Below are 144,179 nucleotides of genomic sequence, written 5' to 3' on the forward strand. Positions count from 1 at the left end.
TCCAACTTTGAATGATCGTAACTTTTATTTGCAAACCACAAAATAATAATTAATTTAATAATTATTTTTTTAAAAATTGGTTATTTATTAATTGTCATTGTCAATCATTTAATCTAGATATTTGCTTTAGAAGGAATTTCATAAAACAAAAATAGTTTTTGAATGATACACAATGAAATAAATATTAAGCATTACTTTTTAAAAAGATGTTTCTAAATTTTGATTATATAAAGAAGTTAAGTTTCAATTTTAATTTATACTTTTAATATTTCGATAAAATTTCAAAAAATTGTCACTTATTACAAATAATATTTATTATCCAAAAGGTATACTTTTATCTATTAATTTTACTATTTCATTTATTTATTAAATAATAAAATAATTCGTAATGTAATATAAAAATAAATATATTTTTATTACACTGTGATGTGATTTCAAACAAGATTTATACGTTACATTTAATTTTATTTTCCTAAGAAAGTAATAATTAAATTTAATTTCAATAAAAAAATAGAAAAATTCCAATAATTAAAAAAGTAAAGATTAATTTTAATTAATAATACTCTTAGTTCAAAACTAATCTATAATAGTCAACAAAAGTTGATATTCTTAAAATAAAAAATATAGTTTAATATTTTTAGTATTACAGTTTCAAAAATTGTCACTAAATTACAATAATAATAATTAAGAAATCCCCAAAAAAATATATTTATTTTTATAATTTTTATTTTCTTTTTTCAATAAAAATTATCAGTATTTTTAAATAAAATTTAATTTTTTTATCGTTTCTTTCTTTATTCATTCAAAATACAAATTGGAAAATCAACAAGGTATAATATACCCATTTTTAATTAATAATTTAAAGTTTCACATTTATTAAAATTATGAGATCCAAATATAACATATTTGAAATATTTTCTAGAGAACAAATGTACAAAAATCCTTTTAAATTTAATATTAAGTTAAATAAAATAAGACAATTTGAGATATCTAAGTTATTGAGAATTAATGTGTAATAAACTTTATATATTTAATTAAACTGGTAACTTTTTTAACAATTAAATATAAAATTAAATTTTAACATTTTCTTAATAATGTACATAAAAATATTTATTTTTTCTCTCAATGACTGTTGCTAAGAATAATTTAAATTCGTTTAAATTCGATACTTTTCTATATTTTTCATATTTATTAAAATTGTGAGATTTTAAATAATTTCTAGAGAAAAAATAAAGAAATTTTATTATTCCAACATAATTTACATAATTTTTAATTAATATATTAGGACATTTATTTTTATATAAAAATATTTAATTTTTCCCAACTTTTTTAAAACAATGATTTCTTAAACAAATAAAATAATAATAAATTTTTATTTAAAAAACAATATATTTTTCTCCTTTGATATAAAAAATATACTTATTCTCTATCATAAAAAGTAAAATTTCATTATTTTATCTTTTATTTTTCAATTAATCTTTTTATTGGTGTATATAAAATCTTTGATGCTCTTCCATGAATAACACTGAAAATGAAAAAATTAACTGTAATATATAAAAAACATAATTTTAAGGGCTTTTTTAATTATTTTAAATAATAAAATTTTTAAATTAAAAAAGAATAAAATTAAAAAAATAATTTAAAATAATAATATATATACATTTAATTTAAATAATTAATATAATATTATATTATCAAGTTAAAAAAATATATTAAAATTGACAAAATAAATTTACAAAATTAAAACGTCTTTTTAAGTGATTAAATTTAGTTTATAATTTTATTTATTTAATTTAAATTAAATTTAAAAAAATTAAAAATATTAAAATAAATTTAAAAAATAAGAAATGAAATAAAATTTTATTGTCTTTTTCTCTTTTGTATTTTTCTTATTACGAATAAAACAAAAATAAGTAAAAAGTTATTATATTATTTAAAGAGTTCAAAATGCGGAGGAAAATGATGATTGAAAAAAATAATTTAAAATAATAAATAATTAATATAATATTATTTAATATAAAAGTTAAAAAAAAATAAATTAAAATTGATAAAATAAATTTACAAAATTAAAACCTCTTTTTAAGTGATTTTAAAAGAATTAAAATTTATAAGTTAAATTTAGAATATTAAATTTAGTTTATAATTTTATTTATTTAATATAAATTAAATTTTAAAAAAAAAATAAAAATTATAAGATAAATTAAAAAATAAGCAATGAAATAAAATTTCATTATCTAAGATTAACTGTAATATATAAAAAACAAAATTTTAAGTTTTCTCATTAAATATCATTTTAATTCAATACAAAATGTTTTGTATTTTTCTTATTACGAACAAAACGAAAATAAGTAAAAAGTAATTGTATTATTTTAAAAAAAGCGTTCAAAATGCGGAGGAAAATGATGATTGAATTGACGAATTTAGAAATTGATAAGTGAAAAAGAGGGACGCTTGGCGGTGTAGAATATGCGCGCCGCTGGCCCAATTCCCGTCCCACCGCATGATCTAATACGAGAAACAAAACGGCCAAGAATTTAAATATGATTGTGAACGGAATGCGAGCCCACAGACCCGGTGTCTGGCCGCTGCTGCTTTCCCAGCGACCGGACGAGACCAGGAGACGCTGCCGCTGCTGCTGCCGGTGCGGACGGTTTTCGGGGCCGCCACCGCACCGCACCCGCCGTCCCCCAAAAAACGGCCGCGCTCTTCTGCGTCGCTCGGACTCGCTCCCGGGCCGCCGTGTTCCCACAGATAATCGACCATTTATATATTAACTTATTGCCCTAATGGCCACTCGCATTCCACTTATCGCTTCGACGAATCTATCCGCTCGAATTGCAGGACTGGACACGTACACGGTGTGCCTTCGGTCAGCAAACGCGTAACCATTGTTTTATTGCCGTCACGTCTGCAATTGCGTTTTTCGATGTTTCGAACATGTCGCCACTAAATAGTCCTGACATAGTCAAATTAAAATTTTATAAAATTTTAAAAAATTCATGGAAAATTAAGGAGAAATTTAATTTTCGACATTTACTTAATTTTTTTAATGTCACAGTCTAATGGTGAATTGTCTCAGAAATCCACAAATGTAAAAATATACAGGGTATTCCATTTAAAAATTTGAAAACGGAACTATTTCCGGTGAAACCGGATGTGACCGAAAAGTGAAAAATAGGCGAAAACCCGCCTTTCTCCATACCATTTTCCTATACCAGATTTCATTCTGAAATACCGAGTTATGCATTGTCTAATGGACTCGTTGACACTCGGTATATATTAAAATAATGAAATTTTAGATTTTTGTAATTGTTTATTAAATATTTATGTTATATTCTAACGTAAAAATTATTAATATTAAATATTAATTGTTCACGTTAAAACTTTTTATATTGGTAATTTTGATAATCATAAAAATAAATTCTCTATTTTCTTCTTATGAAAAATTTTACATATCGATTTTTTATTTATATTTAATAAATATATAAAGACTAATTTTCTCTTCTTCGACCTTTTTTCTTGTGCAGAAAAACACGGACGTAAACAAATTAACAGTTTATAAAATTTTGAAAAATTCATGGAAAAGTAAGGAAAAATTTAATTTTCGACATTTAATAAGAAAATTACGCTTACTTAATTTTTTTAATGTCACAGTCTGATGGTGAATTGTCTCAGAAATCCACAAATGTAAAAATATACAGGGTATTCCATTTAAAAATTTGAAAGCGGTACTATTTCCGGTGAAACCGGATGTGACCGAAAAGTGAAAAGTAGACGAAAACCCGCCTCTCTCTATACCATTTTCCTATACCAGATTTCATTCTGATAGTTACAAGTTATGCCTTGTCTAATGGACTCGTTGACACCCGGTATATATTAAAATAATGAAATTTTAGATTTTTGTAATTGTTTATTAAATATTTATATTATATTCTAACCTAAAAATAATTAATATTAAATATTAATTGTTCACGTTAATACTTTTTATATTAGTAATTTTGATAATCATAAAAATAAATTCTCTATTTTCTTCTTATGAAAAATTTTACATATCGATTTTTTATTTCTATTTGATAAATATATAAAGACTAATTTACTCTTCTTAGGCCTTTTTTCTTGTGCAGAAAAACACTTACGTAAACAAATTAACAGTTTATAAAATTTTGAAAAATTCATGGAAAAGTAAGGAGAAATTTAATTTTCGACATTTAAAAAGAAAATTACGCTTACTTAATTTTTTTAATGTCACAGTCTGATGGTGAATTGTCTCAGAAATCCACAAATGTAAAAATATACAGGGTATCCCATTTAAAAATTTGAAAGCGGTACCATTTCCGGCGAAACCGGATGTGACCGAAAAGTGAAAAATAGACGAAAACCCGCCTCTCTCTATACCATTTTCCTATACCAGATTTCATTCTGAAATACCGAGTTATGCATTGTCTAAGGGACTCGTTGACACTCGGTATATATTAAAATAATGAAATTTTAGATTTTTGTAATTGTTTATTAAATATTTATATTATATTCTAACCTAAAAATTATTAATATTAAATATTAATTGTTCACGTTAAAACTTTTTATATTGGTAATTTTGATAATCATAAAAACAAATTCTCTATTTTCTTCTTATGAAAAATTTTACATATCGATTTTTTATTTATATTTAATAAATATATAAAGACTAATTTACTCTTCTTCGACCTTTTTTCTTGTGCAGAAAAACACTGACGTAAACAAATTAACAGTTTATAAAATTTTGAAAAATTCATGGAAAAGTAAGGAGAAATTTAATTTTCGACACTTAAAAAGAAAATTACGCTTTCTTAATTTTTTTAATGTCACAGTCTGATGGTGAATTGTCTCAGAAATCCACAAATGTAAAAATATACAGGGTATTCCATTTAAAAATTTGAAAGCGGTACCATTTCCGGCGAAACCGGATGTGACCGAAAAGTGAAAAATATATGAAAACCCGCCTCTCTCTATACCATTTTCCTATACCAGATTTCATTCTGAAATACCGAGTTATGCATTGTCTAAGGGACTCGTTGACACTCGGTATATATTAAAATAATGAAATTTTAGATTTTTGTAATTGTTTATTAAATATTTATATTATATTCTAACCTAAAAATTATTAATATTAAATATTAATTGTTCACGTTAAAACTTTTTATATTGGTAATTTTGATAATCATAAAAATAAATTCTCTATTTTCTTCTTATGAAAAATTTTACATATCGATTTTTTATTTCTATTTAATAAATATATAAAGACTAATTTTCTCTTCTTCGACCTTTTTTCTTGTGCAGAAAAACACGGACGTAAACAAATTAACAGTTTATAAAATTTTGAAAAAGTAATGAAAAGGTAAGGAGAAATTTAATTTTCGACACTTAAAAAGAAAATTACGCTTACTTAATTTTTTTAATGTCACAGTCTGATGGTGAATTGTCTCAGAAATCCACAAATGTAAAAATATACAGGGTATTCCATTTAAAAATTTGAAAGCGGTACCATTTCCGGTGAAACCGGATGTGACCGAAAAGTGAAAAATATACGAAAACCCGCCTCTCTCTATACCATTTTTCTGTACCAGATTTCATTCTGATATACCGAGTGTCCTAGAAGTTATGCCTTGTCTAATGGACTCGTTGACACCCGGTATATATTAAAATAATGAAATTTTAGATTTTTGTAATTGTTTATTAAATATTTATATTATATTCTAACCAAAAAATTATTAATATTAAATATTAATTGTTCACGTTAAAACTTTTTATATTGGTAATTTTGATAATCATAAAAATAAATTCTCTATTTTCTTCTAATCAAAAATTTTACATATCGATTTTTTATTTCTATTTGATAAATATATAAAGACTAATTTACTCTTCTTAGACCTTTTTTCTTGTGCATCTCCAATATTTTGAATTTTTAAATAATTTAATTTATGACATTATCCTTTTGAAGACTAAAATCTATTAACGACAACAGAGAAATTTTTATATAAATTGATGAAAAAAAAATGTAAATATCTGAATTGGTTGCAGGAAAGCGATGAGATTTGCAGGAGCGATAGAGGTGGCGGGGCATCGATCTAGATCTGGCGGAATTTCGGCAAGGGGTTCCTTTTTGCCGGTCCCAGTTCAATAGTCGTGGTCGGACTGATTGATTTGTAGCGGGGCCCATTAGAGCGGGCGAACGGGCGAACGGGCCCGTGATCGGGCTTCGGCCGCCCACGGAGCAGTGCCAAAGCGGGCCGCCCAACCTCCGTCCGATCGCCCACCCCGAAGACACCACGATAACCAGCCAGGAATGTGCACTCCCTTCACTTATCATCTCTCCGAACAAAGAACCGACCAACACACTCATCACGCCGTCATTAACAACACACACACACACACACACACATAGGAAAAACAAACTCACGGACTCACGGAACACCTGGGTGGCTCTCGTCTAACCCGGGCCAGTTCCCCAACCGCGGACCCCCTTTGCTCCCCCCAATATGGACCCGGCACAATCCTATGTGCCATCCGACTGTGCGGACAGCTTCGATGCTGAAAATGTCTCTGTGTCTTCATTTCTGGATATTTAATTATTAAAATATTAATTAACATAACTCAATTAGTTACCGTAATGAAATAGCCTTTATGTCAATATGGTCTTGGAATGTCCAAAAAATACTTTTTTAACATTTTTTTTAGTGATTCTTCAAATATGGGTTTATTAATCTTTATTGAATTTATACGTTTTAAATATGTGTTTATTATTGTATATTGTTGTTATTTTTTATAGAAACAGTTTGAACAGTTCTAAAGTCAAATATTCTTTAAAAAAATTCATGGCAAATCAATTTATAGAATTTATTACTTTTTTTTTAATTAATTCACTAAAATTTTATTCAGACTTTTTTATTATTTTTAAAAACTTACGTCGTTTGTATGAATATAAATAAAATTTATTTTTTTTAGCTACATTTAAATATTCTTTCACAATTTGAGTTTAAATTTTATATATATTTAATATTTTTTGTCTTTTTAACTAAGAACTTCAGTCCAAAAAATACTACTTAATAAAAAATATAATTAAAATTAAAGGCTTTTTTAATTATTTTAACAGAAATAAATATTTTATAAAAAGAATAATAAAAAGAAAAAGAATAAAATTAAAAGAATAATTTAAAAGATAATATAAAGACATTTAATTTAAATAATTATTATAATATTAAATAATATAAAAGTTAATTCAAAAAATTAAATTAAAAAAAAATAAATTTATAAATTAAAACGTAAAAAATTAAAATTGATAAAATAAATTTACAACATTAAAACGTCTTTTTAAGTGATTTTAAAAGAATTAAAATTTATAAGTTAAATTTAGAATATTAAATTTAGTTTATAATTTTATTTATATAATTTAAATTAAATTTAAAAAATATATATATGTCTATAACAAAGATTTTTTTATTTTTATAAAATTTTGAAAATAATAACTTTCTAACAGTATTATGCATTTAGCATTTTTCCCCAAAAGTTCTAGTATTGGGATACATAAAAACATAGAGTCGATAAATAAATTCAATTGTTGCTGTTTCAGTTCGAGACTTTTATCTGTCTGTTCGCATTTTTCTTATACCATTCCATTGTGCGTCAAACGAAAGGGATCCATCCGACGCGGAATTTCGCGGTGCCCGCAGATTTTTGCATAATAACGACCCGATAAATTATAGAGATCAATTCGGGCACCGCTAATATATTCAAATGGACAGCCAAATTACCTTGTATCTGAATTATAAATTTGTAGAGGCCCGCCTCCATGTCTTCTCTCCAAACCGACTCGACAAAATCGGTTTTTTGTTTCTCGCTGACAATGGCCGCGAAACGTTATTGCAATTTAAATTGTCAGTTGGAAACAGTTTGTCGCATGTTTAAGTTGTGGTAAATGGACACTTAAAAATCAAAAATCTGTTGTGATTGGCCAATTGTTTGTTGGTTTTTTGATGTCTTTATGGGGAAAATAATGTAATTTTATTTGATATTATTAGATGTCACAAAACAGTTCAATCTTATCATCAACTGAAATTAAAGCTAATCTGGAAGAAATGAGACTTGTTGAAATTTAAAGTCTGTGAGAAAATGGTTACTACAACTAAAAGAAAACACTGGTTTCTATTAAAAATGTGAAGTTCAGTTTTGACTTGCTTAGGACCATAGAACAGTACAAGTAGTTTTTAGTTTATTTAATTTATAAAAAAAATGATGATTCTCATGATATTAAACATTCCACACAGACAAAACTACAAAAAAGTTTGTTATATCTACAGTGAAACATTGTGAAGGTTCAATTATATTGTGGGAATGCTTCAAGTTTATTATTATTAATTATTAAATTTAAATTTACATATATTAATAAGTGTGTTTCAAATTCTTATCATTTGAAAACTTTTTATGCTATCTCCAACTATGTTATTTATTTTTGCATTTAAAACATTTGTTTAGGTTAATGACAAAAAATTAAGCAATATTTCGTACATGTCGAGAAACAGAAAAAGGCTTCATGATAAGAATTTCATGAAAAAGTAGTACAAATTAATTAAAATTTGGTTTTTGACAATTGGTACTCAATCCTTATAATCTTGATCATATTGTCATATGCCTCGAAACCTAAAAAAGATTATGACAACTCTATGGTGGGCTTGTTCTGGAATCTGGAATGATTACTGCCCTCTAACTGAGCAAGTTCATACAGGTTTTTACTCAAAGACATCCTTTAATCAACGAAAGTCCACATGTTGCATTAGACTTCATTCCAGATATTTTTCCATATATCTGTTACTTATTTTTATTATTTTCTGATAACACATAACTGAATTTTTTGTTTAGTTGCAAAACAAAAGACATTTAGCTGATTGTCATAATGATTATTTTGTCCAAAGATAGATTAAATAAGTTATGTTATATATAAATTTATTGTAAATTATTAATGTATTATCAAAAAATAATACTAAAATAAATGCTGTTCTTTGCAAGATTTTTGTTTATTTTTAAAATTACACATCCCTAATGTTTTAAAATATACATTCTATCTGAATTTTGCACCATATTCTTCAGTTTTTATTCATTTTTAAACCATCAGCTTGTAAATAATCCTACTTTTATTAAACACAATTTATCATAATTTTTTAAATTAATATTTGGTATAATTTTTTTACATTATTTGTATAAATTAGTTTTTAATTTAAAAATTTTAAAATTTCCATCAACAACATCTGCCTTTAGGATTTAGGATAATCGTATTTTATTATTAAAATTACATTATGTAAAATTTTATTATGAGGTTTACTTTACCTAAATTTTAAATTAGGTATATCATTTTCTGAAAAATTCCAAATCTGTCCGGTAATTTATATGTTACCTATTATGTTAATTTCAAAATATGCGTATAAAACAGACTTACACCTTACTCTAACCGCAGCATCAACAGAAATGTCACACTTGTGGGATGACATGTTCAACAGTGAACCAATTATAGAAGCAATGGATCCAAATCCTTTCTTCATACAACATGAATTTGATTTCGAAAACGGGATTGATGACCAATTCTTCGACCATCCGGAAGAACAGTATCAGTACTACAACAACCACGGTGTCTTCTGGGTTGATCCGTTGGCTCTAGAAATGCACGATCCAGAAGTATTCCATTTTGCTGGTCAGAACGACTTCGAGTTCAACTTCGAGGATAATCAATTTGAGGGTGACAATCCCGATATGGGCAACGACGATGAGGACATGTTCGGAGACGACTTGTTTGAAGACGACGATGCGATGTCGCAAGACAGCTTACTTTCAGATTCGTCGTCGGATAGAGAGCTGGATTCGGACGAGACCGAGTCCGCAGATGAGGAGGAGTTCCATCAGATGATGGATTTGCTTGCCCAAGGTTTTATGAATCAAAACGGCGATGATGAGTTTGATGACGACTGGTCGGACACTGCGTCCGAATCTTCTATGGATGAAGGTTTAGGTAACAGCTTCGATGAAGATGAGGATAATAACATTAACGAAGGAGAGTGGTAGATTGATATTATCGAGGAAGATATGCTTGAAGACGATATATTCAGTGACGACGATGCACAAGACAGCTATTCGACGGATTTGATAAGTGTCGATGAATGTGAAGAAGAATGAATTAATATAGAAAAATTAAATCTATTGATTGAGGCATAAGACCACGTCGCATTGAATATGATTTTAATAAAATTTGGAAAAAATTTACAGTTTATTACTATTATTAATTTATATTATTAATAACAAATGAATAATCCAATGAAACTCCGTCATGAGTAATGATGATGAATGAATAGCAGCAAATTTATATATCTGAGAAAATATAAATAATAAAAAAATATTTTATTAACATTTATTCTAAAAACTAGTCTAAGAGATTCGAACATTAAGTATAATGAAGCCGGAGTTTTCAATATTAATAAATAAATCAGAATCAGATTGTACAATGTCACTTATTTAGTGAGAAATCAGCAACATAAATGAAGATAGAGAAGTCCATTATGAAAGGAAGAATTACTGAAAATTTATAAATTTCATGTTTTGACCCTATTAATTACTAGAATTGTACTCATTTCATAAAATGATATGAATAAACTATATTAATAAAATATTTCTTGTATTGCTAGTGATAATACTTTGGATACCACTATAATATAATAGGTACATATTATCACCATAAAATTAAGATAAACCTAATATAACATAATGTTAACTCTACAATTAGGTATTAAATTTTCGTTCAATATATCAGGTGGTTTCAAATACCTATAATATGAAAGGGCAAACGAAAACATAAATCAGTCGAACAACACAAACAGTGGAGTTGGACCCAGAGATGGGCAATATACCAAACGTTATACATTTCGAACCCTACATTGAGGATGAGGAGTCAGACTCTGACTCAGAAGGGGGATTATTTATAGACGAACAAAACATCGACGATTTTGATTCTGATTATGAATCAGGGTCAGATTGGGGTGAGCAATTCGTGGACGGCTTGGATGAGGAGCTGTTACAAGAAGGTGACGCCGAAAACTTCCATCAAGACCCTGATGAGGGATTTGGCGACGAACTTACTTAATAGGTCGTTGTGTGTGATTGTATAATGTCACTTACTTAGTGAAAATATAATCACCGGACGTAAACGTTAGAAGATGGAGACGCCTCTTTTGGAGAGAATACAAGAATTATCGAAAATTGGTGAATCTCATTAATATATTACTTATATATTATAACTTTCATGAATAAACCTTATTAACAAAATATTTCTTACATTATTTACCTATAAGGATAATTTCGATTTAAGATCTTAATGAGTTGCGTTTTTTTCTAAGATCCATAAAGCTCAAGCTGACGACACGCAAGTCAAAAGGTAAGTGGCATCTGAGATGCGTGACAAATTCGAAATTTTTCCACGGCCACTTTATACCCCGTCCCGTTGCGAAAAAGCATATTGGAAATGTTAATGCACACAAACTGGCATTACCATTGTAAATTATTCAAGGGAAACGTTTTTTGCCAAAGCAGTTGTTAATGAAGAAGGTATAGTTTCTGAAATTAAAACCTTTTAAGTTTGTTACGCATTCCTGAAGCGCAGATTCATGCAATTACAGACTGGATGGACACAGGTGCGGACTGTAACTTTTCGAGTTTTTGCAAACGCGTTTCATTATTGCATATAAATCACTGAATTATGACGTTCGATGGCCTTGAATTCATTAACTGTGAAAAGTTATTAGCTAGACACTTTTTTCCATAACCTCTTTCAGTGATAATTAACACAATCACAAACAATACATTTTTTGATATTAACCCAACTTTTTAACTAAAACATCTCAATCTTAGGTGAGATGATTTTGTGACCACCACTTTTTTGTCGTCTATTATTATTAATTAATTTAAAAAAAAGTAACCAAGATACTGATTGTGAGTATAAAATGTTTTTATGAATCATTCTATAAGTAAAAAAAATCAAATAGTTATTGCTTGGGTATAATGAGGGTATTAAACGGCATGGAACTCGTGTGAGATTATTCCTCGTATCGGCAGCGTGAGAGTCATATAAATGACTGGCAAAATATGTGGTCAAACCGTTCTTTCTGGCTATTATAATTTTCGTTCAATCATATAAATGCCTAGCTTTTAATGATTCGCCTCTTGTTCATCATCGTTCGGGCCCCGTTGTTTGCCTATTATTGTTTTGTTTGTTTATGGTTATGAATAAAATTAACGATTCGCCGTGTGATTTACAACAAAAAAACAACATGACCCTCTGTTTTTGTTCCTGTAGTCATCTTGATAATCAAATATTAATATTTTAGATGAGTTAATTCATTAAAACAATTATTTTGGAATAAGTAGAAGAACATTTGATCAGACCTTTTGTTACTTCTTTTCTTTGTAGTGTTCCGTTAGAAATTAAAATTACTTTGTTGTAGTAAAACACACCATCACAGCAACTCAAAATCACAACAAGATCCTTTTTTTTTAATAGACTTTCTTGAGACTCCTTTTCTTCTGACTCGATTTAGCCATTGATAATGTTAGAATACAGAATGAAATTTGTAATTTTAAATTATTAGAAAGTCATTTTCTTGAGATAATTCCTTTTCTTCTGACTCGATTTAGCCATTGATAATATTAATTAATATCAGTGAAATAGGTGAATTAATTATTAAATCGCCATATGAAGCATCAGTCAGATTGTAGAATGAAATTTGTAATTTTAAATTATTAGAAAGTAATTTTCTTGAAATAATAACTCCTTTTCTTCTGTCTCAATTTAGCCATTGATAATATTAATTAATATCAGTGAAATAGATGAATTAATTATTAGATCATCATTTGAATCAAAAAGCAACAGTCAGATTGTAGAATGAAATTTGTAATTTTAAATTATTAGAAAGTCATTTTCTTGAGATAACTCCTTTTCTTCTGACTCGATTTAGCCATTGATAATATTAATTAATATCGGTGAAATAGATGAATTAATTATTAAATCATCATCTGAATCAAAAAGTAACATTCAGATTGTAGAATGAAATTTGTAATTTTAAATTATAGAAAGACATTTTCTTGAGATAATAACTCCTTTTCTTCTGACTCGATTTAGCCATTGATAATATTAATTAATATCAGTGAAATAGATGAATTAATTATTAAATCGTCATTTGAATCAAGAAGCAACAGTCAGATTGTAGAATGAAATTTGTAATTATAAATTATTAAAAAGTCATTTTCTTAAGATAGTAACTCCTTTTCTTCTGATTCGATTTAGCCATTGACAATATTAGAATATAGAATGAAATTTGTAACTTTAAATCATTAGAAATTAATTTTCTAATAATAACTCCTTTTCTTCTGACTCGATTAAGCCATTGATAATATTAATTAATATCAGTGAAATAGATGAATTAATTATTAAATCGTCATTTGAATCAAAAAGCAACAGTCAGATTGTAGAGTGAAATTTGTAATTTTAAATTATTAGAAAGTCATTTTTTTGAGATAATAAATCCTTTTCTTCTGACTCGATTTAGCCATTGATAATATTAATTAATATCAGTGAAATAGATGAATTAATTATTAAATCGTCATTTGAATCAAGAAGCAACAGTCAGATTGTAGAATGAAATTTGTAATTATAAATTATTAAAAAGTCATTTTCTTAAGATAGTAACTCCTTTTCTTCTGACTCGATTTAGCCATTGACAATATTAGAATATAGAATGAAATTTGTAACTTTAAATCATTAGAAATTAATTTTCTAATAATAACTCCTTTTCTTCTGACTCGATTAAGCCATTGATAATATTAATTAATATCAGAGAAATAGATGAATTAATTATTAAATCGTCATTTGAATAAAAAAGCAACAGTCAGATTGTATAAAGAAACTTGTAATTTTAAATTATTTGTAAGTCATTTTCTTAAGATAGTAACTCCTTTTCTTCTGATTCGATTTAGCCATTGACAATATTAGAATATAGAATGAAATTTGTAACTTTAAATCATTAGAAATTAATTTTCTAATAATAACTCCTTTTCTTCTGACTCGATTAAGGCATTGATAATATTAATTAATATCAGAGAAATAGATGAATTAATTATTAAATCGTCATTTGAATCAAAAAGCAACAGTCAGATTGCAGAATGAAATTTGTAATTTTAAATTATTAGAAAGTCATTTTCTTAAGATAATAACTCATTTTCTTCTGACTCGATTTAGCCATTGATAATATTAATTAATATCAGTGAAATAGATGAATTAATTATTAAATCGTCATTTGAATCAAAAAGCAACAGTCAGATTGTATAATGAAATTTGTAATTTTAAATCATTAGAAATTCATTTTCTTGATATTATAACTCCTTTTCTTCAGACTCGATTTAGCTATTGATAATATTAATATCAGTAAAAAGGACGAAATTTGTAAATATAAATAAATAATATAAAAATAAAAAAGTAATTAAGATGAAACTTGTAACCAAAATAAATTTAATATGAATTTTGTATCACTTTAACTCAATGTGTATAATAAATAAAAGACCGGTCACGTCAGTCGTTTAACAGTAAGATTGTACTAATTCATCACCATGTCAATTATGATCTAGTTCTTCAATTAAGAAATTATGAAGCCACAACTCGCATCGCTCCAGAGATATTTCCCATTTCTTTGATTGATCCACGTTGAGTTCCTCATCCCCGGCATTCTCGGGCCGGCTGGAATGCAGCGACGAATCGAAACGAAGAGCTGAAAAAAAATAAACAACGCCACTCAATCCGCACAAAAGTCCAGAAACAATACCGAAACAATCCGCGGAATCCGAGCTGTTGAATTGCCGCGGCATTCGGTTTTTTCGACTGTTTCGCTCTACGGTCCACGGGGGACATAAATCAGTGGGTTTTTAGCGCTGCTTTACGGTGGTCCCGGCCCATTGTATGTGTCAAGTGAGCCGAGCAACTAGACAACCTGGCCTTATCAGCAAACGAACAATATTCGCAGCGGGCGATGATAAAACGCCGAATGGATGACAAATCATCGACGCATCTGATCCACTTTACTTTCGACGGGGTGATTTATGGGCATGGGACGGTGGGACCGGATGAAAGTGCATTCCATTTTGTAATAAAACCGTTCTGGATGCGGTACCAATTTGTGTTAATTGTTTGGCTTGTGTCGCAAAATCATCTTCGGAATGATTTGTAAATGACACATTTTGACTGAAGCTTTATACCAAGAATCTGTGATGCTTCACATTCAATTACCTGCAAAGTGTTTTCTATTATAGCACAAGTGTAGAGAATATTTTCAACTTCCAAAACTAAGTAGAAGAACACAATATTTAATACAGACAAGGTTGGTTTTGTTCATGATAAATTCCATTTACAAATCTATAAGTAATTAAAAGTAACTGATACAAAATATCTGTTGAGTTAATAGGTCAGATATCTAACTTGGACCTGACTTAATAAAAGAATTGTACAATTAAAGATTAGATTATATGGTAATATGGTAATGTTGGGGATAATGTTCCAAAAACTAAAGAATAACATCCAGTTTATATTTGAATAAAACTACAAGATTCGACAGTACAAAATTGTCGCTGTAAGTTATCCATCATGTTCCTTATCTTTACCATTTTAAATCAAAGACTTAAAAAGTCAAGCTAGCAGCAAATTATATTAGAATCAAAGATTTGTAATTATAAAATATTCTTCTTATAATTTATGTCTTCTTTAACTTACCAATCACATTTTTCTTGCCATTATTTTAAATTAAATAGTTAATCTTTTGAGTTTACCTTCCTTTTGTTTTGTATATATAATGTTAACCTTTGATTGCTTATTAAATCAATTCAAATAAAAAACTACTTTTCAGAACAGTTAATTTTTTAAAAAAAGGACACAATTTTCAATATAAAAAAGATTTTGTCTCTGATAAATTCCACTTAACAACATCTATAAGTAATTAAAATTAATTGGTACAAAATATCAGTTGAATTAGACGAATAGATATGTTAATTCAGCCCTGATTTAAGAACATAACAATTATACAAACCGAATAGAGATATCAAATCAAAGGAAAAGAGTGGATTTAATTACTCATTTACAGAGGTATGTCCTAACGATTCGAGAGCACTATCATAGTTAGATACAAGGAACAGGTCGATATTTTGAGGGTACTCCGGGTTATCGTACACAATTTTAATGTTTCGAGATGTTTTAACACACAACCACGACGTTTCCGAATGAGAAAAATGCTGATTACTAGAAAAAATAATTGACCATATCTACACAAGTGTTTCCTGTAAACGAAAATTTATTAACCCCCATTTTACAGAGATAGGTAATTACAAATGTTTCATAATGAATTGTGATTGTGGTTATGGTCTATTTTGGCCTGTCATTCAAACCAAATCAATTGTGGAATGACAATGATCTTTTGATGATTATAGAGATATCAAATTACGAAGGAATTCATGGATGTATCAAAAAAAAATGTCACCAGCACGCCACTGTGACAGTGAGCTTACCGAACGATCGGTAGTAGAGATGTTTTTTCGAAAGGCTGAAAGCCGTGTGCTCTAACACGATTCTCATATTATTGAAGGCCGAAAATATGGCATTCTTGGTCGCCGTTATCAGCGGTCCCATCTAAAATATTTCGGCCGTTTTCGGGGACCACTAATACCTTTCTGATAAACACATCGAAACAATCGAATGCGCCACCGGACAAAAGACGAAACGGGACAAATTAGTAAGGACAAGGAATCCTTTCTAATAATTCACACGGCTCTTTATCTGCCATCGACTGAAACTCCGGTTTTATCGGACCAGAATCCCATCGTTTATTGGCCGTGTGTCATTTGGGAAATTGGATGAGTTATCGTCGTCAACATTTTCAATTATACCAAGCTGATAAACTAAACTGATTCATAATTACCACCAAGCAAACAACATCTAGGAACAGCATCTTGTGACGCATCTCATATACATCAACCCACGATCTAGAAATGATCTATAAGGAAGAAGAGAAATGTTTAATAACAATAAAAGTCTCTTATTAATTTGAGACAGATTTTTATAAAACTCTCTGGAAAGATGTGATTAGAAGTTTATCTTATTATATGATGGAAGAAGTACAAAGTAACTAGAAGAAAAGGAAGAAGATATTTAAGATACTCTATAATAAAACTTGCAGTAATAAATTTACTAAGATTTAGAAGTTAAATTATCTTAATTTTAGAGATACAAGGAATTTTTAAAATAGTCAAAATTTGGGAACAGCTAGAACATGAAGAATAAAGAAAATCTAAATAATTTTTTTTTTCTGAAAAAATGCAGCAGCTCAAAAATTGCTTTTTCTCATATTTCCGTAAGTTTTGGCCCAATCGTGTTTAAATTTGATTTGTATTATCTTCTGATGAGTGTCCTCTTTTTTGTCTTATTTTCTATGCCACTGAATATTTTTTAAAACTAATAAGTTTCATATGAGAAAGATATTTGTACAATTTAGAAGAAAAAGGTAGTCTTGATTAATTTTGATTATCACAGCCGTTTTCGGGATATTTCAGTATTAATGTTCATTTTAATATTCATCAAGCATTAAAACTGAAGTGTTACCCCCATAATCTACGCTGCTCTATCATTATGGATAAAGTTTATTACATTGAATTGAAGTCATGTATTCTAAGATAAGACGTACCAAATTTAAATACGATTGAACCAAAGTTTATGAAAATATGAGAAAAAAAAAACAATTCATGAAATCTAAATTTATATTTTCTTTATTATGGGACGGGTTCCACTCCCAAATTTAGTCCATCGAATGGACTAAAAGAGTGAGAAGGAGAAGATATTTAAGTAACTTTTTGTGTTTTTGTATCTCTGACTGAATGAACTTCATTATTTTAAGAAAAGAACTTAAATCCACGTAATTATTATAAAGACTAAGAAGTTCAAATATCTAAACTTCCTATTATAGAGAGCATAAACGTTAAAAGGCATAGGTAAAATTGTAAAGATATTTTAAAAGAGTCAAGTTATCATAGGGAAGTTATAGTCAACAAGTTGCGTGTACACAACACATTGAAAAAATTATAATTTCCGTCATGAACCTGCTGGTCACAATTTACACGGTTATTCGAAGTTATGTAAATCCGTTAGTTTTGGTGCGTGTCTATAATTTTGGCACACACAGCGAGAAATAAACTGTGCAACGTACACACGGATAGAGACAAAAGCTGCTTGAGTATGTTCGACGCGTCGCGTACGTGTTTAAGATTTCGAGGACGTGTCAACCGGCGACAAGTATGTGCACACTTGTAAACGGTAGGAAATTTAAATTTATTTAAAACGCATGTTAACAAGAGACAGCTGGGCAACGGACAATACTACATCGAATAATAATAATAATAAAAATAAAAGATACAGCGCGAGCCATCAATCAAACGTTTTGACTGTTGACGTTTTTATAGGACGTGTTAAATTGACCGTGATGGTATAATTTTTGACGGATCCATCAGTTGTAATGGACACTCCGGAACGGGATGAGGGATTGTGCGGTTAGAGGTTTTTGAATCTAATCTGGATGGATCTGAGTTTGAGGATAATTGGTTCAATAAGCTAATCTGTAACTGCTAGCTCAAGGCAAAACTAGTTGCTAAAAGCACACATGCAATTTATATTTGTAACAAACTACGAGTTTAGTGAGTGAGTAAACTCCTCTAATTTGTTTCTTCTTTAAGTTATCCATTATCTTCCTTCTCCTTGTCGCTATTTTTAATTAAGTTGTTCCTTTCAATATATCTTCCTAAGTCTATCTTTTTATAATATATTATATTATAATAAACTATCTAGAACAAAATTTACGAGCCCGATAAGATAAACCGCAGACTCAATTAAAATCCCACAACGGTACGTGCTTAGTTTAACGTATTGTAAGTTAGGAGAAAGTAAAACAGCAATAACTAAGGAGCATAATAAAGCCTGACAAAATATTACCGAATAAGCTTTCTCCCACAGCACCAGTCCCACAAAGACAATAAAATTTATTAAGTTATAACACAATTCTCGGAATTCACTTGGGATGATTTAGAGTATGTCGTTGTGCGTGTAATATTGCGCAGTGTCATGAGAAAAAAATAATAAAAACGGGCACCGAAAACATAAAATCCATTGAGGAGGACCGTGGATAAGGACCCCCGGTAGGCAAGATAAGCGGTAAAAACAAAGAGGCGAACATCCACGTACCTCAGGTGGTACCGAATCATATCCCTCATCATTTTTGACGCGGCGGCTTCGGACAATTTATCTATTGGGACAGAACATGGGTTTACAATTACGAAATATCGACCACCGGGGCAATAATCTTCTGAGGGGTGGAGCGGCGGCCACTAAAAATTAACTTTGTCACTGACGGTCAATTAGTGCTGACTTATTATGGTTTAATTATTTACTTAGGAACGTTGCACTCCAGCTTAAGTGGCCGGCCACATTGTCATTAGAGCTGTCCCAATTGTTATGGTGTTATAATTCCAGTGGTTTCCAAAGTGGAATTTTGATTGTGAGAAAATAACTCAATAAAGTACTTACTTGTATGATTAATAAGTTAAATAAACTAAAGCCCACCCAGATTAGGTTAAGTTAAATTAAGTGAAATAATTAAGTTAAAAATACAGAATTTTATGATTTTTATGACATATTAAACAATCCGTAGATTAAAAATGCCAATGAAATTATATTTAATCTTATCACTGAATAGTTGAGAATACTTTAGGTTACTTCAAATTAGATTAGGTTAGGTTAAGTTAGGTTATTATCAGGTTTTTATTAAGTAAGGTCTACTCACGTTAGGTTAAATTAAATTAAATAAAATAATTAGGTTAAAAAGATAGATTATCTTAGGACAAATGAAGTTATGTTCAAATAATGCGAAAGCATAGAGAAATTTATTGTTTTTATGTACTCATATTTATTGAAATCTTATATTAATATTTATAAAATGGCTTATAGGATAAATTGGTTAAATTAAGTAAGGTTGGTTCAGATGTAATATAATGTAATTATTATAAATACATATTTATTAAACAAGAAAATAAATACTCTAAAAGTAAAAAAGTAAAAAAAGTAAAAGTAAAATAAAAAGACAGTTTTAAACATTTACTTATTTTTTTATTTATTCTTAAGAATGAGTATAATCCTCAATGATGTGTTAAATATCTGTGTTAAAAGAATTTAGATTTTGAAAAATACAAAAAATTTGTTTTAAACATTATTCATTTTTTATTTACCCTAATAATGAGAATAATAATTAAAGAAATACAATTAAAAGATCTTAAATATTTGAAACAATAGTAGAATAGAAATATTAACGAAATTATGTTCAATTCTTACACATTGAATAGGTTAGAATAATTTAGATTAGGTTAGATTAAGTGTATTAGATTGGGTTAGGTTATGTCAAATTAAGTTAGGTTAAAATAATTAAGATATTTTAGTGTTCATTAAAGTAGTAAAATAAAACAAACGGAAACATTATTTTAGAGGTTATAATTTTTCAAAATTTATCCTTAGTGACAAATTAAACTTAAAAAAGCTTCATGTGAAATAGATTTAAAACAATCAAAGTACAATTTTTTCAACAGGTAGTTACAAAAAAGTTTCCAGCAATTAAAAATCATTAAAGCCCAAATAAAACCTAATGTCTTTATACGTTTTTAACAGACATCAAACATTTCTTCGTATAATAAACGTTATAGCTACTAAAACAATTGTAATAAAACGACAAATTTTATTAGGGAATAAAATTTTATCAAGCACGTTTAAAGGCAACGTTATAAACAATGTCACGGGTGGTAGAAGACCGAACTGGCCCTAACGACCATGCGACCACTAATTTTCGAGTTGGTAATCTCATAATGAAGCTGACCCCTCTCTTTTTCACATCTGAGCTGAGTTATTCAAGCATTCCACTTTAGGTGAAATTAAGAGTTGTTAATACTCCAAGAACTGCCTTATCGCATCAATCAGATCGTGCACATTTCATTGGACGTAATTCATTCATTTTAAAAATAAACTGTCACATTGCATTTCACAGAAAAAATCACAGGAATAACTGTAACATTTTAAGATTAGTTTAGTTCTTGATTTCAGGAATTCTCCTGGCAAGAAATTGCGAATACTGAGGGACTGGTATAAATTTATTACGATTCGATCCGTTTGGGATGGTACCAATACAAGTTGAAAAAGCTTGCGGGCACGAAAATAGGTTTTCAACGCAACAGTAATTTGACACCCAAAACGGTCGAATAAATGAATATTTTAGTGACTGAGCCATTAATTTGGGTGATTTAAGGAAGCTTCCAGTGGAACAGCGGTATTGAAATCGCATTGTAAGGGAACCCGCACACCTGGCCGACGCTTAATAAATTCAAATGGCTTGATTATAAATAATTGTTTTTATTAATGGCTTATTAAAAACGTATGTAAATTTGCGCTACGGTGTAATTTTTCAAGTCATTTTTATTTTTTTATTGTGTAAATTTAAAATTGCCGGCTCGTAAATTGGTGATCTTGCAAATTAATGAGCTGTTTTTCATTTGGAATTAAATACTTGTTATGGAACGTAACAATTATTAATAATTATTAATAAACCATAAAACATGAAGCACAAAAAAGTTAACTAATATCTCTACAATGCGTCTTTTTTATATTTGATGGGTTATAAACAACGATTATTTAGTAATAGGGTATAAATATGAAATAAATACACTTAAACAATATCATAACAAGTAAATCATTCAACAAATAAAAAAAATCAACACTTCAAAATTAAATATAAATTTAAATAAAATAAATAAAAAATAAAAATTAATATTAATAAATAAAATAAATTTAAAAAAATATGTAAAATATACTAAAATAAAATACTTAATGGAACCAAATAACTAAAAAATAAATATATAAATATGAAATAAATTAATAAAACACTTAAACGGTAACACAACAATCTTTATGGAATATAAATTATTCGACAAATTACAGAAACCACGAAAATAAAAATAAATAAAAGTAAAAATTAGTTACAAGTAGATATTAATTTTTAATTATAAATTTTTCAATTAGGTTCAAACATTATTATTTTTAAAAATTTTTACCTTGAGATATTATGTTCATATACTTAAAATAAATTAATAAAAATAAAAAAAATTTACAAAAATAAAAATAGTTAATGAAAGAAAATCACTAAAAAATAAATTATACTTTAATAATTTTAATAATAACTATTAAATTCTTAAATTAATTATTTTAATTAACACATTTAATATTATGATCATATATACTTAAAATTAATTAAAAAAATATATGAAAAATTTACAAAAATAAGAATAAATTACACTTTAATAATCATAATCATAAGAATCATAATTCTATATTATTATTTTAATTAACATATTTAATATTGATAAATAAATAATTTATTTAAATGCTTAATTTAAACAACGTAATTTGTTATAAGTTAAATAAATTACAATAGTATAATTATTACAAATATTCTAAAAATAAATTATTTTTTTATGAAAATATAATACAATTAATGTTTCAGGACAGTGATTAAAATTTTTTAGAATTATTTTTTTAACAAAATTTAATACATTTAAATTATTACATGTATTTTATTTATTTTGCAAGGAATAAATATTATATGCTGTACAATTTTTAGATAATTTTAATGTTTGTATGTTCCTTAGATCACCGCTTTAGATATAAATATTTTCTTAGGATATACATGATGTTAAAAAACACCTAAAATGGATAATTGTTAATTTTGTGAATGGAAAATTTATAAGATACAACAAGCTGTTTACAGTAAAAATAAGCGACGCGTTAAACCAGATAAGTATGATTTTCAGGATGTTTGCCCATTTTATTATGAAAACAAGTCCCATTCATTAAACGACAATAGAAACGGTCCCCGTTTAACACCTAAACTGGTTCCCAGATTATTCAGCGATGTGACTTCTGGGTGGACCGTTTAGCATCTGCAAACACACGCACGATTGTTTTTCAATATTTTCCTTTCAAAGTGGACACCTTATTACCTAAGGGCGGCCTCTCAGAACAACACTTAGCTAAGCACACATTGTTCGTCACTGTTGCCTCCTTTCATTCTTCCAGTTACTACTGAGCAAACAACACAAAATGTGCCTGAATAGACACATTCACACATTCACACGTTGTTCCATCATTCCACGTTCCAATGACTCCATCATCTTCATCTTCAAAATACACCGATTTTTGTTAAATTACAGCAGTAATTAGGTCCTTTGGCTGACTTAATAAATGCACGCAGTTTTAAATTCCGAATATGAATTGTCGAGTTTGTTTCGTGGTTCACAGTGTTCATTCTCGTTGTGTTTAAAGTACGCGAACGGGTCTTTTTATGGGCCCCCGGGGGGTCTTGGGCCTTTATCGAGATAAGAATGCAACCATCTGGCAGCGGAATATATATATATATATATTTTTTTTTATTATTTTCCACTGTCACTGACGAGAATTCACACGATTAAATCACAAATTTAATTATAGGTCAGTACCGGTGGAATTTCAAATTAACTAATTAGAATAATTTGGGCCCCGTCTGTAGTAGATATTCTTCGATGATGTCACTGTCGTTTAGTCATGCGAATAGCTGAAATGTCTAAATAACAAAACGTGTTTAATGCTAATAAACGACTAATAATTAGCAAGGTAGAGAATTTCTCATAGTAAAACTTTACGAAAAAATATAGAGAATGTACGTTTTGTTAAATTGAATTTCAATTATTTATTGGCTTCCAACAAAAATCATAGTAAATTAAATATTAATATTAGATAGAGGAAGAAGTAATTTACGCTTTAACGTTTATCTTGGTTCCTGATTGAATCAAAATCAACCTCAATTTTGACATTCTTTTTAAAATTAAAACATTTATTTTATAAAAAAAATGAACAATAACAAAAATAAAGTGTGTGATCCATATGGTGGTAATCTTCCTGAGTCTCCAGTGCAATATATCATCTTGCATTTTCATGAAGAAAAGGAACACGTTTTCTAATACCAAAAGATTCACATCTTTCAATAAGTATTTCATAGACATGTTGCACAAAGACTTTGCAGCAAAATTATCTTATTTATAATCAATTTTTTCCTTCATTTTACAAGTAAATTCATGCCACAAGAAAATAATTTTGGGTCTTGAAACTGAAGATAAATCAACTATGTAGACCATATGGAGGGAAGCTTCCTGAGTCTCCTGATCTTTCATAAACTTGGTCAATTTGTTAGAAGTAGACAATGATTGATCTATATCCAAAAATGTTACACGAAGATTTTGTACGAGACGTTTGCGTAATTTCTTCGTTGGTACAAGTTTCAGGAGGTCCCTGATGCTATTCATCTTCAGTGCGTTCATTGCCATTCTTAAAGTGACGAAACCAAAGTGATCAAACTATCCAAGTGACGTGATACACTTCTGTTGCTTTAAGCTGATTTTTAACACAAAATTGTTTTAAATACAATGTGGGAAAAAATAAATAACATAAAAAACTTCCAATTTAATATAAAATTATATAAATAAATGTTCGTTACCTAATAACAATAAAAACGACTAACAAAAAAATATCAGGAGCCAAACGCTCTACCCTTGTATCATGCTTAAATTCACCGCATTTAAGTGTGTTTACTTATCAAAGTCAATGTTTACATTTCATCCACCCGATGCTTATCTGATCGCCCCGATCGACGTACAATTAAAATAACAGGGAGGCAAACGAATTAGCGTGGCCGCATTCGTATCGATAACGATCGCCGATTATTGTGCGTCCGATCAAGATTACGTGGCCGTTTAAAAATAGTCGCTCGAAACGGTAATGTTTTCGTCCAGATGTCGGGGATAGGGTTAAGAACACCTGTCGGGCCGCGGCTCTCGCACCCAATATGGACACGACAGACATTTCGCAGACGGAATCGTTTACTAGATCGAATTCCACTGCGTGTAATCAACAATTCGATGAAAGGTTACTCTATTACGATGTTTAATCGAATATGTCACACTCGAAATGATCCACCCCGCATGTCCATCTAAGACTTTCACAGTTGTTTTTTCCTCTTGATTTTGAACATCTTTAAATTAGTTAAAGCGTTTCGCAGAAAACAATTTACGTCTAAGGAAAATAAGCTAAAATAGATAAAATATCTTCTCTATTAAAAGCTTTTCAAATCGTATAAAATATATCTTTATCATTTGGTTATCATTTCATCATCAACTACAGTAAACGAAATACTAATTAGGAAAAAATCTTCAGATTTGTTAGAAATTCACTTTATTAAAATAAAACACTTCAGTCAACAAGGTACTTCAAAAGTTTTTCCCACTATTACAACTTTTTCAAATTAATCAGCCAAAACATTTTACACTTTCATTTTCATTTAATCAATTATTAATAATAAAGAAAAAGAAATATATACAAACATCAATTCTTTAAGCCAATTACTGATTAATTGAGAAGAATTATCAGAAAAATTATAAATTTACTTTACTTTTAAATTAAATCTAACGTTTAACTTATCAAGATATTAAAATAGTTATTTTCTATGACTGAAACATTTTCTGTTCAATCATCTGAAAACACTAAGCTTTACACTCATTCAAACTTAGTAACACATGTGTCATATTGACCCATAAACTAATTAGAAAATATTCAGAACTGTTTGAAAGTCTTTTTAATAAAATAAACTCCAAGATGGAGTATTGACCAATTGAAAAAGAGTCTTATAATGTCTAGACTTGTCAGAAATCAAATTTCTCCAAATAATAACTTTACTTGACATAATACAACAGGTCTTCTCTATTAAAATATTTTCAAATTGTCTAAAATACATCAAATACAGTAAAAAATAAAACAAAGCAAGATTTTTGTAACTCATTGACTGATTCACTTAATTAAAATAAAATCTACCACTTAAGTTAACAAGACACTACATCAATTATTTCCTCTTACTGAAACCTTTACAAATTAATCATCCAAACACTTTACACTTTCACTTTCAATTGATCAATTATAGATTAATGGAAGTATAAACAAAGATAGTTTTCTTTAATTAATTAACTGATTGATTCCCGAACTAATTGAGAAGAACCTTCTGAATTGTTAGACTTTCTTTAATTAAGAAAATAATCAAAGAGTTATTTTCTCCTACTGAAATATTTTCAATTCAAACATCTAAACATATCAAGCTTTACACTCATTCAGACGTAACAACTCATGAGACAGAATGAGCCACAAATTAATTTGGAAATTATCAGAATTGTTGGTCTCTTTAATAAAATAAACTCCCACCGTTCAGTTAACAAGAGCCCCCTTCTTCCACTGAAACCTTTTCAACTTAATCATACAAAACAATTTATCTTTATATTCTCATTAACATTTCATCCAATATAGTATGGAAAATAAACAAAAACCAGTTATTATTAACAATTGCTTAAGGAATTAACTAAATTTTATAATCTATTTCAAAAAATCCTCTCTACTGAAAACTGAAATTAATCTCCACAATTTTCTTATCACTTAAAAAAGTGAAAACAAAGTTTTTAACGTTATGACTGTTGTAATACTGGATTAATAAAAATCCAGTAAAACGTCATTAAATTAGTAAACTATAAGAGTGCAATAACTAAATATTAACTTGACAAGGATTAAAACAGCTACATAGGGAGTGAATAGAAACAAGAATGTTAAGACTTAAGCCTTCACAACCTCATTAGCATCAGTACTTATATAACACAATCAGATTAAACAATGTAGCAATGTTATTTAAGATGGAACATCTGAAGTGTTCATAGTTAAATCCCCCGAATGACACATTGACTAAAGAACGGTCGCACGCTAATAAAGCGAATAAAGCGAGTGGAAACGGTCAGGTAATATTTCTCATGGCAAAGATAATCTGCTTAGGCCCGAATTTATTTAACGTTTTCTTTAAGGTGTAACGAATGCGGCCGAGTGCGTGTGTGCACAGCAAAGCGGATGGCGGATAGCAGATAGCTGAGATGCATATCGTAATGCATTAAGGCGATATAGGTGAGTAAAGAGAGTGGAGTGGAGTATTGCAAGAAGAGGCGAGATTGAATTGAGAGAGTGGAGGGTCTGGGGGGAGCGATGGGGGGCCGACCAGGTGCAGGGCCCGGGGCCACGCATTCCGTACAAAACACGAGCTGTTTGCTCATCCTCGCGGTCGGAGCGGAGCTCCTTCTGCGACGGACGTCGTGACGGGGGGAACCCGACACCCAACACCTATCACTTTTCCTATCGCCCGTACTATAAATAACGTCATAATAAACGCGAGGGCCTTTTTTTCTTTCTGCATGATTTACGTGCGCCGTTGTTCCGCGTCAAAATACCAACGCGGATCTGATCGATGCACCTCTTTTGAGCTGCGGCCGAGAGTCAAACTTAATTGGCCACCGGTGAAATTACTTCATTTCGCTGCAGATTAGTTCGTTACAGAAGTTAATCAAAATTTAAAAAACATGTATATTAAGTATCATCATTTTTTACTTTTGTGAAAGTAATAACCCCATCTTCATGAAAATTATTAAGAAATAAAAAATTAGGTAAAAGGTCATTTTGTACATTGAACAAGCCTTTTAATGACATGTGTCCCTAATGTCCAAATGTTCCCAGTGGGAAACGGAGGGTGAGGAATTTCGATTCGGGCGGGTTGAACACGTGATGCCCGAATCGGTGAGTGATCCTTAAAAAACGGTGGGAACAGGTGAATGTCGGCGAAGACACACACACACAACATCCCATCCAGCACGGATGCACGGATATCTTTGTTCTAAGACATCGCTGATGGCAACTCCGATGGAATGTTAATTGCACTGCGGACTGCGGCTGGTCTACCGTGAGTACCCGGCCGTACAACTGCGTTGCCAAATTGATTCCGAAATTGCACCTTAAAATCGACAAATCGGTTTTTATCCCGTCGATATTCGACGATGATAATCATACGAATTATGTGTACTTTGGGAAAAAATGTGATGTGATTTACCAGACGATAGGTCTTCATGATTTTGGGAGGGTTTAGTAAAGGCCAGAAGGCATTTGAGATTGTAACGTATTTTATTTATTAAAATTAGTCCAAAATTTGTGAAACAAATGTATTTAATGTTATTGGTATTCAAAAATTAACAAAAAAAGGTTCTAAATAAAGGTTTCCCATCTTATTCTTCATTGAAATCTCTATTAAAATTTATTGTTTTTACAATATAATGAAAAAATTGTTTACCAATTTTTATATAATTAGATAGCATATATATTAATTACTTAGTAAACATTATCTTAAAATAAAATGGTAGAAAAAAATTCATGGATAAGTATACAAAATTTCGTGAATTGAAGCATTCTTGGCATAATTGAACTACCACCCTGTGCATATATTTTTGTAGTTTGGTCCCTGTATCATCATTTTTTATAATTTAAATTTAGGACCACTGAATATGATCTTAAGAGGCCCAAAATTTGACTTTCACACTGTTCTAACCATCTTCTTACTGTTCTTGAATTAATTTCAGCAATTCCTTCAGGTTGACATTAATTTTAGTTGAAGTTAAAATAATTTGGTTCATTCCAATTGTTCAGTTATTGATTCTTTTTTCAAGTTTTTCATATTTTTAATAAATTTTCATAAGATGCTATACTTATGGCCACCACTGTACGTGCTTTTGGCGAAAAGATTAGCTTTTATTAATAATACAATTCTATTATTTTTTGTAAAATTCGTACTCAAAAAATTAATGTAGTTTCTTAAATTTATGGAAATAGAAGTATATATTTTAATAGTAAACATTTCCAGTCAAAATTTAAGACTCTTAATTTTATTACTTTTTCTAATAAGTTATTTTTTAAACGATTTCAAGGTTTGTTTGAATGAAATGGAAAACATCAGTTTTTTAATAATAAACAAATTTATATTTTGTAATACTATAATAAATTAAAAAACATTTTAAATGTTAGCGGCAAAAGTTTTATTTTTAACTTTATTAGTATTTTTATTTATAATTAAATCCTAACGCCACAAAAATTCTCTAATTTTAATTTTTATTGTATTTTTTTAATAAAAAATATTGAAATAAAAAGTTGCCTGTACAAATTCTTTCAATTACAACTTTATTTGTGGTGAATTTTTTTACATAATTAGTTATAAACAACAATAATTTAATAAAACTATAAAATGAAGTTAATGAAGTAATAGAAAAGCTCTCAAATTCAAAGGAAACATTAAACGTTTCTAATAATTATAACAATTATGATTTTCACAGATCATGTTACATTTAGCCAATTTGTATTTGGTTAGGTTGAGTTAGATTAGCTTAGGTTAGATTAAATTAGATTGAGTTATTATTTAAACTACATTAAAAACAACATTTTAAGTGGAAACAATCGAAAAAGTGAATAATTATGGTGAATCGTAAATAAAAAGGCTAATTATTTCAGTATCAACACTAATCTTACAATATTCTGACAATTATGATAATTAAACTTTATCTAAATTTGAAATTTCCTTGTTACGAAAAAAACGACTGTTACCTAGACATAATAACATATTTCTCCACGGCAATAATACGAAAACATAGAGATACATATCTAAACAGCGATAACGCGTTTCAAAAAAAATTGGTCGCGGTCGACGAGAAAACTGGAAAACCCGACAATTTAAGTGACAAGAATGCAGTTAAACCCGCACGGCGAAATCGAATTGGTTTTGTTTCCATCGAAACCGAATTAAAAAACATACAAACAGACCTCCACAATCCGAAAGGTTCTACACCTGGCCGGAGAGATATTATTAATACCAGTAGGTGTTAATGGTTTAATAAGTTATCGTTATTAGCCAATATTCATTCATTTATGCAACGAAACTGACGTCACATTTGTTATTTAATTAAAACTAGCAAATAGCTGAATATATTCTGGTTAAATAGGCATATTAAGTTCATGTAATTTATTATCATTATTTTAGATAAATCGTTGCTGATTTCGCTGTGAAATAAAATCTACGTTTTGCATCGACGTTAAATTGATTTTCTAAAACGCTTGCAGTCTTTCTGCATATTTGATAGAAATCGGAATTAGATTAATACTGAATTTATTAATTAAACGTGCCTGATTACCATATTACAATTTAATTATATAGTTATAAATAGCCAATTGGAAAATTTATAATTGTTGGGAAAAATAAAAAATTCAATAAACACGTAAGAAATTAAGTCATTATAGAACAATAATAAAATATGCACATTTAAATTACTGTTTTAACACTTTGTTGTTTTAATAAGATTTTATTGGACATTTATTAAAAAATGTGTATATTATTTATATTGAATACATATTAATGTTGTTATAACATGTAATCGGAATAGGTTAGACTAAATTAGGTTATGTTAGGTTTAGTTAAGTTACGTCAGGTATGTTAGGTTGGATTACATTAAAAATAAAAAAATAAATATACAAATTATCTATAAGAACAAAAATTTAAATAAAAGGTTAAAGGAAAAAACATTACATACAAATAATCAGAATTAATAATGATTTTTTTAGTTCCCACTATGAAGAGATAGAATTATGTTAGATTATGTTATTATTTTGATCACATTAAAAATAAAAAAATAAATATATAAAAATTATATAAAAACAAAAATTTAAATATTGGTAAACAGAAAAACAATACTGAAATAATAATGATTATATTATTGCTATAGTTTTTTATTAATCACAAATTAACAATTAAAAAGAACAATTTTGACAGGTTGGATCAGACTATTTTAAGATAGATTACGTTAGGTTATTAAGTTAGTTTAATTCATAAGATAGTGATGAAGTTTTCTTCAGAAGCTCAAAGCGTACTTCAAGAATGGGAGTCTCACCCGTATTGAAATGCGCATTATTCATAAACATTGAATAAATACATAAGAGGTTTGGCCTTCCCGCGCTGGCAATGAAAATTATTATCTTCGCAAAAAATATATCTACATTCTAGGAAATGAGCATTATCATATTTTAAAAATTCATACATATAATTTATCAATTATGGGTACACGTTATTGCTCCAATCTAGATTTATCACTGTCTTTGACCGTTTGTTTTCATTAATTATGCGGATTATTCACCTCAAATGAACAAAAAAAAAAATAAATGATGAAATATCAATAACTATTAAATGAATATTAAAATATATATTATATAGTTTTTGATTATATTACTAACTAAAATTGACCAAATTATAAGCTAATATAAAACAGAATACCAGTTATCAAATACTTTTAATTTAATTTAGCTTTTACATAAATCAATCGCTTAATATAAAATTTGGTTGTAAGCGTTTTTTTACAAGAGAAGTTAAATTTTGATCATTAAGTATAAATTATTGAAATGTACATATGAGACAAATTATAATATAAATAAAAATCAAATATAATTAGGTTAAAATATATAAAACGAAATTACAACAACTGTATATATTATCAATAACAAATTATCGTTAAAAATATATTAGAATATTTGTATATTGATTTAATGTGGGATCAAAATATGAAATATAAAATAATTACCCATGTTTTAACTAACTTATAATGTAGCTAAGTTTTATTAGTTAAAAGACTTAAAAGTCCAAAATAATCAATATAACAATAAAACTAAATTGTACACGTTATCAGGTATCACAATATATATAATTAACTCGTTCATTATTATTATTATTATTATTTATGTAAAGATAAGTTTTGTCATAGAATAAACAGAATTTAAATATAAATTAATATTAATTAAACGATTTTCAGTAAAACTCTAGAATTATATTGACAAACGTGTTGAGCTATTGGAATATTACAACAAACACAATTATAATCAAGCAATTCGCAATCGATTGTTGACATATTTATTTCTGCATTGAATTGTCCGAGGCACGTACCAGGTCATATTGTTTATGATCGGCGATTAGAATTTGCCGCGGTTCATTAGGCGCAATTATATGTGGGATTTTACAATCGGAGAAACAAATACACAAGGAACGGAAGTAAACTTTACTACTTTAATTTATTGACGGTGATTTGTAATTAGTAATTTATCGATAACCTGTGATTGATACCTTGATATTTGCAATATTGATTCGAGCTTTATTAATGATCTGTTTTTGTAATTAAGTAATTTATCCTTTGTGTTTTTGTTTATGATTGTATGGATTAGTTAAGGTCAATTATGGGTTACTAGTATTTGAATTGAATGAAACTCATTAAGTAATTTGAATTGAATAATCACATTAATTAGAAGAAATACAAAAATGCATTTCTATAATATGACGAAATTAAATACAATTGTGAATAAAAAAAATAGTTTTAAATACTTATTCTACTCTTTTAAGATTTGGGCGAATGCGCAAGTTTTATGTGCATAACTGAAAATTTGAATGAATTTTAAGGATACAGTTAACAATTAAAATATACGGTGGCCTTAAGACTTAGCAATAAACTTAAGTTATAGTAGGAAGAGTTTTATTAAACAAATAATAAATAAGTGATAAAAAAGTTTTAATAATTCGTTTACGACCTTCGGAAGTTTAACTTATAAACTTATTTGGAAAAACCGAATGAAAAGCCAATAAACCAACATCGAACCCGATGAGCTTTAAAAACACAATAAGCCAAGTGTCAGATTCCATGTATATTTGGCAAGTCATAAATAGCGTCACAATTCCAATAAGCCGCACCAATATTTTATTACTTACGAATTTTTACACCCGGAAACAGCTTTTAATTTCGGTCAGGTCGAAACGCCGGAAATACCGAATTACGGGTCGCAATAAACGGCATCGGCGCATTATTATTTATTGTTTGTTTTGAATGCGAAGTCGAGTGCTTTGTGAGCTACTCTACCTGTGCGACTCCTCAAACAAATTTCACGGACTATTGCCGAGCACAAAGGCAATTGAGAATCGACCTGTGCTGTAAAATCGGCGATTGTTGGTGTGTTGCTTTTTTCTAAGGCACTCGAGTGGTCGTAAAATCATTTAAATGCCATTTCCGATACTTCCGGTAGACGGTTAATGACGGGGGATTTCCGACAATTCTAAGGTGTTTTGGGGTTTGTAAATGCTGTGAAATTATGAAATTGGTTGTATTGTAAAATGGGCATGACTAAAAATTGATTTATTATTTTTGTAACGGAGGGCAATGCGTATTTAACAATAAATGTTTATGATTATTATTACAGTTACTTTTGCTTAACAGTAACAAGTTACAATGTCAAAAATAATAATAAATTTTTCTAAAAATTATTTTTATTATTCTTAATGATTTAGCCATAACCCTTTCATTTAATATGAATGGTAAAATTAATATTAATTTACGATTTTTACTACTGGTTTTATATAGTATTATAAAAACAACTATATTCTTATTCTATAAAGTGTTACACATTTTTCTGCATTGTGCTAGACTTAAACATAGCAACTTTAATTATGAAAGGATTTTTAATATTAAATATGTGTTATTTAATTTAACATTAACACTTTTGGTACAAGTTTATATTTTTTTAAGCTTCGAGAATTGCTGTGATGAGTTCATTTAAATTTATGAAATTTTTATTTCTATGAATCTGGTTATAAACATATTCCTAACATATTTCTATGGGGTTGATATCTGGAAATCTGGACGAGCAAAACAAAACATTGATGCTTTGATTTGTCATAATTTTGGATTTATGCTTAGGATCATTTTCATATTGAAACATTTATTAAGAGCATCATTTCTTCAATATATGGAAAAATTACAGCATCCTCATAGATTAATTGGCCATGTTTCACTCTGGGTATAACTAAATAAACAAATAAAATAAATAAATATATATATTTTTTTAAAATACAATTAGATTGACTAGTTTCATATTACCCACAACAATAACAAAAAAAATCAATAAATATTACAGGTACTAGCATTCAATTCTAATTATGCAGTTCGTATTTTTAATATATTTTAATAAATTACTAAGTAGAAATATAAAATTTAAGGTGTTTGAAAATAAAAGCAACTTTAAAAGTTAACATTTATTATTATAAATATGAAACAATATGCTAAAAATTTTCTACAAATAAGTAACCCTAAACCATACTATACATATAATCGGTTATATATTTACAAAGTTACAAGTAGATCAATATACAAGGCACATAATTGGTATTAAAATAAATTAAACATAATATATTTAACTAATATAAGATCTTATATAAAAATTTTAATAATAATTCCAAACCAAAAAAATTTATAACAAATACAACAATATAAAAGTATGAATTTTAAAAAATTATACAGTAACTAAAGACAATAAATGGAAGTATTTAAATCTAAGTAGTGGGACTAGGAAGTGGATACATTAACTTTAAAAGCAAAATTAGAAGTAAAATCTTGCAAAAATTTGTACGTATTTGGAACGTAGTTTGATTTGCAGTATTTGCATTATCTGTGGCTGGGCAGTGTCGGTTAGACGCTGCTTTCAACAAAATATTATTATGATAATATACTAAGTTAAATTGGTATAAGTAAAAATAATTATATTATAAATACTTATATCACTTTGTAACGTATAAAAGCATATTAGTACCTTAATTTTAATTTTAAAAAACATGAGTTTATTGGAATGATACCAAAATTGAGTCAATGAGTAATAATAGTAATGATTATTCACAAAGTTACGAACTTGGGAAGACTAAAACTATCATGCTTTTGATTATTAATTAAATCACTGGATTAATTAAAAATGAATGTGATGCCAAAAGCTTATTATCAATATTTACAATCCATTAGTGATGTTACTACTGTATATATTTAAATGTATACAAATTATTTATAACACTGATATAAAAATTTGTTCACCTGATAACAAAATCTACACAACTTCCATCGTTAAGACTGATTGTCGATCAATTTTTTAATTCAATTAGAAATATTGCATTGTATGTGGTAGGCCATTATGCTGTCAACTGAAAAAGATTAAAAAAACTTAGACGTTTGCGTTATTGAAATTCTACAACTAACCGGCACAAAGCCAGAATGAGCAGGAATATTTTATCGGAATACTTAAACCTTAGGAACTGTTACTTTGTTCACAAAATTCGATTGCATTGTTATGATAAGCTGCAAATGTAAGCGTGATTGTGGGTTAACAGTAAATGTAAAAAATTATCGTTAAAATGTTGTATGTTGTTGTAAAAAATTAATATAATTTCCTGCAATGATTATCGCTAAACAAGCGCTAACACCACAAAACAATGTGTAAAATAAAATAATTAAACATTTTCACAAATGAAAATACATGGAGAAACATTCAAGCTTGGCATTTGATCAAAACCGCCCCTAAACATTGCACACGAATTCGCTACTATAAAAACATTCAAACCCTACAATGATATTATCGTTAGAAAAACAGTCTTTAGATTCGCTAGTTCAGATTCGTGCCTTGTCTAATACTTAGGCCTGACCTCCTTGAAAGTCCAGTGCTGATATGCATTGTTGAAGTCGCAAGGCATGAGGTAGAGATGCGACGTTTGGGGATGTAGAGCCATGCATTTTCTGTGGACGCGGTGCAACAGTGTCTTCGAGCTTTCGTCGTACATCCAGGGTCCGTCCACGGTTCCCAGACGGCAGAAAGCTAGCTTTATACCCTGACCGTCAGCTTCAATACATCTGTAACATTAATGTGTGTTAGATAAATAAGGTAAATCCAAAATCAATAAGTACCTTTCACCAACGCCAAGTTGTCCCTTAGCGTTGAGTCTCATCAGCTGGTTATTGCCATATCCATGACAGTGTTGTATAGCCATCAGTGAAGGCGGCGCATGTCCCAGGGTGTCCAGACACTTGTTGACGGCCACAGATCTCAACTCGCCGTAATGCAAATTGGGTGGTAACTCGGGGAACTTGTCCAAAACGTCGTACGCCACGTTCTCCATATACCAAGCGAAACTCTTGCACTGCAGGCGATTCTTCAGTTCCAACTGTTCAGTTATGTCGCCCATATCCAAGAAGCGGGCCAACGGTTCTCTGGTGTAGAAGAACTGTTTGTACTTCTCGTCGAACCACGTTTCGATTACCCTCTTGTAGTTGATGGTGATCAACGGACCCTTCTTCTGCTTCGCCAGCTTGCCGAAATTGTAAGGCATGAAGCTGCGGTACACGTGGCCGACGCGGGAACACGGCACCCACTCGATGCTGCCGCCGCACTGCCATATCTTGAAGCTCAGTTCGAAGTTCTCGCCGCCCCACACCAGAAGACCGGAATCGTAGGCGCCCAGCTCGAGGAAGTATTTGCGGTCGATGGCGAACAGGCCGCCGGCGTGGGTGGGACTTTTGTACGGTTCGCTGTTGTGTTTACGGGTTCTGAGTTCGCGTTCCGGCACCTCGTTCTCCTTATACAGCATGCCCCACTCGAAGATTCCTAAAATTATAATTTGTTTCAGGTTCTTTCCGACAATAATCCTTTAAATGAATCAAATATATTAACGAATTAAGCTAAATAATATAAGATACGTAAGATGTTTCATAATAATTATAAATTATAAATAATACTATTCAATATTATACTAAAAATATACTAAACAAATTAATTTTGTTACTTAAAGATTTCTTATTTAAATTCAATTTAAAGGAATTAACCATAATAAATTTGTCATTTTATCAGTTGTCTATCTATCTAAATCTCAAAAATACATAGCTCTTAATTGCCTGATGAATTTTATGACAAATATTATTTTTTATTAAAATTGCAACGTTTGTTTTTTTTTCTATGTTTCTATGCAAATATAGAATGTATATTTGTAAAGAATATGTATTATCTGAAAGTATTTGATAAATTTAATATTATGCTGGTTTACTACATGAATATTAATGATAGTAATCGCAAATATTGATAAAAAGAGACTATCAAACAAATAATTTATGGGTGAAATTTGTTTTTAAATTGTTTTCAAGATATATTAGAAAAGCAAACTAAAACGTTTTCTAATCTGTACTATTTCAAAATTATAATATACAGTAGTGACCATAATTATGGCAACAACAAGTCTCGTCATGCTCGCCACAATCTCTAAACATCAACCCTATAAATCATGTTTATAATCAAACTCAATACAAAAATTTTAAAAATTTAAATTAAAGCAATTCAAAAAGATTAAAGGAATATAGACTTCGTATATTCGGGAAATAATCCAGTAGATGTCACAGACATGGGCCAAAATTATAAAACAAAAAGGATATTATACAATGTTAATTTAAATATTATTCTAAATTAAAGTTGCTATATTTATGTCTAATTCAACAAAAAAACGACAATAATAAAATATGTGAGTTATGATTCAAATATTTAACATTTTAAAAAGTTGCTATAATAATGGCCACTACTTTACATACTTTTACATCAAATAAATGATCTGTTTAAATAAGTAAATATTTTCCTATGATTTAACTTAATGGCATGTTTTAAATATATTTTTGTTATAATTTTTTTATTAACACTTGTTTATATTTATATTAAACACAATGTGAAAAAAATATTTCAATTGAAAAAATTGTAAGACTTGAAATAGGCATAAAATAATTACTGTACTTGCCTCTAAAGTGTCTATCATCCCCATAAACAGGTCTGTACTCAAAAGTTTTGTGATCAATTCCATCAATCACAGGGACAGTCATTGTTTTTCTGTCCCTGTAAATTGGAGCCAATAACGGCGGCAACCAATTAGTGTTGACCTCACAATGGGCATCCAAAAACACAATGACCTCGCCTTTAGCTTCTTTCGCGCCCCTCGACCTTGTACGAATCAGACCTTCTCTTTGGTGGTTCCTGATCAGTCTAACTTTGCCATCAAACTGTTCAATGTAGGCATCCAAGTCGTTTTTCAGTTTTTCCTTGTCACTAAAGTCATCAACCAGAAGGATTTCCTTAAGCACATGTTTTGGTGATCGATTAAGGACTGAGTGGACTGTTCTCAAAAGCACACTCCACCCTTCATTGTGAAAAACAATGATCACACTAGTGGAGGGCAAATCATATGGATAATCCCAGTGTTTGCACTCAGGCAATCTAGTGTCCAATATTGTCCTGTCCAGTGAAATCTCATCAGAACATGCCACATTCATACCATACTCAGATTCAGACTGGTCTGCATCATTTTGTTGTTCCTGTCTCAAGTGATGTGCCTGACCTTTTTCTCCAGGTCCATCCCTGTCCTCTATTTCTTTTGGTTCAAAATTACCCAACCCTTGCACCAGTTTAGGCATTCTACCTTCTAGTCTAGCTGATCTAATTGGAGCTGATTCACTTTTTTTGTCATATGTGGAGAGCATGTAAAGTAAAACTAGTACAATGACAACCAAACAAACCGCCCTCACGGTTCGTTGTTTCCTACCCAACAACGTACGTACCCCCATGTTTCACTATGTGAAAGTTACTGTAAAATCACATTTAATTAGGTGATATTCAATGAAAACAACGGAATACTTACCGGTTTAGGCGAGACCATAGATGTGCGATGCAAATTAAATGGGACGAGGCGAGGGGAGCGCTTTTACGAACAAGTTACAATTAAAATTCAGTTTTTGAAATTCGACGTGATGACAACTAAACACGTAAACACTACCGGTGATATTTATTTTGACATTTCCGATTTACCTCGACAAATGAGACACCAAAGGTAAAGTGAGTTGATAGAGAAACAGGTATCCGATACTTTAACTACTATCACATAGATGTCACTAATAACTCAAAGGAAATTCTAAATTTTACTTATTTTGCTTTATTGTAATTTCGACTAAAATAATTTAATTATTTATTTTATGTTATATCAAAATAAAGGAAAAAAGGTTTATTATATACGAAATAAATTATGTTTTATTATTAAATTATAATTTAAATAAAATTTATGTGCAACTAAAATTAGCTAATCATATAAATATATATTAAATTATAAAATAAGTATATTAATTGAAATTCTTATATGAAATAATTATTCTCTTAAAATAATTAAAATAAAACACATTTATAACAACAATTTAATGATATGCTAAATACATTTGCAATAAAAATATGGTTTCATCTAATTCTATTTCAACTATATTCAGTTTATTCAGAGTAACTTCAACCCTGCTCAGTATTTCTCTTTCTGGTGGAGTAATCATTTCTTCAATCTACAAAACAACATCATCATCATAATTGTTAAGTATTTATTTGTTACATACATCTTTAATCTGATCCTCTTCTGCACCCTTTTCTTTCATATCCATTACAATTGTATCAACTCTTTGTTTTTTAACTATTATCCTTTTGTTTACTTCCTTTTCATGGTTTTTCCTTGTCATAATATTAAAAAGTGATTTATAACAATGTTCAAGAGTTGTCCTAACAATTTGATCCAAATTAATATGAAATAATGTAAATGATTTATTTGGCCCATTATTTGAAGCAGCTTTTCTCAATTCCTGAACCTAAAATATTGATCACAATAATCAAAATTTGATACATTCTAATCTACATTATTGTACCTGCAAGAAATTGTCCTCCAGCAACAAATAAGAGAGCCTTTTAGCTTCCTTGGCTGGTATCATTGCCAATCTCTGTATCTCATCTGGCTCAATATACTTTTTCAGTTTGACCAATCTAAAAATTCTTGCTGCTTTAGTGTCATACTTCTCTAACACCATTTGTTCCACAGTTTCCCAAGCAAACTTTTCAAAAGTCTCTTTCATAAATATCTGGAAAGATCCACCACTGGCTTCACCTGCTTTTCGTATAATTTGACTACTGTCTTGTTCTATGACATTCACATATTGATCAAAGTATGCTATTAATTCTTTGTGGGTGTCCTGTCTTTTTACAATATCTTTAATCTCCAATATAGGCACTGGATTAGATAAATCCGCCCAAGGTTGAGTTCTTATGTACATTTGTCTTAATAAAAGCTTTACAAATTCACCTGCATTTTCATCTAGCTTTCTTGTGAATGCTGTGACTATGATTTTATCCCTCATGTCTTGGTGAAATCTATCAAAATTGGCTCCCCAATACACATCTTTATCTGGAATATTATCTATAGTCTCATTTCCTGCTTCAATATTTGCTAGCACTTTTATATCAATTTCAGGCATTGCATAAAGTTCATGTTCTAAAATTTCTAGTTTGGGCACAGGTTTATCCTCCTTTGCGTAAGGCATTCTCTGCAGATAATGTGCAGTAACTAAAGATTGAAAGTTTTCTTTCAATTGACTGAAAGAAACTGGCTCTTCTTTAGTTTTCCGCAATCTTTCCATAACCTTTAACAACAGTTCAGATGCTGTGCAGTAACCTCTGTGCAACACTTCTTCTACAATCATTTCAGTCTCGTCGCCAAATTGCTTCTTTATTAAATTATTGTATTTTGGATATCTAAGCATTAATAGTATTCTATCCGGCTTCAATGTGTAATTTGCAACACTTTCATTTCTATTGGGCACAAATTCGACCAGATTATATTTAATTAATATGCATAAGGATTCTTTCACCTAAAAATTACTTAGTATGTAATAAGTTAAAACTTAATACGCATACATACCTTTGAAAGGGGAAGTTCTGTGTACTTGATAATATAAAATAATGGATTTGTTCCATACTGAAACAGAAATGATACCACTTTTTCAATCACCGGCCCAAAACGTTCGAGTGTAATCAGACGAACTACTTTGCCAAATTGAACGGACATTTTTGACTTGATTAGTCAATGAATGTTTTATTTATTTACATTTGTCGAGACAGGTTTTAGGTTAGAAAATGAGGTTATGAACAATTATCATGTGTACTTGAAAAACATATAAATATATTCCAAAATACAGCGACACTGGTGTCCGAACTGATGTACTAAAATATACAAAATTTAATACATTCGAAATGATAAAATTATAAATAATTGCTTGTACTATTGTATTTTATTAAATTAATAATTCTTCAAATAAAACATGTTAATATGTTCTTATAATTATGGTATTCACTGTTAATAAAATCAAACTACTATTATTTCTATTTTATATACTTTATTTATTTAGATTGAAATTAATTTAATAAAAAAAGATACTAGTCTAGTTAAGCATAATACTGATAGTTATTCACAAATAATTCCAAAAGTGACTGTTAACAATAGTTCCTTGTGTGTAAGGGGGGAATTCACAGACGGTTCCTTTGATTAACACACTAATCGGCGCAAAGAAAATTCTAAAATTATCTTCACTGTAATCCAAACTCGATATTAAAAAGTTAGACATTCTATCCGAAATTACCCAAACATTTTTGTTCCTATCAACTTTAACATCTGCAGGAAATATCAATTCAACATCATCTTTATCTACTAGTTGTACATTCTCTTGTGAATAGGGTTTCATAGAATTCCAACATCCAACTCCGTTTTGGTCTATTAAATTGAAGAACTGAATACCGTCTTCATCCATAACTCGTGAAGTGGTGTGACCGTTTGGTCCCCTCTCGGCTAGAGCGACAAAATCGTGATAACCATCGTCTACTTTAGAACTATTCCTTAAAATAGCAGTAGAGACCGCAAACTCCCTATGACTAGCCAATGGACTAAAGTATAACGTCCTGAACCCGTTAGTCTGTAGTGGAGTCAAGGACATGCCGAAAATTCCTTCCTCACCCCATTGGAAGTTCAATCCGTCAATATTGAAATCACCCTTCAGCGGATCCGGCATGAAATAGCTGTGTGTGAACCTCCAAGACTTGTTCTCTTGCCAGGAGTACACAATCAAACCGTAACCCAATTCGTCGCTCAAATAAGCGTAAGCGTCATCGCAAGTGTTGCCCATGTCCACAGCAATATTCGCAATGAAAGTATTCGCGTTCGTGTCCTCCGGTCTTAGTTCGTATCTTCTCAACCGCGTATTGGTTCTGAGGTCGAAGACGTTGATGGCGTACGGACAAGGATTTTGGGTGGTGTTACCTATGCCGAAGGTGCCAGTATCGAGTACCCATAGTCTGTCGCATTCGTCGGCTTTTATTCTGTATACCGTCGATAATCCAGACTCACAGTTGCCTAATTCGTTCGATTCCCAATCGGGATAAGGTGTTAGAAGAGGTGATTTCGTCGTGAGGTGCGAGTCGATATTTATGTAATTTAATGTTGCTGGTATTCCTAGAAAATATTAGTAATAAACTAATTGTATTAATTAATTAATTTATATAAATTATTTATGTAAGTATTTTTTTTTGTAGATATTGTTATATTAAAATGGAGAATTATTGTTTTTCACTCCAAAATAAACACGCAACTTATTGGGAAAGTAAAATTTTTGTATTACTTCATCAAAAGTATTTCCTCATTTATTCTATATTATTATAATTCATAAGAATTATCTTAGTTTATGCATATGCATGTATTTATATTTTATTTTGCAATAGCACTTTATACAACAAGTTTCAATTTTTAAAAATCAAGTTTATGGGAGCAATTAAAAATATATTTTCATATGATACAACAAGTATTTTATTCGATCTGTATGAAAATGGGGCAACTATGGTAATTATATCATTAATATCGTAAATAGGCTGCAATAAAATGTAACAATTGTAATAACTTAAAACATTTTTTTTAGACAAATAACATTTAAATGTTTTATTCTCACACAAACGTATAATATATTTGTTACACAAGTGTTAATTATTTTTTCTCTAATTCATGTTTTAATTGACACTTTACAAATATTTTAACTCTAACTTTAACTAATTTTACACATTTATACATGGAATTTTCTGAAACTCTTTCAAATTTCCTACGTTCAATTTATTTGTCCAGTGTCCTCTTTGTATTTTCCATAAATTTATATATTTCCTTTAATAGATTTAAACGTTAAAAATCTCGTTCAAAATTAAAATTACCATATTTAAGTCCAATTCAGAAAATTATATCTAACATTTTATAGAATATGAATATATTAATTTTTTTAATTAACAAAAGAGTTATGTCTAAAATATTTAACATTTTAAAAAATTGCTACAATACACATTTGTATGAAAATGGTTTTATTGAAATATTTATTAATTTATAAATATTAAATGTTTTATATCACATGAATTAGTTAGTTCTTGGTGAAAATAAATTATTTCAATCAAAATAATTTCCTAATGAAATTTTGGAATTATATAAATAATTTTATACATATAATTTTGAGTAACGTATAAACAAAAAATATACTGCCGAAACTTGACATTTTCTGAGCTAATTTTAATTATTTTAATACAGATGTTATAATAATATAAATATTTCAATTATTAATATGTAATTTTTTCAAATAAAATAAATTTTATGCCAAAACGAATACAAAAACTACACATTTAATATAAGAAATTAAATTAACATTCATTTATTTACCTTCTCTCCATCTGGGAACACTAACAAATAATTTTTCGTTCCAAATTTCTATGCCGACTGGAAGATTATTCGCTGGCTTAAATCGTCCTGTGACTAAAGCCCTCAGTTTCTCTTCCTGGGTTGGATAATTGTAATCCAACGCCTTCCAACTAAACACTTCCTGAAGTCGGAACGTCGCTAATGCACTATTCACGAATAAAACTGTTGAAATCAGTGCTAATTTCATGGTAACAGTTATCTGTAAGGTGGACATTTTTATGAATAACTTGTGATGTTGTATAGTAGAAAATTAAGTGCTGACAGGATTGACTTAGTGGTTATGCAGAATTTATAAATTATTCCCCACGATTTATGCCGATGTTGGGAAGGGGTAAGTTAATGGGTGGGGAAAGGGTTATTGTTATTATAAATTTATATTATGATATTTTAAGAATTTCCTTGTATTACGAATTACTGCACTTATATTTGGTCTATTAACGTTGGAATTAAGTTTTTTGGAATTTTTGAAATACATTGTGTAACATACATACTTTAATGCAAGTAAATTATTGGTGAAATATCACAAAAAACTCTAATTTTGACTGCAATAATCACAACATGCACACAAAAGCACTGTACGTTTTATTTCCTCAATTCCTAATTTATATAAATTTTCAAAGGCAATGGAAGGATTATACAATCGACTTATCACAAGGTAAAGCTTTTCATTGATCTGTAATCTATTGCATTCACCAAAAATCGTCATGGACATTTGAAATTTTTTACATGCCTGTAAATATACATTCCTTTTACCAAAAAAGAACAAATCGACTCTCATTAGCACTTCATCTGATGGATTATCAACATATTACTTAAATAACTGCGGATACGTCTTTGAATGAACCAATTGGTGGGTAGAAAGTAGAAATCAAGCATTTTTCCTGTTCATTAGGAACTGATCGCGACAATTAACACTGTTATGGATCCTATAAGAAGGCCTAATCGGGCTTTAAAATGTAACTGGCTGCGCTACATGTTCATGTGCTACCCATCTGTTACTCAAACTGTGCGACAGAATAGAGGAATTTGAATGTTACGAAATCTTTTGTGTAACTGAATCGACCATTCAGGTAACTGATGCATTCGCCAATTTTTGAAATAGAAACATACATATCCCATATTCTTTCATTGTATTTTTTGATTTCTTTAGTTTATTAAACTTAAATTTTTTTATTAAGTTCACACTCTCGTTCATTTTCATCATTTTTTTCAAAAAATTGTTATTCAAATTAAATAAAATAAATATTTTGCTTAAATTATCACTGTCAAACAAAAATTACACTAAAGGTACTTAAAAAACTGTATAGTTCGTTTAAAACTTACATTTGTTTAAATTGTCTGAAACTTTTTTAATTTTCATTAATTTGTAAATTCTTCTTTAATGGAACATCGACATTCATCATTCATTTTTATATTAAATAATATTAATGAACTTATTTATTCAACTGTCTGTTATTGTTGTGGGTATAATAAATTCAATTAGTCTAATTAATATCTTTTATTCCTTTTTTTCTTTAGCCTTAAATAAAAAATAATTCATTTAATCCATAACTTAAGCAATTAATCACGGTTCGACTGTCCCATTAATTAAATCTGTATTGAAATTCAGAAGTATGGAAATAAAGTGCGTGTGTTATTCAGGGTTAAAGCCGCACACAGTTACATTCCGCATAAAGTGGATTATTTGTCCGATGAAATGGGACAGGTTTCAGACATTGAAATGTATTTAGTTCAACGTTGTCTCTGATTTGTCCTTAATCGATTTAGAAATGTGCAAAACGTTTTCCCAGTTGCTATTTACTTTTTAATTTTTATTACAGCGGAAACGTGCCCGCAATAATTGAAGCGTGGGGAATGTTTATAAAATATTTTTAATTTTTAAATATTTGCCGCAATTAATTGAAAAAAAAAATAATTTGATTAAAATAGAAATACAAATGTAGCTATTTTATAATAAAGATATTACGAATTTCATATATTTCATAGATTTAATAGACTTCATAATTTTCATAGATTTCATAGATTTCATAGATTACTTAGATTTCATAGATTTCATAGATTTCATAGATTTCACAGATTTCATAGATTTCATAGATTTCATAGATTTCATAGATTTCATAGATTTCATAGATTTCATAGATTTCATAGATTTCATAGATTTCATAGATTTCATAGATTTCATAGATTTCATAGATTTCATAGATTTCATAGATTTCATAGATTTCATAGATTTCATAGATTTCATAGATTTCATAGATTTCATAGATTTCATAGATTTCATAGATTTCATAGATTTCATAGATTTCATAGATTTCATAGATTTCATAGATTTCATAGATTTCATAGATTTCATAGATTTCATAGATTTCATAGATTTCATAGATTTCATAGATTTCATAGATTTCATAGATTTCATAGATTTCATAGATTTCATAGATTTCATAGATTTCATAGATTTCGTAGATTTCGTAGATTTCATAGATTTCATAGATTTCATAGATTTCATAGATTTCATAGATTTCGTAGATTTCGTAGATTTCGTAGATTTCGTAGATTTCGTAGATTTCGTAGATTTCGTAGATTTCGTAGATTTCGTAGATTTCGTAGATTTCGTAGATTTCATAGATTTTATAGATTTTATAGATTTTATAGATTTTATAGATTTTATAGATTTTATAGATTTTATAGATTTTATAGATTTTATAGATTTTATAGATTTTATAGATTTTATAGATTTTATAGATTTTATAGATTTCATAGATGAGTTCATATATTTTATAAACTTAACACACTATAAGCGGGTCAGGTAAAAATACCCGTCTCAAGAACTGCTGATTGTTAGCTGGCCGGGTAATTTTTACCTTTTTGAATGTACTTACTTTAAAAGCGGGATGAGATAATTTTACTCTATTGGTTTACATACGGAACTGAAAGAATTATCTCTTATTTTTTGTTATAATTCAACAACTTAGTTTGGACTATTTTGTTGCCCGCCTATAGTGTGTTAATATTGACAATTGTTGAAATAAATAGTCTAAATATTTTGTTTTATCAAATCATCAATCAATCAATTATCAATAAATAACGAATATAAAATTTAGAATTAGTTTCATGAATCAATTATTATTATCATTATTTTTATATATTTTACATAAATTGCTCAAAAACTGGAAAATAAATACGTTAATACCAGTTTATTACATAATACATAAATGTCAACGCAGCCTTTACAGATGTAATTTTCTATTAATTAATTTACTTTCAAACAACTATATCAGTATTTACTTAACAAGAATTTTTTTCCTTATTTAGAAAAGTAATCAAAAAATAAACATGTAACTTCCAGTGGAGCATATATTTAATCTTTGCTTATAACATACAATTATGTATGTACTAAAAATAAAGTAATTAGTAAAAGTTGTTTGTATTCTGTGAGTATTAAATCGATTACTTGAAAAAGTCTCTTATTTGTGAGAAAACAGGTATCCTGTGTTCCAAGAAGGCCGCGTTTAATCGCATGCAATTCCCATCAATGTGAAGTGCATGCAAGTTCCAGAAACCGGAACTCATCGGGCTTCGAAATTAGCAGAAGACACGCACACCACCCGAAATCCCGAAAACGCCGCGTTGCACCACCATCGCGGCTGCGCATCCCCATCCAACCCCCCGTGATCAATACGCCACGGCGCAACCACGCAACCGTTCCCCTCCAAAAACTCAAAACACACGGTGTCACCGTCGGAAGAGGACGTCGCGACGCCCTCCGTCCGTCGAGTCTATAGAGTGCTGGTGCGAGTGCGAGTGCCCCCCTCTTGGTGTGTCTGTAGAGTCTTCCGCCACGCTGTGCAAGGTGTTCCCCAGTCCGGGCACCGCCCGCAGCGTTTGGGCTCTGCCGCAGACCTCGTGCAACATGGTGGCGGACACGGATCATCCGGCGGCCAGCGTCAAGGACGCCGCCGCCGAGGCGGACATCGCCGAACAACAGCACAAGACCATCTTCGACTTGGTCAAGTGCGGGTAAGAAGAAGACTCGGCCAATAATGAACCTAAAAGAGTAGAAAAATAATATAAAAACAAAACACTTCACAACTTGAGTGAATGTTTGAATGTTTGTTTAACTTTCAAAGCACTTTTATTTTCTGAAAATTTGACATTTGACCTAGATAACTTCTATGAAAATTATTACTTATTAAAAGTGTCTAGTGAAGCAACGTCCTTGCAATTAATATGAATTGACACAATTTACCACTTCTTCATTTAAAATATATAGTGCATCTAAAATAAAAACTTCTAAAATTTCTAAAAAGCTTTTATATATTCAAGGTAATAATTTATCATTCCTTAATTTAAAGAATATTTAAAATATTTGATCTATAAACAAAATCAAAAATTAAATTGGAATAAATTTAGTTAACTTTTAATTATAATGTAATTGTCTATTTTTTACAAATATAATAATTATATTAATATTAAAATTTAAAGATTTTTCAGTATTTAAACAATATTTAAATACTTAATTTGAGTTTTGAGTCCAAAATTTTTTACAATGAATAAACATGTTAACACAAAAAAAATAGCAACTTCAGATATTATCCAGGAGGAGATTTAATTAATATTCATAAATTCCAGAGAGATTTCGGACATAGAGGACTACGTAGAGAAGTTCGGCACCGAAGTCCTCCGTGACCGCGACGAATGGGGCTACACTCCCGCCCACTGGGCGGCTCTGGACGGTAACGTCGAAATAATGCGTTACATCGTCGATCGGGGGGCGCCTGTCGACCTGCCCTGCCTAGGCACCCAGGGCCCCAGGCCCATTCACTGGGCCTGTCGCAAGGGCCATGCCGCCGTCGTTCAAGTACTACTGCAGGCGGGGGTTGCAGTAAACGCTGCCGATTTTAAGGGACTGACGCCGTTAATGACGGCGTGCATGTTTGGGCGAACAGCCACCGCCGCATATCTTTTAGGTGTGTTTCCCATTAATGTTATCCCAAAAGGTGGTTTTATTTTGTTTGATATTTTTAGGTATGGGGGCGTTGAATCATTTGCTGGACATCAACGGAGATACGGCGATGCACTGGGCGGCCTACAAAGGGCATGCGGACTTGATAAAACTGCTTATGTACTCGGGAGCCAACCTACAGAAACCTGACCACTTCGGATCTACTCCCTTGCACTTGGCCTGCCTTTCTGGGAGTGTTAGCTGTGTTAAACTTTTATGTGAAAAAGTAATTGACCCCCTTATAATGTTTCTACTTAAAAATCAAGTTTTTGGCTACTTTTCCAGAGTAATATTGAATTGGAACCACTGGACAAAAATGACAAGACACCATTGATGCTGGCACAAAGCCACAGACACGGTGATATAGTGGAGTTACTTAAAACGGAGGTGAAGAAACGGTCCAGTTGGTTTCCACCAATCAATGAAATATGGGGCCTTCTGTTCGGAAAAGCGGGTAATTCCAAAGCTCCCCTCCTGTTCTTTATGTGCTCCGTCCTTCTGTGGGGTTATCCCATGTACGTCATCAGGGTAAGCCAACAAAAATTCTTCCTATAATTGTCTTTTACTATTTACTATTATCAGTGCATTCCAATCACATGGAACATCTTGAGAGGCTCACATTACTGCTTCATCTATTGGAACGTGGTGATGTGGGTGTGCTGGGTGATTGCCAACAGAAAGAATCCGGGCTACATTCCTATGAATTCTGAATCGTACTACAGAGCAATAAAACAAATTCCTTATTTTGATAAATGGAAAAAGCGGAACGCCATTCTGAACCGCCTCTGCCACACCTGTAGGTGCCTAAGACCCTTGAGGGCGAAACATTGCAGAATTTGCAATCGATGCGTCTCGTATTTCGACCACCACTGTCCGTTCATCTACAACTGCGTCGGTCTGAGGAACAGGACGTGGTTCTTCTTGTTCGTGATGAGTGTGGCCATTAATTGTAGTTTTACAATTTATTTCGCCACTTATTGTATAGCCATCGAAGGCTTTGGAATCATGTACATATTAGGACTGTTTGAGGCATTCGTGTTCTCCGGTCTCGGTTGGATTTTGACGTGTACATCGGTTAGTATCAAAGTTGAGTTGAGTTAATTGAACGTGTTTTACTGATGTTTGTTTTGTTTTAAGGTGCTACACGCTTGTATGAATCTGACCACGAACGAAATGTTTAATTATAAACGTTACCCATATCTAAGGGACAAACGAGGAAAGTATTTCAATCCGTTCTCGAGAGGTCCCATCCTCAATTTGATCGAGTTCTTTTTCTGCACACCGGAAGATTACGACGATGATTACGGATACGAGTACATATGATATAGAAGAGTCAGCTGTAATAATGATAAGAGATCACACAAATAGCTTCCCAAGTTAGGAATGAATCTGGAAAGAACTCCGAAATTGGATCGTACCAGATAACGAAGTTGCCTTATATTGCTTTCAATCACTCTGATCGTTTGTGTGTTGTTGACCGTTATTTTGTGCTTGAAGTTTTGGCGGACCTTTTATTTGATATTTCTGAAATCAAATGTCCGCTTGTATCTTTTTGAATGTTCTTGAAATTTAACGATGCTTAAATTGTACGGCTGTGACTCCTAGCTTATATTGAAGTGTTGTTATCTTTGGACTCTGACTCACTTCGGTGCAAGAACCAAACTATTTTTAAGTGTTTTAATGGAGATCTTTCCACGATTTACTTTACACAGTATTACATTGTTTTCTACCGTTCACTTTTTGAAGTGGAATGTTTTTTGCAATGCAAAAATTGTTTGTTATATTAACTAAATTTTGTAATTGAGCTTAGAGCGAATAAAGTTTTTGAACAAAATCAATTTGTTTCACTTTCTGAACTTAAAGGTGTTAAATCAATAATTAAATAAAACAAAATCGGAATATCTATTCCAAATAAATTAATAAATGTGATTTTTCCTATCAGTATTATTGAAGTTCAACTCAAAAACGTACATATAACTTTTAGTATTATAGTATTTCAAGCATTCTTGCATTCAAACTACATCATAGTAAACTTTTCATCAAAGAACAATGTATAAAAATGTTTACAAATTAGAAGACAAAATAATTTAAATAATAAATTTAGATTTTACAAATTAAATTGGTTACAAATTATTTTGGTTACAAAAGTTTTTAAAAACCAATTTTCAGTAGTGGCCATAATTAAAGCAACCTATTAAATTACATTAAAAATATGAGCTATACTACTTGAACTGGATACAAGTATCTACAACATTTATTGTTTTCTCTGTTAGTCTTGTGAAAAAATTATAACTGTGTGATACTAGAGAATTATTTAATCAATGGTCAGTGTGAAACTGTAAAAAATGTTATAATTCAGCGTAAATAAGAAATAGAGAAACATGAAAAGATAGTTAAGTGTTTACAGCTAAAAAAGTCAATCGTTTACCATATTACTAAAAAAATTTGAAAAACTAGCTAAGTGATGGCTACGAAGATATTTGTCTGAGTTCGAAAAACTTGAAAGAAAATATATAACTGAATTATTCAAATATAAAAAAACAATTCAATCTTATTATCAACTGAAATTAATTCCAACCTGGAAGAAATTGGATTTGAAATTGGTTCAAGGCTCGTGAGAAAATAAGTATTGGAAGGAGATTCATTTGACTTCAGATCTACAAGAAAAATCCTGGGTAGTAGTTTTTGTGACGGATCTAAATTTATTTTATAAAAAATGTTTATGTTAAATATCCAAAATTACACAAAAAATGTAATATACCTACATAGAACGGTTCAATTATTTACAAGAATATATGTGCTTCCATATATTGAAAACACGAAGCTCACAAAAAGAATATTACCCAAAGTATTAATGTTAAATTAATTAACACAGATTTAATTATCAAAAATCCCAAAATTAAAATTGTTACATTTGGGTAGGGTTCAATTCAGAAAAATATTAGTAACATTTTATAGGATAATAATTTAATAGTTTTTATAATGCTGTATAAAACAACGGTAAATTAATATTATTTTAATAGTTCACATTAAATATGGCACGTTATGGCTAAAATATTTAACATTTTAAAAAGTTGCTGTAATAATGACCACCATTGTATGTTCCCCATTATAATCTTTGCTTTGTTGATAATTTCGTACTTGCACTTAAAGTTGTTGTTTGTGTATTATGATGTTTCTGCTGTTCTTTATTATAAAAAAATTATAATTCATCTAAGGGATAAATAAAATTTAAAATGAAATACACCATTTAACTTACCTATCCTAATCAGATTCTGGATGTACGTGACCTACATTAAGAACCGTGAACCTATTTGTGTGAAAGTGGCCCTTACATAAAATAGGCCAAACAATACCGGATTTGGAAACACGTTTGTGGTTGGTACCCAATGAAAAACTCAAATAAAGCGGTCGGTGTCCTAGAAGTTTCCGCCGAAGTCATTAACCCTTCATAAAGGTCTTTTACCTTCCCAAAATCAAACACTCGAACTCGAAGAAGAGAATGAAGAGCGAATGTGGCCAAATAAGATATCCAGAAGCACCAGGTTTAAGGCGACGTGTTAATTCCTTCATACAACTGGGAAAATGTCTCGACTAAATTCGAATTGTTAGCACCGTTACCTTAAATTTGTTTGATTTTTTTCGGATAACCGAATAAATACAGACGTCCATAAATAATTCATGTGGTTATTTTTGCGGATTTTCGGGTAAATATTTTGATGTCACCTCCACCGTCCTTGGCCCCGCGATTCGGAGTCGCACCAACCGAAAACAGCCCTGACCAGGCCCAATTAACTTCTTTTTTATTTATCCGAATCCATATATATATTTTTTGGTGTTTTTACTCGAGTGTGTTGACCTGTCTGGTGGGCCGACGCGGTCCTAAACTCTTAAATGTTGTAGTGGTCAGTTAAAATTCCATCATCGGCCAGTGCGAATTCGATAAGCGAAAAACACGGGTGAATAGGTGACTAAAAAAATATCGATTTGAATAACAATCGATTTATGGTATTATTGAGTGGAGATGTTTTCCTAAGGCAGGAGAATAGATCGCGGAACAAAATACTCGATTTTTACATCTGAATGTGGTGCCACATTGTACCGGATCATATTTTTAGAATAGTAAGCATTCATGTGTCTAAACTATTATATTGTGTTTAAAATTTTTGTATATGATTACAAATTTTGTTCACTGCTTATTTAGGAAACAATACAAAAGTTTGTTTTTAAAATCTTTTACTTATTTTATTTCTGGAATATTCCTTAAACTCCTTTTCCTACATTGTTAATTGAAATTTGAGAATGAATAATCATGAATCCAACGAAACAAAAATAATAATAGATTTTAGTCTAGTTTAACAAATAAAGTTTATATTACATTAAATTCTATTTAATATTATATTTTAAAAATATATAGAAAAATAAGGTTCATTTTTACTAAAATTTTTATATTTAGTCGAGAAGACTGAAATTTCATAATAAATTTTTGTCTGAAAATTGAAACTTCAATCATAATCAACTTTCATATTTATTAATTCAAAATATTACGAAATTAACATGAGTAGGTGACTGTCTAGACAAATTCTAAATTATTATGAAATTTTAATAGCATCTCTTTTCCTTACATGGGCTAAGCTAATAAAAATGGATTTAGGTTAAAGAAAAACTACTTGAAATGCAACTAAATAAATTAGACATATTTTGAAATAGAAATTTTAGTTCCACCTGTGGAATTGTTTATTAAGGAAATAAATATTTTAAAAAATAAACAAAAACAACATCTTGAAATAATTTTATTTCAGACGAAAAAATTGATAAATAAATTTGTTTTTTGGTTTTAAAATTTAATTGTATTTAATGTAAAATATTAGTTTAATTTATGTTGGTATAAACTGTACAGTCTGAACCTATAATTATTAATAATTTTATTAGATGTAGTGAGTTTGTTGTTTGTTTCTTAAATTTTGAATTATGAAAATTGTATCAAAAAATATATGTGTATGTTTGAGTTTTAATAAAAAATGGACCAAATTTTCATCAATTTTAACCCAGGTAAATGTATGATTTGTGAAGTAAATAATTAATAAAATCATTATGATTACTCCTAACCACAAAAGTTTTTATAATCTAGTTCTATTAATAAATAATATTAATGGTTTTCTTCAAAAAAGCTATTAACTATAATATTTGTCATAACCACTTGTTTACGAACTACGATTTGGTATCAATGGGCTTCTCCCCACACGCACTAATTTTGGGCCGACCGAATAGTTTTCGGCCTATAAAAACTGAAAGTCAACCAAAAACAATTTCTAGTCGAAACGCGGCCACAGCCACGTGAGGCCCTCGCCCCACAAGATGAACCAGGCGAAGAACTACTCGAGAAACAACGTGCTCCAAAGGACCGACGCCACATACGTCCTGGACAACTATTTGCGTCTCATGAAATGGAAGAAAACGAAGACGGAAAAAATTGCTGATGTGGGTGCGGGAGATGGGAGCGTCAGTTTGGAGTTGTTGCTTCCCAGGATACCGGTCGAGATTGGCAAGTTTGTTGGCTGTGATGTTTCCGAGGAGATGGTGAAGTACGCCAAGACGCAAAGTTGCGATGGGAAAATTGATTTTGTACAGATGAACGTGGAAGCCCCATCCATTCCTATTAAGTTGCACAATGAGTTTGACCATGTTTTCTCATTTTATTGCCTCCATTGGATTCAGGATCAAAGGTAAAAAATAATCTTTGTGATTGACTACACACATCACAAAATTTTTATGTATTTTGTTGCAAAGACAAGCCTTCAAAAATATCTACGACTTACTGGTGCCTGGTGGAGATGCCCTGTTGGTGTTTCTGGCGAGCAATCCCGTCTTCCACATCTACGAAGCAATGGGACAGAGCAAAAGATGGGGTCCTTACATGCAGGACTACAGAAAGTACATATCTCCTTATCATTTCTTTGACGATCCCGTAGAGCAAGCTGAAAGATACTTGGAAGAGGCTGGATTTTGCATACATCTCTGTCGATTGGAAAACAGGAACTTTACTTGGCTTAACGTCGAGACAATGCAAAGTAAATTTGTCCATATTTTTATATCACGAAGTTGAACGTATAACATTTTTTCCTTTTAGAGTCAACGAAGTCGGTTAATCCTTTTATTCAAAGAATTCCAGAGGGCGAAGTGGATGATTATGTTCAAGATTTCGAAAAGGAAGTGCGGAAATTGAGCTGCGTTAAGATATTCAAGTGCAATAATAACAACGAAGATCGGATATATTTTACGTATCAATTATTTGTTGTTTTTGTTTCTAAACCAGATAAAAGCAAATCATTTTAACATCAACACTTTATTATTAATATGTTAATAAATTTCATAAGGGTGTTTGTAATTTGTTGTAGATTTTTTAGGAAATTAATTTAGACAGTATTTGTGCAATTTTAAATACTTTATTTAATTTATTAATTTCAGTAATTATTATAATAAATTATTTAAATGTTTGGTATGAGCAAGACGTACAACGAGATTATCTCATTGTTAAATTTTATTATTATAAACTGTAAAATATATATTTTTATACAAATATATGCTTTTGTTTTCCCTTTTATGCATCTTATTTCGAATTTCTATTATCACAAAATCACAAATTTAAGACAAAACGTAATGTCAGATTAATTCTGTTCATTATATAAATTATATATTATAGGTAGTAGTTTTATTCTTTGACGTGATTTTATTTTTAAAATGTAAAATAATTATTAATAATAATATTTTCTTTATCTAAAAAGAAAATAAACAATATATATACAGAGAATTCTGAAATTGGAGATCTAATGAATTGGTGGTAAATGAAAAATGAATTTAAGAGGAATTCAGTATTTCTATTTCAGTTACTAACTTTGGTATAGGCCAATTATTAATCTTAATTAAATTAATAAAACAATATTGTTTGAAAATAGTCTATTAGTAATAGGGATCAAAGTCTGGATTATTTCCTATCTACAAGAAACAAAGGAAAACAGAAAAGATTTTCTACGCGGATTTATATGCAATCGAATATATATGGAAGTACATGCAATGTATAAAGGGTGTTTAAACATTTTTGTTTGTTGAAAAATGGAAAATATATGTGATCAATTTATTAATAGCTCTTGTAATTTATTTTCTTTTAATAGTAGTAATTTTGAGTCTATTACAAATTTTATAAATAAATATTAAACGACGATTAATTTTCACACACAGATACTCCACATACACCCATAATATTCACGCATAAATCTTATAATTAAACAAAAACAGAATACTACAATATATTATGAAATTTTTAATTATCGTAAAGTTTCAATAAAAGCTAAAAATAATGAAAACAGTTCTACAATAAAATTGAATTAAAATTGAAAAAAAATTTCATTTATTAATATAAAATGCATGACAATCCGTCCGAAAATCCCACAGGTGTCACGTGACCATAAACAAAACAGATTACAGATGTTGAGTTTGACAAGTCGACATAACATGATTTAGGTTAGGTCCTTCGATCCTCCCGGATTGTCGATCGAAATTCTCAGTAAAAATGGCTTATTCAGTGAACACGACTCCCCTTTTGCAAGAAACGGAAACCGACAGCGAGGAGGATTTGAGCAATATCCAGAATGAAGTCGCGTTCAAGGATAATAAGCCCCTTTTCAGCTTTGAACCGAAGGACAAGTATTACAAGACCTATCTCATATTTTATCTTATGGGGATAGTCACATTGCTACCCTGGAACTTTTTTATAACTGCTGACGATGTAAGTTACAACCAACACCTTTTGCCATATGTATACATTTGACTGACAATGTTTCAGTATTGGATGTATAAATTTAGGGATACAACTAATGAGACAATACACATGTTGAGGTTGCCAGGGAAGAGAACGCCAATGCAAGCAAGTTTTACTTCATATGTTAGTGTATGCTCAGCAGTGCCAAGCCTTATTTTCCTTGTTATAAACACTCTTGTACAAGATAAGTAAGTCAAACCACTCTTATTGTTTTTCTATTTATTATTGTCTTTGTTTTAGAATATCTCTAAATAAAAGATTCATTGGATCATTGTTGGGAATGTTGATTTTGTTTATTGTTACACTAGTGTTTGTGGCAGTCGATACTGATAAATGTAAGCCATTATGCAATTTCCTCAAGATGTCAACAACTAAATATAATTTATTACATTGACGTTCATTAATTTTTATTTTAGGGCAACATCTCTTTTTCCTGATTACACTACTGCTTATAGTTCTCCTCAATGGTGAGTCATTGTTTATATTTTAATTTATGCTGAGTTTTATATATTGAAATATAAACATTTTCATATAGTGTAGTATAATGTAGAAATACAACATATTTATACACATTTCAATGTATATGTAGAATTTTTAATGCATATATTTTACATGTAAAATTATAATATATTAAAATATTCTTACTGGAATAATTTGGTTGCAGTGGGTTATCTAAAGGGCACTCCACGCTAAATAGGGCACATTTTAATTTTTGATTTCTGCAATTTTATAAAAGATACATATTTAAAGATAGTATTAAGGTAATTTTAAATTATTGTTCAACTAAATCAACTAATTTAGTCATGTAATATTCATAATCAGTATATTTAATTCTGGAAATATTCGAAAAAATTATGGTATTGTGGTGAACTTATAATAATAGTCTTATTATTTTTTATTAAGTAAATAATTGTAATTCTTATTATTTAGTGTTTAGCGCAATTTTGTCTGGGAGTCTCTTCGCCGTGATAGGAAAGTTCTCCCCCATATACATAACGGCAACGATCGGAGGACAAGCGTTGGGTGGAATCTTTGCGGCTCTGGCAGAAATCGTGTCTCTCAGCATCGGAGCTTCGTCCGTCCATTCAGCCTACGTTTACTTCTCCATCGGCTCAGTCACAGTTTTATTGGCCATCGTGTGCTATGTCATTCTCTACAGATCAAAATTCTTCAAACACCACGTCTACGGCAATACAAACGTGGCCGAGTACCAGACGCAGTCCGTGAGAACCGAAGTCGCTTCTTATAAGATTGTTTTCAAGAAGATTTGGGTTTATGGGTTTACAATTTTAGTTTGTTTTCTGTTTACATTGGCTGTGTTTCCCGGCGTGGCCGTTCTGATCGAGTCCGAAGGGAAGGGGCATGGTCACAAATGGAATGGTGGGTATTACCAGATCTAATAAGTTCCATTTAAATGAATATCATGGAATAATAAGGTTCTAATGATAAAAATATAATATAATATAATATATTTGAAATATCTTAATCATATATGAATGCCAAATTAAACTTTAAATCTTAATAAATTTGACAAGATAATTAATATGATTTTAAATCATTAGTCATATTTACATTAATATAATTTATATTTCTAATTTTAGTCAATACATCTGACCAAAACGCATTTTCCTAAAACCATGTGTGTAATTTATTTTTTACGTACATTTACCACCTGTTGTTTTAAATTTAGCTATTCCAATATCCGTTTTTATTAATAAATTTACGATGCAAATACATTTGTAGGAAACAATCGAACCATAAAATTATACTTGATAAATTGAATAATAATTTATTTTTTAATAAAATAAGTGTTTTGTTTTAGATATATTTTTTGTTCCGACGGTGTGTTACTTACTGTTCAGCGTTGGAGACTATTTTGGTAGACTGATTGCAGGAAGACTCTTAAGGGTAAACTTCCAATGTCACAGATCACAAAATAGTACTTACATAATCTAAATTTTCAGCCAAGAAACGGTACAATATTGCTGATACTCTGCTTGGCAAGATTCGTCTTCATTCCGTTACTTATGTTGTGCAATGCGCACCCCAGAAAGCACTGGGCCGTCGTATTCGACAAGGACTACGAGTACATACTTATAACCATCGCTTGTTCCTTAAGCAATGGTTACTTGGCCAACATCACCGCAATTTACGCACCGAAGTGAGTTAATGTGATGCGTGTCCTTGCGATTTTTGCCCTTTTTCCATTGTTCTTACAACCAGGAACTAATTGAATTAAGGCGCGTCGCGTATTTTAATGTAGCCACTGATTCCAACCCAATTATCCGCTTATTGTATTCGTAACGGGTTCAAGCACCCAAGATTAATTATTATGAATTGGAACCAAGTTAATTTTATTGTTTTCCATTATTCCATTTGATGCATTGATTTTTTTTTGCAGAGTTGTGGAGCACCATGAAAAAGAGCTAGCGTCAACGATGATAACAGTATTCATGGGTGTGGGATTGGCTTTTGGGTCATTTTTAAGTTTGTTTTTAGTGAAACTACTGTAATATTCATAGTCCAATTATTTTATTTGTATATAACTCAAGTATTTGTAATCCTAGTTCTTAAGTAATAATAAAATAATGTAAGTAAGTTACATCAATGTTACTTTTACTTATTATGGGTAATAGACTTAATTGTAATTGTAATATAGACTTGTGTACATATCTTATTATTTATAACTATTACTGCCCTTTATTGTGATAATTAGAGCTAGTTATAGCAATTTTATTTGACAATTATATTCAGTTTTTCTTAATTTGTTGTTTCTTTTTTGAAAACCTTGAAGCACAGAAATAGTTCAATTTCTACATACAATTAACAAATCAGGTTTTATAATTTCGCAATATTTATATAAAACGCACCGCTGGTTGTCTATAGATCAAGGCGGGTGAAAATAGAACTTGGCAGTGGATATTACAATAAAACTAGATAATATATTACGCCTTCAGTGTATTTGCCATTAATATAAATAGGTTGTAAATATAACAATAACAGTCAGAAACAGGGAAGTACTCAATTGAAAAAAGTATAAAATACATAAAATTCTATTTTCATTAATTTAATAAATTGTCAAAAATTAATAAAATATTTATAAAAATAAAAATGTATTTAATATTGTTGGTTCTCTAAAAACATATTTATAAAATAATGTATTTTTTGAATATATACTTAAACATTTGAATTATTATACATTTCTTTATTTTTCGAGGGTTAATTTAAAATTTACAAGATTAAATATACAGTGTGTTCCATTTCATATAGACCATCATAAAATTCGTATTTATCTCATTTTAATAAACGTTATTTCTTCAAATTTTAAACCTAAAAAATTACCCTGTAGGCTTTGGTTTTGGGCCAAAAAACGTAAAATTTTGTCTATAAGTACATGTTTTCATGCTTTACAATCAATTGAAAAAAGTCAAAAACGGATAAAAAATACAAATTTTATGGACATGTTTCGGTTACAAATAGGCCACCCTGTATATAATACCTTCGGAAATTCTATTTTTATTTATTTGTTAAACTGAGAAATAAATAATAAAATAACTATAATAATAAAAATATATTTAATATTTTATCTTTAACTGAAGTTAATTAAATAAAATACTTCAACAGTCAATTTAATATTTGACATATAATCAAAATTAACTTTCGAAAGGTTCGCAGCTGTCAAAATTTGCTGTCGACGAACAACCCCCAAAATCGTGGGCAATTCGAATTAACATCAACAAATCATTAGTGAATACAAGTTAAACGGTACCAATACCTCGTATACAATCAACGCGGCAACTAAGACGACCCTGTCCCCTCGAATCTGGTGGTGGGGAGAAGCGTCACAATTCAAGGTTACGTATTCCGAAAAAAATAAACTCGAAAAATGTTCGTCGACAGCAGGAAAAATCAAGCCGAGACACACTGAAACAGCCCCTTTAAACGGTCGTAATAGTCACGCGTCTGTCAGTTCGAGGATCAGCACACAACAGTCCTGGTGAATATTTATAACCTCGCAGATGTTAAGTTCACGAACGACGGTGCGCTAATTTAGTTACGAATTCGTTGCATCGTTTTGCAGCTTGTTGGTAAACATGAAGTGGATAACGCATTTGGAGGGCGGCCCCAAACGCGTCAACCACGCCGCCGTCGCCGTCAACCACAAGATCTACACATTTGGGGGCTATTGCACTGGACAGAACTCAAGAAAATACAAGTCAATGGATGTGCACGTTCTCAACACCACTACATTCAGATGGACGAGACATCCTGTCAGCAATCTGCCCTACTTCGAAAACGATGACATTCTCCCCTTTAAACGATATGGTCACACGGCTGTTGTATATGGCAACAAAGTGTATATATGGGGCGGTCGCAACGACAAGGCGTCTTGTTCAGTGCTCTTCTGTTTTGATACAGAGTGGCATTGCTGGACAGCACCCAAGACTACAGGCACAATACCTATGGGAAGAGATGGGCATTCAGCCTGTGTGTGGAAGAATTACATGATTGTATTTGGAGGATATGAAGATGAATCTGCTACTTTTGCCAAGACCATGTACTATTTGGATTTAGATAAGATGCACTGGAGTTACGTGCCACCAAAGGGTAAGTGTTTAATTATTTATTAAAATTGATCTCCAATACTCTAAATTACTTCTTCATTTTAATTTAAATTTAAAACTAAATTCAGTCAGTAAGTTTTAAAGCAAAAAATCAGTCTATTTGTTGTGAAAAAAGTTTGAACTCGTAACTTAAAGCATAAAACATTTCTAGTCTTTTGTCAAAGTATTTAGAGTATGTGTGTAGATATATTATTCTTATTAAATCTTGAAATATTTTGATTAAATTTGAAGAAACTTTTACATTTATTTTATTAAGATAATTAGTTTAATAAAGAAATGACCTTTTTTAGCAAATATTTCAAATTAAATTTAAAAATAATAAATTTAAATAATTAATATAATAAATTTTATATGCCCATATTACTTACTAGAAAATGATTTCTGATTAGACAATTTTTTGAAAAACTGTTCTCTATTATTATTAGAATGATGGTAAATTTGATTACCTACAATTCATTTAAAATAATAAACCTATTTAAAAAATAAAATTGTATATTACATTACTCAAGGTTTGCTGATAATTATAAAGTAATTTATACCTTGATATTTCCTCCAAAAATCCTTTGAAAGACCTCGAACAAAAAATATTATTCTAAACACGACATTTATTAAAAAATATATCGAATCATGTGAAGATCATTATAGCAATAAATTACTCTGAAACATGTGTTAAATTATTTATTCAACACGACTAGATTCAAAATGTATGTAGTTATTATGTAACAAATAAAAAATAAAAATATTTCTTATTAGTAAATTTGTTCCAAAATTTTCCTTTTTTTGAGAAAATTAACACTGTTTTATTTATCAATATTTAATGGAATATTAAATTGTATACAAGAATTACATGTATAGGAAAATTAATATTTTTTTTGTAGAATTCAGATTCTCTAACATTGCAAAATATAGATTATGCAACAAAATATTTCATTGCAAGATAACTACAGCTAATCAAGGAAGTCGTAACTAAAATAAACATATTTTAAAAATAAATAAATGAATAATTTTTATATACTAAATTACATTCAGTTATCAATTAAAAATATGTTTTTTATATAATTTAAATAACTATAAGAACATTCAACTGTGTATATTTGCCACACAACGTTGTATTGTTAAATATTAAATTGAACTAGACATTTCCATTTCCCCTTTCAATTAAAACATGAGTGTTTTGCTCATTGGTTCCAAGGATATGTTATTACTTTATTACAATATTCATTCATAAATACAATACAATGTGCAAGTGTCATACAATAAATATTTTTGTATGATACTGCATTATTTAATATTAAACGGAGTGCATATATCCATATTCAACATTATGCCATTAACACGCCTCACAAGGATGTATTTAATCCATTCAGATTGTTAATTGTATATGTAGCTGAACTGTACAGTAAAGTCGCACATAGTTATCAAGGGGGATAACCTTAATTCACAAAAGTATTGACGTAAAACTTAATATTTTTGCAGGCGTCCATCCCATCGTAAGAGATTTCCATACGGCAGTGTGCATCAACGACAGGATGTACCTATTCGGCGGGCGGGGCACTGTCTACGCCCCAAACATGCCCGAGGAGGAGGTCTACTCAAACGAGCTCTGGTACCTCGATCTGAATCACTTTGAGTGGCATTTGGTCTGTGCAAATGGAGACATACCGATAGGCAGGAGGAGTCATTCGGCCTGTAAGTAACCAGTACACTTGTCCTACTGTTTAATTATCGCTTTTCTTTTTTAGTTGTGTATAATGAAAAGATGTACATATTCGGTGGATACAACTCGTTACTGGAGCAACACTTCAACGACCTGAACGAGTTCGATCCACGTACTAACACCTGGAGACGACTGGACATCTCGGGCACGCCGCCATGCGAGAGGCGAAGACAGGCCTGCATTCCCGTTGGTGAACAAGTCTTCGTGTTTGGGGGAACGAGGCAAGTGTTGGTTTTTTTGTTTTGTATTTGAGCCGTTCATTTCTTGCGTTTTCAGTCCGAACCCGAAGAGGACGGAGCCCGACGAACCAGGGATGATTGATTTAGACGAGAAACTCGTAGACCACAGTGACATGTACGTTCTGGACTTCAAACCCACCCTTAAGACACTAAGTATGATCGCTGTGAAGTCTAGCAATCAGGAGAAACGTGTTTTACTTCACACATTGCGGTACGATAATGTAAATTCTGATTTTTGGTAATTTAATAACGTTTTGTGTTGTTTTTTTAGTGATGAGCTCTTTAACATGTTCTCCCCGAATAATATAACAGTGAAACGGCCGAAGCCCAACAATTCAGCCGGATAGAGGCACTCCGTTCAATTCCCGTTATTTATTATTAAAATTCGATAAACAGGTGCGCCGTTTAAAAGCGTAGTTAAATATTTATTGTACCTGTAGTTTTGTATACATTACATCTAATTTGTATATACTCGCGGGCCTATTTTACAAATGTTTTTCACTGTTTTGATGGATTTTTGTTTAATGATGAATGAGTCAATTGTGTTGTGTTATTGTGGAGTAAGCGAATTTCATTGACAATCAAGTTATAAATATATTACGATCTTAATTTACATTTTTCATTGACATGTGATTATTTGTTTTATTATATGTATGTTTTATTGATTGGTTCTTCGCCAAGAAAACAACGTTTTAACAGTGAAAATATGGTTGGTTTCTTACATCAAATAAGATTTTAACCATCTGCGGACTGATATTAATATTATTAATCAGGAGAAAATTTTAATTTTTATTTATTATGAGAAAAGACAATTATGATTTATTTTGGATATTTAATATTGTTTGTGTTTTTATCCATGAATTGAAATCTGTTACAGACTCATATTGCATAACTATCCTTAGGAACGTGTTGAGTTATTTTAAAAAGAACAATAGATTGTAAAACTTAACCAATACTATTATTTGTCAACACAGTACAATGTTTTCATAAATAATATTGCATATTTTGGTCAATTTGTGTGAATATTATCTTAGTAAATTATTTTCGGCATTAATTTTTCTTGACCTACAAAGAATCTTGACTCATCATTAAATGAATATCTAAATTTTGTGGATCTCTACTAGCTTTGTAATTATTTTATTTGATCATGATGTAATTTAAATATTTTTGTAAATAGCTGTAATATTTGCTTTTAGAAAAATGACGTAACACTCGGAATTCAGTTGCTTTTAAATTAGGTGGATATGCATAATATTAGTCATTTAATGTGATTTAGTTATACAGAAGTGGAAAGTGTAACTCTTGATACTCTCTATTATTAATTACCTTTTTTACACAAAAAGACGTTATACTTTATCCAAACTTTGTATTTAGAAAGAGATTATTTAACAATATTTATTTTCTTAGGACGTTAACGTATTTGAATTACATTTTAATAAAGTCTTTATATAGTGTCTTTGTTTTATTGAAGTATCCCGATTAGGAATTTATGTAAAAATTATCAAAAAATGTGTAACTGAAAAATAATATTTAAATAGTTAATTATTTAAAAAAATTAGACATTTTTAATATAAAATAATAATTAATATTTAACTAAAAATAAAAAAAATTAAATTTTAAATTTAGTAAAATTAAATTTTAAAAAAATTTAAATAAATAAATAAAATATTCAATATAAATTTAGAATATTTGAATTATAAGCTTAAAAAATGAAAAATTTAAAAAAAAAATACTTTTGAAATACTAAGAAACCAGAAATGATCAATTATTTGGTTTTTAATGAAAAAAAAGTTTCAAAACTATATTTTTAAAGATCTTTATAATGACATTTTTAATATTTTGGTAATATTAATATATGTATAATTAAAATCAATAAATTTTTAAAATTAATAAATTTTTAAAATTAATAAATTTTTAAAATTAATAAATTTTTAAAATCAATAAATTTTAATCAAATTTAAAAATTTTAATAATTTTTAATTAGATTGTGATTTTTAAAATTTTATGCAATAATAGATTGAGAATATTGTAAAAAAATTGTATACACTGTAATAACAAAAAATTTCCTTAGACAATATTTTTCAAAGAACTGTGTCATGGTCTATTAAAAACAATTAATTTTAATTTCGAAAATATAATTATATTTTCGCTGTTTTATGGTGTAAATTAATTTCATCTAAATTTAAAAACTGAAATTTATTGATTCTGCGCATGTAAATCTGCGAGTGCGGATCTGTGCTCACGTGCGCAAAGTAGGTCAAAAACGTGTGAAGTGTTGGCAGTACTAGCTGTCACAAAAACATGAAAAAAATGTCATTGTTCGCATAATAAACCAGGTTTTTTTAAAAGTAAGTTTATTTCAAAGTAAAGCACCTTATGGACGCACCAATTGCACACATTCTCACCCTCACTGCTTTTTTTATAACGTATAAACTCCGAACGTCACAGTCGGATGGTTCTAAACATTTTAATCTATTTATTTTCTTTGTACATAATTTATTCCAAAACATAGCAACACATTGTATTCATACGAAAGACATCATTTTCAACATAAAACCCCACGGTCTACCCTTATATAGGTAGTACAGGACCGAACTGGTTGTTTTCTTTGCAGACGATCTGCAAGGCCTGAAAATGACGGACACGCCGATGAAGCCCCTCAACGTAAATATTTATCGGTGTCCCCTCTATGTTGTGTTGCATGTCGCGCGATAAAATTCGCATGAAATATGGTAGAAAGGCTTTATACGTTGCACAGACTTTTCATTCTCAATCTCTACTCTGAAGAAACATGGAACTTAGATGTAGTAAGTAGTTACTACTAGTTGTCTGTTTGTTTATTATTTGCAAGGTGTCAAAAAACTAGAACATATTCTATTTTTATAATTTTACTCTTGCCTATTCACAAAATATACAAAATATTCTGATTACTTTATTATTACGTTTTAATTTATTTATTTTATAACAGAATTCCCTTATTTAGCTGAGAAGTTCTAGCTACTTGTTTTTCTCAATCTTGGTAACGGTGAATTGTAATTACGGCATACGGTTTAACAACTACCCATTACTAAATAATTATAATAAGTAAAAGAATGAAATTCACACGGAGCAGTGAAGTGTTATAAAATATAAAAGAAAAAGGAAAGCTTTAAAGAATAAAATTATATTAACCATCCACAATGAACACAATAATATCAGGAGAAACAATAAACATCCAATTCAAATAGTATAGCTCATAATTTTAATATACATACTTTAATAAGCTACTATAATTATGGCCAGTACTATGTAGTGTTCATGTTTCATTGAAATATTCCAATTAAAACATTTACATAAAAATACAAATAGATAACTTAAAAATAATTAGAATTAAGTTCAATGTTAAAAATAAAAACTACTTCAGTATATACAACAAAATATTTAGCCCCAACTTTTTTATTTAATGTTGTTTTATAAAATATTAAAAATAATACCATATTCTTATTCTATAAAATATTACATATCGTTTTCTAAATTGATCTGGACATAAATATAGCAAGTTTAATTTAGAAATGGATTTTTAATGATTAAATCGATGTTATTTAAAATAACATTAACACTTTGTGTAATATCCTCTTTGATTTATTAACAAAACATCAACCAATGAATCTGTGATATAAGTTACTATAATTGTGGTCACCACTATAAATTATTTTACTTTTATTTAAATGTTTATGCAGATTTTGAGTTTTAATGTCGAAGTTGAAGTTCCACAAGTTTAAAAATGAAGATATGTGTCTATATTTTTACTTCCTAACAGAAGAATAAAAATAAAAAAAATTCCTTTTAACTATTTAGAAAGTTTTACTTATAACTATATAGAAAAATATTAATTAAAATATAAACTTTACATTTGTCAAAAGCAGAATTACGATTTGCTTTTGTAATTATCACATACGACCAATTAAAAATCCACGCACAATAACTCTTGTGTAAACATCGGATTTTACAACCTTTCTGTACGCGCAATTGGAAATACGACATATTTTTTATTGCGATAATCGATTATCTGATTTATTACCATATTGAAAAATTAATCATTATCAGTATTGCCGTTAAATTTGATGTGATAGTTGAGTAAAACTGGGTGAGTTTTGATAAGTTTGAATGCGATTTTCTTGTTTTCGGATCCTCTTGGTAACAACATACTCGCTAATTATGTGTTAACTAATTACACGAGGTTAGGGGTTAACTATTCAAATGTTTTTTCCTACGGATTATGAGTTGCAATATAGGTTATCATCTGGCATTAAAAACATTTTGTTCTTACCAAATTTCATTTTAAATAAAATTGGGGTGAGGAATTCGTCATTTAATAGAGTATTCTAATTCATTTTAGCATATTCAAAAATTATTATTATTATTTGTTTGAAACTGTAATAAGTAGTCCTTTCTACAGTTAAAAAATTAGAAAAAATGTATTAGAATATTTCAAATAATTGTTATTATAAAAGTCGATTTAATTTCGAGATTTCCTTGAAATGTGTAATAATTAACGAATTATTTATTATTATAACTATAATAAATATTTTATGATTTTGTTTCATATCTAGATATGATAAGTTTAATTCCCATTACTCTATATTTCTCCAATATTAATATATTTTCCTCATTAATTGCTGTTTACTTAAATATTTCAAAATTAATATTTGTATTAAATTTTCTTTTTATAATTATCACATTTTTTGAAAATTATTATCATTTTTTTATATTTTTGTAGGGTTAAATATTTTTTTTAATTTGAAAAAAAATATTAATAATAATAGAAAACACTTTAATAATTTTACAAATAACAAAAAAATTTTACGCCTTTTAACTTAAAATATTAAACAAAAATAAATAATTTCTTTTCTCTTCTTTCTCGAGTTCAATCTTTTCATATTATTCACCCATTAAAAATATGGGAACATTACTTTTTAAAATTATAAAGATATGTGTATTGTTTATTTTTAACAAAACTAAGTTTTTCTGTACAATAATTTATCTTTTTTTACTTTATTGATGATATTATTTTGAAATCTGACAAATATATAATTTTTAAAAATATTACCGAATGTTATTATTTATAGTTCTTATAATATTTATATTTATAAAACAACACTTTTTACTCACTTTTTATTATTAAAAATTAGTGATTGTTGTTTCATTGGACATGTTAACTTTGTCATATAAAAGCGTGCATTTCCTAAATAAAAACCTTTTATTAATCCTGTATCTCAACAATTTAACATGATCACGAAAGATGTTCATGTTCAAGTTATTCATCGAATTAAATTTCCGCCTAAAGATAATTCGTACAATGTTTAACAAAGCAGGTTAAGAAACTCCAGATTTTTTTAAAAAGAATCCATATCTCGGATTCCACGGATCTTCCGGCTTCCATGTTGTTGCCATGCTTAAGTAAAATATGATAAGGGGCCCAGACCTATTGTTTCACGTTTAGCGGAAAAGTACCACAGGGAAATTATCATTACAAACCTTTTCGGATATTGTGTTTATTGGACCATTACAAGGGTCAATCCAAAACAACGTTCTCAGATGCACCAAAATTAATCTCTATAGGTATGGAAAATTACCCGCATAGATGCATCGTTTTATCAATAGCAGTGACATTTCCTTTATGTGATTGTGCGTCATCACAATAACAATAAGAAATATTTTAATCAATGGAATCTATTAAAATTGTATAAGTTATAATATTATTGTTCTTCCCAACTCACATTCTTGGAATAGATTTAAAATTACACTATTTAACTTTTGTCTAGTGTTCATTACAATTTCTTGATTAAATTAAATATTTAGTTTAGTCACTGGTAAATTTTTATATCACTTTTTTGAAACTATCTTGTAAAGTGTTCAAAGGTTTTTGTTTCAAACGTTTCTTTTACAGGTATACAGGTTTCTAAAAAGAATGATGTAGATAATACTTTTATAGAAACTGACTGTAAACTGAATTATGCTTTATAATAGTTGGCAATCAAACGAACCAATTTTTATGGAAAATCACGAGTTGCAACTCGTTAATGTGTATTTACTTATTGTCACTGACATGTACAACGAAATTCAAGATATGGATGTTAATTTGTGTAAATTAATTTCTAAAGATTTAAAACATAAAAATATTTACATTTCCATCAATTATTTAAACATAAAACAATAGCACCTATTGTGTATATTGGTAAACTTATTAGAAGATATAATTTAAATTTTCTGTATATTATTCATAACCGTTTAAATAGTACTTTTACCTGGATTTATGCAAATCATCCCTGGGGATGGAAAATTTTGGAGCCCCAAAACTTGGCGACTCCAAATCTTTACCTGGTAACTGGAGGAGATTAAAATGTAAATCTAAAAATTTATTAACTTTAATTTTTAAATATGCCCCTTTTTTATTATTTTGTTACAAATTTGTTTTTTTAGTTTTAGTTCCAATAAAATCTATTAATTCGATTCATTCGCCATTTTTTAAATTGGAGTATCATAATATTTCATTTGTTTGTTGCATAAACAGATATTTTAATTTTATTTAAATTGCAATAACAATAATATATCTTTTAATGATGTTTTGTGTATTTTTAAATTTAAAATATTTATTTAATAACATGAATAAATATATTACTTATTAATAACAAATTTACTGAAAAAGTAAATAATATTTTTGATATATTCCAAAACAATTTTAAAAATTTATCACCATTTTAATAAATACTTTCGATTAATTATTATTTTTATAAACAACGAATCTCATTATGTATATTAATTGTAATATTTGTTCCATCCCTGAACTATAATAAACAAACTCTCTCTCTCTTTTAAAATATGTAATAATTCTTTTTTTACATATCTTATATTTTAAACAAATATGTTTTATCAATGTTATCCAAGAATTTTTATTATCAATTATATTTTTCCATTTTTCGTTTATTTATTTACATATGTTATATTAATTGATCATTTATGAGACGATAAAAATTTAGGTTATCCTAATTGATTTAATTTATTTATAAAAAATTAAATTTTATCATTTGTAACAACAAATTTTTAAGTAAAATTAAATTAATAACAGAATTATTAATATTAAATAACATAATGGAATCTTTTCTTGATCATAAAGATCTTTTCATTAAAGTTCCAAGTTATGAATTTTTTTTCAAATCATATTAATTCATAAATTTATTTCCATATTTGGAATGTATTTGATAAGGCTACTGAAGGATTTTGTAAATAATTGAAATCACCGCCAAAAATGACTTTTATTTAAAACCCAATCAAATTGTTCTAAAGAAAAATATTCTTAGAACATCAAAGACACCACTAACGCACACAAATAACGCATGTATTCTGTGGTGGTAGTGGTGGGGGAAAGTATACACTAGTTGATAGCAAAACTGGACCGTACCGAAGTTGGTGGTAGATATATCAGTCTATGGTGAATCGGTAGGCAGACAACTTCAGTTGTGTCGATTTGGTCTGGTGTGGTTCCCCGGTTGATGTTGACAGTTTTATTATTACTATTAACAACATTAAATCTACAATGAAGAAGTACGGTGCGATAAATGGAAGGGAATACGTAAGTGTTTTTGTGTTCATAATAATTAATAAAAAATATTATGTTAAAAATTTTTATTAGGTTTAAGAATTCACTGTTAATTATTAGCAACAATAGCATTTTAAACAATTATTTTACCAAGGGTTAGTTACCTACACTCATATTATTAATGTACAATGAAATAAATCAATTATACTATTTTTTAATATAGTATGTTAAAAAAATAATTGGCACAAATAAAAGTGTTTATAAGAAATGTAAATAAAATAAAAAAAATATTCTTCAATTAAATTATTATACAATAAAAAAAATTTAAAAAACATGTGATTCAAGTAAAATAATATTTCAGTTTTTTTCAAAAAATTCAAAAACTCAATTTATTAAAATTTAATGGCAGACATTGCTATATAAAACACATAAAAATGATTGGTATACTGTTGACATAAACGAAAAAGAGTGTATATAAATTATAATAAAATAAGAAATTTTTGTTATTCATAAATTTCTTAAATAACGAATAAAAACCTGATAACAAAATAAACAAACCCTGAAACAAAAATTGTTTTCTGTTCATTGTCATCAGCGTCTTCCGTTCTTCCGTAAACACGTCCTATTCTTAGGCGCGAAACAATTAAAGAAAAATGCATTTTGCATGATTTTAATTTTTTTTCTCTCTACCCATTGCACGCCGATAAGAGATATCGACGTTGACCCCAAACACCAGACTGTGCGGTGGACCCGTTGAACACCAAGACCCGTATCGTGGTTAAATCGCATGCCGGGTTACCGATTTTGTAACACCTCGTAACCTCGTTGATAAAGCGTTTTTTTCTTTTACGACTTGCGTTTGTTTGCAAACATGTTACATGAGATACTCTACGCTACGCACAACCAAAATGCCTGTTCGAATTGCATTTTAACAAATGTTAATGTAAATACTGTTTATAATGTGATAAAAATAATTACACCTTTTATAGTGCATGTTCTATTCTATAAATGTAGTTTTTGCAACTACATATGCATGAAATACACATTTTTTATTTACAAAGATGCACAGACATTTTTTATGTATTTATATAATTTTAATGCATTTTAATTACTTTAATTCATTGGTTATGAACAAGGGAAAAAACATGTTAAGATTCTTTTCAAATCTCACAAAATTTTAACCATTACTAATAAATGCGTAAAATTTAATATTATTATAACTAATTATTACCACTTTATTACTTGTTCGAGGATTCTAGTTAAATGATACATATTTGAGTATAAGTAATTATTAAATTAAATTATCGATTACTTGTTCGAAGATTCTAGTTAAATGATAAAAATTTGAGTATAAGTAATTTTTAAATTAAATTATCGATTTATGATTATATCAGCATGTTTTATAGAAAATACAAATTAAATGCAATAAAAAATAAATGTTTTACTAGTTTTTAAATGATTATATTTTTCTAATTTACAAATTAATAAAATATCATTTTTTTCACAATAAATTGGAATAGAAAGACTTCGAACTTTACTCTCCTAAAAACCATGTAAAATATTGTCAATGTATCTAAATTGCCAATTTTCAAGTACTACAAGGACACTATCAACTATTTTTAATGGAAAGACATGTCTGGTGATACCTCATTTGAAAGGTATTTTTATTCTATAATTATTTTGCTGACTCGATTGATTTAATGTATTAGATATACTGTAAAAAACTATTTGGTGTTAATTAATAAAAAATTCGATATTCATATAAAAAATAAGTAGTACAGGACAATAATTATAAAACAAAAGGCAGTTTTTGGATCTCGTTTGTTTCTGAATTGGTTAATTACATCTTATTTGTGTATTCAACAATAAAGGACTCCTTTTAATTATTAAATAAAAAAATATATATTTTATTAAATAATAAAATAAAAATCTTAATCTATAATTAATATTTTTTCTGGTAATTCTATAAACATAACTAAAAAATATCGATATGCAGTAATGGCCATAATTATAGCAATAGCTATACTACTTAAATTTGATGCCAGTATCTATAATGTTTATTGTTTTCTTTGTTATTGTTGTGTCTACTATACAACTGGTCAATGTAATTATATTATTTAAAGAATTAAAATTATTTATTAGTGTTTTTTACTTATTATAATTAATTAATCATTGAGCGAAGTAAAACTAAGAAAAATTGTAAATCAGGGTTACCAAGACGGAAAGAAACAAGAAGAGATGATTAAATAAGTCAATAATATCTTGTATTATTAAAATATTTAGAGAAACTGGCTAAATGGGAATACGAAAAGATGGTTTGGGTTCGAACTGAATGGAAATTCGTTTGACTCCAGACCTATAAGAAAAACTCCGGTTTGTACTAAAAACATGAAAATCCAAATCTGACTTGCTTAGGATCACATTCACTGGACCACAGAACATTAGAGACGAATAGTTTTTTGTGATCTCTAATTTTAAAATACTTTAAGAAATCAGTTTTCAAATTTTACTCAGACAATAATTGTCTCAACATTTTTTTAAATTTATAGCAATCCAGAATTAGAAATATTAAAATTCTAATTTATCTGTTGTTTCTTATTAAACAATCTTGACTGAAACTTCAAAATTATCCATAATCTGTTTCAATTAAACAAAAATACCCAAACTTTATCATCAGATTTCATTGAAAGTGGCAAAAATAGGTCTCGCGGATAATATTAAAGACGTGCGAAGTGTCGCAAAATGTCAGGGGGTTAAACAAACACGAAAACAAAACGACTTTAAAAAAATGGGTGAATTAAGGATAAATTCCAACGGTATCTAACGCGTGTTATGATGTGGCCATCTGATGACCCTGCTGAGAACACATAACAACAAATGATAAAAACCATTGGTACACAAAGGCGATAGTCACAATCGAGACGGAAAATTTTCACAAACTCGGACAAACAAACAAAATCGGAATGAACGGTTTTTTCGGGGTTGAATCGATATGGTCGCACGTACTGACCTATTATTGGCATCGTGCAATTAGTAAATAAACGGTTGCCGTCATTAGGCGATTGCACCGGATAAAAATAATGGAAATTTACTGAAATGTTGTTTTCATGTAGTACCGAACGACGTACCTACAAATGGAAATATATAGGAGCAGATACAGGGAATATATTAGAAATAATTTTAATATTAATAAGTGGGTGGGACTTGTTATAACGCTTATCATTTACGTATTTTGTACACTGTCTATTTAATTATCTAGAAAAACACATATGTTTGCTTATTTAGATAGTACAATACTGTGTATTGATTCAGTTGGGGGAAGAGCAAGGTAACAATAATTTAAAATTATTTCTTTCTCATTTTGTCAGTCAGTTTAAAAGTTTTAATTTAAAAGTATGTACAATAAATGCACAGTTTAACAAGTTGAAGAATAAGAAAAAATATTCTACTAAAAAACCCCTTATAATTTCAATCCTTATATTAAATAAGAAAATGAGTTTCTCACTTGTTTTGTGAATGTTATGTATATTGGTGGCAGGATTGAAAAATGTTTAGTGCATGTTGTTAGTGTTTATAACATGAATGTATTATTTATTTATTAAAAAATATTTTTTATGTTAAGCTCTTTATGTTCATGTAGAAAGGAACTGACAATGAGTTTAAATAAAATCCATATTAATTGTGTATAATAAATCAGTATATAATTAAACATAAACAATTATCGTCTATTTACAAAGATTATGTCACGAGAACATGTATGATCTTTGCAGTCCGAAACTGGTTAATACCAAAACAAGGATGCACTAATTAATGAAGAATTCGATATCGTCTTCACTGAACTCTTTATCAATCTTAATAAACAATTTGCTTCAATTTTTCATCGTATTTTTTAGTGTATGTCAATAATAGCCACATCCAGTAATAATGTACTAAAAAACGCTTGTAAAAGTTGCATCTAAAGATCAAAATTATTTTCAACAGGAGCCAAAGCCGTTGCCGGTCAAAACGATGAAGCAAGACGAAAAACAACGACTGCTGGACAGCGACTATCAAAGCGACACCACCTCCCTGGACATGGAGCCCATGGTGTCCGAGTCGTCGGACGACCCGTTCAGCAACCGCAATCTCGAGCACCCGACCTCCAATTTCGACACCATGGTGCACTTGCTCAAAGGTAATGTCGGCACCGGCATCTTGGCGATGCCGGACGCCTTCAGGAATGCCGGCTGGGTCGTGGGACTGTTGGGTACGTTGATAATGGGCGCGATCTGCACCCACTGCATGCACATGTTGGTCGGATGCTCGCACGAGTTATGCAGACGGACGCAGAAGCCGGCGTTGAATTTCGCCGAGGTTGTGGAACAGGCTTTCAAAACGGGACCACGAAGTCTTCAATCCTTTTCGAAAATGGCTAAGTAAGGGAACGAATTAGGCAGTCAAAGTTAAACGTGGAACTAACTTTTGATTTTATCTTTTAGGACAATGATAAACTTCTTCCTATGTCTTACCCAGATTGGCTTTTGCTGCGTGTACTTTGTTTTCGTAGCAGCCAATCTGCACGATGTGGTGAAGCACTATTTTGCAGACATCAGCGTTCATTGGTACCTCCTAATGTTGCTAATACCTTTAGTGCTCCTTAATTGGGTGAAAAGTCTGAAGTATTTAACGCCGGCCTCTCTATTTGCCTCCATAGTGACGTGCACTGGTTTGGCCATCACCTTCTTCTACATGTTACAAGGTTTACCAAACACTTCCAGCATCCACGCTTTCTCTAGCTGGAACCAGTTGCCATTGTACTTTGGCACTGCAATCTATGCATTTGAAGGAATTGGAGTGGTATGTTGTTAATGATTATGATCAACTTTAGATGCTAATGATTGGTTTGGCTTTTAGGTTTTGCCCTTAGAGAATAACATGAGGAACCCACAAGATTTTGGTGGATGGAATGGCGTATTAAACACTGGAATGGTCATAGTGGCCAGTTTGTACACAGCAATCGGTTTCTTTGGATATTTAAAGTACGGAGATCAAGCTGTGTTGGGAAGTGTAACACTTTTGTTGCCAGCAGATGAAATGTAAGCAAAACTTTATTTTACTAACTCATTACTTGTATTAATTAAAAGATTGCGTTGAAAATAACAGGTAACATTCATTTCAGATTGGCACAATCGGTTCGTTTAATGATGGCCATCGCAATCTTTCTCTCGTACAGCCTTCAGTTCTACGTTCCGTTCAACATAGTATGGCCATCAGTGAAAAAACATTTTGAAGATGAGCGATCCATACGCCTTGCCGAATACGCGACTCGAACCTTTCTGGTGTTCGTGACCTTCGCCCTTGCCATCGCCATTCCGAATCTGGGTGCTGTGATCTCCTTGGTCGGAGCATTCAGTAGCAGCGCCCTGGCATTGATTTTCCCGCCGCTCATTGAAATCATCACGTTTTGGCCCGACAAGCTCGGCAGAAGTAACTGGGTTTTGTGGAAAGACCTGTCGATCGTTATTTTTGGATTTATCGGGTTCTTGATTGGGTCGTACGTTAGTTTGTTGAATGTTTTGTATCCGGAGGTGCAGGTTTGAGAGAAACGGGTTGGGGTTTGGTAAATGCATGAAAGTTGTATGTGATATTAGCGAGTCAGTTGTTCAGTTACCAGTTTATGAAAGTATATATTATCGTATGACGGAAGTAGAAGTGACCAATTTGGAAAGCTTTATATCGCATTTAATCAGATGCAAAGCACTATATCAAGATATATGATAATAATATTAAGATATAAATCTATATGTTGTTACTTAATTTTAACAAGGTTCTAGAAGAATTATTTGGACAATAAATGTTTTAAATGTGATGTCATATTTAATAAGACAATAAATGAATCTTCCATGTTATATATTTAGATGTTCGTAACTATATCGTATATATAGCAAATGTATTTATTTTAGTTATTTATTTCTGTATATACCTAATTATATAAGTATTAAAAGAGTAATTGTACAGAAAGGAGAATATTTCCAAAATGAAATATAAAAGAAATATTCTTCTTATTATATTATCAGTATTAAGTAAATACATACATGATGTGTACATACATATTTGTTGAATATTATTTAATTAAAAATTTTATTTTATATTGTTTTTTATTTTATTGATTTTTAATTTCAGGTACAATACTGCAATGAAGAGGTTTACAATTGTTTTAACAATTGTGTATTATTTTAAAAAGTACTACTATAATCACATTAATTTTAATAATTTTACATTTTAAACGGAGTTAATTAACGGAGAGGTAATTTGTAAATTTGAACTTTATATATATGAACTATATATATATTTTTTTAAGTGAATTAAGTATGATCAAGGTTACCGTTTTTTATTGGACGTGGTATTAAATAAAATAATTTTCTAAATATTTAAATATTAGCTGAATTATAGATTAAAATTGACAATTAATTATTCATTTTTAGTAAAATATGTCTATAATAATATAACATGAAAAAAATAACTGTCATGGCGCCTTTCTACTTTATATTTAATCAATTCTTTCAAATATAGTTAAAATATATCAGTATTTCAAAAGTAACAAATACTATCAACATTTTTTCGGGAACATACCAAAAACTATTAATATATATAAACGTTATCAAAGAAAAATGCAAATGATGAACTAAGTATCGATAATTTTACTTAAAATATGAATCTATTTGGGGCAAGTTTAACAAATTTAGACAAACTCTGCTAAAAAATAAAATACTACAAGTATATTTTTTGTGACTTTATTTAAGAAATAACCTTACAACTTAAGCAATGAATTCATATGGTATGGGTGCCAGTTGGATGGCTGGGTTTTTACCACTGACGATGTGTCCAGGCCTAGGTTGAGAAGGTTGTCTTTTCAAGGAAATTTTCACTTTCTTTTCCTTAGCTTCCTTGCGGAGTTTCTCGTTCTGCTTGACGCGGTTCAAGAAATCTTCCCTGCACTTGGAATGAGTTACGTGCTCAATACGGATGTTGATTCTCTTGGGTAGGATCTTTCCGCGGACCCTCTTGTTTACGATCACTCCCAAAGCGTGGGCAGTCACATTGAATACACGTCCAGTTTTGCCGTGGTACACTTTGTAGGGCATACCTTTTTGTACGGCACCGTTTCCTTTGATGTCTACAATGTCACCAGCCTTGTAGACTTTCATGTAAGTGGAAAGAGGGATGACTCCGCTCTTTTTGAACTTGCGGGAGAACAAGTCCCTGGTTCCTCTGCGGTAACCCTTTGAGTTCGTCATATTTGATAAAACTAAAACAGAACGGGAACAGTTAGGTTAGGTTGTCCACATGGTATATTTTCGATAAACACAACGTTTTACAGGGCCTTTTATACAAATAGTTAATAAAACTTGAAATTCTGCATAATATTTAGGTTTACAATTATATAAAAGGGCCCCTAGTTAACGTTAATCGTTAAAAAAATTGAAGTGAAACATCAAGAAACATACCTATTTACGCCGTGTACGGACGAAAAGGAAACGAAATGGCCGATAATTTCCTGTCTTTACCCAAGATTGTCTTTCTCTTTCTAACTGACTTAATTCACTATGTCCGTCTCTCTCTATCCGCTGTGCCCTATTTTACCGACAGAGCTATCTGAAAGCCTTACAGGTACCAATTATATTAATTCTTTGTTATTAATAAATTCTTAATTCTTCTTAAATTTAGACACTAATTTACCTGTCTTGTACTATAAATGAAGAATTACATAAAAATGTATTCCAGTTTCACTAAAGACATTTTAATCAACACAGATGTCGCCAGGTCAAAAATTTTTGATACTTGACGACCAGTAACCTAATTGTGCGTTCCAGAACGTTTGTTTATTTTCATTCCAATTTATTAATTAAGAAACAACTCAAATAAATCTTATTACAGAAGATCACATAACATTCCGGTTATTGATCAACCAATCCATCAAAATGGACAAGTTTCGTCAAATGGAAGACGAAATGAACCGTTTCGAGGCGGAAATTGCCAGTCAAACGATGGTAAACAACTATTCGTATTCATTGCCCAACTTTCAAAACCCTTCGATGATACCACATCAAATCTCCAAGGGTGCCAAAAGGTATGACAGTTATTCTTCATCTGCACACATAATCTCCAAACCTGCGGTTGTTTCTGCAAAGCCCACTCTGTATGCAGTTCCCAAGGCTCCAGCGCCAGCGGCTACAACCGCCTCAACTTCAGCATCTCAGTCTGCCGTGGATTTCATGGCGTTGCAATCTGAAGTGGAGAAGAAATTGAAGAAGCTCAAAAATGAAAAGGTCAGTGCAGAACTTGCCATTTCTCAGGGCAAGGCCAGCAGTGCATTGCAGTCCTTTGGACCAGATGATTACAAAAGAAAGGGAGGGCCAAAGAACAGGAAATTGATGAGATGTGCTGGAGGATCGACTTGGGAGGATCATACATTACAGGACTGGCCAGAGGATGATTTTAGGATTTTCTGTGGGGATTTGGGTAATGATGTGACAGATGAACTGCTTACCAGGACATTTAATAAATTTCCTTCATTCCAAAGGGCTAAAGTAATTAGAGATAAAAGAACAAACAAAAGCAAAGGATATGGATTTGTTAGTTTTAAAGATCCTGTTGATTTTACCAAAGCTATGAAGGAAATGAATGGAAGATATGTTGGAAGCAGACCTATAAAATTGAGGAAGAGTACTTGGAGGCAAAGGTGCATAGATGTTGTAAAGAAAAAGGAGAAAGAAAAGGCTGCCCTTATTAGCATGCTGACAGGGCGATAAGATGTGTCCATAATGTATATATTATTAAGATGTTAAGTATAAAATAAAGTGTCCAATAATAAACTATTTTTATTTATATGACCTGTCATTTAAATACTGAATATATGTAAAATATATGTAACTATCTTATTTAATCAATACAACAAATCTTATTTAATGTATTTTTATTGGTTGATGCAGGTAAATTAAATTTGGTTTAAAATCCTGGTGTAAACAAAACAAATCTTTCAAACAACAATGCGTTTTATTGTATCTCTTACAATTAGAGCAACTGCATTTAATTGCACTACTATTACTGTTCTAAGATAATTAATTGAATATATTTGATACAATATACTGTACAATTAGGATACATAATGGCTTTGAATGATAAAATGATGCAATATACAACAGTTTAAAAGATGTGTAGATAACAATTTAAGATTTTAAAAATAATACTGGAAACAATATAAGCACCACTTTATATATTACAGTGAACATACCATGGAAAAGTCCCTAAAAATATTGGAATGAAGGGAAATTACAAAATAAAAAGTTAAAATTTTACCCTCACCACATAATAAAATCAGCGCTATTACTTAGACATTCTTATAAACTATACATCTAATTATTTATAAACATTGTATTGTACATATTAATATCAAAGGGGAACAAACTCCCTAAAACATGACGGCCAACAAATTTACAAGTTTGATTTTAGCGACCTCAGCGCCAGAGATGCGGGATTGTATTTGATAAATCCCGCATCTCGACTATGATATGTGGTCGTTTAAGTGTGGTTACAGGCCAAAAAACAATTATATAACTAATTATTGTTGCGTGTTTTCCTACGTCTAATCTTCCAGATTCCTGAACGCTTGTTGGATATCTTCGTATAATTGGTCAAAGTCGGCCTTAATTTTAGCCTCGCCATCCTTGACTGGATCCTTGAACTTCATACTGCTCAATTGGTACAAGATGTTGCTCATTGAATCTCTGATTACATTCCACGTGATCTTGTTCTCGGATTGTGCTGTACTTTCGACGGCGTGTCTCGCCATGTCGTACAAGCCGATCATGTTTCTCAACATACCGACGGTTTTGTAGAATGGACAGAATCTGTCATAGGCGGAGTATGAGTTCTGTTGCAGGAAATCTTCCTTCAGCAGTTTGGCTACTTCAAGGGTGATCTTATCGGTTTCGGCCAAAGAGGCTTTACCGACCAGCTGTACGATTTCGGACAAATCTTCTTCTTCCTACAATATTATAATTGTATATAATTGATTAGAAAAGACATTAGTAATAATTACTTGTAAGATCTCCTTGACTTTGGTCCTGAGGGGTACGAATTCTGGGAAGTTTTTGTCGTAGAAGTCATCTAGGGCACGTGTGTATTTGGAGTATGAGATGAGCCAGTTAATGGAGGGGAAATGTTTACGTTGAGCCAATTTCTTATCCAAACCCCAGAACACTTGTACAATACCTAAAAGCAACCAAAATAATTATTATATAATGCTCAACAAAATTGTCAAAGGTTTAATTCTAATTCAATTTATAAACACTCACCAAGGGTGGCGGATGTGACGGGATCGGAGAAGTCACCACCGGGTGGTGATACGGCTCCTACAATGGAGACGGAACCTTCTCTGTCTGGATTACCCAGACACTTAACACGACCGGCACGTTCGTAGAAGGAGGCGAGACGGGCACCCAAGTAAGCCGGATAACCGGAATCGGCGGGCATTTCAGCCAAACGACCAGAAATTTCTCTCAAGGCTTCGGCCCAACGGGAGGTCGAATCAGCCATCATGGATACGTTGTAACCCATGTCACGGAAATATTCCGAAAGGGTGATACCGGTGTAAATGGACGCCTCACGGGCGGCTACAGGCATGTTGGAGGTGTTGGCGACGAGGGCGGTACGCTTCATGATGGATTCGGTGTGGCCGTCGATTTCGACGGATAGTTCGGGGAAGTCACGCAGTACTTCAGACATCTCGTTACCTAGAAAAAAATAAAACAACATGAAATTACTTTTAATATTTTATTTGATATAGTATATAATTGACTTAATATGATGTGATAAGTTATAAAATGGAAGCAATAAAACAAACCTCTTTCTCCACAACCGACGTAGATAATGACGTCAGAGTTGGAATATTTGGACAAAGATTGTGAAATTACAGTCTTTCCACAACCGAAAGCTCCGGGAATGGCGGTGGTACCACCCTGTACACAACTGTAAATAAACAAACAGATTAATAACTACAAAATTTTAATCTAATTACCTATAAATATGTTCAAGTGATTAATTAATTATATGAGACAAGAGGAACCCAGAATAACAGGTTCTGGCAAGTGTTTAGAATTTATATTTTGTGATTTTTTGACCGAAAATGTGTGACAAGTTCCCATTCCATACTTACGGGAACAAAGAGTCCAGGACACGTTGTCCGGTGAGAAGAGGATGATTCGCTGGCAACTTTTCGCTGACCGGACGTGGTTGACGTACAGGCCACACTTGCAACATAGAATATTTGGTGCGTTCGCCATCGAATTCCGTTTCCAATACAACTTCCTAAAACCAACAGCAACCCGTAAAATTCCTTCATAAACAAAAACCGACCGAAACTCACATCGACTGTGTAATTACCCGGCTCAGCTACGTATGTAACCGTACCCTTGGCTTTAGGTGGCAGGACGATTTTGTGTTTCACCAGGGTGTTTTCGTGGACGATACCGTAGATGTCACCTCCCGTTAAGTGAGCTCCCAACTGTAACAGTTGCATTGTACTATAAAATCGAACGTTTAAGGTTTAGTTAAATGCATACTTTGATGTTCCACGGATTGAATTCCCATTTGGCCGTCCTCGAAAGGGCGGGCACGTTCACACCCTTGGGAATGTAAATGCTCTGGGTCAAATCGTTGATGTCTTTCAACGGACGTTGGATACCGTCGAAAATTGAACCCATAATACCAGGTCCCAATTCGACGGACAAGGGTTTACCGGTACGCAACACCGGATCACCAACTGTTACACCGGATGTTTCTTCGTATACCTACGAGGTGAAATTATATTAATTTTTCTTCTTTATGATAATCAGCAATTATTTTGATTGTATATTACTTGCGTTTGACAATGGTTTAGAACTGTTTTAAAATAAATTGAATTAAATTAATTAGTTGTAGTCTTATAAAAAAACTTTTAGTACGACTTTCTTAAATAAATTAACAATAATTATGATTGAGTTTAATTAAAAACTTACAACAAAAAATGTTTTACAGCTATAATTATACAAAATAAAAACAGTACAAAAAAAGAATTAATCAATACAATTAATTAACTAAAGTGAGTTGTTTTAATTAATTTGATGAGTTTATAACATATATACTGAAATTTTTCACTGATGGTATAGAAAAATATATTCACAGTTGAATTACATAAATAAACAGAAGAATTATGCATTGTGGTAAGAATAATATGAAATTTGAACCAACATTAGGGTAAAATAGTTATTAATTTTAAAAGACACATACAGTGTGGTCTATTTTCATAAAATTTGTATTTTATTTATGCATAAAAATATGCACTTGTGGACAAAATGTCACATTAGATCAAAACCAACATCTACTGGGTAACTTTTTAGGCATGAACATTGAAGAAATCATACTAATAAATATTTTATAGCAAATCTAATAACACCACTGGGTTAAACATATTCCAAATTGGGTATATACAAAATTTTATAAAAATTCTTAAGAATATGAATGTTATGAAATTTGGTATATGTCCATTGCAGGGAGTGCTTAATTCATTAATGTAGTTATATTTTTTATAACAAATTTGCTAATATGATTTCTCAAATTTTCGTGATTAAAAAATTATCTATAGGTTTTGGTTTTGGGCAAAAAAAAAAAAATAAATTTTGTCTATAAGGACATATTTTCTTGTACAATTGAAAGAAACAGTTTATCAAAATATAATTTTTATGTCCCGCTTTCAAATAGGCCACACTGTATAGTAAATGTTATGAGAAAAATATTAAAATAATACTATTTTATTTTTTTATACTTCTTTTTTAAATAATAATATCTCTATCATATGTTAATTGATTATTGTAATCTGTGTATATTAAGAATTACAATTAAATTAATTAATTTAAACAGTTTATGGCCGATATGTTATATTATTTAAAATTTTAGACTTTATTTTCTTTCTTGAATTTTTTTTCTTTGAAAATTAATATATTTATCAAGATGAATTATATATGAAACTGATTAATTGGAATATATACATTATCTTTTTACATGCCTAAGTACTGACAAGAATTTATAACTTATTGTTACCAATAAAACATTTCACAAAAGGGTATTAAAATCAATAACATAGGTTGTTTTGAAATACCAAAATGTTTATGCATTTAGTCACATGATTCAACTTTACAGATAATGAAAGGTTTCGCCTTAAAGATTAATAAGAAAAATTGGTTGTTTAGAAAACATAATATATAGAAAACAAATAGGCACTGCAGAATAAACTAATAACTTACTTGGATAGTGGCCATATCGCCCTCCAATCGGATAATTTCACCGACCAGTTCATGGTAACCAACCCTGACCAATTCGTACATAGCCGATCCGCTCATTTTTTCGGCGGTGACGACTGAAAATCATCATCAATTAAAAACTGCACCCCCATAAACAAGCAAAAAGAGTTAACTCACCAGGACCGGATACTGCATGGACGTATCCATACTGTCCTTCACGTTCATCATCGATCTTCGACATTTTGCAGGTTTACTGGCTGAAATTAATAACGAAGCGTTTAATAAATCTAACGAAATGTTGCCTTTGGTTTTAATGGTCACGTGAAAAAACTAAAACGTCTACTCCCAAACCACCATCACGAGTGTGCGCCAACGGATCATGCGCTTATTTTGCATTGGAAACTGACAGCGAATTGAATCCGCAGCTTTAAAATGCGGGTTCGGACAAATTAGCACGGAGACTACGCCTACAGTATAAACACTTATTTACAGTACAGAACGATTTACACGAAATATTAATATGCTATCATCGCAATTCTGGTCGCCTATGTCCTAAACATAACCGCAACAGTCCAATTGGACTGGTAAAAGTGGGTCGAAAATCCCGAATTAAAATCAATAAGATTAACGTTCGATTGGCTCGGATTTTAAATAGATTTACAGGATAACCGATACAAACAGCAACTTACAAATGTATTAGTTAAATGTGGGGCTGCGAACCACTGAAACTTACGTCTTACTCGTCAAACCTCACCCACAAAACTCACAAGACTAGAAGATTTTCACTGATAATCGGGGAATTATCACAAGACAGTCAGCTGACTGACAACTGACACTTATCAGTTACGTGCCTGTGTTCATAAAACACGTAAACTTGCATAATTGTTGTTTAATACATACGGATATTATTTTTAAAATTGTTACTTTAAAAAAATACACATGCATTATTAATGATAATGTAGCTAAAATGATTATTTTTGTGTTTATGATCAGGCATTCAAATTTTATTTGACTAACGCAGTACAGTCTTTGAACATTAGACACAACATTCATTAATTGCGGCTGCCCGGTTAAATTCATTTAAGGTTAATTATTAGCACAACTAATTTCTTTTAAATAAGTAGAATTCTTTGTTAGCAAAAGTCTGAAAGGCCTTTCAAATAAATCTTTTGCAACCATTAACGTTGACTTAGACACACATTCGCAACCAAAACAATAAATGTGACAGCTGTCAGTTTTATGAGTCATTTATATTTTTATTAGGAATTAGATTTTTTAATTCACATAATTCGCATTAGTACCTTATTCTAGATTCCAGTGCGGTTAATTTAACAAAAATGGAGTGGCTGTTTGGAAAACGTTTAACTCCTGAGGAATTGCTCAGAAAAAACCAAAGGGCATTAAACAAAGCGATGCGCGATTTGGACAGGGAAAAACAGAAAATGGAACAACAAGAAAAGAAAATCATTATAGACATAAAGAAATTAGCAAAAGAGGGACAAATGGTCAGTATATTGTGACCCAAGGTTACACCCATTACACCCATTTATTAATTTTAGGACGCTGTTAAAATTATGGCGAGAGACTTGGTCCGCACGCGTCGTTACGTGAAGAAATTCATGCTGATGAAGGCAAACATCCAAGCAGTGTCCTTAAAAATACAAACTCTCAGGTCGCAAAATGCTATGGCTCAGGCCATGAAGGGGGTCACCAAAGCGATGGCCAGCATGAACAGACAGCTCAATCTGCCACAAATTCAAAGGATTTTGCAGGAGTTTGAGAAGCAATCTGAAATTATGGATATGAAGGAGGAGATCATGAATGATGCCATCGATGATGCGATGGAAGGGGATGATGATGAAGAAGAAAGGTATTTAAATAAATCTAATTGTGTGGTTTTTATTCATAATAATTTATTTAAACAAATTTCAGTGATGCAGTTGTAAACCAAGTGCTGGATGAACTGGGTTTACAATTGAACGACACTTTATCCGGATTACCGCAGACGGCGGGATCGTTGCCGGCCGCTGGCCAAAAGCAGCCGGCAGCGGCAGCCGCCGCCATGGAGGGCGGAAATGGTGGAGGTACGATGTCGGATGCTGACGCAGATCTGCAAGCCAGATTGGACAAACTAAGGCGCGAGTGATATAAGATCATTTTGTTTCTTTGTTATTATTATATATATGCACTGTACTGTTGAATAAGTGGCTTTGAGCTATTGCTTAATGCATAGATGATTAGCAGGATTTCCTGGATATATAAAGATTTTTTTATTTTTGTTAGGAATATACCAATTCTCATCTTGTTAAATAAGTGAAAAAATTATTGTAATAAATATGTAATAATGCTATTAATTACCCAACATCTACTCACCATGTATTATTTTATTTTAAATTAACTTTGTTTTTATAGAATATATTTTATAAGTAACTTATTAAGTTTTTCTATTTTACATTAAAATGTGTTAGTATTGGATATTCAATTCAGTAAAGAATAGAAAAACATTTTAAAAGGTTTAGGTGTAAAATATACATCTAGATACTTCACTTTTACACATTAATTAATTTAATGAAAATGGTTCCCTTTTTCCCATATATTTTAATAAATTAAACAATATATAGTGTACTTAATTTTCAGTAATTAATTTAACAAAAGTTATCGAGGTTGTATTTTGATGCTTTCTTTGTATATAAATTTATTTTTTTATTTTCTTTATTACATTTAAAGTCATTTTAACTTCAAATTGATTAACATTTCTAAAAATTATATTAATACAAATCTTAGTCTTCTTTTAGACATGATAAGAATTTTTTTATGTCAATAACATTATTGCTTGCTATATAAAATCTATATAAAATATGGTACAATTATAAGAAATGTATTATTAATTTATATAATACATTTAATGAAACTTGATTTTATAATTCTCTTTAAGATACAATTAATAATTTGAAAAATATGATTTTTTCTGTGGTCTTACTATGTCAGTTAACAGATTTGATTTGAATTATCAGTTTGATTAATTTTTATAAATATTAAAGGAATTCACATAAATAATTGGGGAAAACAGTAATTAAAGTGTATTTATTCAGTTTGTCTTTATTAAGATCTTTTGTAAGACCATTGTCCTTTAAGTTCATACGTTACATTCGGTTTTGATTGTTTTCGCAATGAATAATAAATAAATAACACTCTTAAATTATTTCAATACTAAACAAACACATTTTTTAATCGGGATTTAATTCTTATACCCGTAGTGTACAACAAAACTTTTAAAAAATTATCTTAGGTTCCTCATCTAAATACGTAACAAAAACAAGTATTCTCAAATGTCACTGCTTCTTAAAACTTTTCAAAATAGGATAAATATTATCAAATGCCTCATATATTTCTTGTCGCACTTTCGCACCGGTCAGAACAACTTTACCGGAAACGAAAATTAAAAGCACAATCCTCGGCTTGACCATACGGTAAATCAGTCCGGGAAACAACTCAGGTTCGTAAGAGCTGAAAGAACTGTGCGTTAGCACCAGTCCCTCCAATCTAATGGGAAATTTGACATCACAACTGCCAACCATATTCTGTATCTTGAAATCCAAGAATTTCGCATTGAAGCCGAGCTTCTGGATGATCCTGGCGTACTTCCTCGCAGCCAGACGGGAATCTTCTTCGCTTTTGGCACCTGTACAAACCATTTTGCCCGATGAGAAAATCAAGGCAGTGGTACGGGGCTCCCGAATTCTCATTATCACGGCGGCGAAACGTTTTGGATTGTATTCGGCGTTACGTGCGTGTAAGGCAATTTTTTTAAGGTCCAGTTTGCAGTTCAGATTTACTGTTGACACGATGTTCCTAGAAAACGAATGGTCGGTTAAATTTTGTTTTTGAATGTCAAGGAAACGTATACTTACTGCAAAGCTGGAACAATGCCGGGGTCGGCGGAATGTGGAGTCATTGGCGTCATAGGGGATGGCGTTGCCGGCCCCATTTGACTGGGGGTAGCACCTGGCCCACTGCTTCCACCCAAATTTACTACTGGTGACATCATACTGTGTTGCTGTTTTTAACAATTTAATAATTAGTAACTAACTGTCATTTCTACATATTATTTTATGTCTATAAATTTAATATTGTCACATTAAAATTTTGAAAATGAGGATATTATTAATGTTATATCCAAAATAATTTTTTCCATGACAAAAGCATCAACTGCCTCAATAAAGAATATTAATTCAAGAAATTTATTGTGTAAATAAAAAATACAAAAGTGGTGTTTGAGAAAAAGCAAAAGTTAATAATAAAATTTCAAAATTTTTATGGGGCAACTTGTCTTATTAAAGAAGTAAATCTAAGGTACATAAAATTTGCTTATAACTAATAATTTTGTACTTACTGGAGTCTGTGATGAAAGGCTGTTCATCGCTGCATATCCAGGCACATATTTAGTGGAGCTCATTGACATTCCCATGCCTAATCCCAAGGTAGGCGTGAGGCCTCCCATTGGGGCCAAAGGTGGCACCTGGGAAATAGGCTGCTGTTGTTGTTGCTGTAGAGCATTGGGTAAAATAAGTTGATCTTCTTCGGGTTGATGTAATGGTGTTAATGGTGTTCCTAAAATGGAATTGCAGTTGAGATTCTGTTTCAAGAGCGGGAACCGCGGGTATTACCTATACTGGGTATGCTGAACCCAGGGCTTGGAAGCATTTGGTCCATGGTGATAGATAGGAAGTTTTAGGTCGTTGTATAATCTAAACGTTTCGTTTTAAGTGGAGATATGTGCCGTCAACATAATATCAATTGAATTCGATGTATAAATTATTTGTTTACAGAACCAGTTCAAGCTTTGATATCGGTAAACAAAAATGTTTTTTGGTAACTTTTTTAAGAGGTTACAGTAGTACCAACCATGAACACAAAATATCACTAGACTTCTGGCGCAACGTTTTGGTTTATAAAAGAAATTATGATAAAGAGCACATATTAAAATGTTAGTTGCCTTCATCAGGTAATCAAATAATAAAATAAATAATTAAGTACGAATAATCTTTACTCAAAAATGTATACTAGGCACCAAAATTATACCCTCTGAATAAGTTCTATTGTCTTTGAGATCACAGACTTACAAAATAAAAATTTCTAATTTAGATCAATTTAAAAGAACGTGGCAACATAGCTTAAACTATGTCACATTGGTGTGTGATGTTACGTAACATTCCATCTTACTCTAAAGACGTACAATAAAAAAAGACAGCAAGCCGGTACCGTAACCGAAAATCCATTACTCATTCCGTACAAATATAGACAATTGTCAAAGGTGCGGATTAGAAACACATGCGAACATTTTTTGAATTATGTTAATTAAAAACCCTAAACCCGAATACAGGAGGTGGATAAAAAAGACTGCAATTGTGTTGTTTGTCGCAGAGGCAGCCGCATTCACAGCCAGTTACTTTCTTTGGTCTAAAGTGAACACTGATAGAGGTGAGACAAGTTCTAGAATGTTTGCAAATAAATTTGTTGTTTCCATGAGAAATTTGTTTCAATTTCAATTGTTACCCATTCACCTATTACGTTTGTCAACTAGATACGCGACGTTATTTGCTGGATAACTATCCAAGTGCTCTGGATCTGTACTACAGGACTGGGGAGCTGCTCGATTCCCAAAACAGAACAAGGCAAATTGACGCAGCATACTGGTCACAGGAAAAGAAAAATTAATGGCAGACAGGTACATCAAATCCTTCTTTTGGTTAATAACCTGTAGTGGAGTTGGTTATGGGTTATTTGCAGTAATATCCTCTCAAGAGACTTCCAGAGAGTTGAGGAAGGTATAACAAGTCACCAATTGTATTTTGATATTTATATGTTAGGTACTAATTATTTATGGTTTAATTTTAGAATCACACTGAGTCACAAAAGAAGACACAGCAGTTTTTAGATGTCCTTCAGTCTGCAGCCAATACCAACAAGCCAATCTACAGGGAACCACCAAAGGAGGAATAGTTCCAATATGGATTATATAGAAGAAAAACCACATCAAATTAATTTGTTAGCTAAAAGAGAGTTGGAAAGACAACTCAACATTCAAAAGAAAAAGGAAGACAGCAACTTAGGAACAGCTGACAATGAAAAAATTGACTATTTCCAGAGCATTTTCAAAGAAAAATATGATGAGATCTTTTCAGCTATAAACAACACCATACACATTCAGAAAACTGATTTGCCTGAACATTTTAATCACATTTCTAAAGATATTTTAACTTTGCAGAAGTATGTAGCCGCCTCTAGTTTATTTTTACGTAACTATGATATTCAGAAGTGTCAGCAATGTGTACAAGACCTTTCTACAAAAGCTAAGTCATGTGAAGAAGAGTTTCTACCTAAGAAGAAGTTTGGCTTCAAAAACAAGCCAAAACCAAAATCAAACCAGATCAATGGAAGTTTAAGAGATGAGACTGATGGTAAAATTAAAAGGCCCATAGAAATAAAAGATACCTTTTGTGGCTATTCAGATAAGAAAGGTCTTAAACTTTGTATGAGGTATGATGAGATTTTCAAGAAAGATGTTACTCTGGAAAGGCTGGAGGATTGTTCCATTACTTTGTTGGGCACTCCTTCAACATTACATATGAACCATATTAAGAACTGCACCATTTTGTCTGGACCTGTTTCCACATCTATTTTTGCCGAAAACTGTGAAAACTCCTCACTTAGCATTGCTTGTCAGCAACTTAGGCTTCATAGCTCGAAACATGTTACAATCTTTTTACATGTAACCAGTAGAGCAATTATGGAGGACTGCACTGACATTATGTTTGCACCGTACAACTTTCACTATCAGGATAAAGAAAAGGACTTTGCTACAGCAGGATTGGATATAAATGTGAACAATTGGAAGTGTATAGATGACTTTAACTGGTTGAATGTTGAGAAACCCTCTCCAAACTGGAGAGAGTTTGTGTCCTAAAGCTTAAAAATTAGTGATATTTGAATATTTTTTCAAGTTATTTGTAAATACAATTTATCCAGCTGAATTTTTATTTTATTTACCACCTTACTAACAAATCTGTGTCTAGGTTTATAATAACTTTAACAACTGATTATTATTATTATTGATCATATAGAATGAAAATTATTAAAATAATAATAATAATGATTTTGGAACAATGTATGTAAGAAATTTTTCAAAAATGGGTCAAAGATTCAGTTTAATATTTTGGAAAATTAGTTAAATTAGTTTTCCATTTAATATAAATAGACGTTCGAAATAAATTAAATTATTTATGTTAAATGTATGATTTATTATATGTTATTCAAATTCAAATATTCAGGGAGGAATTTTGACATAGCTCCTTCACCTGAATGATATTTGACCTACTAACCTGACTTAAACTTCAAAAAACCTGAAAACCTTTTAAACAGGTTGATTTTGAGTTTGAAAGGTTATTTGGGTCTTGAAATTCAAAGTGAACAACATTAGTCGACAGATGCCAAATTGTTAAATGAAAACTAATGTCAAGGACTTTCATTTGAATATGGTTGAAAAGTCCTGCAATGTTAGTTAATTTTGAACAAAGTAATTCATGTTGAAGCCTTTAATACTAATTTTATTTCTAACATCAAAAAGAACAATGGCTTGGCGATCTCACGGTAAAAACAATGCGGAAATGGTGCGGAATTTAAAAGGTAAAAAGAAGTTAGGTTATATTAATAATAATAATAATCAAAAATTCCACAATTTTAGCTAATGGCATCATCAAAAGTGAGATAGTCGAAAATGCCATGCTTGCAGTTGATAGAGGAAATTATTCTAAAAACAACCCTTACATGGACAGTCCTCAGGGCATTGGTTATGGAGTCACAATCTCTGCACCACACATGCATGCCCATGCCTTAGAACTGCTTAAAGATAGATTAGTAGAAGGAAACCGAGCTTTGGACGTTGGTTCCGGTAGTGGATATTTAACAGCTTGCATGGCTAAAATTTTAGGCTCCAAGGGGTAATCAACCCAATTTGATTTACTAATGGACCTAACTGACCACTGTGTTTTAGTGTGGCTGTAGGTATTGATCATCTAAAAGAACTGGTTGATATGTCCAGAAGTAACATTCAGGTAGACAACCCTGAGCTCTTGGAGAATGGAAATGTTGTGCTTATCACTGGGGATGGCCGGAAAGGTTATCCTGAAATGGGGCCTTATGATGCTATACATGTAGGTGCAGCTGCACCCAAATTACCTGAGCCATTAGTTCAGCAGTTAAAGGTGAGAAAATGTTTTTTTAAATCTTCATTTTAGATTTTATGAATTTTTTTTAGGTTGGAGGTCGCTTGATAATCCCAGTGGGACCTTCTGGAGGTGATCAATCATTGGAACAGATTGATAAACTGGCAGATGGATCAATTACTAGGAAAACACTAATGGGAGTCGTTTACGTCCCGTTGACCGATAAACATAAACAGTGGCCGATGGCCGAATGACGACTTGTTGTTAAAATCTATATCGCTTTTATAGTCATAATCCTCGTCATTAATATTGTTTCTGTTTTCGTTTAGGTACATCTGCGAATTCTGTTGTTAAATGCTAATGTGGTATTAGTTTTGTAAACGTTCATTTATTACGATGACCAATTTATCTAATATAAATTTACTGCATAATATTGTACATACATTTATAAACATCCTTTTTTTCAAGGAAATAAACTGTATCAATGTATTACTAATGTTATGTACTATTTCGTGGCTGCTGATTTAGAAACAAAAAATCTTTATTAATTCGTGTATTGCTACTACTTTCAACTCTAGTCCTTCTTAGAAATAGAGTATGCTTCTGAGCACCATTCAGTATAATACTCTGTGTTACTGATCATAAATTATGAATTTTAAGAGTTTGATCTTCATTATGATTATGTATTAAGTATTATTAATAGGTTATTTATTAATTGTATATATGGGATGTTTTATAAATATATTTTTTGAGTGTATACTCACGTTAAACTGCGACTTTGTAACGTCAAATTTGGCTGTTAATTTGAAATAAACTGTATTTTCATCTAAAATTGACTTGTATCTGTATTAATATAATCACAATAAATAAATTAACAAAAAAGTGAATTACAAAATGAGCAATACCTGTAAGTAAGGTGAGGAGAATTAAAACTCTGGTATTAAAAAATTGTGCATTTATTTAAAAATCAGTCTAACAGATTGATTTGGTACACATTCAAATCAAAATAATATTAAAACAAGAACCGAGTCGAAATCGAAAATAAATGAATGCAGTCAGTGACATTTCTTAATACTCATTTAAATCTCAAAGCGGAGAAAATCACGTTCTGTTACAAATGTGAAACTTAAATAATTATATAAGGATTCCAAGTAGTTGAGATGCTTTATTTGAAATACTTGTTTGGGGGTTATCTCAAATACTTGAAATATGACTAGCATGATATTATGAGCAATAATAATATGTACATTGTGAATCTCTGCCAGGAGAAGTTTCTACTGGATATTTTCTACAATAAACAAAAAGTCTAATGCAGTACAAATCTATTTCAGTAAAACTAGACGTATTTACAACTGATATCTTAATGTATTTTTTGCATCACTCTAAGAAGTGAGAAATGCATTAAATAGGCTAATCGATTTGAAAATTTAGATGCAAGAACTACGTAATTATCCGAGAACAAAATAGCGTAGGTACCAAATTCTCACCTACATTTTGGCAGAGGCGACGAGACTAAAAAAAGTTCTTTGGACAAAAATAAATAAAACTATATCTATATTTGGTATAATTTAAAAAATAAATTGGATGCATCTACACTAAGTACTCGTTTTAACAGTCACTCAAAAATGCACATATGTTTGATTTCATATTAGGAAGAATTGAATTCGAAATTAACACATGTAACATATAACTAACGCTGAATAACATTCCGTATATGCATTTGTTGAGGACGCATTGCTCCTAATAAATTTGTTTTTCTTAATAAGTACTGGTGGAAAAATATGTACAGGTATCAGCCTATGGAATGGTCACGTTTGATTTATATTTTGATTATACAATAGTGAAAACTTAGAAAAAACAACGAAATAATCGATTTTCGGTGATTTTAGTTCACTTATCTCCTAATAAAGCGTGAGGAAAGTACGTTATTTCCGAAAATGTACATTACTGTACAATTTCAGTTATTGCAAGAGGGAAGAATTGTATTTACATGATAGTCTGAAGCAAAATACAAACATTTTATACAGATATTTGTTCGAGGACTCGCCGGGAAATTTAACTGGAAAACACGGGCTCATCTAGGGTTATAGACTATAATTATGAGGGATCAAATAGTAATTATATCTATTATTGTATATGTAGAAATTGTCTAGACGTCACGGTTACTAAATATAGTCGAATATATTACAGCCGTTCAATTAATTTGTAATAAATACGAGAATAGCACAGTTTAATAAGTAGGTTCCAAAAACACTTGGAACAAATTAAGTATTTCAGATTTATTTAAATGTTACGCATCTAAAACCCTAGAGAGTGCACATTTATCCAGCCATTTTCAAAAATATATTCCGCAATAAATATAACAAAGCAGTCTTAACGAATTGCTGCGTTCAGTCCTGTTAGAACACAATTAAACGCACCTAAAAACACATTTTTAAACAGTTATAGCTGGCCCCACATTTTTATTAACAATATAAAATTTGTGTTTTACGCCGAAGATGCCCCATACAACAGCAATGTTTTCTATCACCAAGTTGAACGGTATCACTACAATCAAACTGATCAGGTACAACATAAGCCTCGGCAAACCGTACCGATGCATGGTGAACGACTTGATGACGCCAAAAACGTACATGTAGATGTTCACGGCTGCGGTGAATGCACAGAGGAAGTCGATGATCGGGTTACACGGTATTGGGAATTTGGAGGCAAGGAACAGGTTGGAGACGGAGAGGGGAAGGGTAAGCCAGGAGTAGCAGCTGCAACCCAGCAACAGTTTGTTCTTGAGGGGGATGGATTTCGAGTGGACGACCAACAGGATGCCCTGGATCCAGCGTTTGCGCTGCTGGATGAAGTCGAACAGGGTGAATGGGGATTTCTCCCACATCTCTCCTAAAAACAGTAACCAAATTGTTAATGCGCTGGATTCTATATAATAATTAATAAATACATACAGTAGTGGCCAGAATTATAGTAATAGTAAATATATAAAAATTTAAGTTGTTAAATTAAAAAAATTAGAGAAACGAAAAAAATTGTCCGAATTCGAAAAACTTGATAGGAAATCGATAATTGGACAATTCGAATGTCAAAAAACAATCCAAGTCTATCGTCAATTGAAATTAAAGCAAATCTGGAAGAAATGGGATGGGGGTTTGTTTGACCCTCAGATTTATAATGTCCACCACTGTATATTATTTCGAAAATCTACATATTAAAAATGTTTAATAATATTTTTATAGTTATTTTTTAATAATAAGTACTGATTATTATCAAAATGATAACAAAATAATTTTTTTAATATCAAATAACTAAATACTTCATATATAACTTTAAATTTGTTGTCTAGACTAACAATTATTTGTCAACATGTATATCTTATAAGAATGTATCATTCTGATAAGATATAAAAAACCCAAAATATATGTTATAATAAATTTACCTTGAATAAAATTGAAGCTATATCCTAAACTATAAGCTTTCATTGCGAAAAAGCAATCTTCCGCTATAGATCCGTCCAATCCATTATCGAAGGATACCGCCTTTTCCGCTGCAACCTGAAACAAGCATATTCACACTTACATTAAATTTTTACTAAATATATAAATAAAGAGATAGAAGAAATGTCGTACATATGTTGTATTAATATATTATGTTTTACTGTTGTATCATTGTGTCAATAAAGGTGATGGAGTTTCAGGTGAACGTGACTAACGCAGGGTTTCGCATTATTGATCTTTCCAGGAAAATTATTTGTTTTTCGGTTTTATTGATAAATTCACTGTTTGATTATTTGGAAGTATTAAAGTAGTTTTATATTAATATTTAAAGAAGTTAAATTGCATCACTTTATGGAAAAAATTCCATAATAATTAGGTTTGGAATTTTTCAGTTCGTATGACCTCGTTTGACCTAATTTAAGGAATTTCGCCTATGTAAGGTTTCCCTCAATATTATTTAAAGGACACAATTTATTTTAAAACGAATTAATCAGTTCCTAGTTTAATTTTCGTTCGTAGAATGTAACTAATTGTTGTTTATTGAGATTGTATTATTTTTTATCTGTATTTTAAATTGTTTTCATCTGGATTTATCTCTGGTTTATGAATAATGTTAATCTTTATTTTGGATATATTTTATGGATTAACAAATACTTCTACTTTTTATATACCTATTATACAACATACATGGTACCCAATCAACTCGAGCTGACTTAAGTGTAACTATTTTTTTCATTACAACTACTATTCAACTTGTTCACTGCGATTGGAAACCGATATTTTACCGCATTATGATTGTTCCACGAAACGTACACATTTTCGTTATCGCGACCCAAAGAGCCGCATTAAAAAAATCAATAGGTTCATGGCAGTACATGTACCGGGTGCTTTTAAAAATCTTTTGTACGGGCCAATGTTTATTATTAAAACGAAGCGGACCATCGATCAGACAGACACGAAATAAATATCGAATAGAAATGTGCCATTGCCAGAAACGCGATTTTATCTATGCGGTTCACGTGATGAACACTCACATTACCGTAATGCACAAAATGAACAGAAAACCGTATCGCTTTTAATATTTTGCCATGACACATTTTTAACATAACTTTTAACTATTAGTAACGTATATCCTCCCAATATTAAAAAACAAATAATAAAAGTTAATAATTAGAATTTTTATTAATTACAAATTTTATTTTATTGTTATTTTGTATGGTTTTTTAATTACAGTGGCTTTTATTATAACAAATTTTTCAAATGTTAAATATTTAAAGCATAATTTTTTTATTTAATGTGTACTCTTATTATATATTAAGTATTATAAGTATATTACTACTATGTACTACTCTAAAAAAATATTCCAATTCAAATAGTACAGCTAATATTTTCAAAATAATTTAGTAAGTTCCTTTAATTTTGGATATCACTGAATATATATTTTATTTCATAATAAAAACAGTGTTTCATTGTCTACGATTTCGGTCCATTTAATTAAAACTTTTTCTTTTCTTTAATTTTTCAATTCTCTCAAATATAATCAGAATCATTGTGCAAAACGTGGTTGGCAAATAGGTTGCATTTCAAGGTCCAATAGATGAGTCGTTACGCAATCTTGCAAAAGTGCACAATTTCTAGTGATTCTTTTTGATTTGATGCTGAAAATTGCGTTCGTATCACGCAATTATTCGTTTCTAGATGAAAATTAAATTAGCATTAATTAGGGATGATTAAATGAGGCAAATGCGGAAGCAAAATATTTTAGACATATTTATCTAATCAATATTTAAAATTAGAGACGTTATTCAGAATTCATGAATCACTTAATTTTTTATGCGATTGCTATCGTCATTAGAATGAACTTGACTTTAGGACATACAGCTCTTGATATATTGATTTTATTAATGCGTACACGAGGAATTAATAATTTAAAAAAGTACATTACAAATAGCACGTCGATAAAATTTAAATTTATAATAAAATACTTTGTAAACTAGTTATACAAATTCGCCACTTTACAGGCGAATATCGTTTCGTAAATGTGGATCAATAAATATGCATTAGCTGGGGTGACAAGTGACAAGCATTTCATACGAAATTATTTAAATTTCAAAACAGTTATTACACAAAATAAAAGAGAAAACCAAACCGCATTTAAACAGGAGCAAGTTAAGCGGCATAACTAATTCGTTTAGCCTTTATTTTTGTTTGAAACACACTAATTTTGTTGTTGTTAGAATCGTTCAAACTTTTGACTTTGTACAAGGCGATCACGTTAATTGAACCGTAATTAATTTGTTTATCGTGGAAACCTTTAACTCAAACAAAGGTATAATAAGTGTGCGTCTTTGTGTGCATAAAATATTTATTACTGGTCACCGGATGTTTTCGACGTGTGCGATTCCATTTGCCAAAATGTTCCACTTTACAACAAATTTGATCCGTTTCTAATTTGCGTGTAACTTCAAGAACACTTCAACGAAACAATTTCATCAACATACAATCGGATTCTCGTGATTCTGAATCACCACGTTAACACATGATTTCTGCATCAACAATTTTATTCACAATATCTTCATTTAAGGTTCAAATTATAGTTTATATCTATAATACTAAAATTATTTGATGATTATTTCTATTTCAGAACTTCTATTCATACTAATTGTTGAAATTTTTACTTTTCGGAATCCACAAATTCTGAAAGTAACAATGATTTCCCCTCTAATGGTCAAATTATACTGTTTAAACTAATAATATTGTAATAAAATTATTTGATGATTATTATGTTTTAAGAATTATTATTCATTAGTCGCAGAAAATTGTTAAATTTTTACTGTTGGTGGAATCTACTCATTTTGAAGGCAACAATGGTTTTGTTGTTAACTCTGTCTAAGGATCAAATTATTCTGTTTAATAAAATTATTTGATGCTTATTTTGATTTATTTTTTATTTTAAGAATTATTATTTATCGATCTGTGAAAATTGGTAAGTCATTTTTTTCCTCAATACCTTCATCTAAATTATATTGTTTAAATTAATATTATGATAAAATTATTTATGATTATTCTGATTTATTTTTAATTCTTACTTTTGGAAAATTCACATATATTAATAATTTATGACATTTCTTATAAGAAAATTTCTTCATGTTTCACATAATTTTAAAATTTTGACAATTTAAAATTAATAAAATCAAACAAATTTTAATTTAAAAATTTGAATTATTTGATTTGTTGATTAACGGAAATGACTGTACAACGTATAAAAGGTTAGAGAATATTAATGAATAATTAACGCTGTTTTGCGTGCGTTTAAAAAGCGATAAATTATGACAAAGACATTAGTATTAGGAATCGCATGATTTTGACTCATTTTTACTTTTATCTTTTATCACAACAAGTCATGAACAAACATTCATTGTCTTTTCAATATGTTACTGTAGGTAATAAACTTGTTCAGGGGTAATGACAACCTTTATCCCATTTCTAATATCACGTCAAGTATTAAACAAATCTGGACTGGATCAATTGTTTTGCCTCTTATTACAACACGTTTATCTTTTAATCTTAATAGAACAAGGAAAAACACACGTACTTAAAGTCTGTGAAATATTTAGAGTATTAAAGTTTCAATCAAAATCTATCTTTCACATGTTAATTATGAAAAGCAAACTATTCTATTGTAAAATTAAATTTTTCCGTAAATATTTATGCTTGTTGATTAGATCTGTCAGATAATTTATTATACTCAAGGACGACGGAATTTTTTGGCATATAATCGAGGATTTCTGTTTTATTAAAAGCCTTATATATTTATTAATAAAGTAAGTTAGTTATCAACGCAACATAACAATATAGATAATACACAAAATATTGTGTTAAATTTAATAATTAATTCATTAAATAAAGCATTTAATTACTTTAAATTATAAAAAATTTTGTTTAATGATGTCCGTTTCCACAAGACAGTAGTAAATAAATATGCACACTAAAACCTCAATATTTATTTAAGTAAATACATAAAACTGTTTAAGCACGACACAAATTGTTCTATGTTAAATAAATTTTCTCACTTCAACAACTTTAATGTGTTTCAATCTGATTTTAGAAGCAGTGTCTGATTTTCAATACATCAAATTAAATAAACTAGATCTTATTCAACCAAAAATTGCGCATCTGTGCCAATTCATTTGTATTGCGGTATAAAATAATAAACGTATGATCATCATATGATTTGGGTTCTATTTCTGTGACTCAATATCATATAACATATTTATTTATTACCTGTGTCACCACGTAACTTCCCTTCCAACTGAACAACGGTTTGTGGAACATTTGGAATTGCAATTTCAGTTTACCCATGTCGTCGGTCACCCTGAATGAATCGGCCAAAGTTGTTATCCAGTTCACGATGTTTTCATTCGCGTATGTTATTAGTCCTGAAACCAATTATTACAATTATGCGGTCGTATAAAACTCATTTTAATTATTGTATTGTTTCATATTATTAGGAATGAATGTTTCAACGTGTTTATTAATCCTATAAACCTACTTAAACAACGTACAGAAACAGTAACGTCGTGTTCCTAGAAAGACTGTTAATAACCAAAATAAATATGTTATGGACTATTTTTATTGGTTTTACAATAAATAATTAAGTAAGCCATTTATAGACAGTGTGACCCATTTAAAATGGCCTCTGTAACTTTTATATTTATTATTATTCTATATTCGAAAAATATATTTATGGATCACTTTTACAATCCAAAAATGAGGAAAATATTTGAAATATTTTTAATTAAAAAAACAATTTCTCCATTTGACATCGTTCAATTTTATGAAAAATGATATAACAAACAGATTAGAATATCATTTAATGTAAATGTCAATGTTTTTTGACTTAAAATCAAAACCTATTATTATAGAAAACCTAACTACACTTCTGTAATGGGTATATACCAAATTTCACAAAAAATTATGGATATTCATAACTCTGTGAAAACATTAAAAATCATTTCTGCTTATGAATTTATTTTTTTAATCAAGTAATTTTAATTTTTCCAGATAATTGTGAATATGCAGAATTATAAATAAATTTTAATACTCCAGCTTAGGACTGACATATCAATCAGATCAGATTCTATAAAAATAGGTATTGTAAAAATCAGTTCCAAATAATCGGACAAGAAATCAAATCTCCGAAAACCTACGTAATAAATATTTAAGCGATAATTCTAGTAGTCGATAATCCAATGTAATCATTCATTTTTATGATCCATTTATTTGAAACCGTTTGATCGTTTATATGTTTTTTATGGGAACTATTGATTTAACGCACTTGAACTTTGATAAATGCGCAAATGGAATTTTAAATTAACCGCACTTGATTAAGTGCAATTAATTTCAGTACATAAAAATTGTTTTACTTTTATACATTTTCCTCCATTTTAAAAATTAGTTAATCGATTTCCATTGTTTATTTCATTTAATCAAATATTATTTGTTATTTTTTTCTGGAAACGACATAAAATCTATGTTTACATAACAGTTGATTGAAAACATAAACACACCTTGACCGAATTGATGTTTTCCATCGACCACGAAATTCAGGATTCCTTTAACGCAGTTTTCAGTCAGCAAAGTTTCCTCGTCTAAATGTACAATCCAGTCGTTGTCACTGTAACATAGAAAAAAAACAATGAATTTGAATTAAAATAATTGGTGTAATTTACATGTGACGTACACTGTGTAAGTAACGTTTAATTGCGTTTAGTGAGCCGTACAAATTAAACACACCGCTAATTAATATCGTCGGGCGCATTAACGAAAATTACTTTTTCGTGTTGTAGTTTTTTATCGTCCCAAAATAGGTATTCGGAAATACATAAATTTACGTGTTAGTGGTGTTAAATTTTATTGGTGTATTTTAAGCAGGAATTATGAACGCAAATTCCATTCGTTTATTATATTAGCTATGCAAACAATTATAAAATTGCGTTTTTAGTGACATTGTAAATTGTTTGCAGAATCATAAATGGATATTGTTATCTTGTTGTTGGATCGATGAAAGAATATTTAAATATTGATAAAATATAAATATTTTTTATTTGTTTTTATCTCCTTATCCAATGATGGGCAGTGGGTAAAATCCCAGGGGTATTAACTGAAATATGATTATGATATATGATATGATTTAGCAAAGTACTATATATTCAAAACAACACACATTATGCCCAAAAACTTCCTTTGGGAGAAACCACGGAATTACTAACTAAATCTGCATAAATAACTCTTTCTTCCATTGCAAATGTAGTATTGTTCATTATTTATTGATACATAATCATATTCAATTGTCAAAATAAAGTAAATTTATCCTTTTACATATTTTTAGAGTAAATTGTGCATTCAACTCAGTAATTATATTCAATTTTCACATGAGCCATTCACCTAAATAATGGCAAATTTGTGTTTTTAGGTTTATCATGTTACTTAATGCATCCAGAATAAATTGTAGGTTTAATCGAGATGAATAGTACGTTATGAAAGGTAAATAAATTACGTATCCAATAGTATTTCAATTCACTATCATTTTTTTCAGCAACAATAAGTACAAATATCCCAATTTTTATATATTTAGATAAGATAAAAAAATAAAAATTTTGTTATGTATATTACTAGGTGTTTCATTCTTTTGGGTATTAGAAGGGTTAAGCTTTGACATCTTTTTATTTCAGTCATGTAATGATGAAACCTTTCATCTTGTCCTTTCTCTTGACCATCTCGATTTTCTAGGAAGGAAAACAAAGGACTCAGATGAACATGAATCTTAAGTTTCTTACTTGAATCTGGAAATTGAAACAATTCCTTGAAATGTTCTTAAATGAAAAGCGTTCAAACATACATAAATTATACAACGATTTTAAGACCATTTTGAAATATAACTATCAATTATGTTAAAAGTATAAAACTTAATAAAATGATTTATTATCCAAAAAAATATTCAAATGGTGGATGCGCCAGGCCTGATAATCGACAAAAATTGTGTGTAGTTACAAATGGAATTACACAACGTTGGATGTGTAATTTACTTCCCTTTCTAAGAAAATATTATTCATCTCAATCGGACTTACCACTAAATCTGTTGACTGCTTTAAGTAAATATGATAAATCCAAAAACATAAATTAATTTACCATTATCTATATGAAAAAAATAAATAAAAAATATTTTACTAATGTTATATGTATGTTATGTATAGTAAAAAGAATTAATTATAAAAATATTTAGAATTACAAATTTTGTGTTAATAGTTAAATGTTTTATTTTGTTTATATCATTTTTATTTATTCATAATTTTATTGTCTGTTTAAAGATTTATTTAATCACTTTTTATTTTTAAAAATGGCTTAATCCAACTACTATTTGTTAGAGAGTATATATACGGTCATTATTATTTTAAAATATTAAATATTTTAAAATAATATTATTTGACTTTTGTTGTTTCATTCAGTATTATAAACTACTATATTACTGAATTTGTTGAATTGTTGAAAAAGATTTTTAATCATTAAATCTGTGTTATTAACACTTTGTATAACATCCTTTTTGTAATATATTCATTCAAATTTGGTTATAAACGTGACACCCATATTTCTTATAGGACTGATATCAGGAGATGGTCGGACAAGACAAAAAATCGGTGTTTTGGCCTTTTAACCAATCCATCGTTTATACAGAGCAACTTTTCTTCGATACTTGGAAGCAAATTGTTGTTTAATATATCCGTCTATATAAATCAGCCTAAGAGGGCCTACGCCAAAAGAATTGAATCATCCCCAAAGCTTAATTGAACCGCCACCACGCTTCAATGAGGGCATAACAAACTTTTTGTGTAGTTTTGTCCCTGTAGCTTGTCTAAGGTAAACAGAATCTCTTCGCACCGAAAAAACTCACCTTAACACATTAATCTTATCTTCTAAGCAGTACTGGAGGGCGCGAGCCTTGAACAGCGCCCCCGTTTTCGTTTTGTACGTGGGCGGCACCACGATCTCCCTGACGCGTCGGTGGTTCTCTAAATTGATCGGTTTGTCAGTGACCACTTCGATCATGAAGTTTTCGAGGCCAGCGTCCACACATTTGTTCATGTTCCGCGTCACGTTCGTCTTGACCAGTTGAGGGTAGTCGCCCCTTGTTACCACCCTTATGCAGATGAACGGTGCTAGAAGAGGAGACCCTGTGAACAATCAGACAACGGTTTTACTGCACAACGAATTTAATGTTGGAGATGATTATTATATAATTTGTTTATTATAGGGTTTGCATGTTGTTGGTGCAAGGTGTACAAATATTGCAGTAAATTTTCGAGTATGTTTATTGCATAGTTACATATTTAATATGTGTACCAAATTGGATTACATAGGTAATTTGGTAACAGTTTGTATGTATTTAGGGTATTGGGTCTCGTAGCACGTCTTAAAAGATAACAAATGCGCCCTGTTACCAACTCTCTAAGGGTCATAGGTTCCGAGATGTTATATCTCCCTTGTGTCACAACCCTCCTCTGTTACCCCTACGTATTTATTTATTAAATAGAGTGCGATATGCATATCTAAGTGCAACATTGATGATAGTGAATTCAATGAATATAAAATTATTCAAATAGATAAACAATCATATTTGAACAGAAGGACAGACGAGACACTAAAAATTACTTAAATATGCTAATAATATTGTGCTAATAGTAATTAAATATATGTAGTTTTATTTTTTATACTATCCTTATATTAAATAATAAAATATTAGAAAATTTTCATAATAATTTTATTAAATATTTATTATTAATAACAAAGATAATGCACAAGGTATAATATTCTTTTCAAAACAAAATTAGTTTCAAGTGTCAACTTAAACACCAATAAATTTCTGATCACCTTTATATTTAGAAGCAATTTATGTTTGTATTAAGTTGACAACGGTAATTTTTGTTTCAAAGTTAGTGTGTAACTTACAATACAAACTGTAACCTATGACTTGTAATTTAGTCATCAAAACTTTATTCTCCATTTATTACATGATGATATGAATAGTTAAAGCTGATGATACTGATTTTTAATTTACTAAAACATCAGATCAGTAACGTCTTATTCTTTAGATATTTCGATTGAAAAGTCTCTATAAGTTAATATATTCGCAAATTATGAGTATACAAACGTAGGAGTAAAAATTTCCATATTTTGCTATTTAACATATTTTAGATGTTTTGGTTGAAAAGTATATATATTAACAAGAAATTCACAAACAATCAGATTTGTAAATACTTGAGATCAAATATTTCCATAGTTTTCTTCTTATTTTAGATATCTTGATTGAAAAGACTAAAAGATATTTTGATAGAACTCTTCGGATACTATTCGAAACTCCCATCAGAACTTTTAGTTTTTATATTCTTCTATTTATTTCCATATTTTACTGTATATTTTGGATGAACTCTTTGGATATTCGATATTCCCATCAGAACTTTTCTTACTGCATATTTTGTGAAAAAATCTACAAATAATTATCAAAATTTTCATATTCTTCTATTTATTTCCATATTTTTTCACATATTTTAGATGGTTCAAAAATCTATATATTTTGATCGAACTTTTTGGACACTATTCGATACTCTCCTCATCAGTACTCTTCTTACAGCATATTTTGTGAAAAAATTCACAAATAATAAAAGAGATTTATACAAACGTGGAAGTAGAAATTTCCTTATTTTTCTATTTATTTTTGATATTTAAACATAAAATTTCGGGAATTGTTAAATTATTTTAGGTATACTTATTTTTTTATTTATATATATTTATTTTTATTTTTGTCAGTTAACTCACAGTAGTAAGTTCAGAAATGCTTTATATAAATATTCATTTTTACCACTGTTATTTGTTCTTATTAAATTTGAGAACTACTTAAGTTTATTTACTTAAAACAAGAAATGATGTGGTTGATGGAATATAAAATAATTAAAGTTAGTTTTTCACGACAATATTAATATTGTATTTTAGGGAAATGTAATGTATTTTCCGTTTTAATCTTTGTTTAATTAATCTAATTAAATTTTCCATGTTTACACGATTAAATGAAGCCACAACTACCACAATGTTCTTGTCCCATGATACATCCAATATTAATAGCTACAAAACTACATGTGCGTTGTTGTATTTCCGGTAATTAAAAAAATGGTAACATTTTTTATTCGCACCATTCCGATGATTCAATAAACCGTTTCGACATAACAGAATTGGTCACGTTTTCCGGTTCTTTGTCGCTGATACATATACATACATATACAATGGTCCCTGTTTCCTTTGGAAATTCGTTTGTGTGGGGTTTTTAAAATAACTACATTTTTATAGTTTAAATACATATCAAGGTCGTAGATCATTTAAAGTGTTTTGATTACAAGTAATCGAGAAGGGAAGTTGGACGTCTGAATAAAAATATATGCTGTTTAACTGTAAACTGATACATGAACTCCCTTAATTAGCACATTAATAATAAACTCGGCAAATTTTCAATGCTAATGAATCATTTTAATTATTAATCAAATGTTAGTGCTCTTGAAAATCGATAGAAAAACAACGCAGACAAAACATTGATAACAGAAATCAAGGGAGACGATGCAGATCCAATAAGTGGACAACGGGACGAGTTAAAATTAAATTCGTCTCGATTATATTAAGTAATGTGTGTCTGACGTGTAATTTTTTCTTGGCAACAATTTTATTATTTTCGCGACACACGCTAATTCGCTCCTATCAGCTGGGCTTTTAAAACTAACGACGTCCATCCTCCGATTCAACGAATGGAATGACCAGCCTGGCCCACACTTATCTTTTATTTATGTTAATCTCGGTTTATAAATAAAACGAATTGATCGACGAATGCCACGATCATTTTTATTGCCGATAATTTGACTCCGGTCCAAATGATCCGACGGCGAATAATTGGAGCTCGACCTATGGCAAATTTTTTTCCATTGGTCGATGTTAACGTTTTGACATCCATTAGTCGATTGTCGATGCGAATGTGTATATTAACTTAAATAAATTATATTTAACATTTAACACATTGGTTTAAATAAGTTTAATAGTGATAATTAATGCATTGAAGGTGAACATCATTAAGGTCGCTCTAAAACCTTTACCAGGGAAGAAATTAAGCAAATATATCAGTCACTAAACTGGGATGAATCAGCTATTAAACAACTTTTAACATGCGGAAGGAGAAATAAGTTATGAAACTGCACGTTGATTTAAATCAGTTTAAAAGTGATGATTGACGAATGGATTTCCCATAAATTAAGTGAGGGTGGCAAAATTAGACATTCCTTCCTTGCAATAGACTTTTTCATGATATTAAAATTTTTTAAACAGTACCTTGACTAATTCTCTAATTTTGCGAAATTTGGCTTTTATGCTTCATTACTATGAAATTCTAAGACTCGTTTTTCGTTCATAAATATTATATTAATTTTTATTATTACACACTAGAGGCTTCGAAAACTGAATTCATTTTTTATAAATCTAATAAGTATTCTATTTTATATCACTGAAATCCACTACCTGACAAAAATATTGACCACATTCTAAACTTCAGTTCTAATAGGATATTTTAAAGTAGTAGGTATATCAAAATTTCCATACTTTTGAAAACCACTGAATATATAAATTTTATCCAACTTAATTTTGGTTGATTTATGTTAAATTTATTAAGTCGTGTATATTTTTTATTTAAACAAATAAATACTGGCAGAATACTGGAAATTAGGGCTGACCGACCAAAGCCTATCAAACGATGTCGGAACATTGCATTACCTTTAAGGACGACTTTGTCCTGGAAGGCGTTGTAGTATGTGAGGCCGACGAAATTGAAGAGTACCTGCGGTAACGGCAGGAACGTCACTAATCGCAACAGATACAGTATGCACGTGCCGAGAAAACCGTACGTCACCCACGGATCGATGTCACTGTTGGGCACGAAAAATCCACTGTCACCTAATTTAATGCCGCCACTGTACACCTCGAACATTATGATTATGGTGAAGAAGAGCAGACAGTGGAGATAGTGTTTAGTGAAGCTGTTCAACATCTTGGCCGGTCCTCGGTTCCTTCAAACTGTCCTGGAAAAACAACATAAATGCATTTTTTCATCAAGTAGTTTTTCTTTTAATTGTTAACTTCCCGTTTATAATTAATGGAAAACAACAGAACCGTGCAGTATAATTAATGTAATATATTCATTTATGTGACAAAACCTGTTATTCCAAACATTTTAACTAGGACAGATATAGTTCTTCAAAAAAAAACTGTAATTTACGTTTTAATTGAATTTTATTATTGATTTTCCGTTGTTTACATCATAAAATTATTAATGTTACAGCTTAAAGCGGAGTTTATTTATATTGACTTAAAATAGTAGTTAAGTAAATATACAAATATGTTTGTATTTGTATAAATAAGACTCATATTTTATGTCAACATTTATTGAATTTGTAAAGTACATATTATAAAACTATTTTTATGTGCGAAATAATATCATATTACATTTTTATATTGTATATAAATAGAAGAATATGATATAAATTGATTTATGATTATGGTCACATTATAACGGTTAATTTGCTTTTATCATTACATTAAATAAATGTATTTTTTATGTATTTTAATAAAATTTTTACTTCAGATAGATAAAAAAAATAAATAAAAAGGCAAAAATTAACTAATTTATTTGCTAAAATTTTTTTATATTTCTATGAAATTTTATTAAAAAATAGAAAATAATAATACGTATACAATTTAGAACAGATGCAATTTTGAATCCAAAATAAGATTGTATGTAATTTAAAAAAGTGCTTAACACTTTGTGAAAATTTTTAATAAGTAACAATTAACATTAACTTAAGTGGAGTTAAAATGGTTTAATTTATCCAGGAAATCTACATCAAGATTAGCTTTAATTTCACTACAATTGACCTTAAAATGATTAGATTATTAAAGCAATTGTCGCAGCTTGAACTTAAAAAATGAATATTTAGCATATCAATATGAAACAGTAGAATTCAGAGTGTAATAATAAACACACAGTTGTGATTCACTTAATTTATTCATTAGATTAGTTTACGAAGAATAGAAAAGAATTTGGTTTGGTTTTCTAATTAATTTTGAACAAAATTTCATTTTTGCATTAACTGTATTTATTTCCTGTGGTATACCCTATATATTTTTAGTTTTATAATTTCCACATATAATTGCAAATAAAATCGGTATATCATGTTCTATACCTAAACCTAATAGTTTTTGAGTCATTAATTATTTTTTATAATTTCTATAAAATTATCTAGTGTGAATTATTCATTTTTTAAAAATAACCTTGCTGTAATTATAAATAAGAATAAGAAACGCCTAACACGATAAAATGTTTAAATGAAATAGTTCTTTACGCGCAATTAGAATTTGTCATAATCTTATTGCGGTTTCATTAAAATAGTGCAAAAGCACAACCTTGAAGCACGTAAAAATCATGACATAACTGTTAAGTTAATTATTAATTTTTGGTTAATAAGCCGTAAGAGAACAAAAAGAGTTAAAAGATAAAATTTTAATTATAACGGCTTCTAAACGGTTGTTAATTGTAAGACGTTCGTGATGTTAATTTTAACTGTCAACAGTTCCTGGAGTTAGAAACAATACCATTATGGTAGAACATAAACTGATGCTTGGTCAATTAAAGTCGAGGTCTTATAGGATATTAATATGTTCAATGGAAAATTGTAACATTAAATTATATTAAATTTTAATTTACGTTTATTTATTCGATATTGGCATTTGTTCTGAGTCGGAAATGTTTTTAGATTTTCGTATTTTTGTTCAAATTAGTTTAATCTATTTTTTTATCACAAACTTATTTTTATATCCAGTTTCTATCAACATATATATTTTACTATTTATATATTTACACGTGTTTATAATATTTACCTTATTTACCCTTTTATTGTAGTCCGCGGTATTTATTAGCATGATATTAATAAATATTTATTAATATTATTGATATAATTAACACATTTTATCAAATTATTGATGATTTAATTTAGTATCTATGTATATATAAAGATTTGAATTTATGAAAAAAATATTAGGTAAATAAATTAAAGCATATATTTATGTCAAAAAAAATTATTTAATCAATACCCTGAAACTTTAATGTTACGAACGGTATTGTTGGTGGCAACGTATGCATTTAATACCAGAAACGTTCATTAATTGATAACATCTTCCATTACTGCGTAAATATACATTGTATCGGTAAAACCATTTTTTGAATAAAATGGTTAGATGGACACAGTTCCGTCCGTCAAACAATGCTTTTTCTAACAGAACAGTTTGTTTAAAAAAGTCAAATAGAATACTTGATAACAATCAATAAGATAACAAGTATGGTATTGATCATATGATTGGCTTGGACTTATATTGACATAATTTAAAGCAAGCGAAACTTTAAATTAGTAGATAAAAATATTACATTGTAAAGAAAACAAACAATTTGTTAACATGTTTAATATCATGCAGACTGAGTTAATGAAATTTTTAATAATATAATATTTTATATTTTTTTTTTTCTTCAAGTGTAATACAAAAAAGTTTCATAAATCGAATAATAAATCTTATTTATAAATAAATAATTATATCTATATTTTTCCCAATATTATTTTAAAATTAATTTTAAAAATATTTTAAAATTTATATTGGTAAAAACCTCTAAAAAAAGCAAATAAATTATGGACAAAAAATACAAATGATTAATATACAACTTTAAATATTTAATAAGAATTATTATTATTATTTTTTAATATATTTATTAAGTAATTTCCTAATAAAGAATTTTTCTATGAGTGTTAAAAAAATAACAATGAAAATGTATAGAATTTAAATTTTATATTTAGAATCCTAAATTTCATTGCCTTATATTTGACAATTTAAAAAATTGAATTGAAAATTTTAAATATTGTATAAAAATTATTAACATTAATTTCTTTGTAACATATATCATTTTTTATATATTTTCATAAATATATTTTAAAATAATTTTGAAAATTTTTTAGAATTTAAATTGGCAAATATTGAAAATTATGAAGTGATAAAAAACATTAATAATAAAATTTTAAATATTTAGTAAGTATACATTTTTATTTTATTTACAAAATGTATTCGTTAATAAATAATTAAAGAGTGAAAATGTTTAAAATTTAAATTTCATATTTAAAATTTTCAGAAATATAATTTTAAAATGAATTTTGAAATATTTTAGAATTTAAACTACTAAATATCACTGAAATAGTATATATATAAATATTAAAAAATATATTAATTAATAAAATTTTAAATATTTAATCTAAGTAACAATAATATGTATGATAAAAAAGTAAAATGTTAAGAATTTAAATTTTATATTGAGAATATTAAATTTCATTAAAATTAAAAATAAATACTATATGTTATATTTCGTCATCCTATATTTAATAAAAATATACAAATATAATATTTTTCTTTGATTTGAAAAAATAAATATATTTTTAAAAAGTAATATTAATTAAATTCAATGTTTATTACGTTTAAAAATTTTTAATAACAATAAATAATATAAGGTAAAATATTTAAAAAATATTATAATACATATTAATATAATTAATTTTGAATAGGTTAATTGTTAAATTATCCAAAAATTATCATAAATATATATAAAAATACGTTTAATTTCTCAGAATTTATTTAAAATTAAAGCATGTTTGAATTAATAAAAGGCGACTTGAAAATTAAAAAATAACAATTGAAATCTCGCAAAATAAATAACCCAATTGGTTTAAAATATGCATGTTTTAACAATTACAAAAGAAACTGGCGAAACAACCGTGATGCAGGTAAAAGTCGCTTCAGCACCTTGAAACGTTTTCATTGAAACAATGGATTATATGAATAAAAGTAAACATATGCTTTTATTTACAACCATGTGACGTATTTAGTTCATGTATTTTAATAACTAGATGTAATTACACGCTAGTTAAGTTATGTTTTTGACTAGAAACAATTTGTGTAGTGCTTGAAATTAGAAACACCACTTTTATTGTTCGCAGTATTCGCACTTGGTTAGTTTAATTCATAGTATTCAATATTTACCGGCGTTAGTATTTATTAACAAGCCAAAACAAAGCCGACTACTATTCATAACCTTAAAACGAACAGGGTGGAAGAAATGCAGTTACCTGTTAGCAACACCCCAATGCCGAAACGGCCGAAAGTCACTCACACGCCGAGACAAAGCGGCTTCTCCGAAACAGAAACAAAACGAAAACAACCAAGAACAAAACCAAACGGCCTCAACAACAACACCCGCGTATTTTGTTGTTAGTCGCCGAGCCGCATCTAATGGGCCTCTCCTCAAAGTCCGCGTCGCTCAGGGGGTGGGTTACGGGTAGTTCTCGAAACGCGGGGTCGTTTGCCGTATCGCGATTGGCGTTTTTTGTTTCTTTTAATTTTTTTTTCTTAGTTGTTGCGAAGCCGGTACCCCGATAATTTTGACAGCGACGCAGCCCGACACGCTCGACCGTTCGGTTCGTAACAGTTAGCGACGCGACGGATTCTTGATCTGTGGGTACCCGGACCGAGAAGCCCCGTTGCCAACTCGCTGCGCACGTTACCGAACGCGCATCTGATTATGACGGAGGATTGGACTGTGATAGAAAAAAATTGGTTCGGGCGTTTCGCGAAACGTGTTCTCGAAATTCCGCTTTGAACATTTCGGATGTTAGGAAAATTTAAATAATTTGCGAAGAGCGATCGGTAGCTACCAACAAATTTATCTCAGTTCAAAAAACAAGAAGAAAATCGATAACTGAATAATTCGAAAAAAAAAATCCAATTTTAACATCAACTGAAATTAAATCTAACCAAAATAGAACGGTTAGTGGATGGAGGAGGTTCTTTTGTCTTCAGATGTACATAACTCTGGTTTCTACTAAAGTCCAATTTTGACTAAACCACAGAACAGTGGGGACGAGTAGGTTTTAGTGACGACTTTAAATTGCTTCAATTCTTCTGACGTAGGATTTATGTACAGGGATATATTAAACAACAATTTGCTTCAATATATTGAGGAAATAATGCTCGTAATAAATGTTTCAACATGAAAACGATCCCAATTACAAATGCAAAATTTTCTTGATCATCCCATTCTCCAGAAGAACCCTAGAGAAAACATGGGGGATAATGTTTAGAACCAAATTCAACATAAAAATTTAAATGAATTTATCGCAACAATTCAAAAAGGTTGAAAGAATATAGACTTGTATAATCGGAAAATAGAAACCAAAGTATTAATGTTAAATTAAGTAACTCAAATTTAATCATTAACAATCTCTTTAAAAATTGTTCCCATATTTATGTTTAGGACAATTCAGAAAAATATACTATATATCGAAAGAGAATTTTTTTTTTTTTTATTGGGTCAAAGAGGGGAAAATCTATCGAAAGAGAAAGTTTTACAAATTTAAATGAACTTATCACAACAATTCAAAAAGGTTGAAGGAATACAACCTTGTATAAACGGAAAATATAAACCAATGTATTAATGTTAAATTAAATAAGTCAAATTTAATCTTTAATAATCTCTTTAAAAACTATTCCCATATTTATGTTTAGGACAATTCAGAAAAATATAATACTTTTATAATACTGCATAAAACTACAATCAAATAGGCGATTATTTATTTCATTACTTTTCAGATCATTTTCATAAATTTAGTCAATAAAAATTAAATTAAAAATATATTAATTGTTTAAGTATTAACATTAAAATACAAAAAAATGATACCCTACAATAATTCATAAACAATATGTAATTTATTCAAGAAATGTTAATTTAATAAGATTTTTTATTTATTTTTTATTATTATTTTTTCCAACGAATTTCTCATTTTATTAAAAAATTTTAATATTGTATCTGAACTACAGAATTTGTGGTTACATATTTTAAATAAAATAAAATACTATAACAAAGATAAAATTGAGTTCGAATGTTTCATTCTTATGTAATAGTAGTAATTAGTGATTTATTTTTGTTTTAAGATATATTCTTCTTAAATTTTAAGTACCTTAAATTTTCTGTTTAAATATTTATCTAATAAACAATTAAATAAATCAGCTTCAATCTTTGACTAACGAAACTAATCTAATAATATAAAAAATGGTGAAATAAATAATATGACTGTATATACATATGTAATTAATTACATTAAAATTTAAAAATATTCGAATGTAGTAAGATGTTATACGCATAGCACTAAATTTTTAAGATTTCGTTAATCGATACTCAATACTTCGTGCTCGAAAAATGTCGGACGAGTTGAATTTCTTATTTTCAGTAGTTCAGTAACGATTTTTCTATTTTTGTAAATTAAAATTCAAGTGAAATATTTCCCTTATTGGTAATTATTCAAAAAAAAAATATTTATGATTTATTTCATAACAGCATCTTTATCTTAAGAATAAGAAAGGTAGTTAAAATTAAAATATTTATAGATCAAAATAAAAATTATTTATTTAATTTTGCGCAATTTTTTCATTTATGTTCATTTAAAAATATATTATTGCAATCAAACAAAAATAGAAATTACAACATTACAACATATTTATAGTAAACCTACGTATCTTGTGGTCGTACTTTTTCAATAAAATTAAAATATAATATCAAGGATAAAATAAGTTTTTAACTTTTAAATTTCATAATTATTTAACGTTATCAACTATTGTGTAATTTTAAAATATATCTTTAAAAAGTTTAAGTACGCACTTAACATAATTCTCCTGAAAAAATGAAATCTATTCTATTTCAAATTAGATAACAATTTATAGTCGATAATTTTGGACTTCAATCATAGGTCGATGAATTAAATTTAATCAGTTGTGAAGTATTTGAATTAAATAATTGATAATAGTACAAATTAAATATAGAAAAGTAGATAAATTATATTAATATTAAAAAATACCTGAAATAGCAACATTGTGTAACCATGGCAATGGGGCCTTAACATATCGTTAATCCGAAGTCGATATTCTTGGACCTCGGAAACTGTCGTACCTTTTGAATTTGTCGATTACAATAGTTTTTCTAATTTTTAAATAGAATTATTTGTTGTCTAATTCATGTCAAATAGTTATATTTAATTATAATACAAATATGTTATAACCTTAATTGTATATTGTTAATTGCAAAGATGTAATAGATAGATATTATAAACCGTTTTAACATTTAATTAATAATTGTTTTTATCATTTGAAATAAATAAATAATATTACTCAATTGTAATACGAAATCATTTATTTCGGATTAAATTTAAGTAAATTAAAAAAGTACATTTATTTTTAAAAAGGCTAAAATTATTGTTTTATTTGTTTGCCATATTATTCAATAGTTAATTATAGTTATTCATAAATTTAATAAAAATGCAAGATTATTTATTATTATTTATATTTTTATTATTGTATTTTTTTTATTATTATTATGCGTGTGTAATCCACATTTGAATTTATTTCTTTAAGACTTTATTGACTAACAGACATCAAAGTATTAGGAAATCATACAGACAAACGTCGAACTTTTCGATAATTAGTATTGACGTACCATCTCTGAACTTCCTGCAGAACTGAAAAATGAAATATGTAAAACATTCAATCTGCCATCTATGATTTGAGTGTGACATTGTAAAAATGTAATACTGCACCACACAGTTTTCTTTTACCATAAAGGCTGTAGATGGCGTTAGAAGAAATACGAAATGAGAGACCTCTGTCGATTTTATATTACAATTAGAATTTCTCATTACAGATGGCATTACCTTCCAGTTGTTACTTAAGCAAGATGTTTCCTTTAGAAAATTTCCTACTATATATGTAGGTTTTAGCAACTTCATGTAGATGTCACTATAATTTTTAATTTTTTCAAGGGTTGAATAAATTTATTTTGTTATAAAATTATATATAATTGTTACATTGTACGAAATTAATGTTTTAATTAAGGCGACTAAAAATTAATAAAACTATTTACTTATGAAACATGTATTGTTCATTTAACAATACTTACGGAATACGCAATTTGTATAGACATTTGAAATTTCGAAATACTGAGTAATTGTAAGAATATAATTTTGAATAATGATGTTTATAGTTAATATGATCATTAATTTTCAAATGTACATTTTCATCAATAACACATCCAAAATAATACTTCTATAACTTATAAGTGTTAGTTTTATGTACAGCCCCACCCTACGATTGAAACTCTAATGATAAATTTCTTTATTTCCATAATAAAGATACATCCGTATTGAACAGAAACGAACATTTAATGAAGTCGAAGAAAACAGTTCCTTTCGTCGACAGAAAAAAAACGAAAATAGTCCTAACATCTTATCAATCAGACACATTTGACTGTGACTAAACGATACAATCCTATTGTCGTTTGGCATACCTGTCGCCGTGCCACATCCATCATCAGTCTGATGAAGGATTGTCCGGATCAAATTATCAAATGCGCCTTCTTTTATCCATTCAACGCCTTTATTTATTATGCTGGGATGTGCGTAGATTAATTATGTGTGTATGTGACAAGTTGCGGAAAAATAACACGTAACTGCATAATAGTCAACATGTGTGAAGAATGTTGAAAATGAATAATGTAACTGTTTAAGTTTTGGTAAGGAATTGATCAATATGAATTAATTGAAACTTTGTTTAAAATAAGCTATAAATGTAATGGATGAGAAAATATTTAATTTTTAGGGTGTAGATTTTAAATATTATAAAATACAAGTTGATATACAAGAAGAAAAATAAATTTTAATTATGAAATTATTGGTCAAAAAAAAACTTAATAACCTATAAAACACAACCATGTTTACTAAAGCCAAATCATTTTTGTGCTGAATAATGGACACATATTAATATAAAGTAAAAATTACAGTAGCAAACATTTAATCAACAACAGTAATAGCAGGAAGTTGTATTATTATCGTGACGAAGAAACTGTTTAATATGCATCCATCATCTGTGATAAAACCGAATAAACATACACAGCAATTGAAATCTCTATTATTACCGTTGAAAGAATGATAATAACATATTGTGGTTAAATATTTTTATGGTTGTAATGTGCTCGGAAACAGTTCTTGTAGCACAAGACACAGGCCAAATTATTATGATTTGCTTTATTGTTTGGTAAAATATAATTTCTTTAGATTTGGTTGAGGTAGAAATAAATTCATTTATTTATTAAAATAAAACCTGATTAATAAATTCTAAAATACATATTGTTCTTCTATTGTGGTTTACAATTTAATAAATTTTAAGCGAATTATTTAATATTTCGAGTACAAAATCCCCACAGTATAGAACTATGACTATTAAAGTTGTGCTGGTGCATTTTTAACATCTGAGAACGAAGCAGTACATGTTGTGGTTCTGCAGCGGGCAAATTAAGGCCTCAAGTCGCTTATTAATTTATTTACGTGGATCGGTATTACCCGACTAATGTACGTATATGAAAAAGTGATCGGTATGAATAATTGATGGTACGAAAGGCTGATTCCACCGGCACCTGTACCTATTCCCATGGTCGGCGTTTAATTTGTTTGCATGTTACGTTCGAATTGATAACACGGTTCGATCCCGGTCACATGTAAACGTTTTGCCCTGTTGTTTCCACATCCAATCGTCTTTCGTCTGTCAACATTTTAATATTTCAGTATGCTGATTACCGACCAGTTGTTACAGGTATATACACTTTTTTTGTGTGCCTGGCATCGATTTTGATGTATTTTAGCTTTTTAACAAGGCAACAATCAATAACAAATAAATATACGTACGCAGGATCTATTTTTATTAGCTAAAACTCCCAAATAATAGCAGTAATTAATATAATGGTTCGTGCTTCATTAAATGTTTGTGGTCCCCTAATTAATCAGTTTTTCATTCATGATGTTCTAGATACCCAACAACTTAATCGTTTAAACTAACCAAACATGTTTCGTTGAGACGTAGTTGAGAAATTTAACTAAAGCAACCAATAAAACTTTCCCGGAACTGCTCAAACTTATTGCCAATAGTGTTTGTGCAATCGCTATTGCAGCACCCTCATTGTAATCTCGTTCGGATGTTACATTTTCAATGAATTTTCTTCGTTTGAAGTACTGTTATGTCATACCAATCAGCTTACTTCCAACGTTTTAAATCTAATCTATCAAACACAAAACCGTCCCGGTTTACCGGGTTAAGTTTATTTACCAAACATGTTCGGCATCGTTCTAATGGATGAAGTTTCAATACGTTAATCTAGCTGTACACAAGTCCAAACAGGATAATGGTACTAAGCAAAGCAGATTATGTGACGATGCAGGTACCGTTTTTCCGTTTTGCAAAAAAATCTGCATTTTTAAGCTGATTAGGGGATTTCTCTGTGTGGTCCACAATTGATTAGTTTAGCTATGAAAAGTCTTTTAAAGTTTGTATGTGTTCAGTTGTGGTCTTAAGAATATCTGAATGCCTATTCTTGAGCTTGTGCAGAATTATAAATGTTGCTTTCATTTTCATAAATTATGTTTATCAAATGAAAAATATAATATGGAAAGGTTTCCAATTTTGTGGAAGTATAGTTTTAAAAAGTAGTATAATTTAATTAAAAATGAACTCATGAACTTCGATAATTCGACTACTGGGAAAAATCAAGACTTAAATAAAGTACAAAATAAGTATGATTGTGGCTCAAAAGTGAAGCCACAGATATTACTAATCGAATGATCGGTGTAGAAAAGGATATTATTAATGTTAAAGTGGCTCTGAAAAAAACCTGGACAAGATATTTGAGTTTCTAACATCACCTGCTAACCAGAGAAATGAATTCTTTTTTCTACTTTATAAATTAAAGATAAATTTAAATTATTTAATTATTTATCTTGAGAATATTTGTCATAATTATAATTCTGTTATTATTATTAATTTCTTAAAATTAGTTAGCAACGTTAAAAGTTGTAGAAGTTGAAACGCTGTAACTTTAATTTCACTGAATAGAAGTTGCTAAACTTAGCATCAAAATATTACTCTGTATAGTCCACAATTGATTAATTTAGCTATGGAGTCTTTGGGAGTTTCTATGCGTTCAGTTTTGTTCTTAATATATGGGAATCATCTTTAACTTCTGCAGAATTACAAGCTTTTCTTTCATTTTCATAAATTCATATTTATCAATTATGCAGAAAGTTTCTCAATGTTGTGGAGTTACAGTTTTTAAAAAGAAATACAATTTTAAAAAAGAATTCTCATTACTTATGAACTTCGATAATGAGTTGTTAGGATAAAGTTTCGACTTATCAACACTTATTAAATAAAGTACAAAATATTTATGGTTCAAAAGTGGAGGACAACGGCCATATCTCAGATACTACTAATCGAATAGATGTAGAAAATTAATAAAAGTGGCTCCTGAACAAGATTTTTGAATTTTTAAAATCACCGACTAACCAGATAAATCAATTTAGGTGAAGGTGAATTTAAGATATTTGATTATTCCTCTTAAAATCAGATAACAAAGTAAAAGGTTGAAAAAGATAAAACACCCTAAAACTTCTATTTAGCTGAATAGAAGTCGATACACTTGGTCTAACTTCAACTTACCTATTTACATCATCATTTAGAGAAATTTTGTGACTTTCAAAAATTATTTCAAGATTATCCTTATACTTTTATTTTATATAAATGTCACCAAAATCCATTGATTAATAACGAAATTAAAAGTTCGAGATATCGAATTTAGTGGCAAAAATTTCAGTTATAGAAACTTCAAGTGATCGAATTCCGACTTAGTATCGATATTAGTATTTAAGAATAACAATTGTTACGTTGCATTACATTAATGCAACTTGAATACTCATCCATCCAAACTAATCCATCCTTATGTGCCCCAAATCAATTGGCCCAACTCAGAATTTAATTTTTCGAAAAAGCGGCCAACTTCCACCCGACACCTATGATCAAAAAGATACCCACACGGACATAAATAAACATAATGGACCATACACAAATAATCAATCATAACTCCCCTCGGGACCGTTCGAAAATAGCGCAAACCAGAAATAAATTTCGTCTTTCTGGTTGGTCGCGTCTCGAGTATCCCGACATGTATTTTTTTTCCGATCGAATAAATTAGTATAATCGACCTCTATCCACAGGCCAAAATAGTTCGAGTCGCACTCACTCACAATTGTATCACTCGAGTGTTCAACCGTTCGGAATAAATATTTCCATTAAATTTCAATATACACGTTTGCGACCCGGCTCTTAATCCGATTAAAAGACACGGGAAAGAAGGAAACGACGTTTTTTTTTTTATTGGGACGACGTTGAATGGCCGAAAACGGCGCACTTACACCTTTCGTTAAAAGGTGCGAGTTTTGCTAAATGGTACGGGGGGATTTTTTGGGGGATCCAGAAACCGCCGTGAACACTAACAAAGACCTTTTAATGCACATTAATGTCACCGACTTGACACGTTGCTGACACGACTTTTCAACTGATTATTTTCCTTCGATTCGACCGGTAATGCACTGTCTCTCCTTTAATTTATTCATTTGGCTGTCGGGGGATGAGTTTGACACTCTGTTTGTACGTCACAATTCGCTCTGTATTCATACGAATGTGTTGATTCATAGCATGGGCTGCTCACTTTGCTGGGAATGGGATAAATTACATCAAAATGAACTGGTTTTAATCGACATTGTTGTATACCACTTGGATGTAGTTGGACAAGTACTTTTTTGCCCTTGGAACGTGATTTGTGAAATAATCTAGTTACAAAGCTTGTTGTTGTTAATTGCATTAACGGAAGAAGGTATAAAAAGTAATAATGAAGCACTAATGGCGTGTTCAACTTAACTAGGTACTCTCATTCCCTTGAGCAGTTCCGAAAGACGATTTCTGGTAGCAAATGCCTTTAATTGGGTTAACCAGCTTAGCCGCGACCTGCGGTCCATTACATTCATCCCGACAATGCCATTTTACAAAAACCCTTTCTGCCGTAATCCGTTACATCTGTGTCAGTTTACGGAGTGACAGTGGCACAATGCACACAATTTCCGAACACATACGTCGCCTCACTCGAGAAAGGCTTAAAAATTAAATGGAATTAAGCGGACCGTGTGGTTTTTCAAGATCCGAGACCGAGTGGTTGGTTCTCGTTCCGTTTGCGTGTCACCAGCTAGTTTGGAAACGTCGCCTCCATCAACCCGGGTCCATTGTGCCGAATTTAAAGGCGAATGGTCTCCCTGTGTCGACATTTTTTTGTATGTAAATTAGTTGTGGTTTAAAATAAATATTTTGCTATCGAAATAACATCAAGAAAATAATCAGATTGGCTCTGGAAACGAACCTTGAAGCAATCAAAGACTTCATTAATGAAACGATTGAAGATAAACGCAGTTCCTCCACCACTGTTCCAGTGTGTCTCCGTTTCAAATAGGTGGACCACAATGGGCGAGTAGCGCTCCAAATTTTGTGGTAACCCGATTCCATTCTGTTTTTAAACAAATGCAGTGGCACAATGGCTGAAAAGCAACGTATAATCACATCGGTAGCCTCCCAAATTACCACTTATTCTTTTGTGCGTCTCGCATCGGGAGACGTCCTGATGTGTTAATATTGTTCACACTAATTACGGCTAATTACGGGCCGCCGCTCATTCTGCACCGCTCTCAATAAACCGGACAACGAAACGTTGGCACTGGCGTATCGTTCGTTTAATTACAGAAGAGGAGTTTTACGTAAGAGAGGCATTTACGCAAGGTTTACAAGGTTTCAATTGTAAAATTTGATTGTCCATCAAAATAAAAGGTTATACCATAACTATAGTACTCGAATTGATGGATGATAATCTTTGAAAAACATGAAAATACATCTCCATAATCAACAACCTCAAGAAGATGTTGGTGATGTCTTCCATCAATTCTTTGTAACTTCTATAATCAATGATGATTACTGAATTCTTCCCTTCCAAAATGAAGCTGGTGCTTCGGATAAAAATTGTTTGATGAAGGATGATCTATTGGCCATTGATTTGCAGCCTTGGAGTGTGACGTTTCAAAACACCGGTTCAAAAACCAAGACACTTTTTTGGCAACAATTCGCCCCGGCACCTTTCGCCTAATCACAGGTTCCCTTCGCCGAAGATTCCGTACAAAACAACAGTCATCCCTCGTCCAATCGACGGATGACACCTCCGTAAACTGTACTTATTCACGGTGTTAACGAACACAGCATCATCATTCCTAACGAATCGGCACCGGCGACGATATTATTACAAGCGTCGATGGTAGCGCCGTCTAATCAAACGTGTCGTTCCATTGTTTGCGGCGGATGGTAACTAGATTGTCGAGTCATGTTGTACAATGGTGTGTGTCTTGTGGTACGTTTTTTTTTTCGTGTTGGGCCGGCGATGCCGCAAAGGCGTCGGAAAAATTGTAGAAATTCGCCGGTTTGTAATTAGACGGCCGGCACCGGCTCCCATCACGATTGTTCCCTTACGTTCTTTGTGTTCTGATTAATTTGTGTTTATGTACAACCCGGGTAATAATATAATTTCGTTTTTGTGATGGTGATTTGACGCTTTAATAATATTATTTCATTAAAATAATTAAATTGAAGTATGTCATAATTTCGTTTTTGTAACGATGTAATTTGCTGGTCCGGTGGCAGAACATATCCACTAGCAGTGGATTGTTATCATTCTTTATTATTAATTATTAATTTGCTCCTATTTTCTGCAAATACTTCATAATATGAATAATGTTATGAAACATGTTAGTTAAAAGTAATGTTTCCAAATGTGTGATAAGAAGTTAAGTTAGGTTAGGTAGGGTAATATTAGGTTAAATTAGGTTATGTTGGATTAAGTAAAGCATAACCTCATTTAACCTAATATGACTTAACCCAACCTAACCTAAGACTTTTTGTAGTTTTAAAGTAAGAAGTTACAAACACATATTTGTTCAAAAAATTCATCTTCTACTTTGTTAATATAGTTGGAACATATGTTATTGAATCAAAAGATTTCAACATTCCAAAAAATTGGAGACAGTCAACTTTAGGTATGTTAGGATGAGTGAATTTGGGTATATTTAGGTTAATCTAAAAGATAAATGAAGTTAAGTGTGTAAAGTGAAAATTCAAAAAAGTAAAATTGATATTTTGCTAAAGTTTATATTCCATGAAAAAAGTTGAGGCATCTGATAAATAATTTGAAATGGTCAAAATATTAATAAGAAAACTGACTATAAACTATATTTACTTTAGGTTGGACCAAGTTAGGTTAGATTAGGTTAAAAATTGAAACATTTGAAATATTTAGGTTAGATTAGGTTGAATCAAGTAAGGTTAGAATAGTTTAGGTTAAATTGGATTGTGTGTTTCTGCCAGTTTAAAATCAGAAACTACAAATAAGTGTTTGAAAACCTAAAGAGTAAAATTTCTCTAAAATATTTTTTATTCATAAACATTATTTACTTTTTTAAATAAAAATTTGTATACATTTAAGATTTTTTCATTTCATATTACAATAAACCTATTAATTATTGAAATATTATCATAGATATGACACAATGTGATCTTTAAGAATGTCAATAATGATGAGTTATTTCCGGTCCGTTTTCTTTTCACAAAACCTCCAATAATAGACAATTATTTGACAAGTGATAATTTTCTCGTGAGCCGTCGGCAATTTTTCCGCTCAATCATGCCACATCGATCCTGAAACAAACGGATCCAAAACCCAATCCCCAGGAAAAAAATTATTTACACGTCCATTGTCCCCGCACAATGGGGCCCCTTTCGGCATCTGTGTGGGCGGTCACGTACCATTGTGGCGGCGATAATTCGCCTAGTGTGATGTTGCCGTGCCGCCAATAAAATATTTATGGAGTGCCGGGAACAATATTTTCGTGGGTAAATTCGTAAATCGACGCGTCTCGAGTTACGGGCTTACCCCCTTCACATTGGTCCGCTTTGTGGTTGTTCGAAGGCCGGTTCCGTTTATGAAACGACACCAATAAACACCAGGATGCATGCATCTCATGAATACGTGTGTGTGTGTGTCCTTCTTCCTTTCAGGGATGCCTTTGTTTGGGGTTATTATTGTGCATTTGCATTCAGAAGCGTTCCATATGAATATTTTAGTTTAATAACATAAAAAAAATATCCGAAGTAAAAAAAAAAAATTCACAAATGTTTAATATATTTTTCATTAAAGCCTTACAGGTCTATCTATATCTAGAGATAAGTTATTCATATCTAGAGATAAAAGTTATTAAATAATTTAAAAATTTAATTAAAAAAAACAAAATCTAATAATGAAATTCAATGAAGAAATAGAGTCTAATAAACTTGAGGGACATAAAAAATCTAGACTCTAAAGATTTTGAAGGATTCGAAGAATTTGAAGAACCTAAAGAATCTCAAGAACTTAAAGAATAAAAATAATCTAAGGCACCTGAAGGATCTAAAATATCAAACGCATTTAAAGCATCTAAAGTAAAGTATCTAAATAATCTAAAGCATCTGGAATATCAAAATCACTTAAGACGTGTAAAGCATCTAAGACATTTAAAACATTTAAAACATTTAAAGTATCTAAAATATCTAAAACATCTAAAACAAAGCATCTAAATCATACAATGTATTTAAAGCATCTAAAGCATATATAGCATCTAAAGCATGTAAAGCATCTAGAGCATCTAAAGCATATAAAGCATGTAAAGCATTTAAAGCATCTAAAACATCTAAAGCATCTAAACCATCTAAACCATCTAAAGCATCTAAACCACCTAACGCATCTAAAGTATCTAAAACATCTAAAGCATATAAAACATCCAAACCATCCAGAGCATCTAAAACATTTATAGCATCTAAAGCATCTAACATCTAACGCATCTAAAGTATTTAAATGATCTAAAGCATCTAAAGCATTTAAATGATCTGAAATGTCTAAAACGTCTAAACCATTTGAAGCATCTAAAGCATCTGAAACATCTAAAGCAGCTAAAGCGTCTAAAGTGTCTAAAGCATCTAAAGTATCTAAAACATCTAAAGCATATAAAACATTTAAACTATCCAAAGTATATAAAGCATTTAAAGCGTCTAAACCATCTAACGCATCTAATTCAACTAAAGTATCTAAAACATCTAAAGCATATAAACCATCCAAACCATCCGAAGCATCTAAAACATTTAAAGCATCTAAACCATCTAATGCATCTAAAGCATCTAAAATATCTGAAGCATTTAAAGTATTTAAATGATCTAAAGCATCTAAAGCATTTAAATGATCTGAAACATCTAAAACGTCTAAACCATTTGAAGCATCTAAAGCATCTAAAACATCTAAAGCAACTAAAGCTTCTAAAGTGTCTAAAGCATCTAAAGCATCTAAAGTATCTAAAACATCTAAAGCATATAAAAAAGTCAAACTATCCAAAGTATATAAAGCATTTAAAGCGTCTAAACCATCTAAACCATCTAACGCATCTAATTCATCTAAAGTATCTAAAACATCTAAAGCATATAAAACGTCCATACCATCCAAAGCAGTTAAAACATTTAAAGCATCTAAACCATCTAACGCATCTAAAGCATCTAAAATATCTGAAACATCTAAAGTATTTAAATGATCTAAAGCATCTAAAACGTCTAAACTATTTGAAGCATCTAAAGCACCTAAAACATCTAAAGCAACTAAAGCATCTAAAGTGTCTAAAGCATCTAAAGTATCTAAAAAATCTAAAGCATATAAAACATCCAAACCACCCAAAGCATATAAAGCACTTAAAGCGTCTAAAGCATCTAAAGCATCTAACTCATCTAAAGCATCTAAAATATCTAAAGTATCTAAAACATCTAAAGCGTCTAAAGCATCTAAATCATCTAAATCAGTTAAGGTGATTAAAACATCTAAGACATCTAATGCATCTAAAACATCTAAAGCGTCTAAAGTGTCTAAAGCACCTAAAGCATTTAAAGTATTTATATCATTTAAAGCTTCTATGGAATCTGAAATATCTAAGGCATCTAAAGCGTCTAAGCATCTAAAACATGTAATGAGTGGGAAGAGTCTAAAGAATCCTGAGAATCTAAAGAAGCTAAAGATTACGAAGAAGTTAAAGAGTCTAAAAGAATGTGAAGAACTTAGAAAAACTAAAAATTCTGAAACATTTAAAAACTTTAAAAACCTGAAAGAATCTGGAAAATCTAGGGAATCTCTTTAAAAATGTTTTTATAAATAAATAATTGATTATTTGAACATACTTTTTGAAAATATTTTTAATGTGTAACACATATAAATCAAATTCAAATGCTTTTAAAATGTACAACAATAATAATTAATATAACAGAACTCAATAATTTTTTATTTAATAGTGGGAAGACCCAAGGCCCGTTTAACTCTTGCCGGCACATTAACGTGTGAGAAAGTTACCCAAAACGGATGACCCAAAACAATGGGTGTAGAAAAAGCCGATCTGAAAAACGAATTCGAAAACCACCTGTCTCCTAAAAAGTGTACGCGGAGGCGCGCTGGCCAAGGAAAGAGAGCTTTCATCGGTGGCATAATTTATAGACGTCCTACGGTAATTAGTGGTTCATGGTGTTATTGGTGGTAGCGGAGGCGTGTCTTTTACATACTACGCCCATTCTATTCAAACATACCGCCGCGTTCTTTGCGGCCACCAAAAAACGAGCCTTTTAACACCTGTCAAATTACACCGCGAAACTTCGTTTAATATCTTCTTAATTGTTTACGTTCCTTTGTTTCGACTTCTATGGTTTAATGTAGTTTCTTTTCTTTTATCTCTCTGTTGATGACGATTATTTCTGTTACTTTAGGGTATCGTAAGTATTAAATTTATTATGAAAATGGCACTATATTTAATGACTTTTAAATAAGGGTGAAGGATTTATTGTTTTTTAAATTAAAATATGTGTAGACAGCAACTCAGGGAATCATCAACTTTTCAAATGTAAGAACAAATAGGACAATAGTTGTCCTATTTGTTAATATTAATATTAATATTTAAGTAATAACATAAATGTTAGTCCTTAATGTTTATCATGAAGAGTTGTATGATTGTATATGAAATATATTCAAGATACTGACCAAGTATTCTAATGCAAATTAGTGAAAAATGTCGAAGTCGAAGCTGATGATGATGTAACAGCATCATTATCTACAACACTAATTCCCTAGACCATCTTCAAAGCATACTGCAGACCTAAGACTTAAAAGTCCAAGTAAATATGTTGAAGATTAACAAGAATTGAATTTGAATTAGCCATGATTTGTCTTAATGAGGAAGAACTGAAATTGATTTGCTGTTACGTTACAATACATTTCTGGGACCTGAAGCTATAAATTTACGAAGAAGTAATGGATCTTAAGATGTTCAAATGTTACTTGCAATAATAACATTTCAGTGACAATTTAAGGTAACTTGAGTATCAAAATATCATTGTACTATAATTTTATTTTTATGCAATTAAGTCTACAGCTAATTTTGTGACCCATTATGTTTGGAGAGCACTTTAGATTCTTTTTACATTTCTGTGTTCTTCATCCAACTTCTGAAATTAGGTTATCTGTACCAAAGGTTTAAATAACTGTGGGATACTCACAATGATTTTCTTCAATTTGACTCCTTGATTACAGATAATTATATGATTAGATTCTTTCTACATTTCTGTGTTCCTCATATAACTTTTGAACTTAAGTTATCTGTGCTTCCTGTTTAACTAACTGTGAAATACTCACAATGATTTCTTCAATTTGACATCTTTACTACAGATAATTTTGTAATCCATTATGTTTTTGGTAAGCTCTTTGGATTCTTTCTACATTTCTGTGCTCCTCATCCAACTTCTGAAATTATACCATCTGTTTAAATAACTGTGGGATACTCACAATGATTTCTTCAATTTGACATTTTTACTACAGATAATTTTGTGATCCATTATGTTTTTGGATAGCTCTTTGAATTCTTTCTACCTTTTTGTGTTCCTCATCCAACTTCTGAAATTATGCCACCTGTTTAAATAACTGAGAGATACTCACAATGATTTCTTCAATTTGATTCCTTGATTACAGAAAATTTTGTGACCTGTTATGTTTGAGAACACTTTAGATTCTTTCCACGTTTCTGTTTTCCTCTTACAACTTCTGAACTTAAGGTTATCTGTACTACCTGTTTAAATAATTGTGAAATACTCACAATGATTTCTTCAATTTGACCCCTTGACTACAGATAATTTTGTAATCCATTATGTTTTTGGAGAACTCTTTGAATTCTTTCTTCATCAAACTTCTGAAATTAAGTTATGTGTGCTACCTGTTTAAATAACCGTGGGGTAATCACAATAATTTCTTCAATTTGACCCCTTGACTACAGATACTTTTGTGACCCATTATGTTTGAAGAACACTTCAGATTCTTCCTACATTTCTGTGTTCCTCATACAACTTCTGAACTTAAGTTATCTGAGCTACCTGTTTAAATAACTGTGAAATATTCACAATGATTTCTTCAATTTGACCCCTTGACTGCAGATAATTTAGTGATCCATTATGTTTTCGGAGAACTCTTTGTATTCTTTCTTCATCCAACTTCTGAAATTAAGTTATATGTGCTACCTGTTTAAATAACCGTGGGATACTCACAATAATTTCTTCAATTTGACCCCTTGACTACAGATACTTTTGTGACCCATTATGTTTGAAGAACACTTTAGATTCTTTCTACATTTCTGTGTTCCTCATATAACTTCTGAACTTAAATTATCTGAGCTACCTGTTTAAATAACTGTGAAATATTCACAATGAATTCTTCAATTTGACCTCTTGACTACAGATAATTTTGTAATCCATTATGTTTTTGGAGAACTCTTTGAATTCTTTCTTCATCAATCTTCTGAAATTAAGTTATGTGTGCTACCTGTTTAAATAACCGTGGGGTAATCACAATAATTTCTTCAATTTGACACCTTGACTACAGATACTTTTGTGACCCATTATGTTTGAAGAACACTTTAGATTCTTTCTACATTTCTGTGTTCCTCATATAACATCTGAACTTAAATTATCTGAGCTACCTGTTTAAATAACTGTGAAATACTCACAATGATTTCTTCGATTTGACACCTTGACTACAAATAATTTTGTATTATGTTTTTGGAGAACTCTTTGAATTTATTTTTCATTCAACCTCTGAAATTAAGTTATCTGTGTTACCCGTTTAAATAACTGTGGAACACTCATAATAATTTCTTCAATTTGACCGGTTGACTACAGATAATTTTATTTATTTTTTTTTATCTTTGGAGTACACTTTAGTATCACTCTATTTTTTGTGTTCTTAGTACAATTTATAAAATTATGTTTTCTTAGAATTTACTAGACTTTGAAATAATGTCGAAGAGTAAATTAATTATGTTAAGACTCAAGTTAAATAAATAATTCTTGTTCTAAATATCTATTTTCAAGATTTGAATATTTGATAATGTAATATTTACAAGTAAGATATGTAAATATAAGTATATAGTCGGTACGCATTCAGCTCCGAAACGAAAAATCAGCAACCAACTCTCCGACTCGTCTTTTTCTCCTTAACCGGCCACGATATAATGCGCGCGGATTACAAAAACACAAGGGCCCCGATCGAAAGATTGTTGTGAGTTGGTGGAATGCCGTCACGTTCCACGTTATCGTGTTAAGCGAGTATTAATACGGTGTTAACACGTCGAGGGATAGCACCCGCCCGCTGGCACCGGGTGACCCCCGCGGCTCCGCTACACGACCACCAAACGATTCTAATTATTGCAAAGACATCCTTCCTATGAGCTATGTTGGTCCCGGCTTGTTGCCTCAACGTTCCGAACTGCTATCGCTTGCTGCTTGCTTTAATCTCAGTCCGTCCTTGCGACGGGCCCGATTTATTATATAATGTCTATATTAGAAACACTGGATGCATGCACCGTCCGATATTAATCGAATGCCAAACTGGACGAGAGAGTTACTTTATCGACCCACCGGTTCGGGGTTGTTTTTTACTCTTTTTTAACGCACCTACGGATTTATGGCGAAAAAGCCGGTGTTTGCTGTTCAAGCTTATAAGCTGAATCAAAATGTTATAATGATTATTATAATTGAAATTCTTCCAACCAAATACAAATAAAAATCAAAAATGGTTGTCGAGTTTAATAGATTCAAATATTAAGAATTTATATTCATCAAAATTCTTTAAAAGTTACAAATTGTCTATCTAAATGTATGTGGTTTAAAAAAGTTTCAAATACAATTTTGGAATAATTTGTTTCAACCAATTTCAAAGATTGGAATAATAACTAATAAAAAAAATATTTTTATGCAAATTTTTATAAATCGTTTTATAATGTTCCAAAAATTAAAAGGACTCATATTTTACTGTAACATCAAATTATTTGTGTACAATAAACAATTTAATATATATAATAATAATAGTAATAAGAATAACAATAATTTATTTATTAAAGTTTTGTATAAAAGTTATAAAACTAGGTAATATTAATATTTAAAATGAAACCTAATCTAATCTAACCTAACCTAACCTAACTTAACCTAAACCAAAATAAAGAACCTATTATTATTTAACTTTTATAAATCATTTTTTAAGTAAAACCAATTATAAAAAATATTGCAATATTTTACTTGTTTAAGTTTAATATTTGTAAATTTGTTATATCAAGAATTTAGTAGAAAAACAGTTTTAAGATAAAAAATTTGAATTATTTTAATAATTAACAGGCTTTTCATACTTTATATTTAAAAATTAAGAATTAACTTTAAATTTCAAAATTGAAAGCAATTTAACCTAATCTAACTTAACTACACCTCACATAGGTTTATCTAACCTAACTACCTAACTTTAAATAACTTTCTACAGTTATATATAAAAAAATTAAATGTAAATTTAAACAAAAAATAAAATTGTAAAAGTTTTTTGTTAGTATAATAATAATGATAATTTTGTAGAAAAAATAATATTGTTAAAATATTAAGGTTAACTTAAGTTTATATAATTTAAATTGTTTTAATATTTTACTTTATAAAAATATATTCTTTATAATATTTTAACTATATAATATAATATATTTAAATTAGGCTTTTCCTATTTTTTAATCAAAAATTTAAACATTACCCAACCTGATATAACCATACCCAGCTTAAGTTTACATAATCTAACTTCCTATACTAACTTTTTATATTTATACATTCAATAATATAAATTGTGAAAATTAAAAACAGAGAATATTTAGATTTTTAATTTGTTTCTGAATATAACATTTATGTCAGGATTAAAATAATATCGATAATTTTATAGAAAAAATAAAATTGTGGATGTTTTAAGGTTGAATTTACAAAATTAAATTGTTTTAATATATTACTGTTTTAAAATGTAATATTTAAAATATTTTAATCATACAGGCTTTTCCTATTTTAGGTTTTTAAAATCTAACTAAACCTAAGTTAACTTCATTTATCCAATTACCTAACTTAAAATAACTTTTCTATATTTATCCATAATAATTAAATGAAATATTTTTATAAATGATTATTTGCAAGTTCTATAAAATATAAAAATGTCGATAATGATTCCCACAATAATGTATTGTAAATAATATATTATATTTTAAATAATAATTATGATAAGTTTGTACAAAAATATATTCTTTATAATATTTTAACAAAATAGGCCTTTAATTTAAACTAACCTAAACTAACTTAATTTGAATTAATTTTTGATTAGTTATTATGTACAAGTTCTATAGATCTTAAAATATGTAGATAATGACTTTCAGTATATATATATATATATATATATATATATATATATATATATATATAAATGACAAAATAATGATTATGATAATTTTATACAAAAAATAGAATTGTAGAAGTTTCTAAAGAAATTTACAAAATTTAACTTGTCTTTATTTTCTATTTTACTCTTAAAATATCAAGACAGTTTAACTTACTTTACATAACCACTTATCCTTGTCTAAATTAGAACCTTAGTCTAAACTAGGTTAAAAAACTAAATTATGTGGCATAATTTTAACTAAAGATTGTGTCCAAATCAATGTTTTTAAAATTAAAATCATAATTTCTTCGAGAGAACAAACATTTTTTCATATCTCTAACATCAAAAGAAATAAATCTCCATAAAAAATGCGCATTAAAAAACCCGGCACAAATTAAATTAAGCTCCCAGATAATTTAGCTGCACGATAACCGTCCCGGCCATTCAAAAACAACCAACTAAAAACTTAGATATGCATATTGATCTAATTACGTTTAAAAAAACGAGTGTTACCCACATTCAGTTCATTGTTCTGCACATCAACCGTCCTGACGCAAATTGCTCCACGACCATTGTGACAAAATTACATTTTCCCCCGCGTTCCATCGCCACGACGGGCAACAATGAAATTTGTATGGAGGTCGTTCGATCCGATCGGAGGATTTATGAAAATGAGTCCCGTACATAATTTATGCTAATAGAATTGGATAAATATGAAACAATGGCGTGAAAAGTTTAAATATTTCATGCCGATAACAAGTTCTTGTATAGCTTCCAATTATATAGTCATCGATTTCCTTTAGATTTACATTATAAATTTATAAAACAGCAATAACATTAAAGGCCTGTCTTCATTCTTCGGATTTCTTTCTTTATTGCGGTGTCGGGGAAAAACGATAACTTATTTACTTTTTCAGCGAACCGGCCGAGCTGCGAGCCGTGGGGAGCAGTACGTTTCAATTATGGATTAAATTTAATCTTCCTATTTCATACACAGGTGCACATACACATTAAATAATATTATAATAAGTATGCGAGCCGTATCGAAGTTGTCTTACATTTTCTAACTGTTAAAAAAAAAGGAAAGAAACTGAGCGCCACTGACATTCCCATATGAAATAAAAAAAAAAATCTCAGAAATAGCATCACATGCATCGCGGACACAATGCGGAGATGTGTTCTCCGCCTTCCACCATTCGTTGTGAAAGAGCGAAGGTTGTGTTCAGTTAATCTCGCATGGGGATGATTCTTTGATGGGTAATTTTAGCTTGTGTTTCGGTACTTTTGAGAATCCGTTTTCAATCGGTGCCGAACAATCGACACGGTTTTTTGTTCAATCCTTTATTGTGGACCGCGATCATTGAAATTTTACGAATAATTGATGGATAGTCGATCTTTCTACTATTTTTTATTTGGGAAATCCGGAGAAATTGTGCTTAATGCTTTTTATATGTTTTTAGCAAAAATAGGATTAATGTAAAATTGTATTAAGATTAAAAAATATGATTGATACGAAGTATATTTTTCACATATTCTAAATTAAAAGTAATCTATCCTTTAACTATCACTTTATTATGAACACAAATTGACTCCTATTTAATTTAAGTATGATAAAATCTTATCTGATAAAGTGAATATTTTAAGTAAATTTTTATTTGTCTTTCTAGTTTTGATCTGGTCTTTTGTAGTTCATAATAAATTATATATTACAAGCGACAACAGGACAACCACAAAAATTCATCAACAATAATCTGATTAATCTGAAAAAATGACATTTTGAAGAAATTTCTATACAGAGATGTTTTCTCCATATCTTTTAAATTAAATTTAGTTAATCCTTTAACTATCGATTTAGCCTTTATTAGCATAAGTTAAAAATGTTTTTAAGTAAAGAATAAGTTGGGTTTTGGTCTTTTATTTTTAATTTAATTATGTGTAATAAGAGTAATCTGAAAAAACGACTATTTTAAATAAGGTTTATTTGTCCTTCTAGTCTTTGTTTTGGTCTTTTGCAGTTGTTTGCGAATTCCTAGTAAATTGTGTATCACAAACGACAAACAAATAATTATTACTGTAAAATCATATCATTTTATGGCATTTTAAATAAAATTCTATACAGAGGTGTTTTTTTATATCTTTTAAATTACATTTAGTTAAGCCTTTATCTATTCATTTAGCCTTTATTAGTACAAGTTAAAAATGTCTTTAAATTAAGAATAAGTTGGGTTTTGGCCTTGTTTAATTTTAATTTAGTTATCTGTCACAAGAGTATCATTTAAATCGTATTAATCTGAAAAAATGACATTTTGAAGAATTTTGTTTTAGAGATGTTTTTTCCATATCTTTTAAATTAAATTTAGTTAATCCTTTAGCTATCGATTTAGCCTTTATTAGCATAAGTTAAAAATGTTTTTAAATAAAGAATAAGTTGGGTTTTGGTCGTTTATTTTTAATTTAATTATGTGTAATAAGAGTAATCTGAAAAAACGACTATTTTAAATAAGGTTTATTTGTCCTTTTAGTCTTTGTTTTGATCTTTTGCAGTTGTTTGAGAGTTCCTAGTAAATTGTGTATCACAAACGATATCATTTTATGCCATTTTGAATAAAATTCTATACAGAGGTGTTTTTTTTATATCTTTTAAATTACATTTGGTTAAGCCTTTATCTATACATTTAGCCTTTATTAGTACAAGTTAAAAATGTCTTTAAATTAAGAATAAGTTGAGTTTTGATCTTGTTTAATTTTAGTTTAATTATCTGTAATAAGAGTATCTTTTAAATCGTATTAATCTGTAAAAACGACTATTTGAAATAAGGTTTGTTTTGTTCTTCTAGATTTTGTTCTGGTCTTTTGCAGTTGTTTGCAAATTCATTGTATATTGTGTATTACAAAAGACGAAAAAATAATTATTACTGTAAAATTATATTATTTTATGAGATTTTGAAGAAATTTCTATATATTCTCCATATCTTTTAAATTCTTCAGTTATCGAATTGGGTTTTGTTAGTACAAGTTGAAAATGTTGTTTTTAAATTAAGAATTCAGTCTTGGCTTTGTTTAATTTAAGTTTAATTATCCGTAAAGAAATATTTACTTGTTCTTGTAGTTTTTGTTCAGAAAGTTCTTTAAAATTATTTTATGGAAATTTGAAGAAATTTTTAAGATGAGAAATTTATTCATATTATCAAAACTACGTAAATTTTCTAATGATCTTTTCTTTATCAAATTTCTTTATTATATGAGAAGTTACAAAGGACTGATAAAGTTTTCTGATAATTTAGTAATAGGGATTCACCTGTTCTTTCACTTTTTTCGCGATAGTTCAGTGCACCGAAACCTCCTTGAAAACAAATTCGTTTGAGTGTTGGTTCGTACATCAATACCGCAACGCGTTAAATTAAACATAATAACACGAACGTGTATTGTACGATTCGTGTGTACCGATGCCGATTTGTATGGACGCTAATGGCACACCAACCGTACGGGACGCGGCTAACAGCGAAGCGGAGAAGGATTGAGTATCGAATATACATGTCTTTATCGCCGTTTTATATCGGAGAGATTTCATTTAATGTAAAAGCGGACAGGGGCTGTGTTATCTGATACAACCGACCTTTTAAGATCTATTAGATCTGCATTGTGTCCTATTGATGTTTTTTTAAACGCATAAAGGGGCACCGCCTTTATCACGGTGTACGCGACAATGTGACCCGACCATTGTACCATCGCCAATATTGAATCATTTGTCGCAATTGCTATTCAAATTTTATGCATCGTCGCACAACGAAAATTCTAATATTTGAATTTGGATTTATATTTTTTGGTTACGTTATGTTTATAATTAGTGACTGTCTTTACTTCTTTGGGTTACATTAGGTTAGGTTAAGTCAGGTTATGTTAGGTTAAGTTAGGTTAAGTTAGGTTAACTTAGATTAAGTTAGGTTAAGTTAGATTAACTTAGGTTAAGTTAGGTTAAGTTAGGTTAACTTAGGATAAGTTAGGTTAGGTTAGTAATTTAGAAAAAAGAATTAAATTGTGGATTTAGGTTGAAGTCATTAAATTAATGTCAACGTGAATCAATAAGTGTCTGGATCATCGTTACTCTTAAAATATTTTTGTCATGTTGTTACGTTATGTTTATAATTAGTGACAGTCTTTACTTCTTTCAGTTAGATTAGGTTAGGTTAAGCAGGTTATGTTAGGTTAAGTTAGGTTAGGTTAGATTAAGTCAGGTTAAGTTAGGTTAGTTTAGGTTAGGTTAGTAATTTAGAAAAAAGAATATAATTGTGGATTTAGGTTGAAGTCATTACATTAATGTCAACGTGAGAAAATGAATCTCTGGATCATCGTGTAGGTCCAACTCTTTATTAGCAAAAAATACACTGATCAATATATTCAATATTTTTGTTACTCTTAGAATATTTTTGTCATGTCGTATCGTTAATATTTTAGTTGAAGTCAATTTTATCACTTGCCACCGATGTTTGATGTCTGCCCGTTAAAATTTTCATTCCCATTACGGAGATGTTTGTGGTCACGATCGTGAGAAATGTCCAGCTGCCGAATGGTGCTTTCTGTCAATATTTCGTGTCGAGTAAATTCGTTATGAATAAAACACGGGTCTGATTGCAGACGTCACCGCAACAAACTTTGTAATCACCACTACAAATACGATCACAAACCATTAAATGGGGACGGAACGGATCTCGGAAAGAAACACTTGACCCTCAGTCCTATAATCCCTACAACTGAACAGCATATTTTTGTTCAATTACGTAAAATCAAAATGTTGTATCTACTCTGTAATTAATGGAAGATTTAATAAAAAGTCCGAGAAATGTTCATGTAATAATTTATTGTATTTCTAGATTAAACATTACGTTTTTTGACCGCCTGTTTTTTTAAATTTATTCACAAAGGTAAAGGAGGGGTAATCTCAATTTAATTTTTCAATGAAATTTTCATGGAAATGTAAGTTTTCATAAAGGAAAACAAGATATTATGTAATTATTTAAGACAAATAATATGATTTTGGAGGTGAATGAAAAATTAATATGTTACTTTTATAATTATATTATTGTTGAAGTTTAATATTTAGTTTGTAACTATAACAATCATTTTCAATCTATTATTAAACTTCTATCTTTACTAGTTAAGGGTAGGTCACGTTTATTTTTTTTTTGTCTAATTGTTCCTTTGGTTTTTTGGATCTAGAGCAATAGTTTCTATTTTTATTTCTATTTACTTTGAAATATTAAAGAAATGTTTTATCTTCTATTTAAGTCTGTTTATTTCAAGTGTGTTATTCACTTTTTTTATCATTTTTCTCATTGAAAACAAAAAGAATCAATATATACTTTTAAAATTCTAATTTTACTACTTAAAGGTATATTATATTTTTTCCAAAATAAAGTTTTAAATGAGAAGAATTAGAAACTAAATCAAATGTCATTTCAAAAGTTATGTTAATTTTTTTTGAATAATTCCTTTTTTGGTTTTGCAACAATCTTTGGTCCTAGAACAATAGTTTTTTTTTATTCCTTGGTGTATTGTAGAAATTCTTTATCTTTAATTTTTTTGAGCCTTTGCTTCAAATTTCTATTTTAACCTGTTTAAACAAGATTTGTTGACTTCAAGTGTATTACATGTTAGGGCATTATGATAACCTATTTCTTCTAATTTGTAGAGAAGGGATCTGAGTAAAACAAGATGATATAAAAATAGTAGAATTGTTAATTTATTTGGGAAGAGGAAAGATATGGATTTCAGCAAGTATAAATAAGACTGAGATGAAGCTTACTGATTTTATTTCTTCTAATAATATTCTGTACAAATTTTTATCAAGAAAAGCTCATTGTTTCTCTTCACTTGACACTCACATGACTTAAGTAGCCAGTTGTTCCAAAGTCAGTTACCTCTTTATGGTTCACAATGGCTGATAAAAATCTACAAACATCTAGTAAACAAATAGCCACGTTAACGTTGATGATGAATCGGTCGTCCGGTTTATTGATAAGAAAAAAATCATTGTGAAATATGTGGGATTCCACTAAAGCAACTGGCCCATCGATCTTGTGTACTTCTGCGTGATGTTTGTTGTGTATAAATTTAGTAACAAACCGAAGACACTCAACAATCACACGCATCCGCTTTGTGCGGACGGCTCATCCATCAATTCCATCGGTGTTGTCCGAGGGTATTAGGATTTCGATGTTGTTGGATACCGTGCCGCTTTTGAAGTCACACAAAATGAATAAGAGCACAGTTTTTAAATCATAACATTGGAGATTGTTTTGGAGAATGTTACAGATTCGACTTCCTGAGCGTTTTAAAAATACTACTTTTAAACTGATTTATTTTATTTCTACACATTTCAAAGGATTTTTATGAGTAAGATTTAGTAAGATTGTCATTGGGAGAAAAGATAATACAAAATTTAAGGACACTATTTATGTTGATGGCATAGATATAAAAATAAACAGCGTAAGGAAATGTTTTTTACTGAAAATTTAACTGACTGTATGTAGTCTTGCTAACAGCACATTTTAGAAAAGCGTTCGTGCTGCTCCCCCTTAACGAAATCACTTCCATTATTCATACACAATCCGCCCCGTTCAGTGTGGCTCTGATCCCTGGTCCCATTATATAATTATTCTAATTATTGGTCTATTTGCTGTCGATACTGTATACATTTCCCGCTGAATATTTCATTGCCTAAATAATGAGCACCTGATAATTTCCACCAAACTACGACGAAATTATCGGTTACGTTATAGTTTTCCAACAAATTTTCTGTGGCTCTCATTATTGTATTATGATAATAAAATACACTTGATTGACCAGATGAATCATTTAGTGGCGAGGAATGAGTTTATTACAGGTTTCCTGACGCCGGAAACGTTCCCACCACCAACGATTTCACCGTTTAAAAATTTTCTAGCGTCTCGAACTGGTTCGAACGAAACTGATGAAAACATAATTTGAGCTGAGACGTCTGCCGGTGTCCTTTGTGGTCAATATTAGAGTGGTTTGTTGGCAATGGAGGGCCGTTCTTGCCGTTCTCTAGGTCGACTAAGCCGTTTTATACGTTCTGCATTCGACACCATAAGAAGATAATTGTAATTTATCGGAGTCCGGTCCATTCGTCGGGCTCGGCTTATGCATAGATGACTTCATCACTTCATCCACTATGGACCGTGTCCAACAAAGACGCAACTAATTTTTCCCATCATCGAAAATTAGTGTTAAGAAAATTTTCTCAGATTTATAAAACATACACACAAAGTAATTTATTATAAAATAATATATTTTTTTTTTATAACTTTAGGCTCCCTAACTACTTATGAATAAAATCAGGATTTTTGTAATGCATACCAAACCATGTACCTTTCTATATATATAATTTAGTCAGCTTTGTGTGTCACAAGAGAGTTGTAAGCCATTATAGACGTAATTTAGAAAGCTTTAAGCTTCTTTCCCTATACTACTGTGCTTCAAGGAAACTGGATATGTTCTGTATCAAAATAAAACAATTTTAAACTCCTTAAATAGCACTGAGACTTTTTAATGATTTTTTACACCTTATTTTAAAATTCCCAACTACTTCTGAATAAAATTAAGAAGCTTTCTATGTATCACATAAAGTCTTTCAAATTTTTGCATGATATGCTGAATTGATACATAGTTTTATATACAAGTTTAACTGTATAAAAACTTACTAGGCAGTTTTGTATGTATACCATTAAGGTGTAAAACTATTTATGAATTTTATATTATAATTTGGATTCTTTTGTATATAAATAACAATGAAACTGTTTAAACAATTTTGTGTATAACTTATTATAAAACATTCTCTGTTATTACAACTAATAATTTGACAATTTTCAGTGTCTTAAGACATTAAGACGGTTATGAACCTTTATAAGTATTCCATATCAATTAAACTTATCCCAATTTTCTAGAAAGTTTGAATATGAATTTTTATAATACTGATACAGTTGAGAATAAACTTTAAAATACTGTGTTTTCAACCAATAATGGGAATGGAATTTTTATGAAAGTTAACAATGAAAAAAATCATTTTTTGTTATCATAAAGTGAGTAAAAATTGAAAAATAACCACATAATAATTTTAGTTACGAAAGGTGTTTCTAAAATTGATGATAAAAATTTGGGGACAGTTAGTACAAACAAGTCCAATAACGAAGAAAATCTAAGCACAGAAATAAGTTTATCCTGACCATTTGGCCCAATAATGTTTAAATTTGGTTTGTTTGTTTATATTTCAATATAATTGTTACAGTGGTGTAGATTCTGGGGGGTTGTTCTCTTATTCTCCCCCTATTTTCTATGCCACTGAAATTTTTGTATATTCTTCACATAATTTTGAAGAAAAAAGATACTCTTGATTAATTTTGATTATCATAATCGTTTTTAAGATATTTCACATTTAATGTTCACTTTAACTTTCTTCAAACATTAAATAAAAGTGTAATATCTCAAAAACGGTTGTGTTATCAAAAACGTCTTTTTTTTTCTAAAATGTGGTAACAATTTGTAAAGATTGAATAAAATAAAATATTCATTTATGAGAAAAACAGAGCCTACGCCACTATGTCATTATGGAATAAATTTATTCCTCTGAATTATAAGGATAACACGTACCAAATTTTGGACCAAATGTTACGGAAATATGAGAAAGAAACAATTTATGAAATTTAAATGAGGATCTGTATTTTTTTCAGGATAAACTTCGGAAAAAAAAGTTTTCTTCTTTATTAATCGTTTATAACTGTAATTTTGATCACCTATTTTAGAAACACCTTGTATATTTAGTTTAATTAAATTTTAAATATAAACCGAAGAATTTTGAATTTGTCAAGATTAGGTTAAGTTAGGATCCATGTTTTGAAATCTCCAATTAAATAATTTTTAAGTTGTCCTTTTTGCATGCCCCCATTCTAATTTGATTTAGCTCATGTAGTATGTAAAGTCGGCTACATTAACCACTGATGTTTCTTTTTGTCGTAAATAAACGTATAGTTGCCGCTTTTAACCGATCGTTGATCTCTTTAAATATTACCACCTTTCTGCCTCGCTTCTCCTTGTCTCGCACTCGCTTCTTCGCTCTTAATCTTCTTTTATCCGCTTGCTAACACAACGTACCGAACCAAGACACGTATGAACATTTATCCAGTGGCATTTACCACTTACTCTACTTTTATTTGTGTTTCACAAACGCCGATGATCGACGCAAACCACTGCATCATCGCGGGTAATGAAGAAAATTGTCGTGGATTTGCTATGGCTCTCGATGTTGTTCTTCTACATGTAAACTCGGCAGTTACATAAAATATAATTACAGAATATCGAAATTTTTAATTAGACATAATAATTTTAATGTTCGGTTAAGATATTATAATTGGTGCTAATTCCAAACCGGCGAAGACATATGTGAATAATTACATCTCCGCCGAGATTTGGGCAGTAATGGATCACAATTGTAAAAGTAATTGTCGGCAAACATAAAAGAACTCCGATTGTTGTGGATTGAGGTCAGATTTTGCCAAACAAATGCCAGAGTCAAGGTAACAAGTTATCAACTTTCATCTATTTAAGTCTATTAACACAACTTACTTTGGAATGTCATTTAATATACACTTTGCAATAAGAAAAGTCATGATGTTTCCATGTTTTTGTTGTGATTCTTCCAAAACAATCAACTATAATCGTTAAGGAAGCCATTAATTGGAACTCATCAGGGAGTGCGTCCGAAGTGGTCAGACAGAAGCCCCGAATCAACACAGATAACGTAATTGAGATTAATGTTGGCAACATTACATGGCAACAATCCACTTATGTCCTGGATCCTGATAAACAGGCCGACCAATTTATACCAAGAAACCTTACTGTGTTCTCGGGTAAATATTTTCAACCCCCCAAGTAGATGATTGGAAAATTAACGGTTGAATCAATTAAGTCGTTTTAGGGATTCAAAAGGCTTTTATTATACTCAAGCTTTGATGGTTTACAATGTCAAGAAATTAAGGAAACTGCAGAGAGAAGATTGTAAATGACCGTATTGAGTTATGCTTCCCAACAACTTTTTTTGTGTGCGATGATTAATTTTGATGATCGCTAGAAACCAAACGGTAGTTGTGGAGCATAACGAATGGCGTCTTTAATTATTAATTATTAGTTTCGTGTTTACCACCTGATAACCCGAGGGCTATTCACGGTTAGCCGCCAAATTTGTTAATAAACCGCTTCCGAAAATCATCGTTTAATAATCGGACTTTCTAGCCTCTAATTAAATATAGCGTAGCCCAAAATGGGTGTTTCAATTTGTAACCGAGATGATACTCGGATAATGAGTCACGGTAGAAAGTTCGTGTATTCCTTTTTTTTTCCGGTTTTGCAAATTAAGGTAAACTTTGAGATGTTTTCGTGTAGCCAGAAGATAAATAGCGCGAAGCCATCCGTTGCTAATAATTGAGTTGGGTCGCCCATAAATCAGATGGATTAAAATTAAATCATTACTAAAAATTTCAGCATAAAAAATCGGATGTCAATGTCAGAGTGGCTCTTAGTGAACGGGCCGGGCGGCCCCTTTGACTGTCACTCAATTGTTAAAAGATCTATCTAAATACTTGCCGCTTTTTGATTCAACACATACGTTTATCCCGAGAGAACGTTCGTTTCCATCTCGCTCCCGCTGCCTCTCCGTCTGCCCCACTCGCTTCCTTCATCACGGTGTTCTCGTCTCTGGCTTACCAGGTAACATCAATAATTTCACTTTGAAGGTTTACACATTCATATCGTTCCGCTAGTGAGGAAATTGGAGGTTCAATCAAGAATCTTCCTCATTAATAATGAGACTTTTAGTACTGGCTGTCACGTTACTAAATTCATTTTTCTGCTACCTTAAGCTAAGACTTTTTGTTAACTGTTGAGTGGCCCTGGTACAAATAAAGACGAATTTTGTGGGACGATTAGCATCTCGAGTGTAGTGCTTGAGACGTCAATCGTCTTGATCATTTGATGTATGACTCTGCCTCGGCTTTAACATCTTGTAATACCTGCATATTTATATTTTTTCGAATCCCTCCAGATGCTATTTATTGCGTTTTTTCAAGTAACATCGCGCGTTTCATCTACAGCACCGGTGCCGACATCGGTTCAGTTAATTGTCGATAAACACTTGTTAGGAATTTTGAGGACCAAATGATCTGGATATAAATGGGAGTAGTACAGATATTCCTTCTTTACGTAAACCACGACATATTTTATATTCATTATTTTGTAATATTTTCATATTTTTTCCCGTGCCTTTAATTAATTAATAATGGGTATCAGATTTTTTTGTTTTAAAGTTTCTCCTGAAGAAAATGTCCCTCAAAATTTAGTCTCAAAAATAGCTTTTTACTCATATTTCAGTAACCGTTGGTTCAATCGTATTTAACTTTGGTATGTATTATCCTAAAATATGTCCACCATTCAGTGTAATAATCTTCTTCCATACTGACACAGTAGCTTAGATTCTGGGAGGTTCTCCTTTTTTCTCGCCCCATTTCCTATACCACTGAATATTTTTAATACTATTAATATTTTCATATTCTTTGCACAATTTGGTAGAAAAAAAGTACTTTTGAGTGATATTGATTGTCACATCCGTTTTTAAGTTTTATTTTTGAAGAAAATTAAAGTGAACATCAAATCTGAAATATCAAAATTAATTAACTTTACATTTTTCTTCAAAATTGCTCAACGAATGTGAAAAGTTTAATTGTTATGAAAATATTCAGTGAGGTAGAAAAAAGGCTAAGAAAAAAAAAGGAAGCACACAGAATGTACGCCACTGCAACAATATGGAAAAAGTTTACTGCATTGAATTATAGGTATGTATTTTAGGATAATACATATGAAATTTGAATACTATTGGACAGGTTACAAAAATAAGAGAAAGAAACAATTTTTAAAATTAAAATTTGAAGTGCTGTATTTTCTTCAGCAGAAAAAATTATTTAAATTCTCTGCATTATTGTACGTTTAATAACTGCTTACATATTTTGCTCATCCATTGTATAAATTCCTTGAAAAGTGAATGAAATAGTACTTCCTATTTAACATTTTGGAGCTTACTTTGGATCTCCAATATGATATTTGGTCTTGCATTGTGATGAGAAAGCTTAACATCTTTTCTATTGACTGGAGAAGGTCATATTTGAGCAGGTTTTTCAATAACATAATAAATTTATGAGTAAAAACAAATATATTTGGATTTTCCTCGCTATTGGATATTTTATAATTGCTTATACATTTTGATCATCCATTTTAGAAACTCCTTATATAGTGAATGAGGAAGTACCTCAAATTTAACATTTTGAAACTTAATTTGGATCTCTATTACGGCATTTGGTGTTGTGTGGTGGTGAGAAAGCAGAACATCTTTTCTATTGACTACAGAAAGTCGTATTTCAGTAGATTGTTCAAGAACATGTCAATTTATGAGTAGAAAAAAAT

At 30.0% G+C, this 144,179-nt stretch overlaps 17 protein-coding genes across 25 annotated transcripts; 10 read left to right on the forward strand and 7 right to left on the reverse strand.

The window, feature by feature from the left end:
* Positions 1 to 34,859: 34,859 nt before the first annotated feature.
* On the reverse strand, positions 34,860 to 38,833 carry LOC109604634 (N-acetylgalactosaminyltransferase 7). 2 transcript variants are annotated; one of them, XM_020021160.2, is made up of 5 exons: positions 38,679 to 38,833; positions 37,785 to 38,624; positions 35,917 to 36,613; positions 35,658 to 35,862; positions 34,860 to 35,159 (listed from the first exon to the last, which is right to left on the reverse strand). In XM_020021160.2, exons 2-5 carry the CDS (start codon positions 38,602 to 38,604, stop codon positions 35,148 to 35,150), a joined length of 1,734 nt encoding a protein of 577 aa, XP_019876719.1. In that variant the 5' UTR covers positions 38,605 to 38,624; positions 38,679 to 38,833; the 3' UTR covers positions 34,860 to 35,147. The 2 variants fall into 2 exon arrangements, with proteins under 2 accessions (XP_019876719.1, XP_019876718.1); XM_020021159.2 differs by having other exon boundaries at positions 35,159 to 35,862.
* A 363-nt stretch (positions 38,834 to 39,196) lies between these two features.
* Positions 39,197 to 40,969, reverse strand: LOC109604638 (DNA-directed RNA polymerase III subunit RPC3). The gene is made up of 4 exons (XM_020021166.2): positions 40,761 to 40,969; positions 39,715 to 40,710; positions 39,412 to 39,657; positions 39,197 to 39,360 (listed from the first exon to the last, which is right to left on the reverse strand). Exons 1-4 carry the CDS (start codon positions 40,905 to 40,907, stop codon positions 39,226 to 39,228), a joined length of 1,524 nt encoding a protein of 507 aa, XP_019876725.2. The 5' UTR covers positions 40,908 to 40,969; the 3' UTR covers positions 39,197 to 39,225.
* Positions 40,970 to 41,307: 338 nt separating this feature from the next.
* Positions 41,308 to 44,288, reverse strand: LOC109604633 (protein yellow). Its single transcript, XM_020021158.2, has 2 exons — positions 43,581 to 44,288; positions 41,308 to 42,344 (listed from the first exon to the last, which is right to left on the reverse strand). Exons 1-2 carry the CDS (start codon positions 43,831 to 43,833, stop codon positions 41,308 to 41,310), a joined length of 1,290 nt encoding a protein of 429 aa, XP_019876717.1. The 5' UTR covers positions 43,834 to 44,288.
* Positions 44,289 to 47,379: 3,091 nt separating this feature from the next.
* LOC109604636 (uncharacterized) lies at positions 47,380 to 50,449 on the forward strand. Its single transcript, XM_020021163.2, has 6 exons — positions 47,380 to 47,636; positions 48,249 to 48,586; positions 48,645 to 48,847; positions 48,907 to 49,149; positions 49,204 to 49,695; positions 49,759 to 50,449. The coding sequence occupies exons 1-6, from the start codon at positions 47,530 to 47,532 to the stop codon at positions 49,942 to 49,944; spliced, it is 1,569 nt and encodes a 522-aa protein (XP_019876722.1). The 5' UTR covers positions 47,380 to 47,529; the 3' UTR covers positions 49,945 to 50,449.
* Positions 50,450 to 53,558: 3,109 nt separating this feature from the next.
* LOC109604639 (juvenile hormone acid O-methyltransferase) lies at positions 53,559 to 55,201 on the forward strand. The gene is made up of 4 exons (XM_020021167.2): positions 53,559 to 53,673; positions 53,938 to 54,347; positions 54,412 to 54,692; positions 54,752 to 55,201. Exons 1-4 carry the CDS (start codon positions 53,593 to 53,595, stop codon positions 54,955 to 54,957), a joined length of 978 nt encoding a protein of 325 aa, XP_019876726.2. The 5' UTR covers positions 53,559 to 53,592; the 3' UTR covers positions 54,958 to 55,201.
* A 912-nt stretch (positions 55,202 to 56,113) lies between these two features.
* Positions 56,114 to 59,048, forward strand: LOC109604637 (equilibrative nucleoside transporter 1). Its single transcript, XM_020021164.2, has 8 exons — positions 56,114 to 56,407; positions 56,465 to 56,628; positions 56,681 to 56,775; positions 56,857 to 56,907; positions 57,371 to 57,820; positions 58,263 to 58,348; positions 58,405 to 58,601; positions 58,842 to 59,048. The coding sequence occupies exons 1-8, from the start codon at positions 56,192 to 56,194 to the stop codon at positions 58,951 to 58,953; spliced, it is 1,371 nt and encodes a 456-aa protein (XP_019876723.2). The 5' UTR covers positions 56,114 to 56,191; the 3' UTR covers positions 58,954 to 59,048.
* Positions 59,049 to 60,113: 1,065 nt separating this feature from the next.
* LOC109603924 (kelch domain-containing protein 3) lies at positions 60,114 to 64,473 on the forward strand. 2 transcript variants are annotated; one of them, XM_020020436.2, is made up of 6 exons: positions 60,114 to 60,437; positions 60,522 to 61,048; positions 62,542 to 62,754; positions 62,808 to 63,003; positions 63,059 to 63,232; positions 63,293 to 64,473. In XM_020020436.2, exons 2-6 carry the CDS (start codon positions 60,535 to 60,537, stop codon positions 63,366 to 63,368), a joined length of 1,173 nt encoding a protein of 390 aa, XP_019875995.1. In that variant the 5' UTR covers positions 60,114 to 60,437; positions 60,522 to 60,534; the 3' UTR covers positions 63,369 to 64,473. The 2 variants fall into 2 exon arrangements, with proteins under 2 accessions (XP_019875995.1, XP_019875994.1); XM_020020435.2 differs by having other exon boundaries at positions 60,114 to 61,048.
* An 806-nt stretch (positions 64,474 to 65,279) lies between these two features.
* Positions 65,280 to 76,728, forward strand: LOC109603923 (proton-coupled amino acid transporter-like protein pathetic). 4 transcript variants are annotated; one of them, XM_020020433.2, is made up of 6 exons: positions 65,355 to 65,369; positions 65,636 to 65,685; positions 74,582 to 75,015; positions 75,079 to 75,436; positions 75,494 to 75,675; positions 75,759 to 76,728. In XM_020020433.2, exons 2-6 carry the CDS (start codon positions 65,656 to 65,658, stop codon positions 76,177 to 76,179), a joined length of 1,425 nt encoding a protein of 474 aa, XP_019875992.1. In that variant the 5' UTR covers positions 65,355 to 65,369; positions 65,636 to 65,655; the 3' UTR covers positions 76,180 to 76,728. The 4 variants fall into 4 exon arrangements, with proteins under 4 accessions (XP_049825367.1, XP_019875992.1, XP_019875989.1 ...); XM_049969410.1 differs by lacking the exon at positions 65,636 to 65,685 and having other exon boundaries at positions 65,280 to 65,369; XM_020020430.2 differs by lacking the exons at positions 65,355 to 65,369; positions 65,636 to 65,685 and adding an exon at positions 65,692 to 65,828.
* Positions 76,729 to 77,357: 629 nt separating this feature from the next.
* On the reverse strand, positions 77,358 to 78,226 carry LOC109603926 (60S ribosomal protein L21). Its single transcript, XM_020020439.2, has 2 exons — positions 78,088 to 78,226; positions 77,358 to 77,888 (listed from the first exon to the last, which is right to left on the reverse strand). Exon 2 carries the CDS (start codon positions 77,875 to 77,877, stop codon positions 77,398 to 77,400), a length of 480 nt encoding a protein of 159 aa, XP_019875998.1. The 5' UTR covers positions 77,878 to 77,888; positions 78,088 to 78,226; the 3' UTR covers positions 77,358 to 77,397.
* LOC109603925 (RNA-binding protein 42) lies at positions 78,187 to 80,102 on the forward strand. Of its 2 annotated transcripts, none has more exons than XM_020020437.2 (2): positions 78,187 to 78,250; positions 78,518 to 80,102. In XM_020020437.2, the coding sequence occupies exons 1-2, from the start codon at positions 78,187 to 78,189 to the stop codon at positions 79,390 to 79,392; spliced, it is 939 nt and encodes a 312-aa protein (XP_019875996.2). In that variant the 3' UTR covers positions 79,393 to 80,102. The 2 variants fall into 2 exon arrangements, with proteins under 2 accessions (XP_019875996.2, XP_019875997.1); XM_020020438.2 differs by lacking the exon at positions 78,187 to 78,250 and adding an exon at positions 78,397 to 78,442.
* Positions 79,618 to 84,747, reverse strand: LOC109607245 (V-type proton ATPase catalytic subunit A). Of its 2 annotated transcripts, none has more exons than XM_020023761.2 (10): positions 84,653 to 84,747; positions 84,097 to 84,176; positions 83,923 to 84,035; positions 82,204 to 82,431; positions 82,008 to 82,145; positions 81,798 to 81,949; positions 81,486 to 81,610; positions 80,938 to 81,375; positions 80,682 to 80,854; positions 79,618 to 80,627 (listed from the first exon to the last, which is right to left on the reverse strand). In XM_020023761.2, exons 2-10 carry the CDS (start codon positions 84,158 to 84,160, stop codon positions 80,226 to 80,228), a joined length of 1,833 nt encoding a protein of 610 aa, XP_019879320.2. In that variant the 5' UTR covers positions 84,161 to 84,176; positions 84,653 to 84,747; the 3' UTR covers positions 79,618 to 80,225. The 2 variants fall into 2 exon arrangements, with proteins under 2 accessions (XP_019879320.2, XP_019879321.2); XM_020023762.2 differs by having other exon boundaries at positions 84,609 to 84,714.
* A 368-nt stretch (positions 84,748 to 85,115) lies between these two features.
* On the forward strand, positions 85,116 to 86,353 carry LOC109607243 (charged multivesicular body protein 2a). The gene is made up of 3 exons (XM_020023760.2): positions 85,116 to 85,424; positions 85,479 to 85,789; positions 85,852 to 86,353. The coding sequence occupies exons 1-3, from the start codon at positions 85,257 to 85,259 to the stop codon at positions 86,063 to 86,065; spliced, it is 693 nt and encodes a 230-aa protein (XP_019879319.1). The 5' UTR covers positions 85,116 to 85,256; the 3' UTR covers positions 86,066 to 86,353.
* Positions 86,354 to 86,986: 633 nt separating this feature from the next.
* Positions 86,987 to 88,815, reverse strand: LOC109607241 (uncharacterized). The gene is made up of 4 exons (XM_020023758.2): positions 88,587 to 88,815; positions 88,313 to 88,530; positions 87,831 to 87,976; positions 86,987 to 87,771 (listed from the first exon to the last, which is right to left on the reverse strand). Exons 1-4 carry the CDS (start codon positions 88,630 to 88,632, stop codon positions 87,252 to 87,254), a joined length of 930 nt encoding a protein of 309 aa, XP_019879317.1. The 5' UTR covers positions 88,633 to 88,815; the 3' UTR covers positions 86,987 to 87,251.
* A 234-nt stretch (positions 88,816 to 89,049) lies between these two features.
* Positions 89,050 to 89,957, forward strand: LOC109603931 (protein CEBPZOS). Of its 2 annotated transcripts, none has more exons than XM_020020446.2 (3): positions 89,050 to 89,400; positions 89,504 to 89,647; positions 89,818 to 89,952. In XM_020020446.2, exons 1-2 carry the CDS (start codon positions 89,271 to 89,273, stop codon positions 89,635 to 89,637), a joined length of 264 nt encoding a protein of 87 aa, XP_019876005.1. In that variant the 5' UTR covers positions 89,050 to 89,270; the 3' UTR covers positions 89,638 to 89,647; positions 89,818 to 89,952. The 2 variants fall into 2 exon arrangements, 1 of the variants encoding a protein (XP_019876005.1); XR_002191841.2 differs by having other exon boundaries at positions 89,053 to 89,400; positions 89,504 to 89,747; positions 89,818 to 89,957.
* On the forward strand, positions 89,858 to 90,953 carry LOC126264127 (tubulin-specific chaperone C). Its single transcript, XM_049969411.1, has one exon. It carries the CDS (start codon positions 89,858 to 89,860, stop codon positions 90,884 to 90,886), a length of 1,029 nt encoding a protein of 342 aa, XP_049825368.1. The 3' UTR covers positions 90,887 to 90,953.
* Positions 90,954 to 91,304: 351 nt separating this feature from the next.
* Positions 91,305 to 93,004, forward strand: LOC109603934 (protein-L-isoaspartate(D-aspartate) O-methyltransferase). The gene is made up of 4 exons (XM_020020448.2): positions 91,305 to 91,605; positions 91,664 to 91,919; positions 91,973 to 92,183; positions 92,237 to 93,004. The coding sequence occupies exons 1-4, from the start codon at positions 91,503 to 91,505 to the stop codon at positions 92,396 to 92,398; spliced, it is 732 nt and encodes a 243-aa protein (XP_019876007.1). The 5' UTR covers positions 91,305 to 91,502; the 3' UTR covers positions 92,399 to 93,004.
* An 80-nt stretch (positions 93,005 to 93,084) lies between these two features.
* Positions 93,085 to 112,311, reverse strand: LOC109603930 (beta-1,4-mannosyltransferase egh). Its single transcript, XM_020020444.2, has 7 exons — positions 111,946 to 112,311; positions 107,504 to 107,808; positions 103,596 to 103,875; positions 101,215 to 101,321; positions 99,929 to 100,083; positions 95,587 to 95,701; positions 93,085 to 95,036 (listed from the first exon to the last, which is right to left on the reverse strand). The coding sequence occupies exons 2-7, from the start codon at positions 107,775 to 107,777 to the stop codon at positions 94,579 to 94,581; spliced, it is 1,389 nt and encodes a 462-aa protein (XP_019876003.1). The 5' UTR covers positions 107,778 to 107,808; positions 111,946 to 112,311; the 3' UTR covers positions 93,085 to 94,578.
* Between the last annotated feature and the right edge of the window lie 31,868 nt (positions 112,312 to 144,179).

This window comes from Aethina tumida, chromosome 7, assembly GCF_024364675.1.
Source record: "Aethina tumida isolate Nest 87 chromosome 7, icAetTumi1.1, whole genome shotgun sequence".
In the NCBI taxonomy this organism is placed as follows: domain Eukaryota; kingdom Metazoa; phylum Arthropoda; class Insecta; order Coleoptera; family Nitidulidae; genus Aethina; species Aethina tumida.

Bases quoted from the DNA above. Each gene is read 5' to 3' on its own strand.
- LOC109604634 (XM_020021159.2), bottom strand. From the start codon at position 38,604: ATGGGGGTACGTACGTTGTTGGGTAGGAAACAACGAACCGTGAGGGCG. The intron at 36,614-37,784 runs GCAAGTACAGTA...TTATAATTTTAG, and splicing joins GGATGATAGACACTTTAGAG to GAATCTTCGAGTGGGGCATG. The intron at 35,863-35,916 runs GTACTTATTGAT...TTAATGTTACAG, and splicing joins CAACTTGGCGTTGGTGAAAG to ATGTATTGAAGCTGACGGTC.
- LOC109604638 (XM_020021166.2), bottom strand. From the start codon at position 40,907: ATGTCCGTTCAATTTGGCAAAGTAGTTCGTCTGATTACACTCGAACGT. The intron at 40,711-40,760 runs GTATGTATGCGT...AGTAATTTTTAG, and splicing joins CAGAACTTCCCCTTTCAAAG to GTGAAAGAATCCTTATGCAT. The intron at 39,361-39,411 runs GTATGTAACAAA...GTTGTTTTGTAG, and splicing joins AAGAGGATCAGATTAAAGAT to ATTGAAGAAATGATTACTCC.
- LOC109604633 (XM_020021158.2), bottom strand. From the start codon at position 43,833: ATGTCCACCTTACAGATAACTGTTACCATGAAATTAGCACTGATTTCA. The intron at 42,345-43,580 runs GTAAATAAATGA...AATATTTTCTAG, and splicing joins TGTTCCCAGATGGAGAGAAG to GAATACCAGCAACATTAAAT.
- LOC109604636 (XM_020021163.2), top strand. From the start codon at position 47,530: ATGGTGGCGGACACGGATCATCCGGCGGCCAGCGTCAAGGACGCCGCC. The intron at 47,637-48,248 runs GTAAGAAGAAGA...CATAAATTCCAG, and splicing joins TTCGACTTGGTCAAGTGCGG to AGAGATTTCGGACATAGAGG. The intron at 48,848-48,906 runs GTAATTGACCCC...CTACTTTTCCAG, and splicing joins TTAAACTTTTATGTGAAAAA to AGTAATATTGAATTGGAACC.
- LOC109604639 (XM_020021167.2), top strand. From the start codon at position 53,593: ATGAAAATTGTATCAAAAAATATATGTGTATGTTTGAGTTTTAATAAA. The intron at 53,674-53,937 runs GTAAATGTATGA...AACAATTTCTAG, and splicing joins TTTCATCAATTTTAACCCAG to TCGAAACGCGGCCACAGCCA. The intron at 54,348-54,411 runs GTAAAAAATAAT...TTTGTTGCAAAG, and splicing joins CATTGGATTCAGGATCAAAG to ACAAGCCTTCAAAAATATCT.
- LOC109604637 (XM_020021164.2), top strand. From the start codon at position 56,192: ATGGCTTATTCAGTGAACACGACTCCCCTTTTGCAAGAAACGGAAACC. The intron at 56,408-56,464 runs GTAAGTTACAAC...ACAATGTTTCAG, and splicing joins TTTTTATAACTGCTGACGAT to TATTGGATGTATAAATTTAG. The intron at 58,602-58,841 runs GTGAGTTAATGT...TTTTTTTTGCAG, and splicing joins ACCGCAATTTACGCACCGAA to AGTTGTGGAGCACCATGAAA.
- LOC109603924 (XM_020020435.2), top strand. From the start codon at position 60,535: ATGAAGTGGATAACGCATTTGGAGGGCGGCCCCAAACGCGTCAACCAC. The intron at 61,049-62,541 runs GTAAGTGTTTAA...ATATTTTTGCAG, and splicing joins GAGTTACGTGCCACCAAAGG to GCGTCCATCCCATCGTAAGA. The intron at 63,233-63,292 runs GTACGATAATGT...TTGTTTTTTTAG, and splicing joins GTTTTACTTCACACATTGCG to TGATGAGCTCTTTAACATGT.
- LOC109603923 (XM_020020430.2), top strand. From the start codon at position 65,751: ATGGTAGAAAGGCTTTATACGTTGCACAGACTTTTCATTCTCAATCTC. The intron at 65,829-74,581 runs GTAAGTAGTTAC...TATTTTCAACAG, and splicing joins AAACATGGAACTTAGATGTA to GAGCCAAAGCCGTTGCCGGT. The intron at 75,437-75,493 runs GTATGTTGTTAA...TTTGGCTTTTAG, and splicing joins CATTTGAAGGAATTGGAGTG to GTTTTGCCCTTAGAGAATAA.
- LOC109603926 (XM_020020439.2), bottom strand. From the start codon at position 77,877: ATGACGAACTCAAAGGGTTACCGCAGAGGAACCAGGGACTTGTTCTCC.
- LOC109603925 (XM_020020437.2), top strand. From the start codon at position 78,187: ATGTCCGTCTCTCTCTATCCGCTGTGCCCTATTTTACCGACAGAGCTA. The intron at 78,251-78,517 runs GTACCAATTATA...ATCTTATTACAG, and splicing joins GCTATCTGAAAGCCTTACAG to AAGATCACATAACATTCCGG.
- LOC109607245 (XM_020023761.2), bottom strand. From the start codon at position 84,160: ATGTCGAAGATCGATGATGAACGTGAAGGACAGTATGGATACGTCCAT. The intron at 82,432-83,922 runs GTAAGTTATTAG...TTCACCTCGTAG, and splicing joins GCGATATGGCCACTATCCAA to GTATACGAAGAAACATCCGG. The intron at 82,146-82,203 runs GTATGCATTTAA...CAACTGTTACAG, and splicing joins TCAATCCGTGGAACATCAAA to TTGGGAGCTCACTTAACGGG.
- LOC109607243 (XM_020023760.2), top strand. From the start codon at position 85,257: ATGGAGTGGCTGTTTGGAAAACGTTTAACTCCTGAGGAATTGCTCAGA. The intron at 85,425-85,478 runs GTCAGTATATTG...TATTAATTTTAG, and splicing joins TAGCAAAAGAGGGACAAATG to GACGCTGTTAAAATTATGGC. The intron at 85,790-85,851 runs GTATTTAAATAA...AACAAATTTCAG, and splicing joins GATGATGATGAAGAAGAAAG to TGATGCAGTTGTAAACCAAG.
- LOC109607241 (XM_020023758.2), bottom strand. From the start codon at position 88,632: ATGGACCAAATGCTTCCAAGCCCTGGGTTCAGCATACCCAGTATAG. The intron at 88,531-88,586 runs GTAATACCCGCG...ATTCCATTTTAG, and splicing joins GTTCAGCATACCCAGTATAG to GAACACCATTAACACCATTA. The intron at 87,977-88,312 runs GTAAGTACAAAA...TGTTAAAAACAG, and splicing joins GCCTTTCATCACAGACTCCA to CAACACAGTATGATGTCACC.
- LOC109603931 (XM_020020446.2), top strand. From the start codon at position 89,271: ATGTTAATTAAAAACCCTAAACCCGAATACAGGAGGTGGATAAAAAAG. The intron at 89,401-89,503 runs GTGAGACAAGTT...TTTGTCAACTAG, and splicing joins TAAAGTGAACACTGATAGAG to ATACGCGACGTTATTTGCTG.
- LOC126264127 (XM_049969411.1), top strand. From the start codon at position 89,858: ATGTCCTTCAGTCTGCAGCCAATACCAACAAGCCAATCTACAGGGAAC.
- LOC109603934 (XM_020020448.2), top strand. From the start codon at position 91,503: ATGTTGAAGCCTTTAATACTAATTTTATTTCTAACATCAAAAAGAACA. The intron at 91,606-91,663 runs GTAAAAAGAAGT...CCACAATTTTAG, and splicing joins AATGGTGCGGAATTTAAAAG to CTAATGGCATCATCAAAAGT. The intron at 91,920-91,972 runs GTAATCAACCCA...ACTGTGTTTTAG, and splicing joins AAAATTTTAGGCTCCAAGGG to TGTGGCTGTAGGTATTGATC.
- LOC109603930 (XM_020020444.2), bottom strand. From the start codon at position 107,777: ATGTTGAACAGCTTCACTAAACACTATCTCCACTGTCTGCTCTTCTTC. The intron at 103,876-107,503 runs GTAATGCAATGT...GATTGTTCACAG, and splicing joins GGACAAAGTCGTCCTTAAAG to GGTCTCCTCTTCTAGCACCG. The intron at 100,084-101,214 runs GTGTGTTTATGT...AATTGGTTTCAG, and splicing joins AAAACATCAATTCGGTCAAG to GACTAATAACATACGCGAAT.